The following is a 144,179-nucleotide window of genomic DNA, read 5'->3' on the forward strand; positions in this document are numbered from 1 at the left end:
ATATATTCTCAATTTTATACCAAGGGGCAAAATGAAAATTTAAATAAAAAAACAAGCCATACATATCAGTCTTTTTCCATACTAATTCAAAAAGTTATTAAGGGATTGTTTGGGATGTCCTAAATAAGTGCATTTTTTAGATTAAAAAATTGAGGAAAAAAATATGATTATTTGGTTTAACTTTTTAACTTTTTATAGAAAAATATGTATTAAAAAAATCACTTTTTAAGTCATTCTCAGTCATATTAATTTTTTCACCTTATTAAACAAAAAAAAAAAAAAAAAAAACTCAAAAAAACAAATTCCAAATTGTGGCTAGTCTACTTGAAACAAGTTGACGATTGATACACGATAAAGTAGTTGTACTGTTAAAAAATTGATGGCTTCTTGCAAAGGCCTGTTTTGAAGAATGAAAATCGTTTCAAAAGGTTTGAATATACAGATGAGTTTTCTCATGATAGTTTATTTCTATTGATAATTATCAAACTGCACATTTTAGTAAAAGAAAAAACAATGTAACAGAAAAATCCATTTTTTACACCAAATCCGATATTTTCTTTAAACAATAAAATTTATATAATTGATGTTAAAAGACGAAACTGGTAATGAAATGGGGCCATTCATTTCATATAGCTTGGTTTTGAAGAAAGAATAGTGGATATATGGAGTATAGTATGATAAAATAGGAGATCATATGGTTATAGATCTTCTCCAACAAGCGAAGTGTTTGGGTGTTTGTTGTTATAAAGAAAGAAAGAGTATATTAAAAAAGTACCAAGCTTTCATGAAATCTTTTTGGTCTCACAATAGTCAGTCATACGTCAAATAATTAAGCAATGTAACCTTCCATGCAATCTTTGTGGTCTCCCTACTAAGTATGACCCAATAATTAAGCAATGTAATGTAACCTCCTTTCATGAACAAGGCTTTCTGTTTTGTTTTAACGAAAATATCAAATTAGTGATATTTTTAAAAAATAATTATAAACCAATAATAAAATTTATAAATATTAATAATTAAAATTTTGAATTTTTTCATGACTACATAATTATTTTTTAAAAGTTCCATTGAGTTGTAATTGTCCCTTTATTTTAATGAACTTCTTCCTTTTCCATTATAAACCAATAATAAATTTTATCAATCTATTTGTTTTTTTTAGCATAATATTAAGTCAAAAATTATTTTTCATTTATTACATATTAACAAGTCAAAAAAATCAACTTGTACTTTAGAATAAGTCAAAAAAAAAAATGGCAATTTTAGCACAATTTTTTTTCTTCATTTGACTCCATTTTTAAAAAATATATTTTTTGTTTGTTTTATTTGTATTTGTCCTTTCATTTGTCAATTGGTGTGCTACAAACATAAAAGTCTTTGGCAACCAATAATTTGAGGCCAACTTTGGGAAGTGTAAAAAAAGTTAAAAAGTCAAAAAATTACTTAAAAAGTTAAAAAGTTATCACTATTCATCAAAAGTCAAAAATTACGGCTGCACAACTCCCAATCTTAATTTTCCTCTACACACTAATTTATACAATTTTTTAATATACATTTTTCCATAAAAAGTCGAAAAGTTAACCCAAACATCCATATTTTTTCCCTCAACTTTTTAGTCCAAAAAGACAAAAAGTATACTTATTTAGGACACCCCAAACAACCCCTGAATCTTCAAGTGTCTTCCACAATGTACTTGTAAGGTTAATTTAAAATAAATTATTCATCAAGTTGATTATTAATTACATAAATATTACTATTACATTATTTTTGTGACAAATTTTGTACAGTATAATTTCTTTTGTAAAAATATCTTTTTCCCTAATAAAATGCATTCTTTTTTTATTTAAAATTTAGAAAGAAAAAAAAAAAAAAGTCCTTGAATTTCCAATGAAGTATTGAAGCTATAAACCAGAGTTGTTGATTGAAGGTCAAATTTATTAGGTGAATATAACACCTACATCACATTATACATATATACTCCTCTCTCTCTCTCTCATTTGGGCCACACCTCATAGTGCTCCATTAATACTCTACCATCATGCCTCATTGCCTACATATTTCATCACTCATTGTAATGCCATACTTGGCCCTACCTACCAGTAATGCACCTAATTAATTATCATTTTTTTTTCTTTAATGTAGGGAAAAAAACTTCTAATAATTACTTAAAAATGATATTTGATCCAAAACATCAAATACTACATTTTTTCACAAGATATTAAAAAAAGAAGAAGAAAGAATTTGCTATTGAAAAGAATAATAGATAATCAACTAAATTAATTTAACTGTTTAAAGTCATTACATCTCATAGAGAGATTAAAAATTTGACATCAAACTCTCTCACAATATAATAATTATATATGTAATTTTCTTCATAAGAAAATCCCATAAAAAAAATAAAATAAAAATCATATAGGGAACCTACCTCATTAAGTAAAACTACCATTCCTCATTAAACCCTCTTTCAAGAGAGATCTTTTGGAAAGTTGTAAATGACAGTAATTTTAAATAGTTTCTTGGTAACTTTCCTTAAACCGTTGAGAGGTATAAATTCAGTGCAATGGGCCGAACATAAAATTAGGCAGTTCTTTCGTGTAAGTCTTAATAAGTAAATTTATTGTTTAATAGATCTTTTAAAAAAAATATCATAAAAAAATTATTAATTGTAAGTTTTAGAGACAATTTATAAAAATTATGACAAAAAAAGTTATTAATTGTCAATTTTTAGTGACATAAAAAAATTGTCATAAAAAATTATTTTTAACAATGATTTTATCAAGACTTTTTTTCAATAGGATTTGATGAGAATTAAGTCCAACTATTAAGACCTATTCATAGTTTATCCTAAAATTAAACACAGAATCATTAATCTAAAAATTATGTGGGTTAATCATTAATCTAAATCATAAATAGAGCTAATAATTACTACAATACATAACAAATTCGCATTGGAGGAATTAAATGGTCCAATCCATTCACAAGTCTGAACAGAATCTAAACTCAAAATTAAAAAAATAAAAATTGAAAAATAAAACTCACTAAAAGCTACAATTACTTTTTAAGTGCTTTTTTTTTTTTTTTTTTGGTGCTCTTTTACTTTTTTAAAGATAAAATTATTCCTAAAACTGTTAATACGTTTGGTAAATGTCAAAATAATTTTTTTCTTAGTGAAAAAATTATTTGAGGCCTTAATTTTTTGTTTTAACTGTTCACATTTTTGGTCTAAAACAAATATTTTTTTTAAAAAAAACTTAAATAGCCAAAAAAACACACACAGCTGTTTTAGTCAAAACCAAACACAACCTAAAAAAACATACAAACATTTGAAAACTGTAGAGAGTGAGATTTAGAGAGAGGAATAGTACATCTACATACAGCAGTAGTAGTTGTTTAAGCTGAGCTGTATTGGGCGGTATTATCGGACTACCCACCGGGTTCGGACCCAACCAAATCCACAGTTTCAGACCGCTTCAAAAGTGCTTTTCCATTTCCGGCAAAGTAATGGCAAAGATCAGAATCCCAAGACTTAGAATTTAAGCTCTTTTTATTCGTACATATAAATGTCACATTTTTAATATAGAGTCCGGCTTTTTTTTAAGTTTGTGCTCCGATTGAAAAGTATTGTTGAATTTATGAGAGCTCATCACGAGTTTTATTTTGATAATTTAAATTGTTTAATGTATATAACTTATCGTATACTATATATTTGTAAAAAATCAAGTTAATCAAATATCGATAGCTGCGTGATCAAATCAGTTTTATATAAAATAAAATTGATAATAAAAAATAAACAGTTGACAAAAATCTAATTTAATTACATAACTATCGATATCTGATCAATATAATTTTTCACAAAAATATAATACTTAATAAATTTTACATATTTAACACAATTTAAATTATTAAAATAAAACTCATAACAGATCTATACGAATCTAACAATATCTTCCCATCCTATTACGGTCTAGAGATAAGCTAAACCTTTTTACATACCCAACTCTGTTCTCCACAGAAGCCCCTTTTTTATTTATTTATTTTTGTCGCCGCCTTCCGTCGAAGCCAAAGCTGTAGCAGTTGTGTTTTAAGTCCTTTTGAAGAGAGCGATAGATAGCTATTTTCTTGACCAGCCCGCACACCACCGCTCTTTCTCTCTCTCTAGAAACTCCCTCTCTCTCTCTCTCTCTCTCTCTCTCTCTCTCTAAAACTATAATAAAATTTTCTGACCAATTTTTTAATCGAATCCTAATCTTCTCTTTCTTTCGTCAACTGAAGAAACTGAAATAAGTAGTAGAAGTAGAGAGAGAAAGAGAGAGTAGTTGTAGAGAGAGAGAGAGGAGAGAGATGGGGTTTGAATATGCCAGAAGTGAAAGAAGAAAAGATGATTGAAGAAGAATCCAATTAAGGTAAGAGCTTTATATAGCTCTACAGTAATGAAATGCATGTATGTATATATCAAGAAACCCCTATTTGTTTTTTAATTCAGAATCAGTGAGAATATGAAGGAGATTCAAAGATTAGTGAGACATTGTTGTTGTTGTTGTTAGTGGTAGTGTATAACCATGGTGGATCGGCGAAGTGTTCTTGTTGTTCTAGGTTTTCTTTTCGTTCTGTTTCACTCTACATTTCAACAACTGGTTGTTCCGTTGAGTTCGCGAACTGAGAGGTTCGCTTTGATTCAACTCAGATCGTCGCTAGGGTTGAGAAGCAAAGAATGGCCGAAAAAATCTGATCCTTGTTCGAACTGGGTTGGTGTTCAATGTCGGAATGGTAGAGTAATTGGGATCAATATTTCAGGGTTTAAGAGAACTAGAATTGGTTCTCAAAACCCCCAATTCGCTGTTGATTATTTGTCGAATTTCACTCTCTTGATGTCTTTTAATGCTTCTAGGTTCTTGCTTCCTTCTCCAATTCCTGACTGGTTTGGTCTCCGACTCGGTTCTCTCCAAGTTCTTGATCTTCGGTCTTGTTCTATTATTGGTGCTATTCCATCTAGTCTCGGAAATTTGACTAATCTTACTGCTTTGTATTTATCTAATAATGGTCTTACTGGGTTAATTCCACCTAGTTTGGGTCAGTTGTCAAGTCTTTCAGTTATTGATCTCTCGCAGAATTTGCTTTCTGGATCTATTCCTTCATCATTTGCCTCTCTTGGGAATCTTACTTTACTGGACATGTCTTCGAATTTCGTGTCCGGGACAATTCCTCCGGTCATTGGGACTCTCTCCAAGCTCCAATTCTTGAACTTGTCTAATAATGGTCTTTCTTCTTCGATACCCGCTGAACTCGGTGACCTTTCTAGTTTGGTTGACCTTGATCTCAGCTTCAATTCTTTTTCTGGGTCAGTTCCCGTGGATTTGAGAGGGTTAAGGAATTTGCAGAAGATGGTTATCAGGAACAATTTACTTGCTGGTTCATTGCCAGGTATCTTGTTTCCTGCCTTGACTCGGTTGCAGTTTATAATGCTGAATCACAATAATTTCACTGGAAATCTTCCTGACATATTGTGGTCACTGCCTGAATTGCGTATTCTTGATGCCTCGGACAATAACTTCACTGGTGCTCTACCCAATATAAGTGCTAATGCTAGTGTCACTCCTGCAGTATTGGACCTTTCTCAGAATATGTTTTATGGACTTCTCACATCGGTACTCAGGAGGTTCAATATTACCAATCTGTCTAGCAATTATTTTGAGGGTAGGGTTCCAGATTATGCTCGTGGTAATGCGTCCCTCGATGGGAATTGCCTCCAAAACTCGTCAAATCAGAGGAGTGCTGCAGAATGTACATCATTTTATGCTCAGAGGGGACTGACATTTGATAATTTTGGACTACCGAATGCCACTCAGCCCTCTCCAGCTAAGCCAGCACAGAAGAGCCACAAACACTGGATCATATTGGGAGGAGTCTTGGGCGGTCTAGGGTTTATTGCACTTTTGGTAATTGTGGTGGTACTGCTGATTGTATGTACCCGCAAGAGAGACGTTACAAATCAAAGGGCGATTGGTGTGGGGCCTGTTCCTGCAGCCGGAACTCCACCACCTCCGGGATTGTCTTTAAACTTTTCGAGTCTCGGGGAAATGTTTACATATCAGCAGATTCTCCAGGCAACAGATAACTTCAATGATGTTAACCTAATAAAAAATGGCCATTCAGGCGATCTCTTCCGTGGAATTCTCGAAGGTGGGATTCCTGTAGTCATCAAAAAAATTGATTTGCGCTCAGTCAAGAAGGAAGCATACATGTTGGAGTTAGACTTTTTCAGTAAGATTTCTCATACCCGATTGGTTCCCCTTCTGGGACATTGCCTAGAGAACGAGAATGAGAACCAGAAGTTTCTGGTTTACAAATATATGCCAAATGGGGACTTGTCAAATTCTTTGTACAGGAAAACGAATTCAGACGATGACTCTTTGCAGTCACTGGATTGGATAACGAGATTGAAAATTGCAATAGGAGCTGCTGAGGGACTGTCTTATCTACATCATGAATGTAATCCTCCCCTCGTGCACAGGTATTACAGGACTTGCTTACGTTACACGCCTTGTCATTACTGCCATTTTCTTAGTTTCTTGCCAGTTGTTCTGGTGTAATACTGGCCATTTGCATGTGATGATGCACATGTGTCATATTTTCTTTTTGCCAAGAGCTTTACTAAGTCACCTTACAAAACATACTATTTTGTAGAGTCCATTGGAACTTCTTACTTCAGTAACTTCGATTCTTGTAAAAGTTGTCTTTGCCATGTTTAATCTCTTGTCAGACCTGAAACTCCTTTTGCATACTTATTCACGTGCTAGACACACCCTCAGGATCCCTACAGTTAATATTGACATTGCACCCATCACCTACACAAGGCAAGCAACTAGTGGATACTACTTAATGGAGACTACTTTATGGCCACATTTATTCTGGGTTATCCCATGTTGGAGCGTTAAATAAGGTATTAATTGTCTGGTCAGGAATGTAGAGGGTGTTATTTAAATAAGGTACTAATTGTTGGATAAGGGAAGGGATGTTGTTATTTGCACCGAGACTATTATGGTTGTAGGATAATGGTGAAAATAAACATCTTACCCTTCTCTTTGCCATGAATATAAGAAAATAAGTTTCCACCTTTGGTTTCATCACAATGCAATACATAGACAGTTCATGAAGTGTAGAGCAATCATGTTGGGCATGACCAGACTTACATTTATTGCTACAATACGTCAAGTGTTTGACACACACACAAAAAATAAAAGCGTTTCTTTCTTAAAGCTTCTTAAATTTCCTTCCAAAAGTGTTTATCACGTGTTAGTTCAGAAAGGGTGCATGCATCCACGTCTAATGAGCATTTGCATGCACATATAAAACTTCTATATCTAAGATAGATCAAGAAAAAATGGTAATATTGATACTTTTTCCACGCCGCGATCCCTTAAGATTAGGGATTAGACAAATGTGACACATAGGAATTGGACCACGCTTGACATGCATACCGAATCCAAGTAACAAGGCAAGAGTGCTACCCCAAAAGCTTGATTTAGAAGATGGACAAAACTTGAATCAAGGGGAAAAAAATATGTTAGAAATGTTTCCAACATTTGTGGGAAGATTATAAATTAGTTTCCAAAAATGCCAAGGAACGTAAGAAAAACATGTTTCCCATAATGTTTCCCTTTGCTTTCTTTTCAACATTTTGTGCATGCGTGTGTGGGTGAGAATCTGTAGCATTGTTTTTTTTTTGGGTACAAAAAATGGATGTGCAAATAGGCTACTCTACACATCCGTCAGGGAACATTGTCCCTTAATTCCCACAGACATCTACCGAAACCAACACCACACCTACATTGAGTTGAAGCTAAGGTTCCAGCGTACTCTGGGCATTAAGAAGTAGATGTAACCCCAATAATCCGCTATGGGGGAGACTTGAACCCAGGCGTTGAGCGAGGTGGACAAGCTCCTTATCACTGAACCAACAGATCATTGGTTGTAGCACTGTTTTTCATCTGTGTCTAACCAAAATTTGTTTTGGTTAGCGCTGAAGTTTACATTTGCTTTCTCCTACGACTTTTCTAGCATTTCATACTACTTTTTCTCTATAAGTGTCCCCTTAAGCATAAATTAAAAACATTTTCCCAGAAGATTCCTTTTGATTCCAAAGTTAGTTACTGCATTACGTGTTTCCCTTCTTGTATCCTGCCTGCTTATCCTTTCCATTTTGGTAATAATGGATTGGCTAGAATTTAATGATAAACATGGTATGTTTTTTTAGAGGGAAATTATTAAAAGACAGCCAAGTATTGGTTAAGAAAAGCTGATTGAGAAGCTTTGAAACGTATGTTGTGTCATGTTTGGAGCAAATCATTTGTTTTTTATTACAATTTTTTAGAAATATAAATGTTCTCTGAGCAACATTAGGCTATTAATTTACTTCTTGTTTGACATTCAAGCAAAAACTGTAGATGACATAGTACAAGACAGGAAAGAAAAACTTAATCAAATTAAACCTTGTATCTTGAAGATTATAATGTACATTCCAAAACATATGTATAAAACATTTTTTCCTTTTTTTTTTCTTTTGAACGAAAATTTTTTCGTATTTATTTATTTTATGTTTTTCCTTATAAAAGAAGCATCAAATAAAATGAATCAAAATCTAGAAAGGTTGAGTTTTGGTCAGAGAAGATCCAGAAAAGGCCATTCAATTGCTCAACTTAAAAATAAATATGTTTTACTTGACTGATTTGGATATTAGAAACTGTAAAACTAGAATTGCATTTTAGAGTACGTGTAACTAAATGTCAAATTGTTAGAAAATCCCTTTTATGTTCAGAAATTCCTTGTTACATCTTAATAACATGATCTTTATTTATGTAAACAACCCCATTGTACCACATCTAGAGTATGTCTTGTACCATGGTCCCGTTCATGTCACGTTCCTATCCACGGTCCGAGTCACACTACAATATGTGCTACCATTTAAGCATATGCTCTCATGTATCAACCTTTAATTTAATTATGACGTCCTTGCTTTGGTTTGTTTTTGAGAGGGAGGGAGGGAGGGAGGGAGGTGTAACTATATTGTCAAACTGTTTGATTCAGCCATTGTATCTCCACTATTTGAGAGGGACGGAGGGAGGGAGGTGTAACTAATGTTTTTGTCTATGCATTTCGTGAATTCTTGACTACCTTGCTTTGAAGAATTTTTACCTTTTGGTGCAAGTAATGACATGTATCTTTTTGGTTATGGAAGAGATGTTCAAGCCAGCAGTATACTTCTTGATGATAAATTTGAAGTACGGCTAGGAAGCCTGAGTGAGGCCTGTGCTCAAGAAGGGGATACCCATCAAAGCATGATTACCAGGCTGCTGCGGTTGCCTACGTATGTATTCTATTCCTATAATTACTTGTGTGGATTTTTGAACCGTGACCATCTTTTCAATCTTCTGTATGTGACATCTATTTGGTTTATGTTTTCCCAAAACTAGTTATTATTGATTGTACTATGGTTTAGGCACACTTGTATGAGGCGTATTAGATACTACATAACATACACAATCTTACATGTTCTGTAATGATCGTTCATTTTCTTTCAGGTCTGAGTTTATGGAACTTTGTACTTATTGTGGGTGCACTCTCCTTGCGTTTCTAGATTCGAAGTCCATTTCATGGTGTTCCAACATTAACTCAAATGTTACTCTAACAAGTTGAATATGATTATAACTGAATTTTTATGAATGACCTAACTTTGTTCTAAGTATAAGTAAAGGAATTGAGTTGATATGCCATTAAATCGTGATAATTAGTTTTACTATAGGTTTACCTGGTTTTAAATGATTGACTATCTAAATGAGGGTACTCAGCCATTAAATCTTTTAGAGACTGGGAACTTGAAGAAGATAGAGCTGAGAAGAGAGATATGCTGCTTCAGAGAAACCTACATTTTTATAGAAGAAGATGATCTCCATATAGACCCCTAGCAAACTTTGCAGCAATAACTAGCAATACTATTCCTAACTGAAACATGGGGCGAAAGTCAAAATGAAGAAGTAAAAATGAACTTCCTAAAATATTATTCGTAAAAACTATATGACTAAGAGACTACAAAGCCAAACCCTCAAAAGTGGCAGATTACCATTGCATGGAAAGTGGAAGAAAAATTATTACCAATATGTTAAACTTAATAGTCAAATCAGTGTATATAATATGATGTATCATAAATAAATTTTACCTTACATATATAAATATATATATCCATTTAGACAACGTATCCCGGTATCCATCCCTTTTCACCGAGTTCGTGTATCCTAAAATTTGGAGTTTAATGCGTCTGACCCGTAGACATGCACCCGCATCGGACAAGCATACCCTAGTCCATGTAACATAGTTCATATTTCTTAATTATTTTATTTTCTTTTCTAGAGTAAAATGGCATTTATGACGTAATGTAGAACATTTTAATACGGGAGCTTTAGACACCAACATATTGTAAACTCAATAACTGGACATGCTTTAATAGCTGCATGATCAACTAGACATGTCATATACATATCCCATACCCTTGTCAAAGTGTCGAGTGTTTGACATGGGTATACTTCGCACATTTAGAAGAGTCCATGTAACTGAGTCGTCTGTTATTAACCCTATGGTAGATATGGTTTAATGGCTCATTTACCAATTAAAACAAGTTTTTTTGTTAGATTCACATGCATCATTTTATATTATACATATTAATGGCATCACTACCTTTTTTGTTTCCGTGGAATTGATAGTTTTGATGTTCTTCAAATTAACATTAACAACCAATACTCCAACTTGTATATGCCTGTTCCTGTTAATGAAGACTTTTGTTGTATTATTTACTAGTTCAGCATCTAGCTACCTTTTCAAATAAGAAAATGAATAGAAATACTTTTTCAAAAATCAAAGCCATGTTTGGTATTTATATTTGCTTATTTGAGGTTGTAACAAAATTCTTCTCTTGGTTTTGTGCAGAACATCTGAACAAGGCACTTCTGGTACGTACAATCTGATGTTTTTAAATTTCACCCATTGGTTTTTGTTTTGTGTTTTTCTATACGTTTTGCATATTTGAGTAGAAGTAGTGAAGTGCTGGCTTGTGAGGTCCACTTATTGACTATAAAATAGATGGCCTGTCTTTCTGCATATGGCACTTGGCAATTATTGTCACTCGAACATCAAACCTGAATAAGTGTGGGCTATTGTTCTGTATGGTTGAAAATCCTTCCTTGCCACAGGATTAGTTATTGATTGAGTTGCTTCTAGGACAATAATGCATTTGGTAATGAAAGTTGCTTGTATCTCTGTCAAGGGAAAACCAGCTCAAAAAATAAAAAAACTTCATCCAGAGAGAGAGATTACATCTTTGCATGGGGAATCAAGCAAGTTTGATCCTGTGAGACATTTAATTGTCAAGCTTTGCCTTCTGATGAGAAGTGCAAGAATCAATTTTGATTTTCTAGCGCCAGATGAGAAATATAATTCTCTCAAGTATATTTTGTTATGACAAGATCAACCTTAATCTCCTATGAACTTGTTACTCCTAATTTTAGTTTTAAGTTAGGTTACTAAAATGTTTTTGCCAAGATAGTTTGGGACATAAGTGAGTAGTTCTGTTTCCTGTACATAGTGGGATGGAGTTGAGGCTATTGGAAGGAGTAAGCCAGGTTGACTTTTTGACTAACCTATTCGTGAGTGGGTTATTATCTTCAGGTGGGCACAATTTTTTTGGGTAAATTGCTCTCTAAAGTATTCCCATGCACAAACGTAGTGGTTCTTGTTATCCCATCCCATTATTTGTTGAAATAAGTGGTTAAATATCTTCAAATTCCAAGTGTAAGCTTGAAAGTGAGCCGAGGTAGGCTGCTTGGTCAAGTTTATATCAACTCAGTGGTATGTAGCTTTTGGGCATTGACAAAGTCAGTCTCCATACTTGTAACCATTGAAGTTATGATATCATTAAAGATATATAGCATCAAGAGAACTACCATGAACCAACTTTTTCGTTGAGTTTGCAGAGTCTTGTATAAATCAATGCTTTGAGGAGTATGTGTTCTATGTGGTTCATATTGTGGCTTTTTAGGAAGTTTTCGAGTATTTTGTCTTGTGGTCTTCCATATTGAAGCTCTAAAATCATCTTGGCCCTTAAGGTTGTGTTTGGATTTAGGATTTGAGTAATGATTTGTGAAGAGAAAGGAAAAAGTGAGGGAAATGTGAATAAAATATATAAGCTATATTTCTCCATTTCCCTCTTCTTTTCTTTTCCTTTTCCAAATTCCTACCGAAATGCGCAAGTGTTGCACTCTGGCAAAGAACTGCAAAGTTTCCAATGTGGCTTTCTTGTTTCCTCACCTTTTCATTTTTCCTCCTAGTCTACTGAGTCATGTTACCCCACAGAATAACTAGATGCTTGGGACCATCATTTTTTTGAGAGTTGATATACACGGGAGTTTGCATTTGCATTTGGGTTGTATCATTTAGTTGATTTTCCATTCATGTTAGATTAGTTAAGGTAATTAACCATACATACGCATACCTGAACTATGTTTAAAGCTAGCACCATGGGCAGAGTTTACTCTTACCTTTGTTTCTCACTATTTTCCTTTGGAAATCACCAGGTTTACCAACAGCTACATGTGCCTATGATGTTTACTGCTTTGGAAAGGTGTTGCTGGAGCTGGTAACTGGTAAGCTCGGCCTCAGTGCCTCAAGTGACTCCAACATGAAGGAGTGGTTGGAAGCAACATTGCCTTGTATAAGTATATACGACAAGGAACTCGTGACAAATATCCTAGACCCATCTCTAATCATTGACGAAGATTTATTAGAAGAAGTATGGGCTATGGCTATAGTTGCGCGATCTTGCCTCAATCCCAAGCCTTCAAGGCGACCACTCATGAGATACATCCTAAAAGCTTTGGAAAACCCATTGAAGGTAGTGAGGGAAGAACACACTAGCTCTGCCCGGTTGAGAACGACTTCCTCTAGAGGGTCTTGGAATGCCGCTCTTTTCGGAAGCTGGCGTCACAGCTCATCAGATGTAGTGGCCATGTCAGCGCTTCCCGCTAGCAAACATGAAGGTGCAAGTAGTTTCAAACAGTCGGGAACTTCAGCGTCTCAGGGAAGTGGTCAGAATGGCGGGGGCGATCAATCATCATCGACTAGACGACAGTCAAAGGACATATTTCCGGAACCATCTGAAGAGCAAGATGTAGAGAAACCAAATGAGGACTAGGAGGGAGATTAATTGTTCTTGATTCTTTGTTAATAATACAGTGGGGCTCCCCATTTGCGTGCCTTGCTTTGTTGGTTCCCCGGTACACTCTCTCCTCCAAATTAGGGTATGTGGGGTTGCAAATCCATTTTTGTTCTTACCCTCGTGAATGTCCAAAAATTGCATAGCCTCCTGAAGAGAAACTGATATTTTAAGTTTGAGGTACTTATTTTGCTTCCCTGAACAGCCAAGTCAAATTGTTTGTGTTTTGAGACTTTTTTTTTTTTATTAATTTTTTGTTCTTTTGTTTTTTTGTGGAGAGAGAGGAAGAGTTAGAGGAGGAAAACGGTCAGAGGGGAGAGGGTACAATTGGTGGGTTTTGTTCTAAATTGGTTTTTGAGAGCTTGTTTGTGGGTTGAAACAAGCTACAATTTTTATCTGTAATTGATCTTTGTGACTTCGGTCTTCTTCTCATGGAATGTAAATTGTAATCATTCAGCCTTCTCATTTTTGAATTGGATTTTCATTTGGTCGAGTTTGTGTATTTGTCATCTAATTTTTGCCTAAAAAACACTCGGAAGAAGTTGCAAAAAAAGGTCCCACCGAGATTTGAACTCGGGTTACTGGATTCAGAGTCCAATGTCCTGACCACTAGACCATGGGACCTCTCATGCAAATTGGTCATTCATAATATGTTAATGATCTTTTTTCTTTCCAAAAGCTTTGAATGGAAGTTAATAGTTATTTTTATCTGAGCCCTTAAGCGATGGTTTTTGCTGACTTTCCTAAAAAAAGATTACTTTAAAAGAGATTTGTAGATATCTGTTTACATTTCTCTTCTCTTACAATATAAAAAAATTGAAGTTAACCATACACAATGGTGTCACTCTTCTTACAATAAAAAATTAAAAAATGTTTGATAACTTGAATTTGTATAATCCGAATAGTTCAAATGTATCAAAACGACGTCGTTTTAAGACATTCAGACTATAAAAATTCGAGCTACCAAGCATTGGTGTAAAAAATTTCGAGTTGACCACACAGTGATGTCATTCCTCAAACACGCTCTGCAAAAACATGGTGGAAAGAATAAGATATATTTGCACTTAGAATTAGATATTATTTTTGCTTGTATAATATCACATGGATGGCCAAAACAATTTTTTGATACACGTCTATTCAAAGAAAAAATGATTGAGACTAATAAAAAACTTTCTCATAATGATGTGACACGATAAGTGTCATTTGTCATACACTCAGTCATATAAGACTTGACTCCCTTATCATATAACTGTCAGTGAATTCATAGATCTAAAACAAAGTCTAGCATTTCTCCAAATCAAACTTCAGAGGATCCCCAACCAAGACCCAAAAAAAAAAAAAGTCCCCACAAGCATTTGGGAGTTCCGAAAGACGGACTGCTTTCCAACTTTTTGTTGAGTCCCGCCCAGTAGAAGGGCTTCAGCCTTGCAACAATTTGAAAGTCTGATAAACAATATGCTTAAAATAACCCACACAACAAAGACAGCCATATCACTCGAGTCACATTTATGACACTATTCAAGAATTTTTGAAATTTATCAGTACAAAGTTCAATATATCAATCACAATTAAGAGCACCGGCACATGGGGCTGGAGGAGAGCAAAGTCAGGTGATACCACAGAAAAAGGTCAACACAACTCTTTTCAATAGTTTCCGAAATTTGTAAGCAGTGTCTATTCTTCAAGATTTTAGGTACCCAAAAACCAAAGACCAAGTGAAGTTAAAGCTTTACACTGGATTTTCTATGGTTGAATCTAAGTTGTGTTGCTCCTTTTTGTTCTCCTTCAGCATGCTTGCTTTCTCTCCTTCTATCATCCTCCACCTGCCTATATCAGCATCAATTTCATAGACATCAATAAACAAACAAATTTTGAAACACTAATTATAGAATCCACAGTTGGTTGCTAACATTATCTGTAAATTACTCTATTATTTTCCTTCCAAGCATTGGAAGTTCCAATAGGCACATTCCTATTTACATACTAGTGTTCAGCAAAACTTTGACGGGCACATACACAAAAGAAGCATAAAGGCATACATAGTGAATGTAAGGCAGAGTGATTCAAGTAAAAGATCAAAGTTTTATTGAATCTTCATTGTCAATACCAACTGAAGCATGATGAAAGAATTATGATAAATTGCTATTTGCATAACATGGATTGGTGTCCTATGGAAATTAAATCGTTAAATAATAAGTCCATGTTGTTTATCCTCAGAACTGATGTGTCCAATCTGGATTATATACAAGATTATTCTGACTTTTAAAGAAGACGATATCTACATTTGAATTGCATGTTAATGGTAGCGACATCAATAATGACGAGTCCATTCTTTTCGAGAAGCTTCATTTCAGAAAGGCAGGCATTTATCATGCATTTTAGCACTGTATACGAAACGGAGTTATACATTCACATTTTTGTGCACATAATTCTCCCTAGATCATGTGTAGCCAGTGACATGAGAGATTTGATTATTTTCAAGTCTATAGTATTGTCAAATCAAAGGGTTAAAGGAGTGAAATCTTGCAAGTTAACCTATGTAAAATGTTATTCTGGTAAGAGCTTACTAGAGAAGTCATGTGCTATCGAGCATGCCAGCCAGGAATAGATTTTGGGACAACCAGAATTGTATTTGAGGCCTTTTCCAACCTGCAGAAAATCAGTAGCTAGTATCATGGACTTTATTTTGGCCTAGAGAGAGGGGGAGAGAGAGAGAGAGAGAGAGAGAGCACTTTGAGATTTCTTCAACAGCCTTCATAACTTCTGAAGAACTTGTCTCAAGAACTTGACCACCCAACACAATTTCATCTAAAATAGTATGTACCTGCCAAATCAGTTACTGGACCACTGAGTGCCGAATGTTGAACATGACATACACATGCTAGCACATGCATGCTTGTACTTAATATATAAAACAAGAGAGAAGGTCCTCAAATGTAGAAGAGCAGAAAAGGGAGCTTTATATATGTATATATATATATATATTTTAAAAAATTACAGAAGCTGAGTAAGCACTTGTCAAAATGACATAGGCTAGGACAGCACATTCAAGGTTAACAACTTGCCAGCTTCACATAAAGGTGACACAATATTGCTAGATTTCATCTCGAGAGTTTGGAAAAGATTATGCATAAAAGAGGGCAATGACACCAGCAACACCTAGTTCAGACTTAAAAATAGCTAGCATTGTTCATGAGCTCAAAAGACTATGAATAGTATGCACTGAAAGTGAACTTTTCCACATTGAAGAAGTCAACATTGATTTTTAACCATTGACTTCTGCTTATTCTTATTGTTAGGTTAATTAATAATACTAACTCATCAAGATGCTATTCCCACCAACAATTTCATAAGTTGTTTGTAAAACTGAAAATTTAGCAGACTAATCCATAGGTTGAATCCACATCCCAATTGTTAACATGAAATGATGATAGGACAGTGGACCTCTGGAAATCCCAAGAAAAGCCAAAATAGGTCTCTGTTACTGATGATCAGCTCATTGGATGTGCTACCTTTGTGAAAACAAATCACACAGAGCCCGACCAGTACATTATAAACTGAGAAAGCCAGTTCAATTGCTTTGCTAAAGACATGCTCCTTCACATGAACTTGGATAAAGAGAAAAGAGCGAGGCCAACCTTGTTAAAGTTGAAGACAATGTCGAGCTCACACACATTACTGAAACACTTGTCCAATGTCTCCACAAAAACTGCGAATGCCAGAAAGTTTAAGGAAACAAGATATCCAACTAGAAAACAATGTGGCAGTGAAAAGTAAATACGTATCATGCTATTGACCAGTTCTTAAGTTCTTTCAGGACATCCAAGAAAAAGCCTGTTTATGTTATTTAGTACTTTCAAGATATGTAAACAAATTATTGACTACTCTTGCTTCCCATTTGACTCAAAACCCACACAATTACAGATTGAGCAACAGCTGAATCACCTTGGAAGTCTAAGTGCGTCTTAAGAAGGTCAGGCAACAAGAAGAAAGCATACCAAAATAAGTTATACTATTAACCTAGAATCAAAATGCATGGAACATGGAAACAAAAAAAAGGAAGACGCAATTTATGACATGTACAATTGTACAAGCTCTGACCATCCAGCTAGGAAATGCCCACCCAAGAGTTAAGACCCCTCAACTGAAGGACATGACCTAAACCATGGGTGCATAATCACATCTCTTAGAAAAGGTCGGATCAGTATGCATTTTGTTAAAATGTGTGGTGATTATAGAATGTGAGAATAAATGACTGAGAGATGAACAAACCGGTGCCCGCGCCAGTTTGCTATTATTCTTAGAGTTGTTCAGCCTTAAAATACCTTGAACATCATTTATAACTACAAAAAGCACTCCTATGGTAACAATTAGCTATTTTGGTAAACTTGTACACCCTTCAAGACCTTATAACCTTCCCTGAAGTAATTTTAAGTATTTTAATATTTGAGGATAATCTTTCCATGTACCTTGCATAAGATCTAGCATTGCTAGCTCATTTTCGGCACTATCAAATATGAATACAAAGTATAGCGTGGCATAAGTCTTGTATACAAGCCGAGCATCCTGCAAGTAAGGGACCATAGAAACATAAATTTACTAGCTCTTTTAACTGGGAACTAGTTAAGAAAAAAAAAAAAAAATGACAAGCATGTCATGTAACTTGGATGCCAAGGGGGTTATTAAGCCATCAACACAAAAACAAGCCAACTCACAATTTAGAGTAATATTCTAAATTTAATTTTTGGGCAAACTTCACTTTATCCCTCTGTGGTTTGGGCCATGTGCAGTTTACCTCCTAACATTTGAAGATGACTACATAACCCCCACATGGTTTGTGGACTGAAATGCACCATTAACATTCCGTCCAATTTAACAATAAGTGTGAAACACATGGCAAATTTAAGGGGGTTAAATGCTCATTTTCAATTTTCAAATGGGATAAATCACACATGGTATAAAACACGGGGGGTTAAAATGTACTTTACCTTCCAAACAAATGACCAAAACACAACGGTATTTTAGTCTTTTTCATCAAATCATTAATGGGCCTAACGATGCATTTTAGTCCACAAACCACAACGAAGTTATGTGATCATTTTCAAACATTAAAGGGTAAACCGCACATGACCCAAACCACAAGGGGCAAAGTGAAGTTTGCCCTTAATTTTTTACAAGAAAAGTCGTTTTCACTCCAAGCAAGTTGGGAACAGAAAAAACTAGTTACACTGTTTTTTCTTTTGAAGGAACTAATTATAATTTGTCACTGCAAATCTGAGTTTTAGCAACTTATTCTCATGGTTGGATTATTACAGACCTCAAATATAGTTATATGCAGAAGTTGTGAGTATGGTTGCATTACTAGTTCTCAGTCCTGAGAAGCCAATGGAGGAACAATAGGCATGCTGAATAGGAAAACAAAAACAGCAGGACCATGGAGCCAACGGAACCTTCATATCATGATCAATAACAAAATATGGAGATGTTCTCATTCTAAAAGCTTAAAGAAGTCAAATTGATCAATGAATGGTATCCTACCTAATCCAACAACATTGTTCAGTAATCGTAACTCCATTTTTCAGCTTACTGAAAACCTACTCTGGTAAAAGCATGATAAACATATTTTGTTTACAGATCTGTCTACAACATAATTGTTGAACCAGTTCACATTTACTCGCTGTTGCCAACTATGATGCTCTCTAATCAATGATAAATGTATATATATATAATAGAAAAAGTAGAGTGATGAAAACAACATACTAGTCCAAAAATGGGATCAGCCTGAATAAAGTTGCTCACATTCTCAGCCCTACTGCACAGAACTGCATTGTGAAAAAAATAAATAAATAAATAATGAAACACACACTAATGAATAATAATTTATTCAAATTAAAAAAATAGTAACTATTTTTTTATAAAACAAGATTTACTCTATGTTTGGATCTTGGATGGATGGAAAAGACAGGAAAAGTAATGCTAAACGAAAGTCATTTTCTATGTCAATGGAAAACAAGCCTATTTGGGCAAAAAATATTTTCCACTTTTAAAAAGCAGAAAAGGTCTTCTGGCCTAAAATTTTACCAATGTTACTACAACACCACCACCACTACTCTCACCTCCACCACCACAGCCATTGCCACCACAACCCCCCCCCCCCCCCCAACCCCCAAAAAACCACCACCAAACATAGAAAAATATTTTCTCCATAAAACATTTTCTGAAAAAAATATAATATTTTCCGTCCAAACAAACGGAGCGTAAAATAAGTTTTTTTGTTGTTGTTGGATTAGGAAAATCAAAAGATAATAATAATAATAGATATTTGTCCACACAAACCAAAAAAAGAAGGGAAAAAAAGTGTTTATTTACACAAAAAATGAAAACAATAAAAGTAATTTCTCAATTTTTTTTTTATTATTACATTTTTTACGCCCAGACAGAGACACCACACACACACACTCTCTCTCTCTCAGCCCTTTTCTTTTCTTCAACAAGCTCTCCCTCTCTCTATCTCTTCTCTCTCTCTCTCTCTCCAAAAAACCCTACCCATCTACTGACAGCAACGGCAATCTTCTCCATCGTCCTGCCAACAACGGCGAACAACGATCTACATTGAAAGGCAATCGACAATCGGCAATCGAGGTGAGATATTCTTTTCTCTTCTTCTTTCCTCTTCTTCTCTTCTTCTTTTCTCTTTTTCCCTCTACTTTCCTCTTCTTCTCCTCAATCTGTTCTGTTTTGTTCCACTTCGAAGGCGATCTAATCTATTCTATTCTTTTTCTTTTTTTAAAAAAAAAAATTATTTTCCTTTTTGTTTTGTTCCAGTTCGAAGATGAAAATGAAAACCTATGTTTTCTCTTCTTCTCCTCAATCTGTAATCTGTTTTTTTTTCTTTTTTTTTTTGTGTGTTCCAGTTCGAAAACCTCTCTTTTAGAGTCTAATCTGTTATTTTTTTGTTTTGTTTTGTTCCAGTTCTAAAACTAGGGAGGTGGTGAGATTCACAGTGTGAGGGTTCTACACACACAAAGAGAGGAAACTTACAGAGAGAGCAAGCTTATAGAGAGAAAACCACAGAGGTTAGGTTTCATTTTCTTGTTATCTGCAATGGATTTCGTAAGGGACTTCATAGAAAAAATATTAGATTAATTTGCATCCAAGAGTGAAAAAAATATTAGATTAATCTGTTCTGTTATTACATTGTATATTGGACTTGTTGGACTTCTTATTCAATTTGCAATGGATGGCTATATCCAATGTAGACTCAACACTAGGGACAGGACATGTTGTGTCTGTTTAGATTAATCTGTTTGGGTTATCCTTTCTCTGATAAAGTGTGGTTGAAAAATCCTTCTAATGAGAGAGAGAGAGAGAGAGAGAGAGAGAAACCATAAGATTGTTGTTATACGATTGATCTGTTGTTCCCAAGGTTTTAAAAAGTGACCGCAACCGTTATGTAACGGTTTTGGTGGTTACCGCCACCCGTTACAGCCGCTTTTGCAGTATGATTGAGATTCACAGGTGTGTCGGCTGTAGCGACTACCGTAGCGGTCGTAACGGTGCCATGGCGGTCGTAACGGCCTGTTACACACCGTTACATAACGGTTCCAAACTGTTTCTTTCGAAAAAAACACACAAAAAAAAGGCTGAAAATGGTGGAAGAGGGATAGAGAGAAGAGAGAAGATAAAGAGAGAAGATGGAGGAGCAAGAGATAGAGAGAGAAGAGGGAAGATGAAGAATATGCTATTGATTTGTTGAAACTGTAAGACCTATGCTATTCTATTCAGCTACTATCACTCAACCATTTTGTTTGTGCGTGTCTATCTATATATTTTTTTATAATAATAATAATATTATCTATTTTTTGATAAATATATATATATATATATATATATATTTAGGCTCTTATTTATTCTCTTACTTTTGTCATTGTTTATTTTATATATAATAGTTAGTGATGAATTTTTTGTATAATATAGTCATTAATTATTAAAATACAATATAAAAAACTCAGTTTATAGTGATTTAAAAATATAAAATATATTTGATCATACTTAAAAATTTACAAAAATTGATCAATATTTATTTTAAATCCAATAAATATGATCATGAAAAAAAAATATGCATATCGGTAAGTTTTTTTTAAATTGTGCTAAAAATAAAAAAATTCACAGTTTCGGTTACCGCAACCGTTACGCTACGGCCTTTACACCCCGCAACCGCAACCGCAACCTCGCCACCGCCACCGTTACGGCGACCGCGACCGCTTTTCAGAACCTTGATTGTTCCTCTAATTTTCTGAGTTCTCCAATAATGTTTGTATTCTTGACTGAGACAAAATCATTATTTGTTTGGACTTGTGATGAGTGTAATGTAAATGAAAATGATGGTTTGAGAAATTTGGAATCCCTCACTTCAATTTCAGATTTATTTGTTTTGAGATCTCTACTAATACTATACACTTTCATTTTTTATGCTTCTGTTTTGTCTTTGATATTTTGTACTTGTTCTTTTTATCTTCACTGTGATTTATGTTTTAATAGATTCATGAATTGCAATCAAGTGGAGATTCACAAACAATCACAAAAAATTAAAGGAACAGCAGTGGTGGCATTTCAATGCGTAGTTCACTTGCTCTCAAGATGGTGGAGGTTCTTGTTTGTACACAAAATTGGCTCCGAAGTAACATTCTATTATGCCTTCGACAAGCAATGGATGATGTTAAAGAATTTGAATAACAATATGATTCGGGTAATATACAATGATTTATTTTGTTTTAAATTTCATTTATTTTGTATTATTTAAGATTCATTATCTTCACTTCACATGTTTTCGTTATGTTGTATTTTATGTGTAATTGTTTCGGAATCAAGTTCATGTTCAAGCCCAAGTCCGGAGAGTAGTTTTATTGAAGTTTAATATCATTGGTAAATGTTGTTCACATATGTTTACTTGTTTTGAGTTTAAGACTTTTTGGTGTTTTCAAGCCCAGGTTTAAATGGCTCATGGTTTGACTCACGGAAATGAATTGCTTTTTTACTTCTTTTTGGATGACTGTAATACTATTGTTTGGATGCACAATGTTTGTTAGATGCACAATGTTTTGGATGACTGTAATTTTTTTTTTTTTTTTTAACTCTTGTTTTGGATGACTTAAATTTGTTAGACTATGCCCACTGCCCAGGTAATTTTCATAACACATAGATGTGATTGTGAATATTTTCATAACTCTTGTTTTGGATGACTTTAATTTGTTGGATTATGTCCACTGCCCAGGTTATTTTCATAACACATAGATGTGATTGTCCATATTTTCATAACTCTTGTTTTGGATGACTTTAATTTGTTGGATTATGCCCCCTGCCCAAGTTATTTTCATAAGATGTTATTTTTATAACACATAGATGTGATTGCGAATATTTTCATAACTTTCATTTTGGATGACTTTAATTTGTTGGATTATGCCCACCAAGGTTCTGAAAAGCGGTTGTGGTCGCCATAACGGTGGCGGTGGCGGTGGCGCGGTTGCGGTATGCAAAGGCCGTAGCGTAACGGTTGTGGTAACCGAAATGGTGAATTTTTTTTATTTTTCATACAATTTGGAAAAAAAACTTACCGATACGCATATTTTTTTTTTCCATAATCACATTTATTTGGTTTTAAAATAAATATTAATCAATTTTTGTAATTTTTTAAGTATGATCCAATAAATTTCATATTTTTAAATCACTATAAAATGAGTTTTTTACATTTTATTTTAATCATTAATGACTTTATATGTCATAAATACATATTACGCTTGTAGCAAAAAAATATATATATTGGGCTTAGATGTATAAAATTATTTTTTTAATTATTATACTTGTGGAAGCATATGCAAATTTTAACTTGAATAGTTTTAAAAAATAAATTATACATGCTAATGTAATCATATAAAAATTAAATTATATGGATTTTTTTTTTTTTTTTTTTTTTTTGTGGGTGGGTGGGTGGGTGGGGGGAAGGGGGGTGGGTTGGATTACTTAATATTCATTATCTTTTTGGATAACTTGTAAATAAAAATAAAATAAACTAATCAAAAAAAATTGACATGTACAAAATATGTATTGATATATAACTATAGGTGTTATGCTTTTAGAGATTTTACAAAAAAATCAATCACTACCTATCATATATAAGATAAACAATGACAAAAATAAGAGAATAAATAAGAATCTAAATATATATATATATATATATTTTAATCAAGCTAAATAGATAATAACCACACTTATTATTATTATTATTATTTTCAAACAATATATAGATAGACCCACACAAAAAAAATGGTTGAGTGATAGCAACTGATTAGAATAGCATTTACAGTTTCAACAAATCAATAATATATTCTACATCTTCCCTCTTCTCTCTCTCTCTTACTCCTCCATCTTCCCTCTTCATTTTTCCTGTTCTCTCTCTATCTCTCTTCCCCCATTTTCAACTCTCTTTTTTTTCTTCGAAAGAAACAGTTCGGAATCGTTACGTAACGGTGCGTAACAGGCTGTTACGGCCGTTACGGCACCGTTACAACCGCTACGACAGCGGCTACGGCCGACACACCTGTGAATCTCAATCACACCGCAAAAGCAGCCATAACGGGTGACGATAACTACCACAACCGTTATGTAACAACGTCACGTAACGGTTGCGGCCGCTTTTTAAAACCTTGATGCCCACTACCCAAGTTGTTTGTTGGATGCACAATTGTTTTTAATTATGCCCACTGCCCATGTTATTTTCATAACACATAGATGTGATTGTGAATATTGCATTGCTCATGTAGTGTTTTTAAGGAAATGCACAATTAAATTATATTGAAAATTTTAAATTTGTAAAATTTTCAACCGCCAAATCGATTCGTATTGATCCGCCAATCCACATCCGCCAATCCGGCGGATGAATGCGGATTGATTTTTTTCAATCCGCCAATCTAGCGGACGGATGACGGATTGAAGGTTTCGTGACCGCAACCGATCCACACCCACCCCTACTAACATTATGAGCATACAGTACTTCTAGATCAGATTTGTGTGCATATGTTGAAATACATGTATACATGTATATATATGACACTATTGATTTAGTTAGTTCACTAACAATGTAGAACAAATAATTTTTAATAATCTAACAAAAATCAACAGTGAAATCAAATGAAGTATCACAGAACACAAAAAGAATTTTATTAAAAAGAAAATAATGCTGCAGAACCAGTCGAAAACTACTACCAAAATAGGTAACTTGGCTTAGAACCCAATATAAACCCCAACTCCATGGCAATTGTTCAGTGTAACCAAAGCAACACAACATTACTGTGAAATACGAGATGGATCATAATTATTGAACAGAAAAAATGACAAAACCTAAAGAAATATGTAAGGTAAAAGCCAGAGATGAGAGAGAAACCCTAAAAACCTCCATAAATACTCCGGATCAGCTCCTGTTGCTTCTCCACAGGCTAACCTTACAATTCAAACCACAATCGATCAACATAGGGAACTTTAGAACAGTTTAGTTGCAAAGAAATTAAAAATCAGATCTGAAATCCTTGATCAATAATTAGAAATCTAAGATTTTCTTTGTAGTTGATTTTCTAGGGAAACAAATAGGGAGGGAAGAAAGAGGAACCTGATAATCGTAGAATTTGACAAGGCGAGGCTTGCCTTGGTCGTTCATCACAATCACCGCTCGTATCATTCCGATGATCTGCGACTCACACGATCCCAGCGTCTTCACCGCTCGATCACACAGCTCGCTCTATCACAACAATCAAATTCCGAGGGCCTGTCTTCTGCTAAATTACGCCTTTCCCTTATCGATTTTGTCCTCAAATTAATTTGATTCATAAATTTTTTATTTTTCCACACTTTTGATTCAATTTTTTTTATTTTTTTTGTTTTTTTTTTTAAATTACACTTTGTCGCCTTTGTTTAGGTGTGTTTTGACAATTTTAAAAAAACAGACAATTTATTGACTTATTGATTTATTGATTTATTTAGGTTATAGTATATTTCTTTTTTTCTTTTTTTTTGCATATTTTTTAAAAAAATTAAACAAACAAACAAACAAAAAATTGCCTCATTTTTGGAATTAGGGAAAAAAATTTAGTTCTTTGAATTTTTTTTTTTTTGACTTTTTTTTATAAAAACGTGTAGAAAAATAAAAAAATAATAAATAACTTAAAAAAAGTCAAACAAATAAAAAAAAAAACTGCCTTTTAACCTAGTTGACAAAATAGGCCACTTCTTAATTTTGACTTTTAAATTTTCATTTTTTTCCAATATTTCATTATTTCAAAATTTTCTCAATTTATTATTAAAGTTAATTTATATTTAAAATTAGATAATAATAATAAAAATTAAGAAATTTAGTCAAAACCACCCATTGAACCATTGTTTGGGGAAAATGATAGCCCCATTTATTTTTCTTCATAAACTTTCTAAAAAGAAAGCACATAATTGAATAATGACAAAGTAAAATATCTTCTTCTTTTTTTTCTTGGATAATGTTATGTTATTATAAGACAAAGTAACATATTACTGTCAAATAGAATAATTGTCAAACAAAGTAACATATAACTGTCAAACAGAGTAACATATTACTATTGCTGTTTACATCAATTTCAATTGTAATAATTTTTTTTTATAATGAATTTCATAGTCAACACGGATCTTATTTGATAGATCTTGATGATAGAATTTTAAAAATATTAATTTTATTAAAACTGACATTTATATCAAAAGTTATATTATTTTAAAATTTAACATTTCAATAAGAGTGATATTTGTAGTACCTTTCAAAGAAAAACTTTTCGTATACTTGTCCTTAATTAAGATTTTATTATAAGGAGATTTTGACCAAATCTTTTAAAAAAATCCTACGATAATTGTCACATAATATAAAAAATATATTATTACAGCCACTCCTCTTAACTTTATCAATAATAAATAGACAGAACAATAAAATTAAAATTTGACATTTATTCCTATCGATGACACTATCCATGAGGTTTCCAACTCCACATGGTGACCAATGACACCTCTTAGTCGTATGTTAGATGTCCATACTTTGGTTACCCAAAGATGGAAAAAAGATTAAGGCTTTATTTGGTTGTAATTTCGAAATGTGATTCAACATGATAGTTTGAGTATGGTATTTGGAAGGAGCTGTGGAATTAATTTTTCACAGCTCTGCAGAACGCTCTGTCTGTTCTGTCAAAACAGAGTGCATGTTTCAATTTTTTTTTTCAAAACGGGACGTCCGGCCGGTTGAGAGAAATAGTGATTTTTTTTTTTTAACAATTTTTTTTTTTTGCAATTGATATATAATCGAAAAAAATATTTTTTGAAATTTTTAAAATTTTTTATGTGCTTTAAAATAATTTTGAGTTGTATGAGTTGTAAATTTTATATCAAATGTCACATCAACAATTCCCCACTCAAATCAAAACTCTTTTCAAAATTATTTTCAAAACTCTTTACCAAACAAATTTTCTACACTCAAATTATAATTCCAAACCCTACAAACTCAAAATACAACTCATACTCTCAAATCATAATTATAAAACACAACCAAACGCAACCCAAGAGTTCTAAAATTAGAGTTCTAGAGAGCTCTAATGGTGTATGGATCTCACAATGAAGTAGTATTTGTGTCTTATTTATTATTATTATTATTGCCAAGTCATTAGAGTTCTAAAACTATAGAAATGTATCATATCTAACCTAAAAATAGCTATTTTTAATCTATCACATTGAGAGGATAAGTTATAGCACAACATATCCCCTTATAATAATATTTTAAACTCTTTTTAAATTGATATAAGAAAATATTTCACATGTTTGAGGAATGTAATAAAATAATTCAATAATCCTAATAAATCCTAATAATAGGGATTTATAAAAAATGTCACCAATGGCTTGTAACACGGGCAGGCGTGCACACAAAGGCACAGAACACGCGTTAATTAGTTAGGGACAAACTCACCTTGCTGGGACGCCATGCCTACACGATAGTTGCGAGCTGAGGTCAAACTATCTAACCCGTGACATGATTTAAAGTTTAAGAAATTGAGTCTCGTCTGTTAACTTTTCATTTTAATAAAAAAAAATACTATAAATTATTATATTATCATTCAACTGGTTTGGTTTTGATTTTTAAAAAATAATTTTTAATTTTTTTTTTCATTTTTTGTATTTTAATATTTTTAATGATTTTTTTAATATTTTAAGTAATTTTTTAAAAAAAGTTGTAGATATACTTGATATAAATACACTTAAAAAGTATAATATTTGTAAATTAAAAAAATCACTAAATATCAAAAAATACAAAAAAAAAATGAAAATTCAATACATTTTTTTTTATATTTTTATATATTTATTAATTTTTTGAAATAATTTTTTCACAAATATTTTACTATTTAGATACATCTAAGTAAGGTGTATCTAAAAAAATAAAAAAAATTACTTAAAATTTTAAAAATATTCACTAAAAATAAAAAAAATGCAAAAAATTAAAAAATTAATTTTAAAAAAATTAAATTCAAAAAACTGAAACTAAATACACTAATTTCATTTTTATTTTTTTTATAACTTTTATAAAAAAATTACTAAAAAAATTACTAAAATAATCGATTTCAAAATTAAATCAACCATAGAGATATTTTAATAAATGTGTTATTTACCCCGCTTATTGTTATCCAGCGGAGCCAGTCTATCAGTTTCCCATTTCTAAGATGTTATCTTCTCCTCACTACCACCCCACCATCGAAATCCATGTCTCCACCCACAACCCCAATTCCACCACCACTCTCCTCCTCCCCTTTTCCACCACCACCACCACCACCAGACTCCCCCACCTCTTCCCCATCTCTTCATCTTCTCCCAATCATCATCACCACCGCGAAACCCATCAAAACCCAGACACCACCACCACCACCACCACCTCCAAAGAAATATTCCGAAAGCACAACGACAAATCAACAGCCTTCCTTCTCCACCACCTGTCAACCCAACAACAACAACAACCAAAACCCAAATCTCAACCCCTTGGGTCCGACCAAGTTCACTCCATACCCGAAGAAGACAGAGTGAAGCTTCTAGAAATGTCTCTCGTACGCAAAAGAACCCCTCAATTTCCAGGCGCTATCTACATACAGTCCCCAAGCGACGCCGATGTGAGCTCTTCTCTGCCGCCTCTTCGCAGCCTATTCGCCGGCGCTGAAGATGAAGAGATGATATTCAGGGCGGTTGAGATTCGGCGCACCGTGACGGTGGAGATTTTCAAGGAAGCGATGAGAAAGGGCAAGTTTGGGATTACTTATTCTACCAATTTGGTTTCTAGGTTACCTGAATTTATTGATTTCGTGATGATTAAAGCTGCTTCCATGAAGCAATTGGATGAATATTCACAATCTACATTCAATGTTCGTGCCAAAACATTCATTGATGAGTCTAATGTTGTCCCACTTATCAGGTACAATGACCAATCCACCTAAGAAAACTTGCTTTGATGATTCATAGTTATGGATTAATTTTCACTTTTATTCTTAAATTATTGTATTTTTTTTATATTTTGTTTCTGAATTGTTAATTTCATCTGTTTAGTCGTTCGAGTTTCTGATTTCAGTTTATATAATCCAATTGAAGACAACTTGTTGAAATCAATAACGGTGTAAAATTTTGCAATTTAGACAATGTAAATCATATAACCAAATACTTGTCTTCTTACTCACACTATATTAAACAACTAGTAGCCTACAATCAAACACTCATCTTATTTTCCACCAATCATTTCAAAATAGTGAGTAAGAAAATGAGTGGTTGATTGTGTGGGTTAATTTGTTTAAATTTTAAAATGATCTTTTTGCCAATCAAATTAGGCTTTAATGGTTATTGATTTGGACAGCAGTCTCCAATTAGACTGTATTAACTAAAATTAAAAATTGTAGAGACTAAATAGAAGAAATTGATAGTTTAAGGATGAAAAAATAACAATATTTTAGAGAATAAAAGTGAAATCAACCTATATTTATGCATATATATGTATATATCCATGTCTTCTTTGTGGTATAGCAAATTCACGATTAGTCCTAGTTTATCATGAATATTATTTGACAAAAACAAAACCCAACAAATTTATCAGAATAGTTTCATTTGCAGTATGATTTTTGATTCTTCAACTTGGCTCCATGCATAGTAGAAATGAAAAGGAAGGGAATAAATACTAAGACTTGCCTTTCTTCTTGTGGTTACTGAATTGTATAGGTGGTTGAAACACAATTCACTGTCATATCCTCAAATTGGGAAGCTCATATGCATGTCAAGAGGAAATCTTGATGCCATAAGGCATGTTGCTGATTGGTTGAAATCAATTAATGTGAAGGGGAGATTTATCGGGGTTGCATTGGTGAAAGCAGGAGAGAATATTTTGGAGCTCAGTGATGAAGAATTGGATGAGATTGTTGGTTATCTAGAAAGCAACGGTGTGAGGAGGGACTGGATGGGTTATGTCGTGAGCCGATGTCCTTGGTTGTTGTCTTACAGTATGGACGAACTGAAGTCTCGGGTGCAATTCTACTTGGATATGGGTATGAATGATAAAGATTTTGGAACAATGGTTTTCGATTATCCCCAGGTGCTTGGCTACTTCTCTATGGAAGAGATGAAGCAAAAGGTATTAATCTATGGTTCATCCAGCTTTATTTATACCCTTTTGCAACTTCAAATTTTGATGATGTGAGCTCTCATGTATGAAGTAATAGGAGTATCGGTAATTTGTCGATAGTTACTAATCTTAACAATTCTTATTATTTATGGTGACTAGTTGCTTACCACAATGTTTTTTTATTATATTGCCGTTATTGCTCTCTTATTAGCATTTCTTCCAAAGTAAGAGAAAGAAAAAGGGAAAATATCAAACAAGTACTATTGACTCATGTGTTAACAGGACTCAATGGAAACTTCATTAGAAAAATAGAACTTATTGGATCTTTTCCCGAAGAAAAATGTGAGTGCAGGTATTCCTATAAACAATTTCCCATTGTTCTGATCCAAAGCACCAAACACCATCTAACTACTACTAAGATTGGTTTCAGTGGAACGTTCTTTTACAATAACTACTGAGTAACCACTAGCCATTTTTTAGTTAAAATAGCGAGACATTTTGCGTTCTTCGTTCAGGTAGGTTATCTCATGGAATTTGGCCTTGGCAATGAAGATGTTGGTAGATTACTAGCTTTTAAGCCACAACTGATGGCTTGCAGCATTGAGGAAAGATGGAAGCCACTTGTCAAGTATCTATACTACCTTGGGATTTCCAAAGATGGTATGAGGAGAATACTTACTATCAAACCAATGGTTTTCTGTGTTGATTTGGAGAGCACCATCGTGCCAAAGGTATGCTTTCACTTCTTGTGCTTTGCATCACATGATTGAAATCTATTGTAAACGGAAAATATGTTGAAAGGCTACTTTTGCGGCTGACCCCAAGGATTCCTTTTCTCAGTTTTGTTCACATTTTTATTTATGTGCGTGTATTACAATTAACCCAAAATGATACATGCTGAAATTATGCAGCATTGTTGTCAAGCTTTTATTACACAGATTGTTTTTCCCGTCTTGTGAAGGTACAATTTTTACGCGACATAGATGTTAAAGAAGATGCCATAGGCAACATGCTTGTCAAGTTTCCTCCATTACTGACGTACAGCCTCTACAAGAAAATCCGCCCCGTGGTTTGTTCTTTTCTTTTATTTTTGTTCCTGTCATTTCAATTTTTAAAGGTAACTAGCTTTGATACTTCTAAAGAAAATCAAGTTAGCTTAGATATATTCTGTAGAGCATATTATGTCATGACTATTAATTGTTCCCGTCTGCTGATAGTGATGGATTTAAGTATGATTTTGCACCTAGAACTATCTTAGGCTATGTTTTCGAACCTTGAAAAATGCATAACAATTTAAGAGTGATTGATATTTGAATTTCATGTAGGTTGTATTCTTGTTGACAAAAGCTGGAGTCACCCAGAGGGATATTGGAAAGGTGATAGCTTTGGCGCCAGAGCTCTTGGGGTGCAGCATAGCACATAAGCTGGATGTTAATGTGAAATATTTTCTGTCACTTGGCATTCCTCTTCGATTATTGGGTGAGATGATAGCTGATTTTCCCATGCTACTCCGCTACAAGATAGACGTCCTTCGTCCCAAGTACCGATATTTGCGGAGGATTATGGTACGCCCTTTGAAGGATCTCATTGAGTTTCCAAGGTGAGCCTTGCTGATGATCAGTTTTTTTCTTTTTCTTTTTTGTTTTCATAATATAAATTATATTTCTTAAATTTAGTTCAATGATCAAGCTAAGTTATTGTTGATCAGACATTTCAATAGAATTAGAACATGGTCTTATGCATTTTGGAGGTGTCAATAATTTCTTTCTGGTTGAATAATCTTTATTCATAGTTTATCAGTTTGCCAATTTATTATCATCTGGTTTCTTGATTATGCAAAGGATAATACGTACAGGTTCTTCAGCTATTCCCTTGATGGTCGAATAATGACAAGGCACAAGATTCTGGTGGAGAATCGGATAAATTTTAAACTGCGCTACATGTTGCCGGGCACCAATGAAGAATTTGATCGGAGGGTTCGTGCTGCAGTGGAGAGGCGCCAGAGATTTGAATCCGGTGTCGCAGATAACTACCCATCTGATTGTCAAACTGATGGCTCCATAGAGAGGACTTTGGTTGATTTTTCTGTAAATGATTATTCTTCTTCTGATAATCAAACAGCTGAGTGCTCAGTGGGAAGTGAGCAGTTGAGTGCATCAGAAAACAAGATTTCTCAAAGATTGTTGATTTCAGATTAATAATAATAAAATAAATAATTTATATGATTCCTGAGTTTTCTTCTCTCTATAGCTTGTAAAGAACTCATAAATGCTCTACTCTTGTTTTTTTCGTTTTTGTAAATATATATAGCTCAACACAAAAGAAGTCCAACAATTTTTTCGTAATTGTTATTTTGATGGTATAAAGTAGCGATAATCTTATATAAATCTACCCTAAAATAGGCACATATTAGAAAGTACAGATAATCATATATACATCTATCCTAAAATAGGCACAAAATTAGACTAGTAGGTCTAGTAAATGAGGCGCTTTTTTTTTTTTTTATCAGCCGTGATATTCCAATTTGAGTTTTACCCATCCGCAAGGCAGCTTCTCATTTCTTTATTCTCACCGCACTCCTCGTTAAAAATAATAATTATTATTATTATAAAATAAAAAAACTACCAATGATTGATATAATAGTGAAGGGCAATTATAAAATATCTTGGCTTTCACGTTTGATATTCAAGATAATATACAAGCAAAAAACTGACTTAATTGATAAGAGATAGTAGTCTGTCTATGAAACCAATGTCTTTCATTGATGGAATTAAGTTGCTACTGTATATCCATTTCTGGATTTTACATAATTATTATAAAAATAAAAATAGAAATAAAAAAGTCAGCCCTTGTTATGTTACCTAATTACCCTTATTCTCCAAATCTCGGCCCGTGGCGATGACATGCCAAGGTAACCATTTTTTTAGTCCAATAGATGAGTACCACAATTTGCCTGCAAAAATTCAGATTCAGCATGAGTTGTACAAGCTCAGGCCACCAAAGTAGAGCATCAAATATTTAACATTAATGAACACAAAAATGTAGAAACTTAAGCAATGGTCTTCAGCTTAGGAGCCGCATCAGCACTTGAGTAGGCAGGGTGGAGCAGATGGCCTTCCTTGGGCTCAACATGCACCCACTTTCGTCCACTCAACTTATGCCGTTCAAACTTGACACAACCTTCCTTCATAGCATAGAGGGTGTGATCCTTCCCCATTCCGACATAGTTTCCTGGATGGAAGCGGGTTCCTCTTTGGCGAACAATGATATTCCCAGGAATCACTCTCTGCACAATGATGACAATATACTTAATGATGTGATGAAGGTTTATATGAATAGGAAAAATATGATGTCAGTATTTGACTCACCTCTCCACCAAACTTCTTCACCCCAAGATTCTTTGGTTTTGAGTCTCGCCCATTCTTTGTGGATCCTGCTGTCTTTTTAGTAGCCCAGCGCCTGAATGTCAAACTCAATCCTCCTCCAGTAACATCTAAATTAAATGTAATAGAAAGGTCAATAAAGCAACAAACCAACAATTTACAGAAATATCAAATTCTACAAAGTAACAGGAAAACATTACCACTAGCAGTGCTGTAGATAGGAACATTTGTAACTAGCTCATTGAGATTCAATCTTCTACAAAGTGATGACACGAAATTCATCTTGCTATATTCTCAAATACGAAGATTGAACCTGAAAGAAACACCAAATCAACATAAAGGTTAAAACTTTGATAAAAATATCAAAAATATTCCAGCATCCTGGAGAACCAAGGCAACCAAAGGCACTTAATCCTATTGTTCAGCCATGGCATTGGAGCTGAAGCTGTTTAAGCATAAAATTCATGAGGAAAAAAAAAAAAATTTCATAACCTAAATTATTCAGCAATGAAACTCTTCCTCAAAGTTCTCAGACTTCTAATATTGTGCATTTTATTTGTTCCACTTTTAAGGCCATGCAGTAGGTATCATATCAATCAACTCAATCAAGTGGCAAATTGGAAATGGACCCCATTTTTTAATCAAGCTGTTCTTTAACCCACTCTTGCTTCTGTCAACTAGGCAACTACGAGCAAGAAAATCCTAAGAAGTGATAGAGCATCCATGTTAGATTGATATAGGCAAAAATAACTAGCCAAAGTGAACCCGGCCTCAGTACAACCTGAGACTGTACAATATGTCATGAAATGTGAAATCGGTGAATGTAAAAAATCAAGAACTGGAACCTACATCCACACAATTCCCCCCCCCCCCCCCCCCCCCCCAAAAACTAAAATCCCCCGAATGAGGTGGTAAGATAGAATGCATGTAAGGAGAGTTTTGAGAAAATATTGGGGCATGGGTCAACTTTTCAAATTTTCCTTGTGTAGAATTGGGGGGGGGGGGGGGGAGGGGGGCATATCGATCTACCACCCTTGTGTAACCTTTGGATCATTTATTTGATACAATAATAAAGAGCCCAATGCGCAATGTAAATAACAAAGCCAACTAATCTTCATAGATAGATTTTGGTATAGCATATCTAAGAAACGCAATTATTGTATTGATTTTTCTATTTTCTTTAATTCCTTCAAAATATAAAATTAAAAACAAATCCAATTCATTTTCCAAAACCCCTCAATTTGCTGATACAAGCAAAATACTGTGATATTTTTTTCATGTCTCCTCCAGAATGCTAGACTCTGAAATAAGATCAGGGCTTGTTAAAAGTGGGTAGAAGCTAAGTCACATAATTATATGTGGGGCTTTATTGGCATTTGCTAAGATAAATATCAACAGTGTACCCAATAAAACAACAAAACACACACACAAAAAAAAAAAAAATTCCATAGATCTTATGTTTGGCTCTTGGAAATGAAAGAATTCGTGAAAAAAAAAAGGTTTCTATTTCAATCACTTTTCCTGGAAGGAATTTGTGTTGAAGAAGAGAGAATCATGAATGAAACCATAAGAGAAGAGGCGTACCATTGAACAATCTCGCCGCCGATCATGTTGCTGAGAGAGAGAGAGAGAGAGAGAGAGAGAGAGAAGATGAGCGAGAGTAGGGTTTTGCCAGGGAGAGGGTTGGGTGCTGTGAGGCGATTGACAGCTTTGGTGCTGTGCCCTTAGATGACGTAGTTTGACGGATATTTTCCAAGTCGTTTCTCCTTATTTAAACAAATATACTTTCATTTTCTGTCAATTATCAATGACAACTCCATTTCATGTTTTAATTTCGGAAAAGTCTACAATGTGCACCTTCTAAAAGGGCATATGACATGCACTTATTGTGTTGTCCATATTGTGCCACGACATAAAAAGTAACTTGCTAAACAGGTCATTTAACAAGTTACATGAAAGAATAATAACTTTTTTTAAACATCATAACAATTACTATAATGAATTATAACAATGTCATAATATGCATTACGGTGTCATAACAAAGACACTATCAATCATAACAATATGGCAACGACTCATAACAAATATAGGGTATGTTTGGTTTGTGTTTGAGATATGTGTTTTAGAGATAAAAAGTACGAAAACATGTTTGGTTTGGTTTTTTTTAAAAGATGTTTTGAAAAATTATTTTGAGATAGAGTTTTGGAAAAACTGATTGATTTGATGTGTGTGAGAGAGAGATTTGTTTGGAAAACTTGTTTGGTTTACCAGTTTTGGGAAATTTTTTTGGGAAAATTTGTTTGGTTTGGTTATTTTTGAAAACTTATTTGTAGAGAAAATTTCCCAAATTTTTTTCAGAAAATCAAACCAAACGAGCCCATAGTTATTTCTAACAAATTATCGTAACATTTTTTATTATAATTCACCATAACAAATCATAACTTTTGGTAGTACAAATCAAAACTTTTACTAATGAATCATAACACATTGATTTAACTTTTTTTCCCACAATGATAACGACATTAACAAAATATCATAACTTTTACCAATGAATCATAACATAGCACGTTGATTGTAATTTTGTTCCGAAAATCATAACATTAACAAAACATCATAACTTTTAAAATTTCAAACACAATTAATTGTGTAATCAATTGGTATAGCATATAAGAGTGAATGAAAAATCATAATTGATTGCAAAATCGATTGGATTCAAAGACTACAATTGATTATACAATCGATTAGTAAGCAGGGTTTTGAACAATCACAATTGATTATGCAATCCATGAGAATATAAGGGAGATTCAAATATCACAATTGATTTTGCAATTGATTGTAGGGATCCTTGATATAAAAAACATAATTGATTCAATAATCAATTAGTTTTCATAAGCCACACTAGACCAATTAATTCCCAAGTTATTTATAGTTCCCAATCAATTAACAAAAGACTAATCATTACTATTAATTTAGTCAAGATTTGAATAGTAATTGGTCGGTTGATCAGTCACCACTTTTATGTAGTTATGTTGTTGTGTTGTCATTACCTCAAACATTATCATTAACAAAAACGTAGGACACTCCAACTAGGTTAACAGATGCTAACATAATTTAATATGAAGATTTAATAATTTTAATGAAGGTAAAAGAAGAAATATTATTTTGCCTCTCATACTATTACTAAAAATTAATTTAACCTCCGTTATTTTAATAATATTAATTTTACACTTAGTTTATTTGATTTTGGATTAATTTTACCCCTACTGTTAGCTTCTGTTTATAATCCAACGACAGTTGCTAACATGGCAATGAAATTTGAAATTTCATTTTACCCTCTAAACTTCATTTTATTCAGAAAACTAATTGATATTTTAGGTGTCACATGAGCAACTTCTATTTGATTATAGACCGTGATTGATAGTAGAGTAAAATTGATGCAAAATCGAATAGTTTAGGTATAAACTAGATAAGGTATAAACTAGATATTATTAAGAGAACAGTGGTTGGATTGTTTTCTGAGTTATAGTTTGAGGGGAAAATGATATTTTCTCAAAGTGAAATTTCAATAATTTTTTTTTTTTTAAAAAAAATTATAGTTCGAGGAAAATAAAAAATAAAAAGATATTCATAAATTTGCATAATTATTTGACCTCATCAAATTTTAAAAGGTGGATTACGTCGAACCCCATAATTTGGATTTGAGAGCATTGTTTGGGCCCTACGAGGCCCATCACGGGTTCTATTTTGAATCCAAACCATTAATTTTGTTGGGTATTGTGTATTTCATTTACACAAAAAGATATAGCCATCTGATAATCGTAACTAATTCAATTTAGGGTTCCTCTTTGTATCGGATTTATATGCACTACTTTTTGTATCCTACACATTCCTATCCTATTAATACTGCAAACATTCAACACTGAACAATCCAGATATGGCCAACGTTTGAATCAATCGCACAAAGAATTAATCTCATCAACTCTTAGACACTCAAACATTGACGGTATAGTTTCGTTCCTCCAGTGAAGATCTGAGACTGGGAGATTCTCTCTCTCCCTCTCCCCCCATGGCATCTCACATGCTCCTATGCACACAGTACACTTATTTCACCATTGACCCTTTCTCTCTCCTCTCCCTTTAGTCCCCAATTCGCAGAATCAAGTATTTCTTACTATCCCTTCCGATACACACTGTTATATATATTTTGTTCCTCTTCTTTGCTAGAGTGAAAGTTTAATTATGTATATATTTAACCCTTTTTTTTTTTTGGATTGGTTTTTGTCCCCTGTTTTGAACATATAAATTAAAGAAAAGCTACAATCTCTCTTTTTTTTTTAATGATTTATTTCATAGTTTTGATATTTTTTCAGTCTATGAAGATGATTTTTGGGTTGCATAATGAGTGCATGCATATATATATATATATATATATATCCATTTTCAAATATGAGTCTTGGTTAATTTGTAAATAAAGATAATTTACTAATTTTGTGCTTTAACAATTCAATTTTTATGCTTTGTTTTGGATAATTTTCTCTCTCATTTCACTTATTTGATACAATGGTGGTTCAAGTGTTCAATATATATATTGTTCCCTGTTTTTTTGAGTTGCATAACGAGTGCATGCATATATATCAAATGACGAAAATGGTGTACAAGAATCTTGCTTTGGAGAAGTGAGATTAATTTGTCTATTTGACATATCTAAGAAAAATAACAATAATGCAAGAACTAAGTTAATGCACTAATTTATTAACAATCAATATAAAATTGAACCAACCATTGTATTAAATAAGTGAAACCGAGAGAGAAAATTACCCAAAACAAAGCAACTAGTCCACTCATGGATACAATTAATGCAAAGGCTCATGCAAAGTTCCAAAGAAATGAAGACTCTTTGGTGTATTTTCAAGTGAATCAAGTCAAGACATTAGTGGTTTAGTTTGTGGTTATTATGTTTTGTTTAAGGATGCATGGTGTAATGTTCTGTGTAATGCGTTTTATTTGAGGATGCATTGTGTTTTTGGTAATTATGTTTTGTTCAAGGATGCACTGTGTAATGCTTGCTATGCTGTGTAATGCACAAATTTTTTATTACTAGTCATATTTTTTTTTTCTTTTTCTTTTTCTTTTTTTTTTTTTGGTGAGAAAAAAAAAATGTGATTGAAAAATTTATTGAATTAGTGACAGAACATTGTACATCCCTTTCTATATATGAATTGGAATTTCATTTTTTGAGTTATAGATGTGAATTGGAATTTCGAGCTTGTTTGAGCTCGAGCTCATTTATCGAGCCAAGACAAGTCGAGCTCAAGCTTTTAAATTAGCCAACGAGCCGAGCTCGAATATAATTTCTGAAGCTCGACTTGAGCTTGAACCGAGCTCGAGCTTCCCTCATTTTGACCGAGCCGAGCCTGAACATCTGAAAGCTCGGCTCGGCTCGGCTAATTTGCAACCCTAACTATAACGGCAACAAATAGTGACAGTGTCCACACTTAGGGTACTACAAATACAAAATTAATATAACTTGAGATAGTAACGAAAGATGTGTTAACTTGTGATTTAACAGATATTAGGGCCCTTGACCGAGTAGAATGCCAAACAAGATTCATGTAGCAAGCCCAAATAGTTGGGAGGGACAAGGCTTTATTGAGTTGAGTTGAGTTGAGTTGAGTTGGGTAGAAAAAGGAAAGAAAGAAAGCATTTCTACTGTCCAAATATAATATATACTTGTTATGTAAATCATTTTCTATTCAAATTGTTACAACAAATGCAACTTCTTCTATAAAATTACAAAATCCTAGGTCCTAAGATACAATATAAGATAAAACCACACAATGCAACACAAACAAAGATCAACACTCAACTTAGTACTCCCTCCATCCCACAATGTTAGCACCTTCTAGGAGTTCAAATTTTTCAAAGGGACATACAATTAAAGAAATTCAAATTCAAATAAAAAGGCATTTGGTTTCTCAGATTCCCCTTTTATTCCCAGTCTTAAATATATTCAGCCACTTATGAGGGACCATTTTTGAAAATTGTAAAATTTTATGCTTTGACTTTCCAGAGAAGACTAACATTTTGGAACATCCCCAAATTGGGAAAAGGACTAACAGTGTGAGACAGAGGGAGTACCCAGATTGACACTAGAACCACATTTGTACGGGGTAAGAAGAGCTAGGATTGGCCCATTAGTTCCATATCATCCCTTATCCTATGTTTGGTGGCCCTTAAATAAGGTTGAGACTAATTGTCCTCCTGGACAAATAATACTATGTAGGCGTCATTATTTAACACAATGGGAAGGGGTATATTATTGATAACGGAACTATGCCAGTCTTTGGTTTGGATAAGGCTCAAAATGATCAGCATACAGTTTATCCTTTCAGTAATTCAACATAGAAGGGACATAATTGAGTGCAAAATTCAATTACACACACATCAGATTTCACACACTCAAGCCAAATTTCAAGTATATATATATATATATGGAATCAAAACAACTACCAAAGCAAACAAACATAAAAAAACCTAAACCTATTCAAATCATATTTTCCTAACTTTATAAACCAACCCAGTGAGTTCACAAAGGTGAAAGGGGCAGTTTCGAAGAAGGGGATTTCAGTCTAGGGTTTCATAGAATGGAGCTGGAGAAAGGAATAGAAACAAGTTGCAGAGAGAGAGAGAGAGAGAGAGAGAGACATACCTTGAGGTGAAGTCGAGGGCACGTTGTGTTCGCGGGATAGTCTTCGAGGGCGAAGAAGAGCTTTGGAGTCGTGTCTGAAGAGTGCGAAGAAGAGCTTCGGAGTCGTCAGAAAAATAAGGGCTTTAGGAAAACAAAGTGAAGAGGTTTTTTGAGAAAAATAAGGTTTTGTGGAATAAATAGCCCTAATAATTGGACCTAAATGAGTCCTATTGAAAATAAATTTTAATAAAATTGTCAATAAAAATAATTTTTTTGTAATAATTTTTTATATATATCGTTAAAAATTGATAATTAGTAACTTCTTTTGTCATTATTTTTATAAATTGTCATTAAAACTTACAATTAGTGACGTTTTTTATGATAAATTTTTCTCATAGAACTTATTAGACAATAAGTCCACTTATTAGGACTTACACGTAAGTACCCCTAAAGAAAATTGTAACCTGTTAAAGAGTATTCAATATTTCTAATTAAACTGTTTAATGGTTGAGATTAATTTGTAAATATCTAATAGTTTAAAATAAATGTGTACATGATATACACTATTTAATGAGAGTAATGTAAGAAACACCAAATATTCTACTAAAAATTTTATCAAATGTTTTACATGGGTGTGAAACTCACATAATGTGGGTCTCATATAGATCTCATACCCATATGAAATATTTGATAAAATTTTTAGAATCTCTTAACATTTTTGATTTAATGAGGTGCACATCTTAACAATACCCTTTAATTTTTTCAAATAAATGTAATTAGGTAATTATAGGTCAACTTTGACGAGTTCAACTTAAGGAGTGTGTGGGGTTTATTATAGATCATATTTTGGTAATTTAAATTTTCCATTTTTTTAAATTATGAAAAAAATTAAATCGGTTTAACAATTGCAACTATTTTATTTATTGTTTCTCTCTAAAAAAATGGACAACAAGCATGTACTAAAAATAAATCATTTATTTTTTTGGACACAAACACCATAAAATAAAAATGTTATGATTATTAGATAAATATAATTTTTTATAGATGAAATACATGAAATACCTTAAAAAATTAGTAGTTTAGATCATTGAAATAAGATTACTATTGATGCCCATGAGCCTCTCAACTCAATCCTAATGAAAGTAAAACGTAATCAAAATTTATCCTAAAAGTAACACGTAAGGTGTAGATTTAAAATTACAATATTGTGAGTTATATGTAAAATAAATTTTCTTTACATATTTAATTCTTAGATAATGTTTTTTGGCATGTGACACAACTATATTCGATTATGTATATATATATATATGATAAGAGTAATGATATAGAAATACAAAAATTGTATATAAAACTAATGGAGAATTATATAATACACACCACTTAAAAATGTATGTACCATATGTTCCAGTTGCGACGTTTATAATTTTTGGTGATAACATATTATGATATTTATTATGGCATTATTTTAGTGGTGATCCAAAAGATCTTTACGTATGACTCATGTCACGTTTCGTTATAATTTTTTTTTTTTTAAAGTTATGACGGAATAGGATTTTATTATTACATTTATGATAAACAACATTACAAATATCTTAACTTACATATATAGCATTACCCAAATCAAATACACAATTTTATAACACATCAATTTTGTAATTTTAAAATAAAAAATTCATCAAGGTTATTTATATTTTCAAAATTGCCACAATTACATCATTTTTGTCAAAAAATTTATATATACATTTTGTATTAATATTTTTTTTCATATAATAATCACAAAATTTATGGCATAAAATGGACTTGGCAATCATGATGGACAACAAATGGAAGTTAACATATGCCAAGAGCAGTGTAGTTGGCCTAAGAACGTATATCTGATGAGGAGTTCGAAAATATCCGTCAAATTACGTGGTTTAGGGGCACACCTCCGGTTTTGTGGACGTGCAAAACAATAAAAAATAAGAACCCAACTCTTCTCCAATAACTGGAGGGAGTTGTTCGGCATCCATGGGTTTTGATTTGAACTCATATCGATAATTTAAATTATTTAATGTGTAAAATACGTCAAATATGTTATTTTTATAAAAAATCACATTGATCAAATATCAATAACAATTTAATCATATCATATTTCTGTCACAATTTATTTTAAAAACTATTTTGAAAATATGATATAATCAAATGATTATTAATATCTGATCAATGTAATTTTTTACATAAAAAATATATTTGACGAATTCTACACATAAAACGTTTGAATTATCGACATGAGCTCAAATCAAGGCTCACAAGAGCCAAACAGCTCCCCGTAGTTACTGGAGAGGAGCTCCGTCCAAAAAATAAAAATATATATATTATACAACGGGTAGATCAGGTCCATGCGAATCATGGCGTATTTTCCACTCGATCTGCACCTGAAATTTTGAAAAAACAACAGCGCCCTCATGCGTCTTCCTATGTTGCTGGACTGTCCAAATGCGGGTCAGGTCGGTTTGATGGGTAGCCTGGATCCATCCCGTTGTCTTTCCATTGGCTTCTTCAAAACTCAATTTCATTCAGCTCTGAACAAGGTATTATTTATTCTATTCATTTGATACTTCTTTTTTTTGTTGTTGGTAAAAGTATGTGTTCATACAGAAACTAAATTGAAAAATGTTCATAAAAATTTGTAGTATGCTTCTGAATTTGAGTCTACATAGATAGAGCTGAATTTGTAGTATGCTTCTGAATTATTTTTGGTTGAACTGAATAATCTATATATAATACACATTTTTTAATTTAAAATCATAAAACTGAATAAGAGCTAGACTATTTCTTTGTAGTCTGATTTTAGTTCAATTCCAAAGGCTTCACTGTTCAGTTTATCTCTAAAATCTTATGAAAACAAATTTATTGGTTCACTTCAAAATTGAATCACATTAGTCATAAACACCTAGTAAAATGATACCTTCTAATATTAAAACTGAACTCCCTGATAACTTGACCAGTTGAGAAGTGATTTCAAAATGAAATTTCAGTCCAAAATATTAACTCCTTTTGGATTATCAATTTTGATCAAGTTATGGCCTAGCCCATCTAAAATGTAACTACAAATTCCACAAAATTTGCTAGTCTGCCTTGGGCTTTCTTATCTGGCTTCCCGATGAATAGAGACTTATATTGTTATATGACTCACCACTTACCACACAATAGTCGACTCACATATATATGAACATTTGAGAAATAGCCAAAGATTGAATGCACATGCAGGCAACACATTGAAATTCGTTCACAAAACTGGTGAGACTAACGCGCTGTGCCCAGAATTGAAGACTTATCAAATATTACAATCTAAGCTGGAACATTGCCTGGCATTTGCTACAAAATAAAACAAAAACTAAAATTGGGGTTTTCTTGTCGTTAACCACTTTCAAAAAGGGATCAATTTGCAATTAATTCCCAAAGAGGGGGGGCAACTATTAAAAAGGAAAACTTTGATATAAATATGAGGGAAAAACACCACCCCATTCTACTCTATTCCAATTCGACATAGAGGGTTTTTCTTGATGAGACTAAGATCCACCTGCAAGGACCAATAATAATGATCATTAAAATGCCACCCAATTTAAACAAAAGAGAGCTGCTTATTCGTACTAAGTGAATGTATATGTATATGTACCTTGTGACCAAAGAGATCCCGTATGTTATCAATCCCATACAATATCATGGTTGGTCTGATCCACAGAATAAAAGAAATTATCAATATTTTCAGAGAATATACTCCAGCAGTGCAGATTTACTTTGCAATTTTTGTCATTGCATTTATTCAAACAAATATTAAATTCGTCAACATGATTCAGAACAATTGGATTCATCATTTCTAAAAAGATTCATGAACAAGAACGAGAACAACCAACCCAACAAGTTATACTTTTCTCATTAAAATTTCATTAAATCCAATCAACATAGGAATCAGTCCTCTCCACATTAGTATAAATAGGACTCGATGGAAATTTCATGAAAAAACTGTCTGACTTATTTGATAATTTTCCCATAATAATTTCCTTACCTTTCTAGGGAAAGGCCCCATGCAATAACCCGAACATCTTCTGGGAGTCCCATCGGAAGCAGCATCTCAGGTCTAAACATGCCAGAATTTCCAATTTCCACCCATTTCTTTAGGCCTTCGTGATAACTGAGCAATTGGAGGAGAATTAATCTAGTTGCAGAGATACAATTAAATAAAAAAAATAGTATTATTGGCTACATCACATGCAACAGCCCCATCAGATCAATAACAATTGATTACCCAAAAATTTCCATGCTGGGTTCAGTGTATGGATTGTAAGCAGGCTTGAATTTCAGCTTGGACATACCTGAACACAAGTGTAGTAAGAAGGGAAGTCTGATTCGTCAGTATGCTTGTTTCATATCTTCTCCAAAATCATGATGTCGATTATTATTTAATTTTCTATGCAAAATAAATGTATATTGGTATTAAATAGTTTATGCACTACAAAATTGGTAAGCTTCATTTACTGGGACTTCCAAATATAGGAAGTTTAGTGTAATCCATTCATCACTAAAAGAGAACATGATCAAAAGTTCAAGCGAGAGTAAATATTACCAAGACGAGAAAAAAAGTCATTGAAAACTCCAATTAAGTCGCCAAGAGTAAGTCCTCGATCACATACGAGCCCTGAAATCAAAACAGAAATCCAGACAGGTAAAAGGTTTAGCAGAAACCATATAAAATCAACTACGGCGCCTTTGCCATTCAATGGAAGTTCAGTAATTCATCCATATCATGTAGCATTAAAAATAATTGGGAAAAAAATCATATAGCATTTTGAAATAGAAATCCACTACTTGTTGGGTGCCACTTAAGGAAAGTGAAGTAACCAGTGATGCTTATTCAGTTTTAGGTCATGAAATGTCACTACTGCCAAACTTCTCCATTTGTTTCATAGCATCATATTTTTACAAATGGCCCACAAAGACTATGGATTCATAGAAGTGAAATGGGACATGACAGTGCAATTCGGAAGGGTGATCTAGCCTTGTCCTTTTTGCTTGCCATCAGTTCAATTGATGCAACTGGGTCTCTCCACATTAAGAACTAGCAAAATATATTTATTGTTCACTCCTTTCATCAATTGGGTAAGGTAAGGTTTGGCACCTGAAGAAAATCAACCATCTTGAGAATCTAATAAAATTAAGTTTTGTTGACAATGTTACACAGCCCCACCAAATTTCGCTAAGAGGGGCTTACTCCAACATACCCACACAATTTTTATTTTTTAAAATGTAAGACATGACACGTGGGGTACACATGCAAAACATATAATTTTATATATTTATTATCTATCATATATAAAGATAAATCATTATTATACGCTTATATATAAATATTTAAGTCTAATATAGTAATTTTAAAGTTTAAAGGAGTAGAATACATGTAAATTTACCTTATTTTAGTTTTCTCATTGGATTCCAAGTTACTTTATTAAACTTGTAATGTGTTTCATATGTGTGCAAGTGTTGGAAGTGTACAACAAGTGTCATGTCATTTGTTGTGTCGATGTCCAATGTCACAACACATTACTTTCTTAAAAGTGTCTGTGCTTTTTAGAAATTTAGGACTCTAGGTTAGTGTGCACTGACGTGATGTCAATTTTAGGCTGAACACATGTAAGCCATGCTAATACCCCGGTTTGATGCCGAAAAGACAGCAATATGAATGGATTGCACCTCCAGTATTTCAACGGCACATACTTTTACGTTCATTCTTACACTTTTTTTGGGAAGCAACATTCATTGTCTCATACCTTCTATCTGGTGAAACTCTGCAAGGTGAGTTCGATCCACAGCTTCATTTCTGAATACACGATCTATAGAAAAGTACTTTTTGGGAGCAAAACCTTCCTGGGAATAACAGTCCCTCAATTAATATTAAGAAATGACAGTAATTTACAAAAACCTCAAAAAGAGAAGAAAAGTAAAAAGAAGAAGAGAAGCTCCCAAATTGATACTATGTTGGGTAAAACAAAACCCATAGCCATAAGAACTAGCAAACATGTGAAGGAAAAGGATTCATACACATTTAGACTTCCGTTATCTGCCAACATGCACATCATACTTCACAGAGCATAATTCATCAAAATTTTATTGTTCAAAACTTCCTTGAAAAAAGGCCATGGGCGAACAGAACAGATAACCATCCTTTTTGCGCATTTACTATTTATAAAGAGCTAAACCAATAAAAACATCGTATCATTTTCCACAAGAAGTGATTAAACCCCTCAAGAGTTCAGCTAACCTAAACTTGCCATTCATGTCATCTGCTACTCAACATGCCATAGATCCCCATCAAATACTTAATTATTGTAATATCACTGGAGAAGCTCTCTCTCTTGAATGGTAAAAATTGCAAGTTATTACCATCATCAACCCGCAAGAGTAGGTATTATGTAATAACAGAATGTGCAGCTCTACAACATAATGCAGATAAAGCATACGAATTGAAAATGAAAAGCATACATTTATAGTTATTAAACAACATAATGCAGATAAACCTGTGCAAGCCGGTAAAGCATCCTTGAGGAAACAGCAGTTGTATGAGTTCGCAGAAGGTTTTTGTTTGCCTCCTCCCTTTTCCAATCATATTCATAACTACAGGAAAATAGATTTCATCTCACACACTGAGATAAACTATTATATTTCATCTCACACACTCAGATAAAATATTAGGGAAGAAAAGAGCTTATACCCCCTGGACCCATAGCCACCAAACTCATGAACACGCTTCACCCGCTCAACATAATCTTCAGGAAGAAACTTCGTCGTGGGAGGAACTATAAATATAATCACCAAAAAAGCATCAGAAAGAATCTACCAATTGGAGACACTGACGTTGAACTGAAGTCAACCAAACCTTGCAGGAAGAATGTATCATGAGAATCACGGGCAGGATGTTGTTGTGGCTGGAACAGTGCATCAAAATTCCAGAAGCTGCAAAGCCAAACAACAATGAATGCAGAATTAACATTAAGACTGAATGCAGTTTCCTGCAACAATACCGTGAGTTGTAAGCATTCAAACCCCAATGACAAAAACATATATAATGAAATTGTAATCTATCTAAACAAAGGCTCTATTTAAAATAAAATAAATAATAATAATAATATATAAAAAAGAAGAGAGAAGATCATGGGATCTCCAGTGTATCCCATTCAGCAAACCATTTTCTGTTCTTAACATCAACAAATGGGGAGGTGTTTAGAGGCACCTCATTGTTTGGAAAATTACCAATACATAAGGCATAACTACAATGGAGTCAATATTATATAAGTTTTCACTGTATTGACGATGAGAAATTATTGACAACCACATCTTATTGTCATCAATCATCCAGGATTATTTGGGCAAAGCACCCAGCATTTGTTGTGAGTTGTAACCCCTTTCATGTAGAAGCAAAATATTCCATTGAAATGTGCTATGCCCTAGCCTTCAGATACACTAACTTCAAAACTATCTAGGTTAAAGCTAAAATAACTTCTTATCTGTTATCAGTAGCTCCAATGAACTATCATATAAAGGGCAAGATCAGTTACCTGGAAAAAAAGAAAAAAAAAAAACCAATTATACACATTAATGTGTGTTTGGGAGGGGAAAGATAAGTTACCTGCTTTCAACAAAATTGTTCGTGGGCATCTCCTCAAATCTGCATCCATTAAGTGACCAATTGAAAAGAACATTAACCCCCAAAACATAGTGATGCATAAATAGACATGCACAAACACATAGTGATGGTAGGATTTGTCGACCATAGCTTCCCATGCATACCTTTTAACCTCACCATCTTTATTCATAACTCTTGGTTTAAAGATACTTTAATTCTTGTTATGCTCTAAATTGTCAACTTTTGGTGAGATATAGACAACGAATACTAGACAGTACACAATCTGTGTGGAGTTATGCACTTCATTAAGCAACACACATATATACACCATAACCCCACACACTTTGTACCTACGAAGCACGGACACGGACACATGACACGGCAATTTTTAAAAAATGCATCACACGACATGTGGGGGGGACACACATAATATATAATTCTATAAATTTATTATGTGTCATATATATGAATATATCATTCTAAAACAATAAATAAATGCAATATAACACTAATTTCTATAAATTGACATTATTTTTCTTTATCATCATATTCTAAGTTATTTTATTTAAACTTATAATTAGTTTTGTGTTGTCTAATCTATAGACACGTTTGTTTAAGCAATGAACACATGTGTCCTCCAAGTGTCCAAAGAGTGTCCGAGTATAAATTCATTTTAAAAAAATAGGACACGTTTGGATGAGCATCGGACACATGTCTGGAAAGTGTCGGACACGGACACGGACACGGACACACCAGCTCTTTAGAAGTGTCCATGCTTCTTAGCTTTGTACCCTAGACTGCATTGGCAAATGGGGCACAGATTTTACAAATTGATGCAAATCTTTATGGGGGCAAGTCTTGACTGTGTTTGGCGCAAATATCTTTTTGGTCTTACAGGCTGAACTGATATTTCCCCAATAAAATAATAGGGTGTATGACATCACAAGTGTTAATATTGTGAAGACTCTAAATTAATAGATGAATTGGTATATGTTGTCAAGTGTCAGCTATAGAAATGTAAGGACTCGTGTACCAAAATTAAAGCAAATATATGAGAATGAAAAGGTATCTAAGGAGGCAATGGTGCAAACTTTCTACCTTCACAACTTCATAGACACATGCATTCAGACATGTTTATGACAGAACCATGATCAGGTCTTACCCCATCTGAAGAAAAATCATCTTGAATTGTTGTCGTACCTGAAATGAAGAGATTTTTACAAACGGTAATCTTATGAAGATATGCGACAACCATTCATTAATAAACAACCTAAGTTTCACAGTGATTACTGACCAACAAAAAGGTGACAGAGTTCCTGACCAAGACTTTCGTCACTATTGTCTTTGCTATTATTTTTTCTATTCATGAACTATTATCTTAACTGTTGTCATGCAAAAGATGCAACTCTTGTAATCTATCTAAGCCATTCAGCTATCTGTTGGTAAAATTCACCTATAGCTTATAGCCTTTAGACATACTGCCAATGAACAAACATTCACTGAGTGGCAGCCTTGACAACTCTTTGCAGTTCTCAAATAAACATTAGCTAATTAAGCGGCACCTGACAGTCTTAGTGCAGGTGACTTGAGTTGGGGGTAGAAAAAACGGTGCACCATTTCATGCTTTCGCATCATTGGCAATATTTATTAAATTTTCAAAACCTTCATTGAATATACTCATATGTGAATTATTATTATTTATTATTATTATTATTAGTAGTAGTAGTAGTAAATACTCGTGTGTTATAAAAGGTAATTGATACTTTTAAATGCATGTTGTAACATGCATAAATCTGCGGCTGAAAAGGCCTCGACCATTATATTACAAGATCAAAGGCAAACATTAAATGTCTGCACATAACAAAGTCTTAACAAACATCGCCAAATTAAACTCTCAAATGCAAATTCCAATTTTTTTTTTTTCCTCAGTCTTAATTGAGGATATGCCTTTGAATAGAATCAACTGGAGAAGGATCCATGAAGATAACTCCAAAAAATTCAGAATGGTTTTCGAATTGAGTAGCAAATATCTCAATTTGTTTTCAAAACTACAAAATTCCTTGTGTTCTTTAATTATGCAGTTCAACCGTAAAACAATTTCCTCTCTTGCCTTTTACGCATACATTTATTTTGAGTAGACTAAGTAAAAAAACAAACTGGGAAAGAAATTAGCTAGACGGAGGGGGGAATAAAGAAAAGGAAAATCATATCCTTGCCTTGAGCAATGCATGGAGATGGCCACCTTCAATAGGCTGACCTTTAGCACTGAAGTTATATTCCTTGAATTCCATATCCTTCCAATCACCCCTTTGAGAGAGAGAGAGAGGGAGAGAGAGAGAGAGAGAGAGAGAGAAACAAATGTCAGCTTGACAAACTGTAAATGACAATCATGGTAAATTAATATATAAGCAACAGACATCTCAGATGTAGCAGATAAGTAAACACCTAAGCTCTACTCTTCTTCAGTGGAATACACCAAGAGGATACACATCCAATGGTGTAGATAATCTTACGCACGAACACCCAAGCTAACACCAAAACTTCCAAGGGCACAGAGGGCATATAAGTAGCCATAACCATTAAAAGTATTCAAACATCAGCTAGGGGCATGCATGTTTAACAGACCAACATCAAGAATAGTTCATTCATTAACAACCGGAAGCACCTTAAAGAGCTGATAATTGAAATTAATTATTGTGCAGGAAGAGACCTCCTCAGTGAGAAAAAACCTTTGGATTCGCTTTCCTTAATGCTATAAAACATACATATAGAGAATGACTACCAGTTCAAGATTCTACAATTCAAACAGCTTTGGCTTACAGATGAACATAAAAAGGGTTGAACAAGTCAATACCCCAATAAGTGGCGTTGTGAGTGGTTGGAGGAAAGACAAACAGAATCATATCTTTAATTCATAATGACACATAAAATAAGCATTGTCTTAAATCACTCAAAAAGCATGTCATTAAACCCAAATGTTTAATCATTGCATGCATAATACATGTCTCCAAGAAATATCCATTGATATCTGGATTACCTTTGCAGATTATCTCGAGTCAAATCGGTGGCAAATTTTTTCCTTTTTGGAGCATAGTTAGGACCTTTCCTTGCCGAGTAGCCCTTCCACATCCTAGGAAGAAAAGTAGATAAAGAATTATCAACAATAAACAGAATATGAGACATGTCAGAAGCAGAATTAACAAAAGACAATTTTCTCTAGTTTCACAAGTAACGACCCCAGCAGAAAGAATGTCTAATTCTTTCTGGAAAAGTTTTCAACTGAAACAAAAATTACAAGCAAGCAGAAATAAATAAAAAAATTGAAAAACTGGAAAGTAATTACTGTGGAGCAATGAGCTTTCGCCGTTTAAGAGCATCAATTTCTTTTGGGTCAATGACCTGTGGAATCACAACAATTTATGATAAACATGAGGGAAACAAGTATACACAAAGTAGATAAAGCAGGAAGAAATACCTTATCAAAGTAGCTTAAGTTGTTTGGCGATGCTCATCATACGTAAAGTTTAGGTTTTTATTTTTTCTTTTTCTTTTTGAGTGAAATAAGTTCAGTAGTGAACAATTACAGGAATCTTGGGTATAAAGCACTAGATATAAAAATGCTATAAGATAGTTCTCAAATATACACCAGTAATTTATTATAACCCATTCTTGCATAATTATTCTACTATAGAAATATGGTTCTTGTTTTTAGAAACAAGATGAGTACCTAATATCAAACAATGAACACAACTTTATATTATCAGCAGTTTGTCATTGACTCTGGATGATTCTTGTGTATCAGGTAATAATAAAATTAGAAGATATTCATGTGAAATAAATAATATTAACGCAAGTAATAATATCAATTTAAGTTATTTCAAGGAAAGGAATGTTGGAACTTTCAGTCCTGAAACTCACAGTTGAAGAAAGTGGTAACTAATAATATGAAATGATGAAAAAATCAGTTTAAGATATATTTACCTCTCCATTTTGTACCCGTGTAAGCATATCTTTAACGTTATCTTGCACATTTTGAACCTACAACAATTGACCAGCATTAGAAAATTGATGAGTAATGTATTGGTACAATAAACATGACGTATAAGTGGAAAAACACATCAATGCCAACCATATGTACTTTTCTATATGCACCATCATGTAATTGACTGCGCAGATGAATTTAAGAGAACCAACTCTCACAAAAGAAAACTAGACACCTGAAATGGAGCTAACAAAACTATATGTTCACAACCTATAACAAAGCAGTTGGTGATCAAGTGAAACCTAACTCAGATTTTGAATCCAAGAACCAATCAAAATAATGGGCAAATTTTACAGTCAACTGAAAAAATTACATGAACAAAGAAAAACAATAGAGATGTATATACGCTTCATTCACATGACTTCTGCTAAACAAATTTTTCAGAGTCCATGATCTTTGACTGAATTTTAGGTGATCCAGTAGATAGGGTGTTAAATCCTCACTTAACATTTACATGCAGCATATTATTCCTAAGAAGAGCAGGTTTAAGAGTAAAATCATTTCAATCTTGATCGCTCTGCTGAACAATCAGACCAAGACACGACACCAACCACGTTCCCCAGCTCAGTGTTTTAAAAGGCTCTAGGCGCACCGAGGTGATAAGATCTCCTATAGCCTAAGCGCGAGGTGCGAGGCGAGGCGCGAGGTGTGAGGCGAGGCGCGAGTAGTAGAAGAAAAGCAAAATTATAAAATAGGCAAACTTTTCAACATAATAAATATATGTATATATATATAATTTAAAAAATCATAACCATTTCCGATAATCTTTAAACATAACATTCAATCTTCTAAAACCTAGAATATAATATCCAACAAAAGATAAAGCATAACATTCAATATTTATCACTTTCTGCTCTCTTTTGATCACGTTTGGTCATTTTATATTGAAAAGTTTTGAATCACTGTGGGTATGCCCACAAAAAAAAACACTTAATCAACAGTTGGAGTAGAAAAATAGGTAAAACCAATAAAGCCGACGCCTCGTGTATTGCGCCTTGCCTCTTCTAAAACCTAGAATATAATATCCAACAAAAGATAAAGCATAACATTCAATATTTATCACTTTCTGCTATCTTTTGATCACGTTTGGTCATTTTATATTGAAAAGTTTTGAATCACTGTGGGTATGCCCACAAAAAAAAAACACTTAATCAACAGTTGGAGTAGAAAAATAGGTAAAACCAATAAAGCCGACGCCTCGTGTATTGCGCCTTGCCTCGACCTGTTTGAAGCGCAAGGCTGCGCCTCACGCTTAGGCGCGCGCCTTTTAAAACATTGCCCCAGCTCTCAAGGCAAGGTAAACCTTAACTGTCGTGCAAACTCATCGGACTTCCAAGTCAGTTCAAGCTCACTTTTCACACCAAGAAAGTGAGTTTCAACACGCAAAAGACGAAAGACAAGATTCGTCGAATCGAGGATATCAACACCCTTTAAAATCTCAAAATTTAAGAAATCTTAATAGAACATAAGTAGCTCTTCCAGATCTATGTAATCTAAAATTTTTCTTGATGTTTACCTTTTTGGTGACTAATTGCTTTCCCATCTCCAACCATTGATTCTTTATCGCTTGTGAGCGACCTATTTTGAAAACCGCTGGGTCCATTTTCCTCTGCATGCACAAAGATCAACTTCAACAATACATCTTTGGATAAGCTAACTGTTGATCATAAATAAATCTTCTAGGAGCATAAATCAAATTTCAATTAGAAAACCAAATAAATATTTAACAAAAAAGCTCATATCTACACTAGTCTCTCGGTTGCGTTTGTTTGCAAGCAATTGGAAGCAGATGTTTTTCAAACAAGTCAAATGAATGTTACAGTCAATGCAAGAATTTTCAACTCCCAAGGACTGCATTCTATATCAAACCAATGCAGCACTCCCTACATCCAAAGTATGAAAATTGAAAATAAAATGGAATTACAGAATAGCTCATGGTTGTTCCTACATGAAAAATCCCATTATTACTTCTTGTATTAGACTACAATATCTAACTGCATGTAACCTAATATACAGATGCATAACCTGCAATTCTTCCGGTGAAATACCCTCTGGTGGTATGGCCAAGAAAACTTGTACTTCAGGTGATCCAGCAGCAGCATATGTTCTTCCTTCCTCAGTAAGTACCCATCTCTCCCTCTTAATGTCCTGCACAATTAGCATGAAGCATATGTAATCTACAGAAATAATATCTACAATTATATGACGTGCAAGGTTCTGAAAAGCGGTTGCGGTCGCCGTAACGGTGGCAGTGGCCCGGTTGCGGTGGCGCTGTGTAAAGGCCTTAGCGTAACAGTTGCGGTAACCGGAGCCATGAATTTTTTTATTTTTCGCACAATTTGAAAAAAACTTACCGGTACATATTGATCAATTTTTGTAAATTTTTAAGTATGATCCAATATATTTCATATTTTTAAATCACTATAAACTGAGTTTTTTATATTTTATTTTAATAATTAATAACTTTATATTATACAAAAAATCAATCAATAACTATTATATATAAGATAAACAATGATAAAAGTAAGAGAATAAATAAGAACCTAAATATATACATATATATATACATATTTTAACCAAGCCAAATAGATAATGACCACACTTATTATTATTATTTTCAGACAATATATAGATAGACACACACAAACAAAATGGTTGAGTGATAGCAGTTGAATAGAATAGCATAGGTCTTACAACTTTAACAAATCAATAACATGTTCTTCATCTTCCCTCTTCACTCTCTCTATTTCTTGCTCCTCCATTTTCTCTCTTTATCTTCCCTCTTCTCTCTATCCCTTTTCCTCCATTTTTTGCTTTTTTTTGTGTTTTTTTTCGAAAGAAACAGTTTGAAACTGTTACGTAACGGTGTGTAACAGGCCATCACGGTTGTTACAGCACCGTTACGACCGCTATGGCAGCCGCTACGGCCGACACACCTGTGAATCTCAATCACACTGCAAAAGCGGTCGTAACGGGTAGCGGTAAACACCAAAACCGTTACGTAACCGCATTACGTAATGGTTACGGCCGCTTTTTAAAACCTTGATGACGTGATATGACCCAATAAAGATGTCTCTTTGTCATTCTATTATACTAATGCAGTATTACCATGCAATCTGAAATCAGTATCCTGTCATGAATTATTATCATAAGAGATAGGATAATACGCAGAATAAACACGCTGAACTTGTTTTCTAATTAATCCCAATAAAAATGAACCTCAAAGAAATTCAGAGATAAACACGAGACATAAAAGACCTGTATATATACATATTTGCTCTTTATCTTTTAGGCATGGAAGCCTCGCAAAAACAATGCAGGCAACAATGTTGAATTTCTCCTTTCTACACTTTGATATTCACATAAATTAATTCAGAAGTATAAAGATAAAGCAAGTTACGGAGCATGAAAGGGTACTATGTCCCACTTTCCATGCGCAAAAAACAAATGTGTTTCCAACCCAATCATCCGGGACATCCTACATACAACCATTTAAGGAAAAACAGTTGAAACAAAAGCAAAAATTGGCAGAGAGAGTGTGTGCCTAATTCCTTCCAGTCTTCCAAAACAATCAGGCCTCATTTGGGAACAGGCTAATTTAGTAACTTTTTGACTATTTGGCTAAAATATGAGCTAAAAAAAACTAATATGTTTGGGATGATTTTTTGGCTTTTTACGAAAAGATGTGCAAAAAGTAGAGAGAAAAGAGAATCTTTGACTTTTTGATATGGGTTGTTGGCTTTTTAACTTTTTTAATAACTTTTTGATTTTTTGGCTAAACCGTCTAGTCCCCAAACGAATTCATCAATCATTTGCCTTCTCTTGATATATATATAAGAATGCAACCACGCAAACTATTCACCAACATATTTAACCGGCATCCAAACAAAAAATGAAATGATTTTTTGAGCTAAAATTTGGGCATTCAACTTTTAGAGCTTGGCCAATTAGAACATCTAAATTTAGCACAATAACAGCTCAAGTTTAAAATCTATCTATTCCATCAATAAAATGTAATCAATTATGCATATTTAAATCAACTAAAAAATTTGTTACAGTATCATTATTTTTCGCACAATTGTTAAAAAGGTTCATGCGCAATCAATTACATATGAGATTTTGATCAACTCAACACAATTGCAATAGATATGCATATATATACATATTAGATAGAAATGTGGACCTGAGCATCGACAAATCTGAAACCATGAAGGCTCTTGATGATGTTGGTGAGTTCTTGATGATCAATTCCACGTTCGGAAGCAAACTCACCTGAGTCTGAGATCTCATCATTCTTCTCGAGGAAGCCCAGTACAACTTCCTCCGCCATCTCTCTCTCTCTCTCTCTCTCTCTCTCTCCAAACCCTCTTATCCCCTTTCCACTAGGGTTTTGTAGTCTTAGATCAAAGCCCAAACACGCCGCTGATGGTTTGGGTCGAAACCTGCAAACAGGGTTTTGTAGTCTTAGATCAAAGCCCAAACACGTCGTTGATGATTTGGGTCGAAACCTGTAAACAGGGTTTGATGAGAACACTAAAACCGTAAGAATCAATACATTTGCCCCGTTTGGTAAAGCTGTGGGAAAGTGATTATAGATTATAGTTTAACAGATTATAACTTACAGCTGTGAATATAAGCTGGTAACCTGTTCGGTGCAGCTGTGAGATTATAGATTTAAGCAGCAAAGTAATATTTAATAAATAAGCTGTAAAATAGCTTTTTGCTGTGTAATTGTCACTTTTGCCCTTATGAACATAAAAATTGTAATTTTATCATTTTCTTCACTTTAAATTTTGAAAAAATTATTTCATTAATGGAAGTTGATATAGTACCTAATTTAGTACATTTTTCCGTTACCTCAATTTTTATTTTATTTTTTTATTTTAATAAGAAATAAAAAAATGTCATTGCAATAAAAATGTCATTTTTTTTTAATATTGAGTTCACAAGAGAAGCCTAGCCCTTACTCATAATTTCTTTAATTATACCTCATATTGCATTTAATTATGATATTTTTTTTTCTTTTTTTTCAATTATGACTTAAAAAATTATTATTATTATTATTATTTTTTAATTATAAGATATACATGGTTCATACATAGCGTTTACTCTTCCGATTTATACTTTATAACCTGAATGCTATTTGATCAAATTGGATAGGTCTGTGATGAGAGCAAAATTAGTAAATAAAATAAAATAGATAAACAAGTAGAGAACATTAAAATGGATAATTGCCAAAAAAATCATCAAAACTTTTTCCCTTCTATAGGTAACAATAAAAAAACAAAATTTTGAGGCACAGCCTCAACAATTCATATAGGAACACGAAAACAATACTTCTATCAAACAAGTTTTTATGATTTTAATTTTTTTTCTTTCAAAAAACAAAAAGCTATAACAAACATCTCCTAAATTTGGCAGTAGCTGAACAATACAACCAAATCTACATTCCATCTTTGAATAGTCTTGAGAAAATTGTTGATGCTATTTGCTAAGCAAACCAAACATATTTATCTCCATTAGCTTCTCTTCACTCCCAACAAATATGAAAGGCAGAGAAGCTGTGAGCTCTAAGTATGTTGAAGTAGGCCTTGCTAGCTCAAACTGAGACCTGAAATCCATGTCCAATCCCAGATCTAAGATAAAGTTTGAAAGATTTGTTGTGTAGGGATAAATTAGAGGATCAAATACTATTTTAAACCCAAGTTCCACATACATTTGATGCTTCCCAGGTAAAACTATCACCATTTCCAGATAAATCTATCAGATTACTCAACTTATCAACTTATCATTATGTTTGGTAGAAGTTCTAAATCTTTATCATTATGTTTAATTGGAGCATGCTTGCTAATAAATTTCTAAAAAGTAGTCATTTTTTCTTTTTTATTATTATTTTTCATGTAATACCTCAAAGATCTGCCAGATGTTGGCAGGTGTAGTTTCATTCTTCTCTAGATCCTACTTGTAGCTGTCAGGTCTACTTTCTTGATTTCATGTAGTTTTATAATTCCATGGGTTGTAGATGAATGCATTTATTCATCTTTTTGGTGGATGGACTCTTTATTTTAATGCTCTCATTTTCCCTTTCATTTATGTTTTTGGCATTCAATTCAACCTATCTTGCTAGTTTATGAGTTGCTATTTTTACCACACATGCAGCTTCAATACCCATCAGTTGTTCATTGATATACCAGCCATCTATGGTATGGCTCATCTAGTTAAGGTTTTAGGAAGCCATAATCTTCTTGTTGATTAAAATCTATTGGAAGGTTTGATTAAAATCAATTGAAGTCATAATCTGCTCATTGATATACCAGCCATCTATTTGATTAAAATCTATTAAAATCTTCCCTTTCATTTGTAGATGAATGCATTTATTCATCTGGCATGCTTTTTGATTGATTTAACTATGACTTTTAGTAATTAGGTAAGTTCCAATACGAATGAAGATTACAATCCTTTTACTTCTAAATTCTTCATAATATTTATCAGTTTCTTGTAGTTGTTCTTCTTGTTTGGATTGTTTATTTCTACGCATAATGTTATTTGAGGTATAATTTGCACAACAAAAAACTTAAAAATTATAGTGTGGTTAACTTAAAAGAAACCCTGTCATGATGAGTTTTTTCTGGTAACCTGTTTCTTTGATGAAAAAGGTTTTCAATAGTATATTTTCAATATTCCTTCTAACATGGAAATTCCGAAAATGATGACTAAGAAATAAAAATGATGACGGCCAAAAACTCGCTATCTCCCCCTCTCCAGATATTCACCAACAAGCAGCAAGGTTGCAACTCCAAAACATCTCCTCCATTAACATATACACCCCTTGGCAACCTCCCAACACCTAATACTAGTCTCTGTTAATTCAATGAACTAATTCACTTCCCTAAATGCTGGTCCCAATTCATCATGGTTTCTTGGAGGGGAGTGTAAAGCGGGCAAAAAAATAAAGGGACCATAGCTCACAAAATCAAGTAGTAAAGAGATGATCAATTGTCTTCCCTCTGATCTAACATACAAAACCAAATGGACAATAAATCTTGAATGTATTTCTGAATGCCAATGAACTATCCATGTTAAAACTAATAAATCTTCAATGTTTAAACTAATAGCAACTGACTTGGGGACACAACCACAATGAAGCATAAAATAATAAAAGAGGTAAAAAGCAAAAGAAAAACATTTTGTTTGGGTGCCTTTAATCAGGAAAGAGATACAAAACTTTGAGAATGTGAACAGTGCCCAGACAATTACAAAAAGATACCCATCAGTATGGCCAAATTGTGGGTTTATTCTTTACGAACTCCAGGAAACAGAATTCAAACAAATTGGCGAACATAATTTTGAAGCTACATGCTCTCATCATCGCAACATGAAAATTCCCTAATCAAGCAGTTTTAGTAATGAGTTGATCCTAATAGTCTTTTCAGCATTGTATCACAGATTAACAATCTATAAAAAAAATAGTAACAAACTTCATGAAGCAAACTCAATACTAACAATACTATTTTCAGATATGTTAATCTTTACCATAAAGCAAACTCAATAGTAAAAATAGTAATAAAAATAGTGAAGGTTGGACAAACTTCACAACAATAGTAACAAATTCATCAAACTTCACAACAATAGTTACATTTGAACTCATCAAACTCATCAATACTATTTTCATATATGTTAATCTTTACCTTAAATGATCATAAACATGGGCTGGGGAACATATCAATACTTTTATATTAATAATTATTAATTAACCCACTAGATCACACTATTGCTAATTAAATGAATTGACACAATATATGCAAACTATCAATCTTAAGTTCAATTATCACATCAACTTCATTAGCTGAACCTAATGTACACCAATTGATTCATCCCATTCCCAATCTCCAAAAACCCAAAGTTTTTGTCAACATTTAAACTGATTGGGCCAATCTTTAAATATATATATATATATATAATTAAAAAAAAAAAATCAAATAACTGAACCCAAAGTGATAGTGATTTTAAGCAAAAATTTAACAAGAACACTGAAAATTGAGCAGAAGATTATGCAAATCGGAGAAGAAGAAGAAAGCGAAGAGAGGAATGGAGTGTGATCTGGTCTCTGTCTGTAAACCCTAACACGATGTGTGTATACATGTATATATATATATCACAAACAAAAAGGCAAGAACTCTTACCTTTTTGGTGCAGATCAACGGAAACAAGCACGGAAGGAGTTCGATCAGCTGTGTTGGAGATGTGGAGGAGTTCGATCTGCTGCTGTGGGGGATCGTCTTCAGTGTCGCCAAGAGAGAAAATGAGAAGAGTGTGAGGAGGGTAGGGCAACAAGAGGGTTTATATAGTCGCAATTCTGTAATTGTTGAAATTTTGAAGGGGCATTTTAGTCATTTCATGAGCCATGAACAGCTGCGCGCTTAATAGGGGTGCAACTCGGTCGGGTTGGGGGTTTGCCCAGGCCCGGCCCGAATTGTATTTGGCATTGCCCAAGCCCGCCCAAGCCCGACCATGAACCCGAGCATTGCTGCCCAAACCCGGACCAAGCTTTGTATTTTGAACTCCGGTTAGCCCGAATTGCCCGAGTCTAGAAACCTGTAGGTAGATTTGTTTTGAAACCCCCAATCTGTGGATTTGAAATAACTGGGAGGTGCTATTTGAAAACCCACAAATGCAAATTCAGATTTCCAATTCACTCTAAATCGCATTTAAAGTCCTAGTTTGGCTAAAACAGCCAACTTTGCAACTGAACCAAAATAGCTGGGACAAGGTTTGTGGAGCTAATTCAAATCTAGCACCAGAGTACAGATTATAAACTTCCAAAGAACCATGTCAACTACAGATACATTCAGTCAAACGAAGCACACTACAAATTTCTTTACTCAAAAACAGCTACATCAATCAATGTGACATTTGCAGAATTAAGCCAATATAATATACATACTACTAGAATCTGATACACCAACTACCTCCATTGCTCGTGTTTATGAAAATATTTAGCTTTTAAAAGAAAACCCTAAGATACAGATATTCATACACTAACAAAACGGAGAGCATAAAGAGCAATTTCAAGTGGATACTCTGAGAAATCGAATACGAAATACCTGTGAACTTCTTCTTCTTCTGTATTGAGAAGGAAAAGAAAGAGAGGTTGCAACGCAAGATAGGGTTTCGCCTCCGCCGTTCTTCAAAGTTCTTCAAAGTTGAAGAAAAAATCAAATGAGTCTGTTGTGACAGAGAGATAAGGTAGATAGATAGGGTTTCTTTAGATTTAATATAAGGTAGAGATAAAAGATGCTAATGTACGGTGGAAGACTAATCAAATAAATAAATAAAAATAAAAATTAACACTAATGCTTGTACTTAATTTATATATATTATATAATTTATTAAATTATATATATTATATAATTTATATAATATATTAAATTTAATTCGGGTTCGGGTTGTTTGGGTTAGCCATTGGTTCTGTCCAAGCCCAGCCCGAATTACAATTCGAGCATCAAAAATCTGCCCAGGCCTGTCCAGATTATAAGATATAGTTGCCCAAGCCCTAAAAAAACTCGGGCTGGGCTCGGGTTGCTCGGGTTGAGCCCGCCCGAGTTGCACCCCTAGCGCTTAAGCTATAAGTCCATAAGCATACTCGGAGCAACTTCTGAAAATAGCTTTTTTAAAGTTATAATTTGATCAATTAGTTGTACCAAATAGGTTAAGCCTCTGTTTGGCAAGATGGTTTTCAGGCTTTTTTGGCTATTTTAGCCACAAAAAACAAAATAGGCTATTTTAGCCATAACAAACAAAACATCACATCCAACATATAATCATTACATTCTTCTCTCACAAAAAAAGTCAAAAAGCCAAAAAGCCCTTCCCAAACCAAGCTTTTTAGCCCAAACTAAAATAGCCAAAAAAGCCAAAAAGCCAACCTACTTCCCAAACCAAGCCTAAATTAAGTCAAAAATTAAAATAAACTATTTTTAAGTTTTACCAAACAGGTCAATATAATTACAAAACAATTTAGGTCTCTTTGACAATATTCAATTTTAATTTTTAGGTCTCTTTGACAATATTCAATTTTAATTTAAAAATTAAAAATGTCAAAATGTTAATAATTTATATAAAAAGGTTAAAGATTTTTTTTCTCTCTATTTTTTGTTGTTGTATATTTTTAAAGTCAAAAAATCATATAAAATATATTAATTTTTTTATCTTATATTTTAGTTAAAAAGTTGCTAAAATAGTCTATCTCCAAACGAGGCATTATAAATATACCTTTTGATATTTGCATAAAATAGATATATCTCTTGTAATTCTAAAAATTATATTCCATCCCTTTAAATTTTTAATTGTATAATAAATTATCATTATTATTAATCAATTATAAAGTTAATTAACTATTTTTAATGATATCATAAATATATTTTAATTAATAGTTTATATAATATTATTATTATATAGTAAAAAAATAAATAATTTTATTTTCCTATTAGTTCTATTAAATAAAAATTTTGACAAAGGAAAATTTGTAATTTTTTAAATTACAAGGATAACCTATATTTTAAATAATTTCAAAAAGTATATTTGTAATTTCCCCAACAATTTTATATAACTTGTTTGTACTTTTATCATTTCATAATTTTTTTTTGGATAAATTACAAGTACACCTCCCGTGATTTATTTAAAATACGAAATTATCACCTTTAAAAAAAATTATTTAATAAAATTAAATGAAAAAATAAATTTCTAATTAATCTTTTATACAATAATAAAATTACTTAGATTATTAATTAAAATATATTTCTGACATTATTAAAAATTATTAATTAACTTGATAATTTATTGATAAAATGAATCATTTGTTATGAATTAAAGACTTAAAAGGTATGTTGTAATTTCAAAACCACAGAGACGATTCATATTTTAAGCAAATATCAGAAAATGTAATCATAATTTACCCTTATTTTTTTATTTTTTTATTACGTTTCACTTTTTATATTCCCCCTCTTTTTCTCATTACTTGTTTCTTCTTATTCCTTTTTCTTTATTCTTTATTCTTTCCCAGTAGCTAGTATTTTTTTCGGCTAGTTTACAGCTTAATCGAGATATTTTGTGCTGGCTATGAACATAATAACAAATTCAAGTTATTTACAAAAATATCAGTAGCATTTAAATAAATAAATAAATATATATATATATATATATATATATAAGAGACAGAGAGAGAGATTGATTAATTAATAATATAGGGCAATTTAGGAAGCTAGTTTTTAACTTTTAACACATTTTGAGTCACATCACCTCTCACATTTTTTACACACAAAAAAATAAATAAATAAAACTAACAAATTAACTTTTAACTAACTTCCCAAATATATATTGAGAGGGTGATTTATGATCTGGAGTTGGGCCGAGGTATCGACCGAGCAGGTTGAGAGCCCAGCAGTGCATTGGGCCGAGATAATCGACCGTTCGCCCAGAGAAGGGCTGCCAGAACTTGGGTCGGGCAGAACTTGGTCCGAGTGCGTCCCGCCCCAGACCGTAAAGAAGCAGCTCGGTAAGGCAGAGCTCGGTCGGACCAGGATGCTCGGTCCGAGATTAGCCGAAGCCAGACAAGCCGAGCGACCGGCGCCCGGAATGGCACGGTCGGCCGAGGTTACCGTTTGACCGACGTGAAAGCTGACCACGGGGTGCTTCGGGCTAGGCTTTGCCGAGATGCCGCCTAGCCCGGTCTCCCCTTGGAGTTTGTCAGGGAAGCGCCTGGGTATGAAGCACGGCACGGCGCAGCAACGCATAGGGCAGCTCGGCTGCCGAGCTCCAGCTGTGATGACAGGCAGTTGAGATTAGGTGATGTTCAGCAAGATTTGTGCTGACAGATGGGATAGCAGAGCCACGTGTCAAGAGATGGCTAGGAGTGGATATGGGGCGCAGAAGGTATATATGCATGTCTGCGCCCCCCATACGCGACACACGAACATCTCTGTAAGGACTTCTTACACTCAAACACTCTCTCCCTTCTCTCTATCCATCCTAAGGTGTGTGCTAACTTGACCGTCGGAGGATTTTTCCGGCCACACACCGCCGGGTAGCTCACCATTACTTGCTCGCAGGTGATCGGACATCGACGGAGCTCGGAAGAAAGGAATACGGGCTTGCCGGAATATTTGCTCCCCGTACAATTGGCGCCGTCTGTGGGAAGCTTTTCAGACAAAACCTTGTCTTCCAGGTTCGTCTGATCGCCGTCCATGGCGAACAACGACGAGTTTCCGTTGTCCGCCATCGACGGAGCCACCCCGGAGTATACCCGAAGGAGAGAGGGACCTCCTGCCGTCCATCCAATGGCTGACTTGGGAACGCCCACTGGCGGACAGTCAGGAGACGCACGGGACAAGTGCGGACGAAGTCATGGACATTCACGGAGTCCAGACGGTCACCGGCGGAGGAGAGACTCGCACGCCAAGCGACTGGAAAGCAAGTTGAGGGATCAAGATACTGTCATCCGGCGAATGGCGGCGGAGATGGAAGATCTCAAGCGGCATGTCAAAGGGAAGGGTGTAGTTGGAGTGGGAGACCACAGTGAGCGCACCCCATCCCGCCGTTCAGGCGGTCAGAGTCAGCGACGTACTCAGTCAATATCCATTACCAGAAGTTACCAGGTTGGTGATTCCGACGTGGGTGCAGGGAAGTCTAGCGCGCAAGACAGCACCTACAAACCCTCACGTCCGGAGACGACGTCGAGGTACTCGTACTCTGCTCAGTCAGAGGATTTACGGGAAGTCTTAAAGGAGCGGGCCCGCCGGCGCGAAGCACAGAGAATACCGGCGCTCCAGCGGTTATCTTATGGGGTACACGCCAGTGAGGAGGTCGGAATGCCTCCACCCCGCCAAGCAGTGCCGCTCTTTGAAGATACGGACTTGGCCAGGCTGAGCGCCACCCCATTTTCCCTGGATATAGAAACAACACCGCTTCCGGCAGGCTTCCACCAGCCTAAGTTCACACTTTACGACGGGAAAACCGATCCTTACATGCATATGAGTCACTTCCGGCAAGTTATGGCCGGACATAGGCGGAATGACGGACTTATGTGCCTAATCTTCCCGTCAAGTTTGGGCGAGCTGGGCTTAAAGTGGTTCGAGCGGTTACCGGAAGGGAGCATACAGAGGTGGCATCAGTTGGCCGAGGCGTTTGTTACGCGCTTCAAAACCAACACAAAGACACCAAAGGAAGTCGATCACTTGCTAAGTATCAAGATGGAACCGTGCGATACACTGAAGGTATACAACTCAAGGTACTGGGAAACCTTCAACGAGATCTTGGACTGCCCGGTCAACCTTGCAATCACACAGTACAAGCGTGGTCTCCCGGTCGGACATAGACTGCGGGACTCGCTTACCATGCACCAGCCGACCTCCATGGGCCAGCTCATGCAGCGCATTAATGAGCTCATCCGAGTAGAGGATGACGCGTCAGCCTCTACCGTGAAGGCCACTCCGGTAGCAGCAGACAAGAAGACAGCAGGCAAAGTGCATGCAGTTGGGCAAGAATCTAGTCGCTCAGGTGACCGAGCAGAGGAATCGGACCGTGGTTCGAATCGTAAGAACCGGGGTAGAGGACGTCGTAATGACCGGGATGACTACCCCCGAGATGATGTAGCGGACACGAACAGAAGGATGAAGGCAAGGACTGGCATAACCACGGTCTTCAAGATTCCAATCTATCGCATACTTAGTGAAATCCGAGACGAGGAGTATGTCCGGTTTCCTGCTAAGTTGGGTGATGGACAAAAGGGCTATAATCCGCGGTATCGTTGCACGTTCCACCGAGAGAGAGGCCACCGAACTAAGGACTGCTTGCCTTTGAGGCAACACTTAGAAGAGCTGGTCGCGGCCGGGCACCTAGACCTTTACATTGATGGTGGAGTAAAGCCGAATCAAGCTCCGGTCGATCCCAGGGGACAGGATGACCGAGATGCACCTCCACAAGGAGTTATTAATGTCATCCACGGCATCGTGGAACCGGAGTGTGTTTGTGAACTCCGGGGCATGATCAAAAAGGCAGAGCATATGCGGGAAGTTTTGTCGGTACAGCCTGCCATCAAAAGGGGGAAGACAGAAGAAAAAGACGTGATTAGTTTCACCTCAAGGGATCTAGAGCGTATCCAGACGCCGCACAACGATGCCTTAGTCGTAACACTACGCGTCAAGGACTTTGATGTTAAGCGGATCCTGATCGATCAGGGAAGCTCGGTCGAGATCATGTACTATGATGCGTTCAAGCAGCTTAAACTCCGAGAGACAGACTTGGCTCCGGCAACTTCGCCACTGGTTGGATTCAACTCGCAGCCAGAGTGGCCTTTGGGAAAGATTATCCTGCCGGTCAAAGCGGGATCCGTGGTCAAGCAAGTTGAGTTTTGGGTGCTACAAGTGCCTTCAACGTACAACCTTATCCTTGGAAGGGGATGGCTTCACGCCATGCAAGCTGTAGCTTCGACCTACCACCAGGTGATGAGATTCCCCTCGGCTATGGGGGCAATCGAGGAGATTTGGGGCGATCAGGTCATGTCCAAGCAGTGCTTCGTGGCGGTCAACGGAAGCCGGGCAGCCAAAGGATTCGTTCAAATGATTGAGGGACCGGAGGACCAGGGTGTCTTGGATGATGTGGGCACCAAGGCCGAAGACAAGGCTGTTGAAAAATTGGTTGAAGTGCGGATTGATACCGAGCAGCCGGACAAGTTTTTCTTGCTCGGTTCAGGTCTCATGGCCATAGAGAGGACCGAGATGATTGAGTTTTTGATGGCGAATATTGAAGTCTTTGCATGGTCGCCTTACGACATGCCTGGCCTCGACCCAAGTTTTATCTGTCATCACCTCAATGTCTTCCCTGGAGCAAAGCCAGTCATCCAGCGAACAAGGAGATCGGCGCTGCATCACGCCGAGGTAGTTGCCGAGGAGGTCAAGAACCTGCTTGAGGCACGAGCAATCCAAGAAGTGCACTATCCCCGGTGGATCTCTAACACAGTAGTGGTGCCTAAGAAGAATGGGAAGTGGCGAGTTTGTGTCGACTACAAGACAGTCAACCGAGCTTGTCCCAAAGACAGCTTCCCTTTGCCGCGCATTGACCAGCTGGTGGACTTGACGGCTGGACACAATAGGCTCAGTTTCTTGGATGCGTACCGCGGCTATCACCAGATCGCCATGCATGGGCCTGACCGAGAGATCACCTCTTTCACGACTCCAAGGGGACTCTTCTGCTACCGAGTCATGCCTTTTGGTTTGAAGAACGCCGGGGCAACCTTTCAGAGGATGGTGACCAAAATGTTTGCTCCTTTGCTTGGCCGGACAATGGAGGCTTACATCGATGATATGGTGGTAAAGAGCCGACGTAAAGCAGACCATTTGTCCGACTTAGCCGAGATGTTTACCATTCTGAAGAAGCACAAGCTGCGCTTGAACGCCTCAAAGTGTGCCTTTGGCGTGGGATCCGGAAAATTTTTGGGATTCCTAGTCACGAACCGAGGCATCGAAGCAGACCCTACTCAGATCAGAGCCGTGCAAGAGTTGAAGCGGCCCAGCTCGGCTAAGGACGTGCAGCATCTGGCCGGTATGGCCGCCGCGCTTAATCGATTTATAAGCCGGTCAGCAGATCGCTGCCGCCCTTTCTTTCAAGTATTGAAGTCAAAGTTCTCATGGGACGACGAGTGTGACCGAGCTTTGGCCGAGCTCAAGGACTATTTGTCTTCTCTGCCGCTGTTGGTTACACCAGAGCCGGGTGAGGAACTCTACCTTTACCTTGCCGTCTCCCAGCACGCAGTCAGTGCGGTGCTAGTCCGGGCTGAAAGAATCAAGCACCTCCCAATTTTTTATGTCAGCAAAACTTTGTTACGGCAGAGTCGAGGTACTTGCCATTGGAGAAACTTGCTTTGGCCTTGATGATGGCTTCAAGGAAATTGGCGCACTATTTTCACGCCCATACCATCATCGTATTGACCGAGTTTCCCCTCAAGGCTTTGTTTGAACACGCGGACTTTTCAAGCCGAATTCTAAAGTGGGCGGTCGAGTTGGGACAGTTTGATGTGAAGTTCCAGCCGCGCACCGCCATCAAAGCCCAAACCTTGGCAGATTTTGTCGCCGAGTTCTCACTTGGCACTCATCCGGTATGCCCGGTCGACATTGCCGAGGCAGATGATGAGATGCATGCAAGGCCAACCGAGGTACAACCAGTTGGAGGAGGTAGCGCCGCGGAGTTTGCGCGCACCATCGGAGTTCCCTCAGTTTGCACGGTCATCCCATCCGATGCTGCGATGATGGAGTTATGTATCACCGACCCATCCACTCTGTCCGGTCCCGCATCACCAAGGGGGGAAGAAATTGAACCACACCGCTCACAACCTGATGATTCGCCTACGGACTTGAGCATTACGGATCAACTTGCTGAGTCCGGTGCCGAATCATCAAGGGGGGAGGGAATGGATCCACACAGCTCAGAACCTGCGGCCGGCTTCACACCGCAACCTGATGATTCGCCCACGGACTTGAGCATTATAGAACAACTTGCTGAGTCCGGTGTCGAATCACCAAGGGGCACTGACTTGGAACCGGTCAACACCGAACTTGACAACGCACAGCTGAGCAGTTGTGATCCTATTGCCCTTCGCAACTCTCAGGACCCATCCGACTGCTGGAAGCTGTTTGTGGGGGACATATGGAAGCTTTTTGTTGATGGAGCGTCCAACCGCCATGGTGCCGGCCTAGGTATCGTTCTCATCTCCCCGGATGGCCTAACCATTGAACATTCCATCACGCTTGGCTTCCCGGCATCTAACAACGAGGCTGAGTACGAGGCACTTCTCGCCGGGCTCAAGAGCGCAATTCAAATGAAGGCTGCCGAGCTCCTTGTGTACAGTGATTCCCAGCTTGTAGTTAACCAAGTTTCTGGGATTTATGAAGCAAAGGACGACAGGATGGCGAAGTACCAAGCTCTGGTCAGGGAACACATCAAGCAGTTTGAGGAAATCAGAGTCCAACAGATTGGCCGGGAAGAAAACAGCCGAGCTGATGAACTAGCCGGCCTCGCTTCCATGGTAGATAGTACGTCTCCAAACCCCCTGTTGATAGACTTTCTTCCGCGGCCGAGCATTGAAGACGCCGGGCAGACGGATGTACTCTGCGCCGGGCTAGGTCCTTCCTGGATGGACCCCTTGATCTTATTCCTTAGAGACCGAACTCTTCCAACGGACAAGAAAGAAGCACACAAAATCCGGGTGAAGTCAGAGCGGTTTTGGCTCTCTCCATCTGGCGCGTTGTATAAGAAGTCCTTCACTGGGCCTTATTTAAAGTGCGTGCACCCGAACAGTGTGGAGGCCTTCTTGTACGAAATTCACGAGGGCATTTGTGGCAGCCACATAGGGGGCAGGTCCTTGGCCTACCGAGCTATTTCGCAGGGATACTGGTGGCCGTGCATGCAGGTCGATGCACAAAAGTATGTCCGCAAGTGCGAAAAATGCCAGAAATTCGCCCATCAGATCCACCAGCCTGCCAGGGAACTTCTTCCCCTCACAAGTCCTTGGCCCTTCGCCATATGGGGGCTAGATATAGTGGGACCACTGCCAATAGCACCGGGCAACCGGAAATTCTTCATCGCGGCCACAGATTACTTCACAAAGTGGGTTGAAGCTGAGCCCTTGGCAACCATTAAAGAGAAAGACGTGAAGCGGTTTGTCTGGCAGAACGTGGTCACGCGGTTTGGCGTCCCCAAGATTTTGATCTCTGACAACGGCACCCAGTTTGACGGTCGCCTATTCAGAGGATTTTGTGAAGATTTAAAGATAGAATTCTACAACTCCACCCCGGCTTACCCACAGTCCAACGGTCAAGCCGAGGCATCAAACAAGACCATACTGGATGGGTTGAAGGAACGGCTGGAAAAGGCCAAGGGAAAATGGGCTAAGGAATTACCCAGCGTCCTTTGGGCATACCGAACAACCCCGCGACGTTCTACCGGGGAAACTCCATTTGCTTTGGCTTACGGCATGGAGGCGGTCATACCTTTGGAAGTTGGAATGCCCACCCTTAGAAGCGAGAGTTTTGAGCCCGGGCTGAACGCTGAGGCTATTGCCTTGGAGCTGGACCTAGTGGAAGAGCGTCGGGAGAAGGCCCTCATCCATGTGGCCGCCTACCAACAAGAGCTCTCAAAGAAGTATAACAAGACGGTGCACCCCAGACCGTTCAAAGTTGGTGATTGGGTTTTGAGGAAGGTTATGGGCAACACCCTGGTGCCAGGAGAAGGCAAACTAGGGGCAAATTGGGAAGGACCCTACAAGATCACCGGTCTGGCGGGCAAGGGGGCTTACCATTTGGAGGATCTAGAGGGAAGAGTAATACCCCGGCCATGGAATGCGGCCAACTTGAAACTGTATTATTTTTAAGCTTTTGCTTTCTTTTTTTTTGTGTAAAGAAATTTTTTGGCTTGCAAAGCAGAATGTAATCCTTTTTGTCAATTTATAGAAGTAATATTGCTTTAGCACTTGGACTTTCATTTAATGTTAAGAACCAAGATGAAGTACTACGGTTGGAAGAGTTGGTGTTTTGTCCAACTTCGGACTCCCAACCGAGATGATGTACTCCGGTGGAAAGAGTTGGTGTTTTGTCCAACTTCGGACTCCCAACCGAGATGATGTACTCCGGTTGGAAGAGTTGGTGTTTTGTCCAACTTCGGATTCCCAACCGAGATGATGCACTCCGGTTGGAAGAGTTGGTGTTTTGTCCAACTTCGTATTCCCAACCGAGATGGTGTACTCCGGTTGGAAGAGTTGATGATTTGTTCAAACTGTTACTACCTACCGCGATGGTTATTTCGGTTTATGCATTTGTTTTGTTCTGCTTAAGTACTTCAACCGAGGTAGTAATCCCGGTCGACGAGGTGTCTTGTTCAAACAATGACTTACACCGAGATGCCCTGCTGAACACGGAATTGATTGCAACCGCGCAAACACTTGGCAAAATTTGGCTTTTTCATTGATAAGAAGATGAATACAAAAGGTGGGGACATAGCCCGGTTACATCAAAAAGCGTTGAAGGCAAAAATACAAAAAAAGAAAACTAAACTAAGGGGGATAGGTTGGTGAATTCATCCTCGCCGGCATCCAGGTTGATGGCTGGACTTGCTTCTTGGGCGTCGGGCTCCTCATTGCCGGGCTGCTCCTGCACCTCGGCCTCCTCCGCCTCGGAATCTGTCTCGCCGCCTCTCTCTTCAAGTCCTTCATCGGCCTCAGCTTGCAAAGCGCTGAAGACGTCGTTTGCATAAGGCACGAGATAGACCGGTAGCGAAGCTGGAGGAGGGTTGGCAAACACGTCGGTGTCAGAGCCCTGGCCGAGGTGTTCGCAGGCTGACTTCCAACCGGCCTTGAAGTAGATGCCTTGTGTTGCAAAGACCTGCTTCTTGTAATTTTGCTCGGCCTTGTTAAAACCGGCGTTGTTGGCAGCCCGGCAAGCCCTCTTCTTCGACTTCTTCAAGGCGTCCACCTCGGTCTGGAGCTCATTTTGTTTTTTGTCGGCCGCCTCCAGCTGATCGAGCAGTCTGTTATTGTCGGCGTTGGCCATCTCAAGGGATGACTTAGCCCGGCCTAGCTCGGCCTAAAGGCTCTCCACCTGGCTGGCTGTGTCGTTGGCCTTCTATCGGAGTCTGTGGATGCGCTCCATGACCAGGTGCTGCTTTTGGATGGCCTGCAAAATTAGAATTTGATCAGAGAAGAAACCGTGCAAACACTTGCGAAAATTAAAACAGATTGAACTTCTTACCCTGGTCATGGACTTCACGGCGGATTTGACCAGCCGGGTGTCAGGGACATGGTCACTTCCAACCACATCGTTGGGAAGCAGCAAAGCCTTGGAGAGATCGAAGGCGAGTAAATGCTCCTTGTCTCCCTTGATCGAAGCATTTGCCGGGATCTCTTTTCCCCGGTGCTTCAGCTGTGGCCGCCATGCCGGGATGGAGCTTACCCTGTCGACCGGTTGCTCGGTTGCCAGCTCGGTGATGAGCTCGGCAGAAGGATTGGCCCTTGGTCTTTTGCCCACCCGGCGTGTTTCTTGGCCAGACTGCCCGGCAGCTGGAGAAGCTAGAGCAACCACGGCAGCACTCGATTAACCGGCAGCCGAGGAGCGAGCGATGACACTTGGTATCTCGGCTGAGGTCGCGGTTAGAAGGTTTTTGATCCGAGATCTTTTGGCCATTTCTTGCTCGTCTGTTAACCGGATTAACGGGACGTCAGGTAGGGTTGGATCTTGAGGTGGCGAAGGAGCTCTGAGGAAGTCAGTTACTCTACTCCGGCGCGGAGCAGAATATCTGTAAGTCGGGGTGTAGCCGAGTAAGTCGTTGCAATCTCGGTGGGGATACCGAAGCACGGTCCGAATTGCCTCAACATTTGGAAATTGGTAGTTGGCTTGTAAGGCTTGGATTGCTGCAAAAGAAACAGGAAAACCGGTTAGTTACAAAGTAAAGAGTTAGACTAACCGAACAAGTTTGAGCGGCTTACATGAAGAACCGAAGCCTTTGTTTATAAACCAGCCCGGCACCTCGGCTGTTTCATAATTGCCGGACACCCAGAAAAAATCGTCGTCGTGCATATCTTTATCCGGGGTGCCGGTTACAATTTTTTCCTTGCCCGGTCTTATTTTCAAGTAGTAAGCTAGGCCGTCACCGGTGTGGCCCATTGTGTATTGCCTCAATATCTCGGCTAGACCTAAGTTGATGCCTAGCCGATTGTTCAATTCGTGAACGCCGTTGATTATTCTATAAGTATTGGTGGACACCTGTGTGGGTGCTAGCCCGGTGCGGCGGAGGAACTCGGTTATAAGAGGGTTGAGCGGGAAACGGAGGCCCCCCTCGACAATGGACAGCACGGTGAAGGGGCACTCCTCCCTACCCCAAGGTGTGGTCTCCTCTTCTGCGAGATCCAGATGGACATCGGCTGGGACGCCGTACTCCTCCCTGAACGCAGCCAGCGCAGCCGGAGTATCCACTAGGAAGCGGAATTTCCCCAATTCTGGCCGGCTTGGTATAGCCCGGTTGAGGGGTTTGGCACTGTGGTAATTGGTTGCTGCTCGGTTCTGAGAGACTCAGGAACGACAGTGGTCCCCTGGGACTCTGCAGGAAAAGGATAGCAAGTTTAAGTGTGAGTGCGGCCGCGCAAAAGGAGCTGGATTTTAGCTCGGTCATTAAGAGTGCCAAACCACCCCAGTTGTCTACTCTATCTAAGGAGCCCGGTCGCCCAAGCAGACCAGATGTTAGCCCGGTTGAGCGACCAAGTCCTTTTGTTATCTCGGTTTTTGCTAGGGTTGAGACAAACTTGTTATTTGCTCGGTTTCGTTGTTTTTTTTAGATCAAAGGAAGACCAGGAGCCCGGTTCGCCCCAGTTCTTCAATGTTCTTCAGGAAGACGAAGAACACCAAGAACAGTGGGAGGTTTGGGACGGATTCTATGGCCTTTGCCCTAAATGCTACGTTTTTGTACCCTAATGTGTGTAAAATGAAAGAAAATAGCAACTTAAGAGGGATTGAGTATCTTACCTGTGAAGGGCTGAAGGTGTTCTTCCTAAACACGAAGAATGGCAGAATGGCAGAAGAGGACAAGTCAAGAATGTTGGAGCTCTGAGGTCGAATATCGAAGTGGCAGTAGGAGTTGGAGTTTGGGGGAGGTCTTGTATGTATAGGCAGGAGGGAGTCCGCCCAAATTCAAAAATCTGGCAAAAACGGCGGGTTGGCTGCCCGATGACCAATGGCAGCCCGCCACGTGTCCCCATTTATGGCGATGACAGGACTGAAGCGACGGGTTGCAAATACGAAGAGCCAACCGAGCTACTTTCGACAAAGAGGATGTCAGCCGAGGAATATAACCGGGCAAGTTCGCAGGCAATTATGTTAACTAGCCCGGTTGAGGTTCGGCGTTTTGAAGACCGGAGAAGTGTTATCTCGGTCGAAGTGAGTAATCCCAGTCACGCTTTTGCGGACGGAATTAAGGGGCAATTGAGAGGGTGATTTATGATCTGGAGTTGGGCCGAGGTATCGACCGAGCAGGTTGAGAGCCCAGCAATGCATTGGGCCGAGATGATCGACTGTTCGCCCAGAGAAGGGCTGCCAGAACTTGGGCCGGGCAGAACTTGGTCCGAGTGCGTCCCGCCCCAGACCGTAAAGAAGCAGCTCGGTAAGGCAGAGCTCGGTCGGACCAGGATGCTCAGTCCGAGATTAGCCGAAGCCAGACAAGCCGAGCGACCGGCGCCCGGAATGGCACGGTCGGCCGAGGTTACCGTTTGACCGACGTGAAAGCTGACCACGGGGTGCTTCGGGCTAGGCTTTGCCGAGATGCCGCCTAGCCCGGTCTCCCCTTGGAGTTTGTCAGGGAAGCGCCTGGGTATGAAGCACGGCACGGCGCAGCAACGCATAGGGCAGCTCGGCTGCCGAGCTCCAGCTGTGATGACAGGCAGTTGAGATTAGGTGATGTTCAGTAAGGTTTGTGCTGACAGATGGGATAGCAGAGCCACGTGTCAGGAGATGGCTGGGAGTGGATATGGGGCGCAGAAGGTATATAAGCATGTCTGCGCCCCCCATACGCGACACATGAACATCTCTGTAAGGACTTCTTACACTCAAACACTCTCTCCCTTCTCTCTATCCATCCTAAGGTGTGTGCTAACTTGACCGTCGGAGGGTTTTTCCGACCACACACCGCCGGGTAGCTCACCATTACTTGCTCGCAGGTGATCGGACATCGACGGAGCTCGGAAGAAAGGAATACAGGCTTGCCGAAATATTTGCTCCCCGTACATATATGAAAAACTTAAAAATTGGAGTGCTCATCCTGTAATTGTCATGAATGATTCGGAAAGAATGCAGAAAATTAATCATATCCTACAAATTTGCAAAAAGTCTCGGATCAATGACAAAAAGTCTTGGATAAAAAAGAATGCATAAAATTAATCATATCCTACAAATTTACAAATTTGAAAATGACAATCTGACAATCATTGAAATACACGACATAAATTTGGAATTCATTTGCACGATGAAAGTATCATGTTCAATTTCAGAGACATGTAAAAAAATTACAACTTTTCTAATATATATATACTTTTTTTTTAATCAGTCTTGGATCAATGACAATATTGATGTTCCAAAAAACATATTGCAAACTTTACTCAAAAACATAAAAAGTAAAAAATTATTGCACGTGTTATTTAATATCACAAACAAAAGCTTGGGTACTTCACTTGATAGTCAACATTAACCCATGACATCATGAAATGTTGGGTAGAGAAATTTAACAAAAAGAGTTTGACTGCCTCAAAAATCCAATAGCCAAACAAATGATTGAGGCATGGACAAATCTATTTATTTATCACATTTATCAGAATTCAGAAAAATTCAAGTACAAGCTAGGCAGGAATCAGAGAGTTCGATAGAGAGTTCAATCATCAGAGTAATCAACGGTAAAGGCTCTCCGATCTGAGATTCTCTGCAATTTCAGTTTCCCATCGGTCTCCATTCTTAAGCAACTTCTCTTTATCTTATAGAAGCTCCTACAACAAGAAGGTGTACATGAGTAGCTTAAAATTTCAAGACAAGGCCTGGTTGGTACAATTTTTCTCCCTAGTTGAAGAAAACAAAAGTTTAAAACACTTTTGTCTCATTCTCATAAGCTATAAGTATAGGCTGCATCAAATGTATGGACTCCAAACACAGCTCTAACAAGATGCACCCAAAAAATACATATATATATATATATATATATAGACGCTGGCAATCAAATAAGAAGTGTTCACAAACCTCGTGAGTCTCTGTTGCAAATTCAAAATTGGGTCCTTCAACAATGGCATCAACAGGGCATGCCTCTTGGCAGAATCCACACTAGATGCACTTTGTCATGTCGATATCATACCCCTATGAAAAACAACTTAATAAGAGAGAGAGAGAGAGAGAGGGTAGAACTACTGAGCAAGATCATTTACCTGGTCGTTCTACGGCTTCCATCTTCACGCTCCTCAGCCTCAATTGTGATAGCTTGAGCTGGGCAAATCTGTCGCAGAACCAACATTTCATAAGAAAATGCTAACTAGCAAAGCCATATTAAACAAGAAAAGATGTGGGAATAACATAGGTTTGCATGTGTGTAAAGGGCTCCGGCTGTTTTACCTTGAGCCAAAACAATTTAAAACCAACAAATATAATAATTTTTTTAATTTTTATTAAAAGCTGAACACCTAAAATAAATTTCAATTTAGCAAGCTCGAATTAGAAAGTGGGATAGTGTAGAATCCAAGCTTTTGGTTGTCATATTATTTCATGTAAAATGTGGATAATTAAATTGAACTCTTACAGCTTCGCAGAGTTTACAGGCAATGCACCGCTCCTCTCCAGTGGGCTAACGTCGGAGTGCATGTTCACCGAAAACGAGGGCTCAAAGGGCCTTTCTCAAATGGATAATTGATCTGTGCAACAAAAGAAAATTCTAGATTCTTAGCCCACAGCAACTTATACAGGTCATCAATAATTGAAAAAAGGATGTTGTGCTTATAGAATTAGAGCAATGCTACATGCGTTAAAATTCTTACTAACAATCTTACTAAAACACATGTATAACTATCATTGAATGTTCACTGATTGTTGTTAGGGGTGTGCGCGGTGTGGTTCGGACGGTTTAAGAATAAAATTACAAACCGAATGGCGGATTGACAAATTATGGTTTGAGCGGTTTTGAGGGAATTGGCGGATTGATAATATTTTAACCAATCATCAAACATTTGCATAATATATAACACTAATTTACATAATATTTTTCATATATACAACACAAACTAATTTTACATATATATTTCATATATGTAACTACTAATTTGTAATAAATTTCACATCTTAAATCTTTTTCACACATTTTTACTTTGATATTTCATTAGAAATAAAAAAAAAAATATGTGCATTAAATATAGAGGAACGGAGCGGTTTCGAAAGCAAATTATAAATTTTAAAATTTAATCCGTGGTTAGCGTATAAAGCAGTGCGGATTAATGCGGATCGGTGCGGTTTTAACGGATTGGGTGGTATTTTGCACAACCCTAATTGTCATCATTGCTTTTTTGACAACCAATCATATTTAGCCATTGTACTTTTAGTAAGAGTGATATTGTCTATAGAATTATTCATAGAATTTTTAAATAGAATTCATGACAAGAACGATGTGGCAGTGGCAGTGGCATTTGTGCACATGCAAGTCATCTTCATGGGTCTTTTTCTTTAAAGTGATATAATCCAAACTTGCCACATCATTCTATATTAATTTTCTATAAAGGCGGCTTCTTTTTTTTTGTATAGAATTACTATTAGAAAAAACTTACAGTAACTTTCGGGTCAAAGAAATACTTGAGCGTGAGCATCAGACCACGAACCATTTCAGTGAGAAACAAAGTATTTATGCTTCGTTCAAACACTGGAATTAGTAGGAGATCATTAGGAATTTTAAACCGCATATTGAAGTAAACGTACTAGATTCAAATTGCTAAGTGAAGTGGTCGAATCACTCCTAAAAGAGTATTACCAGAACCCCAATCCTTAGAAATCTCCTTAGCGAGTTTCTCCCTTTCTTCATCATCTGGAGTTTGTGGACAAAGGGAAAAGAAACAAAAAAAAAAAAAAAAACCATTTGATCATCCATAATATCATCAAACAAATAAAGGCATTCCAATCAGGACTCTGCAAGCATGCAACAATCCATTTAAGGAATTACATGCCTGAGAACTATGTGACAGAGCAATAAAGCCACATAAAAACCGAAGTACCTGAGAAGACCTAGATATGTAACCCCACCCCGATGAGGAAGTGGAACAGATATGGGTTTCCTTCCCCAAACCTGTCCTACAACATCCTCATCCTGATTATATTTGTTAAATCTCTTTCTTTGAATACAATATATATATATATATATATAATTTAATTTTCTTAATAAAGTAATACTAAAACATCAAAATATTACACACAAAACTAAATTTTACTTCTTTATCTCTCATCTTACATTTTTAAACTCTTATCAGTCATTATCCATAATTGATCATATCATCTCTTACTTTTGTTATTCCTAAGGTTACAAAATTAACCCATCCACGCCCTAACCCCCCACCTCCTCGAACCCCCAATATGATTGAAGGCGGGGGTGAGCCACTACAAATCCATCACCACACTGCCCCATTGGCATCCACCTAGGTGCAACTTCTGTTTTGGGAGTTAATCTCAGGATAACTTTAAAACATGGACATATTTTGAAGTCATTACAAAAATGGCATATGGATCAGAAGGAAACATTTGAAACAGGTTATCTTCGGTTAGATAGATAAGCACAATTTTTTATTTTTTTTAATTTATAAACTGGGTACAATAGCCAATACACTGACCTACCTACATGTCAAGACAGAAACACAGAATCAAAGAAAAAGCAACCTGCGTATTGAACATAAAACTGCATACCAAACATGTTTTTGTTTTTGTTTTTACCAATAATCAACTGTAAACGTTACCAAACAACACCCAATAGATGTTATAATGAAAGTGGAGTGAACATCAATGAACTGATTAGAAAAGCTGAAATACAGCAAGCCTTCATTTTCCAAACACCTAGCATAATATGATATAGAAAGGACCTAAGTAACCATCAGCACATGACTTGATACCATAGTATTTTTCTGATGCTCATCAAAGTTGTCAAAAAATGATATCACATCACAAATCAAACTCTATGCTGTTTGAACAAATACTAAAAGGAAATACAGAATAATAAGCAAAATTCCCTAAATAAATTGCAAATATGATACACCAGGAGTCATATTCATTTACAACTCACAAGACAAATTAACTTCCAAATATTCATTTGCTTAAATCTAACATAAAATTATATTGGCAAAATATTTTGGGGAAAAAATTTACAGGACTGTGATATGACATGCTATGATGTATGGTGCAAGATGTTGTGAAGTTAAGAAACACCATAAGCAGAAAATAAGAAAATTAGTATAGCTGAAAAGATAATGTTGAAATGGATGAGTGGGAACAAAAAAAGGAAATGAATCCTTTTAAGAGAACTTATAAGTAGCACCAATTGAAGTAAAAAAATGAGGAAAGTCATTTAAGATTGTATGACCATGTGCATCATAAACCAATTAACACACTTGTAACGAAAAGTGGTTTGATCCACGTAGAGGGTAAGAAAATAATTTTTTTTAAAATGTCAATGAGAACATGGATTGAGGTAAGCAAGGGCAAGCTTAATATAAACTTAACTAATAATACAACTTCAAATAGAACCAATTGAAGAGGATAAATCCATATAGCCAGGCCCAAGAATTTGGAACAAGGGAAGGTCAAAATGCTATTGTAACCACATTTGGGTACCATCTTACATGTTGACATGGTGGGGTACAGCCAAGGTTTTAAAAAGCGGCCGTAACCGTTACGTAACGTGATGATTACCATCACCTGTTACGGCCGTTATATCAGTGTGATAGAAATTTACATGTGCAACGGTCGCTTCGGTGTTGCGTAACGGCCGTAGCGGTCCCATAATAGTTGTAACGGTTCGTTACACACCATTACACCCTTTAACAATATTCTAAATAGTTTCCTTTTCCCAAAAAAAAAAAAAAAAAAAGTTCACAAAAAAGTAACAAATACTCAAGTAATCTAAACCCAAAGAAAAAAATCTTATATGAATTTTTTTGTTTATAATTTTTTTAAAAATTTTTATTTCATTACACCAGCATGTAAAATAAAAAATATATAAACAGTGGTTGCATTTATTTTTATAATCAATTTATGCAATATTTTTTATTTTGCTAATGTGTTGTCTAAAAAATGCCTTTAAAAAATAAATAAAACCAGTAGTTCAAAAATAATTTTTGTACATGGCAAATTTTTATTTTTATTTTTATAATCATTTCATTTAATACTTAATTGTAAATAATTTTATTTAGTTAGCTGTAAAGTGTTGTCTAAAAAAATGCATCAAATAATTTTTGTTTATGGCACAATTTTTATTTTTATAATCATTTAATAATTGTGAATATTTTTTATTCAGTTAGTTCAGGTATTGGTCAAAAATAATTTGTAAACATTTAAAATCAATTATTCTTAAAGTCATTAACTATTGAAATAAAATATAAAAAATTCCTTTTATAGTGATTTAAAAATATGTATATTGGATCATACTTAAAAATTAACAAAAATTGATTAAAATCTATTTTAAACCTCAATAAATGTGATTCTCAAAAGAAAGAAAATATGCGTATCAGTAAGTTTTCTTCAAATTGTGCAAAAAATTAAAAAAAAAATCACAATTTTGGTTATCGTAACCATTATACTATGGCCTTTACACCCAGCAACTGCAACCGCGCCACCGCAACCGCTTTTCAAAACCTTGGGTACGGCCGAGATCTTAAGAGAAGGTTCATAGCGGGAGGGACTCAATCAAAACATCTCTAGCAAACTATGAAGCAAACTGCTTGTATTGCGTCTATCATGTATTTTGAAGCCAAAACTTACATGGCGCTAACCCATCGTTTGACAGGGCCCACAAAATATTAGTGTTGATGCTTACTAGATAAAATGTGGAGTTCATCAAATGATACGAGAGTCATGCAAGGCACCACATCATATGGTACTTAAATGTAATCACCCTAATGTTATTGTTGATAATTAATATTCAATATATACATGTATTGATTGAGCTTCCAACTTATTAAGATTTCAAGTTTTGATTTACAAATTTTGAGTTTAAAATTGTTCCTATGATGACTAATTTCCATAAACCAAATGTTTTAGGCAAGTGCACATGTATGTATTTAGATAATAGGAGTTGTGTAATGCATAGATTCTAATGGAAAATGTGAGGAGAGGGGAAGAAAGCACAATTCCCCTTCAAATTCTAACAAGATAATGAGAGAAAAGAAAACACAACTCTTAATCTTAACACAATAGTAAAACGATAAAATATAACTTCTTTATAAGAATATGTTTATCAACATACTTCTAGAACAAAGTATATGATATATCATGTATAGTACGATACCAACAACTAGCTGCACATGTTTTACTTATTGACTACTAAATTTCTGAAATGATATTCAACAGATGCCTTCTACAATAACAAGCATCCTCATTACTTGGAACAACAACTATGAAACCAAAACATTTTATGATATGACCGCTCCATTAAACTTTGCATGAAATTTTGCACGGGCTTGGCAAGTTAAGAATACTGTTATCAAGCAATAGCCAAATCTTTTAACCAATGGTAAAACTACAAATATATTGTTCTCAATCCAAGTAAGTTGTCAAATAATTGCATAATGGATCTCACACTATCACAAGAGTATCATCTGATGTGGCAAGTCCCTCTATAATTCAAAAAAATCCTAACCCAAAAACTGCAAGTTGATTCATGCAATACAAGTAACATAATGAAGATCAGTCAGTGTATAAGGCATATGTGCTTTCACTATCTCTTTCCGGACTCAAATAAAGATTTTTCCATCCTTAAACACATCATGAAAGCACAATATGTGAACAAATTTTGGCTAATTCTCTCTAAAATATAATATGCTGATTAAGATAACCCTTGCAAGAATGTACTGCATGCATGTACATGTACAAGATGGGAGATTGAACAAATGTGGGAACAGAGTGCAAACCTTTATCAGTAGAAAATGACTGTTTTGTGGCAAATGAACATGTAGCCAATGCCATACCATAATGGTTCGGGTTATGCAATGTTTGTCTGGCCAAGGCCTACATACCAATTCACACAATACAATTTTAGCATCCGTTGCCCATTTGTAATGATGGTGATAATAATAATTAAGATGAATGTAACAGTATTAGAAGCAACAACCATCATGTTAAGGATTCCACTCAATATTGTCTTTAGCCAAAAAGTCACTATAAGGTGTGATATCACTCTCTACTTTTTTTACACATATTTTCATAAAATGCCGAAACGTCAACTAAAATAGCCAATTCCCGTTTGGGGGAACTACCCCAAACCTCTATGCATGTGTAATTTTTTCCTCTTCCCCTTCATTTCATAATTAGGGTTCATATTATCTAGACCATAGGTGGATTCTGCGAGATTTCAGTATCTTCGGTCCATTTCTAGAATCCCTCAAAAAATTAGTTAATGAACAATAATTCGTGTTTGTGGGAAATTAGCAGTCCAAATACCAAATCAAGTTAGAAATTAAACTTATGATTGAAATGACATAGCCAATTGTGAAACCTCAATCTTGATTAAAACATTCGAGCCCTAGAGAATCTAACTAGACTCTATATTAACCGATTTAACAGTACTTTCCCAAATCAAGACGAATCAAAATCCATTTCAGTGTATCACATGAAAATTACCCAGAACAATATATATACATATACACGGGTGCAAACACAAGAGAGAGAGAGAGAGAGGCTTACAAGGTGACGAGAGCGAAGAGCGAAGAGAGATTTGCGAGCTAAGATTGCCGCCATTGCTGATTGATGATGGGCCAATATGAATATGGGGAGGGAGTGAGGGAGGGAGGGGTGGAGGAGTCTTCGAGTCGCGAGAGATTGGGAAGAGCTGAACCCGCCTGAGGAACCACTCACTACCACTTGGGTGTTTTCACGGCCACCATCTCCTTGTTTGGTAAACCCTAAAATTTGGTCGGCCCGGAGTTTACCTTAAAAAAAAAAAAACCTAAAGTCTGGCATTTTAGGTTAAGATTTACAAAAACAAAACAAATAAATAAATAAAATAAGTTAAAATATTTAATAAGACAAAATGTCATATTAAGTTTATAATTTTTTATTTTTTGTGTTTTACAAACATTTCATTGAACTATAAGTATCTTTTTAAACGTAAAAATTTTAGCCTAATAAAATAGTCAAAAAATAAAATAACTTACTAAAATAATCAACTTCCCAAACAAGACCATGTGTTTGGCTTTGGAATTATGATAAATTACACTATTTTTAAAGGGGGAATAACAGCATGTGTATCAGTTAAAAAAAAGTAAAAAAATAACAAGTCAGTCATTAAGATTATAAATTTTAATAATTAAAATATTAACTTTTTAAATAATTTTGTAAATTTTTTTCTCTGCTGCCAATTTAATCGTTTTTTCAATTTTTATATCTTGAATAAATTAAACCTCTCTACAACAATTTAAATATCAACAATATTAAAGACACTAAATTTTTTATTAAATTTTTTTAATAAACACCCACATCTCACATTCATGTGAGTGATTTGATATTTTTTTTTTATATCTTTAGTATTTTTTTAACCATTGTCTCTATATCGCTAAGCGATAATTATATTTAAAATTTATCAAAAATATATAAATTGGGGTTTAAAAAAAAAAGGGATTTTTATTGATAAATCCATTCTAGAGTTGTTATAACCCATTAGGTCCACAAAAGAATATTATAATCTGATTAGTCCCATAAACTTTTCTTTTTATTCCATAAGGTCCATTTTCCTAATTTAATATATTTTCCTAGATTATTTTGCCCCCATATATATATATATATGTATGTATGTATGTGTGTGTACAGTGTTAATACCTATTTACATATTACGTGCCTGTTTACGTGGTTGTTTCCTCGTTGATACAGTTTGGCAGTTTCTATTTTACGTTTTTCTTCATCAATCCAATTCCAAGAGATACGTTTATGTTTTGCATACTCGTTCGAAGGATTGGTGGTGCTAGGGTTTCATTATTGGTGTTCTAGTCTGGTTCTGTGGTTTGCGAGTGAAGATGACAAAGAGGTAGGTGTTCGGCTGTCACATTTTCCGAGCTTTAAGTAGTTCGAATCAGTTGTGTTCGACTTTCTGGAGGATTGTAGGATTGCATGGTTAAGGTTAGTATCAATTTGATTATGAATACATGTTCAGTTCATTTGTATGATGGAGCAGATGCTCTGTTTTTGGATTGATATGAATTGGATGCGCTGGTTTTTCAATTATATGCTTCTTACGTGGTCCTGTGGAGGGGAGTACATTCATATTATGTGAAGAACAGTGTTAGTTCTCATTTTAGTTGGACGTATGCATAATGAGGATCTGTGTAGATGATTTGATTATCAGTATATATGGCAATGTGAATGTTGACATTTTGTTAATGTGGATTATGTGAAGAATGTGGATGTTCTCATTTTAAATTGATGTTTGCTTAATGAGGCTCTGTGTGTGTGATATAATTCAGAGTGTATGTGTCAATGTAAATGTTCAGATTTTGTTAATATTATGTGAAGTTTGTTGATGTTCTCATTTTTACTTTGATGTTTGCAATTTTGGCATCTTGTTAATATAAATGTGAATGTTCACATCTTTGTATTTGTGAATTATGGATTTAGCACTTGAACTGTACACGTAGTAATTTTTGATTTTTTGAACAATGTGATTTTTCATGTCGATTTTGATTAAATGTGTAGTTCTCATTTTACTTGGATGCATGCGTAATGAGGATCTCTGTAGATGATTTGATTATCAGTATATATGTCAATGTGGATGTTCACATTTTGTTAATGTGGATTATGTGAAGAATGTGGATGTTCTCATTTAAAATTGATGTTTGCTGAATGAGGCTCTGTATGTGTCATATAATTTACAGTGTCTGTGTCAATGTAAATGTTCACATCTTGCGAATATGATGTGAAGATTGTTGATTTTCTCATATTACTTTGATGTTTGCTTAATGTTGACATGTTGTTAACAACAATGTGAATGTTCACATCTTCGTATTCTGAAGTATGGATTTAGCACTTGAACTGTACGCGTACTCATCTATTTTTTGCACAAAGTGAATTTTCATATTGATTTTTATTAATGTTCGTTGTTGTGTTTTTGTGTTTTTATAGGAGATGGATACCTTTATGCTGTTGGTGTGTACATATGGTTGCAGTACAACTGTAATAAATGTTGCCCGCGCAATGTGTTATTCTCGTTTGGTGGAGTGTTTGTGTGAGAAATGGGATAAGTTGTCTGCTGGTTCTATTTCACTGTTCTGTAAATTACCTGGGATTAGGAAGTGTGATTTGGACAATGAAGAAGAATTTCAGAACATGTTACTGTTTGCTAAATCAATGGGGGTACAACATGTAGAAGTTGTGGTTGAGTTGAAAAGTGGTATTGTTCAGTCAACTGGTTTGGGATTGGTGCGTGTGGGGATTGAGGAAGAAATTGATGCATTACGAAGATTTTGCCACCATAACGAGAAGGTGTTGTTGTCAGCCCCTTGGGAAAATGGTATTACGCATGTGGGACAACGGTTTGTTGGAGGTGCACAAGAATTTCGTGACGTTTTATGTAAGTACGCCATCCAATATGGGTTTCAGTTTACATACGTGAAGAACGAGACAACAAGAGTTACTGCTGTGTGTGCGATGCAGGAGGAGAGGGGCTACTTGTGGGCTATACATTGTAGAGCACAACGAGCAAATGATTTTTTCTACATCAAGAGTTTTAGTGATGTGCATACGTGTGGTACGGATGTCCGAACATCGAAGAATCCGCGAGTTAGTTCGGATTTGGTGTCGAGTACCATATCTGAAATTGTGAGGGACAAGCCATTGACTCGGCCGTGTGATATTGTGACTATTTTGAAGAGGGATTATGGGCTAGATGTGAGTTACCATGTCGTATGGTTGGCTGTGGAGAAAGCAAAGGCTGGTATTCATGGAGATCACTCATTATCGTTTGACCAGCTACGGTGGTATTCGGATGCTGTGATGCGGTACAATCCGGGGAGTTATGTCAATATTGACTATAATGTGAGTAGTCAACAGTTTCGGCGTTTCTTTGTGTCATTCGCTGCGTGTATTTTTGGGTTCAATTCTTGTCGGCTTTTATTATTCTTGGATGGAACATTCCTCAAAGGAAAGTACAAAGGTCAGCTACTGGCGGCAACGGCAAAAGACAGAAACAATGGTTAGTATTTTTTTTACCTTTATATTCATGTCAATATTCACATTGACATACATAGTATGGACAAATGAGTGATGGAGAAATTATAAGTATTGTGAACATTGACATTAGTATGCACTGATGTGAATGTTCACATCTGTGTCTGCTGATGCTTGTAATATGAACATTCACATTATTCTACACTGATCCATTCACATTATTATACATCTGTGCCTGCTAATGATAGTTATGTGAACATTCACATTCACATCAGTGTATACTACTGTCAGTTGATCCGTTAATGAACAGTACTGTGAATGTTCACATTATTAATTGCTGAACAATCAAAAATGAATTATTGATGGTCGTTAATGTGAATGTTCACATCATTGTTGTTTATGAACTTGAATCCAGAAATAACAATAGTAATAGGGCAAGGTAGATATAAACATTCACATGACCTGTTTCGTTTATATTGTTTTCTATTCATTTTGGAATACTGTGAACAGTTGTGTATTGGTGTTGTGTTGTAGGTCTGTTTCCTGTTGCATTTGCGATTGTTGATTCGGAGACCACGGCGAATTGGTCGTGGTTCTTGCATGAACTTGGGAAGGTTGTTGATGGTAACCGCCAGATTACTTTTATTTCGGATCGTAATCTTGGCCTGTTAGAAGCTATGCCGAAGGTGTTCCCATCGGCTCATCACGGTTATTGCTTACAACACTTGAAGAGCAATTTAAGAGACCGGATGAAAGGAATTGATAATGGCTTCAGGGATCACCTAGTAAGTAGTTTGGGTGATTGTGCTTATGAGCCAACTGTGGTAGGGTTCCATGAAAAGCTTGCAAAATTAAAAGAGGAGGGTAAACAACGAGCACATGATTTTTTCAAGGACTTGGCACCTGAGCACTGGGCAAATTCATACTTCAGGTAATAATAGTTTCATAAAGTGTTCCATTTGTCAATTCAGAATGGTAGCGATGTGAATTATCAGTTAGGAATTGTAAAAATCTTCCAATTGTGTTTTATGTTCAATGTCAATGATGTGAATGTTCACATCTGAAAGTAATAACTGATTTGAATGATGTGAATGTTCACATCCGTTGTCATATTTTGCTGTTGTTAACATTCACATCATTCTGTCATTTAAGTTGATGTTAGTGTTCACATCTGTGCATCGTGTAAGTTGATGTTAATGTTCACTGCGAATGATGTTAATGTTCACATCAGTCAACGTGAATGTTCAAACCTGTTAACTTTCGTGTTGTAAAATGTTTGTGATATTGTGCAGGGGCATGCATTATGGGGAGATGACTTCCAATGCGGCGGAGTCATTTAATAACTGGATTAAAGAAGCGCGTAATCTTCCTATCACTCAAATGGTGGACACAATTCGTACTCAGTTGATGCGGCAAATGTCTGCACGGCGTGATCAAGCAAACAAATAGAATGAGCTTATTTGTCCTACATTTGAAACAAGGCTTATGGATTCGTTCAATCACAGCAGGTCTTGGCAAGTTAGCAAAGCCAATGAGAATGTGTTTGAAGTTCATTCGATACCATCTGTTACTGTTGATGTTGCGAGGCGTACATGTTCGTGCTTCAAATGGCAAATCAACGGATTCCCATGTGACCATGCTGTTGTTGCCATTCAGAAGAGCCGCTACAATCTTAATGATTGTGTGGAACATTACTTTCATGTACAGACATATCGTGGAGCATATTCGGGTGCCATATTCCCTATACCATTGGTGGAGAAGCCGTCTTTTGATCCCATGGACTTTACTATATACCCGCCAACTGTGAAAAGACCACCCGGAAGGCCGAAAAAGAATAGGATCCCATCAAGGGGTGAGAAACTTAAGCAAATAAGGTGCGGGAGATGTGATAAGCTGGGGAGCCATAATCGGAAGTCATGCAAGGAGCCGATATAGGATGTACATTTTTCATTTTAACGTTGTGTTTTACATTGGATTCTTATATTCATTTCTGAAATAAGATTGTGTTGTGTTGGCAAGCAAAATAATGGTTTGGCAAACTTAGTATTTCATTTGTGCTTTTTCATTTTCTTTTTCTGTATGAAACTGATTTTTTGTTAAAGTTGTAATGATAAATACATGATGTGGACATTCACACTTACGTAAACGAATCATATTATGTGAAAACTTGCACATGGGTTGGACGTTTTTACCTTATTGTTGTCAATGTTGACATGAATATAAGATGTGATGTAAACTTTTACATGCATGAAGATTGACATGGTGTGAACATGTACAACTGTTATGAATGTAAAGAAATGTGAATATTCACACCTGTTCATGTTACCCATAATGATGTCATGCAAACAATGTGTACATTCCTGCACAAGGTATGTGTATTACATTAAAAACTGGTTCCACAAATCGCATCAAATATGCTCATCACAACACGGCATTATGAATATCATAAGTGAGTATGAACATTCACATCAGTGTTGCAACTGTGAACAGTCACAGCTGTAAACATTAGTGCATATGAATATCATAAGTGAATGTTCACATTTGGCAGAGAAGAATGTCATTTACAATTGCTATGAGCAAGAACAAATGTGAATATTCACACATGTGTATGTGATCCGTAATTATGTCACGCAGACCAAGTGTATACTCCTGCACAAAGTATGTGTATTAAACAACAGTCAGGTTCAAACATTCGCAGAAATTACTCTCACAACAATACAGCAGTATGCATATCGTACGTGACTGTGAACATTCACATTAGTGGTACAACTGTGGACATTCACATATGTAAAACATAACAACACCAAAAGTAGTTCAAAATTCGCAGCTGCCTTTTTCCTATTAACAGATGTTGTATCACTGTTTTACAATCAGTTGTTGTGTCAAAATATCAACGCATTCCATATTAACATTCAAATCGACTGTTGGTTAGTTCGTAGGTGGACACCCCCCACCTATAGGTTTTAAGGAAGCTCTGATTTCTTATGATTCAAAAAATTATGCACTAACAAATCTCGTAGTCCACACCATTCTGCACTACTGAGGCTACCCATAATTTCTTCGTGATATATGTGTGCCCGCATGATGTAACATACTGCAGGTCCGCAGTCCACTCTGTAAATGCGAAATGGTTTTGATTAGCAGTTGACATGAATATTTGCATAATGGTTATGGAGGATTTGGAAAAAATGTAGTGAGGCTTACGAGTCGTCGCCTTGCTGAGGACAGACATCAACACTTTTGGTTGGTTGTGCTGGATTTTGGCCTGCTAACTTAGTGTATAGCGGTGATGACTCGCCAATAACGCTCACAACATGCTCAATGTACTTCCTCTGTGTATGGAATTTCAAATTAGGCACCAACAAACATATGTGTGTGTACAGTCATTTAATGCACGAGAACAAGTCATGTTTGTGTTGAAAAATAGCCACTTACAATTTCCTGTGCTTGGTCGATATGCGGGTCATGTATGCTTGTTCTTGGGCGCAACGAGTTGTAATGCTTCCACAAATTGTCTTTAGCATCATACACAACTATCGTCCAGTGGTACTCATGATGTAATGGGAATAGTAGGTATCTCTCTCCTTGGTAGTTTTTGACATGTGCGTCAATGTGTTTACTCCTTTTGCGAGGATGGTACTCTCGTATCACTTTCTGTACACATTTGACAAATAATTAATGGACTGTGAAGTTTCACAGTCACATTACAAGTAATGGAATGATAGATTTTACCAAACACATGCTCGTGAAGATCAATGAGGCTTCATCCGAAGTTGGGTTGACTACCTTTTGTTGTTCATGCAACAGTTCAGCATATGCATCTATGAGCTGCACAAACATGGGGTCATATTATATAGATTTTGTGGATGTGAGTATATGTGTGTCTGTGTGTGCATATGCATGAAGAGTGAATTATGTTTGTAATGGCATACATTGCTGTGTATTGATTCCTCCTTGATAAGGTTGCCAATGTCATCAAAATACACAAGTGTAGCCTTCGAATCTCCTTTCCACACCAGCAGCCTGTGCATTATTAACAAACCAATGTAAATATTCACATTGCATATATCTGAACAAACCAAAAAAATTGAACACAGTGAGGAATATAGACTATTACGGAATGTGAATGTTAACATTGGATGTTTGCACAGTCACTTACTCATCGCCTCCATTTTTTTGTAAAGCTTGGACCTTTTGTTTGTCATGTTTGGACATCTTGGCCCAGACTTTGAACTTGTTGGTAAAGGATAATTTTTTTGGCTGCTTCACTGGTGGGTGTTTCTCCACATCTTCAACCATTTCGACTGGATGGGGCTGTTTTTGGCCAAGTAAGTCTGGGTATTGGAAGTCAGGCAGGCGATGTTCTTTGCGATCTTTTTCCTTTATACGCTTGACCCTAGAAGGTGGGCTGATATTGTGTTGCATTGGGCTAGGGAGTTGCCTTTCTGACATAGCCTGTGTGACAATGTAGACTGACTGGTCATCGTAAAGATCCTGAAGAATTGTTTTATCGCATTCTAAGTCGATGACCAACTGCGTTAAGCGTTTGATTTCTTTATCCTTCTGCTCCATGCACTTCTTCATTTCGATATTCACGTTGGGCGAGCTGGACTGGTTAAACAATCCATGTTCAAGATCAGCTATGACTCTTGCCCTCAACTCCCATGAAAATTGAAGGTGTTTGTACTTTGCTTCCCATTGCCTTATGATGCCCCAAGCCTTCCGATTTTCTTGGATAAGCACATCAATGATATCAGGTTGGTTTGTGTCTGGTATTACAATAGCTCTGTCATAATGTTGGTTGCTAAATGGAATGTGAATGTCCTCATTACTGTCCTTCAGGTCGACCCCATCCCCAGAAAATTGGGAGTTGCTGCCACTGTGTTGTTCTCCCTTGATGTCAGAAAGGTTGGGAGATGTTCTGCCTGGTTCATAAATTTCAGGCTCCACCTTCAATGTTTTACGCTTGAACTTTTGTAATTCTGTTGGGATTGCAAAGAGTTCACCGGCATTAACCTGAAAATGAAAAAATTATGTTACTTAACGCATATATTTGGGTGGTGTTATAATGTGAATGTTTTGATCAGTAGTTGAAGGCCCTACCTCATTAAAACCCAAATCAGCTAAAGAGATGGTTTTCATCTTCTTCTGCAAAGCAGTCAGATCCCACTTCACACAACGAGGAAAAACATTGGGTCTGTGAGGTTGTAGGACGGTTGTGTGCTCACACAACCAGTACTTCAATAAAATAAGAAACGCATATTGTTATTTAGCATTTGTAGAGTAATGGCAACCTATGTGAACATTAATCACAATGGCATTGTTGTGAACATCCCAGTAGTACATTATCATTGAATGTGAACATTCACATCTGCGAATCGTGAGTGATGTGGCACTGTTGTGAACATTCGTAGTAGTATGTTATGAGTGAATGTGATCAGTCACATTCACTGCTTCAGATGTGAACATTCACAGTAGTGAAAACATAATTGCCTACGGAGCAGTGTGGTAAACATTCATAGTAGTACATTATCATTGAATGTGAACATTCACACTGTTCACATTTGAATCACTGATGTGAATGATGACAGAAACATAAGTGCTGTGGCACTGTTGTGAACATGCACAGTAGTATGTTATGAGTGAATGTGATCAGTCACATCAGTGGTTCAGATGTGAACATTCACAGTAGTGAAAACATAATTGCCTACGGAGTAGTGTCGTAAACATTCACAGTAGTATATTATGAGTGAATATGGACATTCGCATCAGTGATTCAGATGTGAACATTCACATCTGTGAAATATAATTGCCTACGGAGATTCACATCAATGGTGCAGATGTCAATGTTCACTGTTGGCTTAGATGAACAACACTGGAGGACATGTGAATGTTATTATTTGAAAACATAGGTACTTACCATCAATAACATGACACAGCCGGTGACTTTTGTTGGATTTTTGTCATTTTGGAAAATAGACGATGTCAACATTGTCCTAATTTGCTTGGCCCAATCATATTCTTGCATGCTTTCCAGTGGGACCATATGTGCGTAGTAGCCCCATCCTATTGTCTCTCCGCTTGTTGAGAAAAAAAGCTTCTGGCAAGCATACATGCACACTAGTCGGGCAACTTCTTCGTTGTCATCTTTCTTTTTTCCTTTCAATGCCTCGGTCAAAAGGGTGCGTATCCATTTTGAAGTCAATCGGCTGACGTTTTTGCATCTTCTGTTTACAATGTCAGTCTTTGGTTTCGCACCGTATGATATGTCCATCGGCTTGCTGCCACAGTCCACACCGAAAATCAGCTTGATGTCGCTGTTGTGTATTTTCATCTTCTTCTGCCCAATGTAGAAGGCATCTTCTGAAGCTTGGTACATTTGTAGTACATGCACAACAACATCATCATACTTCATGCATTTATCAAGGTCGATTTGATTGTTTCTCAATGCATCAAACAAATTCCAAAAAGGTGTTTGTCGAAGGCACCGAAGCTGTGCTTCTGTGAACTTGGTGGTTTTCATTAATTTGACCAGTCCGGTCATATTAGATCTGTAGTTCACATGGCGCATGTCGACATTGGTGCAAGTATTTGTTTTTGGGGTTTCTTCCTTCACATGGGACTCATCTCTTTTTCTCTTTCCAGTTTTCTTTTGTGCGACATCTGCAAAATGGAGCATTTAAAAAAAATTAAGTGAAGGCTCATGTGATTAGCATAGTGGAACAGATGTGAACATTCACAGCATTTCCACTTATGTGCATGTTCACAGTTGTGTGCGTGGGTGTGAATCACCAGAGTTTGTGTGTAGTTGTGAACATTCACATAGGTACATGAATGTGTATTTCGACTGTGTCACGACAAACACAATGAACATATCGTGTCAGTGTGTGGTAAACAATGCATTTTTATACAACCATGAACATCATTGAAGAACATGTATAAAATGGTGAATCAACTTATTGGATCACCATTAACAATCAACAATACCAACAAGGCAAACATTCGCAATAGGGGGAAAAGAATCTAATTATCCCTATTCATTGGCCCAATATTTTTCAATCCATGTGAATGTTCACAGCATATAACAGCAGCACCAATAATATGTGATTGTCCTAAAATTTTCAGTCAGTGTGAATGTTCACAGCATATAAGAGCAGCACCAATAATATCTGATTGTCCTAAAATTTTCAGGCAATGTGAATGTTCACATCATAGAACAATAGCACCAATAAAATTTGACTCTCTGAAAATTTTCAAGCAATTTGAATGTTCACAGCCTAGAACTACAGCACCAACAATATCTGACTATCCCAAAATTTCCAGGCACTGTGAATGTTGACAGCATAGAACAACAGCACCAATAATATCTGACTCATCTAAAATTTTTCAGACAATGTGAATGTTCACAGCCTAGAGCAAAAGCACCAGTAATATTTGATTGAACTAAAACTTTCAGGCAATGTAAATGTTCACATCGTAGAACATTAACACCACCAACATCTGACTCTCCTAAAATTTCCAGGAAATGTGAATGTTGACAGCATAGAACAACAACACCAATAATATCTGAATGTCCTAAGTTTTTCAGGCAAATTTTTCAGACAATGTGAATGTTCACAGCCTAGAGCAAAAGCACCAATAATATTTGATTGAACTAAAAATTTCAGGCAATGTGAATGTTCACATCGTAGAACATTAACACCACCAACATCTGACTCTCCTAAAATTTTCAGGAAATGTGAATGTTGACAGCATAGAATAACACCAACAATATCTGAATGTCCTAAATTTTTCAGGTAAATTTTCCAGACAATGTGAATGTTCACAGCCTAGAGCAAAAGCACCAATAATATCTGATTGAACTAAAACTTTCAGGCAATGTGAATGTTCACATCGTAGAACATTAACACCACCAACATCTGACTCTCCTAAAATTTTCAGGAAATGTGAATGTTGCCAGTATAGAACAACAACACCAACAATATCTGAATGTCCTAAAATTTTCAGGCAAATTTTCCAGACAATGTGAACGTTCACAGCCTAGAGCAAAAGCACCAATAATATCTGATTGAACTAAAACTTTCCTGCAATGTGAATGTTCACATCGTAGAACATTAAAACCACTGACATCTGACTCTCCTAAAATTTCCAGCAAATGTGAATGTTGACAGCATAGAATAACAACACCAATAATATCTGAATGTCCTAAAATTTTCAGGCAATGCCAATGTTCACAGCCTAGAACAAAATAAACCAATAATATCTGATTGTCCTACAATTTTCAGGCAATGTGAATGTTCACATCTTCCAACAACAAGAACAACAATAGAATTGGCCAAAGAGTGTCAATGCTTGTGAATTTTCACAGCATACAACAACAACACCATTAATACCTGATTACTCAAACATTTTAACTCAATGTGAATGTTCATATCTGTTACCAACAGTAACAAAAAAAGAACTGGCCAAAACATTTTTGAAACCATGTGAATGGTCACAGCATTGAACAACAACGGAATAACATCTGGAATAATTTGATTATCCAACCATTTCCAATCAATGTGAATGTTCACAGATTTCAATAACAACAACTACAACCAGAACATTTACGAATGTTGACAGTTGTGAACACAATGTAATGGAAACTGTAATGTTTTTGAGTGCAAAAATCAAAAAAATTAGGGATTACGATTGAGGGGTTCAAAATGAATGAATGCTTACGTTTTTTGCCCATTTCGACGACAAAGATGTTGAGACGAAGGGGCGATTCGACGAAGGAATGTATACAGTTTTCTGGGCGTACGAACGACGAAGAAGATGATGAGACGATGTGACGATCGAACGAAGACAGTCTTCTCGGCGTAGGGATGGGGGAGAAGATGATGAGACGATGCGACGATGCAACGATGGAAGGAATACAGTCTTCTGGGCGTTGAGGCGATGTGGAATATGGTTTTGGATTTCTGGACTATAGAGGTACTGTGCGTGATTTCCTGTGCAAGAATAGAGAGGGGAAGAGAAACAGTTATTAGATTCAAAGAGAGAGAGAGAGAGGGGCGCGTGTTTTTTTAGGACTTTTTTGGTCTTTTTGTATGAAATGGACCTAATGAAATATTATAAAACAGTATGGGTTTCATGGAACAACACTTTTAGATAATGGATTTACTAAAAAAGCTCTCAAAAAAAAACTTACTATATACATATTTTAATTATATTATACTATCAATAAGAAGGTAAAACTATATTATAATAAGAGGGGCGGTTTGGGTGTAGTGAAGTGCATGTTAGGAGTACAAAATTAAGATTAAAATTATAAAAGAATTATTACATTTTGTCAACTCAGATAACACTAGGGAGATACTTGTTATTCCAAAAATCTTATGTAAGGTCTTTGCAATTTCGTTAAGCTTCTTACAGTAATATATATTATTTTTTAGTGTTGTTTAATCTTTATTTTAACACTTTGTATTTTATATATTCTTAGAAATGCCCTGGAAAAATGAAATTGGTGTAAAAATAATTATAAAAACATTTAAAATATATTTTTAAATTAAATTATGAAAGATATTTTATTTTATTTATTTTTTCACAAAATAGCGATTAGTATACTAATAATTATATTACAACACATGTTAACATCTCTTTAGTATTTTTTTAACCATTGTCTCTATATCGCTAAGCGATAATTATATTTAAAATTTATCAAAAATATATAAATTGGTGTTTAAAAAAAAAACTTACTATATATATTTTAATTATATTATACTATCGATAAGAAGGTAAAACTATATCATTATAAGAGGGGCGGTTTGGGTGTAGTGAAGTGCATGTTAGGAGTACAAAATTAAGATTAAAATTAAAAAAAAAAATTATTACGTTTTGTCAACTCAGATAACACTAGGGAGATACTTGTTATTCCAAAAATCTTATGTAAGGTCTTTGCAATTTCGTTAAGCTTCTTACTGTAATATATATTGCTTTTTAGTGTTATTAATCTTTATTTTAACACTTTGTATTTTATATATTCTTAGAAATGCCCTGGAAAAATGAAATTGGTGTAAAAATAATTATAAAACATTTAAAATATATTTTAAAATTAAATTATGAAAGATATTTTATTTTATTTATTTATTCACAAAATAGCGATTAGTATATTAATAATTATATTACAACACATGTTAACATCTCTTCGTGAATTCGAACTTAAAACTTTACTCAACTTAGTATTTAACGCCCTTTCTACGATTGCTTAGGCAATTGCCCAGGATTAAATGAAAAGCTCAAAAACAAAATTATGATTTTTCCCTCTCCTCATTTTTGCCTATTTTTTTCTTCTCACCCCCCTTATTTCACATTGTTTTGCCATCCTTCACCTTAGCCATCCATCACAATCCTCACAATCCCCTCGCCATTAAAATTATATGACCCACTAAGAAAAATCTAAGGAGCATTTAGTAAAGTTTTAAAATTATGATTTGATAATAGAGTTATATTTTAAGTTTACGAGTTTTGAAATTATGATTTAAAAAGATAAAATTTGTTTGATTATAAGTTTTGAATTGAGTTTTAAATTTTTAATGTGACATATGAAATGAGAAAAGTTGTTTGGTTATGAGTTTTGAAAACTTAATTCAAAAACTTATAACTTATAACTAAACATACAACTCAAAACTCTATTGAAAATTTTATTCAAAATTCATAATCAAACTCTTTTTAAAATTTAATTCAAAAAATAATTTGTTATTTTGATCTAAAAAAATAATTTCTATATTTAAAAAATATAAAAAATAAATATAATTTTTTTTCGAAATAACAGGTGGCGATTGACAATTGCCAAAAAAAAAAAAAGTACTATTTCGGTCAGCCGACCGGACATTTGGAGGAATGTTCGGGGGATGACCCAAAGCGCAAATTCAAAAATCAAAAACTCACACTGGCAAACATGCATTGGAATGTGTTTTCAAATGTGGCGTTAGAATGAATTTTTGAAAACTTAGACCAAATATAAAATTAAAATGTAGGGATAAAATTATAATTTAAAAATTATACCAAACACAGCACTAATCAATTCATCTAATCTTGTTGTCATCACTAACCATAGGATGTATTTGATTGGACAGACTAGATAAGGGAGGATTAGAATCTATGGAACTTGAGTCCTGAGACTGTGAATCCCCCGAACTATTTGGTTGGATTGGATATGTATCCCGTGTTTGTTTTTTCATGGAATTAGATGTCTAAAAATGACTATTTTTAGTGAATCCAACGTTTGCTTGGACGGAATGGATATGATAAATGAACAAAAGGCTATTTTACCATTTTTCAATTATTTACTAAGTAATAGCAATATTAAACATATCTTAATATTTTAATTATTTTTAGCTAGATTAAATAAAAATTTGTTTTATTTTATTTTTTACACAATTAAATAAATTTATTTTTTAAAATTAAATAAAAAATATCAATAAAAAAATATGTTATTTTTTAATTAAAATTTTAAATAATTTTTTTTTAAAAATAATAATAATTAAACAATGGAATTAAATAAAACATCTATTAACATTCAAATAATGAAATTAAATAAAATATAAACAAAATTTTAAAATAAAACATCAATAAAATATCTATAAAAAATTAAATAAATAAAACATCAATAAAAAGTTAAATAAAATTATTTTATTTTTAAATTGAGACATTTAAATTTTATTGAATTTTACTAAATATAATACATAATTAAATAGTAGAGGGTCAAAATGGTCATTTTACTACCTAATCCCAACAGTAAATAATCCCTCCAAAACTCCTCCCCCCGCGCGGGATAGTATAATCCTCCATATGGGGGATAAGGAGTCCGGCGAACTAAAAAAAAAACAAACGATGGACTACTCACTCCTTCGGATAAACAATCTAAATAGTGAATAGTCCTCCCCTTAATCCCCCAATCAAACACAACTTATGTTCACTAATAATGGCCTTACTGTGAATACATTAGTTCTATCAAATCTTATTAGCTCATCGCGGTTGCAAATCCTATCTTTGGCAATGTTGGTGTCGGCAACAAAGAGATTTTTTTGTCAACTCTGGTCATTTTACTCTTAAGTTTGTTTGAGTTTAAGTTAAGAAGCATAGATACGGATACGACACGATACAGATATAGATACAGATACAGAGATACGGCAAAACCTAAAAAAATAAGATATCGGTATGGCTAGGATACGTTTGTGAAAAATATATTTTTTAAAATTATTAATAGTGAGTTACATATAAGTTAAAGAATGTTGAGAAACCACAATGTAATTTTATAATACAAAATACTAACTTTTAAGAATTTTGTATTAATTTAAGCTAGTAGCTTATTTACTTTTTAAATTTTTAATAAGTCTTGCAAATATTTCATTTCAATATCAAGTTTAATATATTTATATTACAATAATAGAATAGTTCACAACTTGTCCTTATGCTTTTTTCTTTGACACTGGTGAAAAATATTGTATTCAAGTTTACTTGCTTATTTATTTATTGATATTTAATTTTACCATTGTTATATTCTCTTGTTAATTCTTATTTTCTATGTAGTTATAGAGGACATGCATGAAATAATTAGGATATATCAATTTGATAAATTCTATTATTTAACTCACTACACTCTTCTTATCGAAGAATTTGATAAAGTATTAGAAAAATATTCTTATATTTATACTTGCAATTATATTATATTACTATGCTAGAGATGTTACAATTCTAATTTTATAAAACAGGTAAACATGACTTGGAGTATCCGATACTTCAAAACTAAGTATCTGATACTCCAAAATTAATAAAAAAATAATTAAAGTATTTGATACTTTTAATAAGTATCCGATACGTATTCGTGAGTATTCAAAGAATATCGATATCCGATATAGATACGATAGAGATACATCATCCTATTCGAAGTATCTGTGCTTCATAGAGTCTAAGAAAACGGATTGGAATGGATGGTCAGGGTAAAAAGGTAATGGTAATGAAGGGGCCAAGAAAACGGATTGGAATGGATGGTCAGGGTAAAAAGGTAATGGTAATGAAGGGGCTAAGAAGGAATATGAAGAGTTTGGCAATGATAGAAAAATGTACGAGGGAAATGATCGACAATATGGATAAAATACAAAAATGAAACTATTACACTTTTTATCCATAGTGCAACTAAACAAATATGGTCCATTATATTTTTTTTAATTTTTTGACATCAAACTCCATTTCTTAAATTTTTTAATATGTATTTTAAAATTAATTATTAAATATTGTAAAATATATAAAGCATAAGAAAGAAAGAACAAGGTTAGAGATTTAAAAAAAAAATAAAATTTTTTATACAATATTCACATCCATGCGCACTCATTTAATTATTTTGTAAATTTTTTTAGTATATATATACTAGTGTATGCCTGTGTCTGAAGGCACAGTGTAAATAATGTTACGATTAGAAAATAATTATAATTCCAACACTATTTAAATTTATTTTTTAATTTGATAAAATCATAAATTTATTATAAACTTTTAGAGTTCTTTCAAAACTCCTCACAAAAACTCGCTTTTGCTTATATAATATATAGCTAGATAGATAAATAGATGTGTCTGGCATACATATAATTTCCACGGGCATACATATAATATTACTTTTTCTTATATAATTATATGAAAATTGTATGTATGCCCATAATGTCCTAGTGTATTACGGGCATACATACATTGTATGAAAATATGTGTGAAATATATTGAAGAAAAAGAAGAAAATAAATAAATAAACAAACAGAGAGAAAAATAAAATAATAAAAAGAAAAGAGAGAAGAAGGTGGGATCATGAGATCATTGAATGATGGGTGAGAAAAAAAAAAGAGAGAGAGAAACAGGAAAGTATAAAATATATATGTAGGATATTTTTTAGAAAAATATATCTCAGCCATTGTTTTATAATTTGAGCAGATCTGAGCCATCTAAATGTCCTAATAAGACAAAAACATGTTGAAGATTCAAAAATCGTCATGCTTTATTTAAACATGTAGAAAATTCACATAAGGTCTAAATTTATGAAATTTATCAAGTATTTGATATATTTAAAAATAATAATTAATTGTTCAAATTCATTTAATTTGTGGACTATAAAATTTATTAATTTAATCTCCACTATACACAGTAAAATCTGACTCTTTATTCTGGGATCATTGATTTTTCTATATAATATGAATAAAAATAAGTGAACAAAAAGGAGAAAAAAAAAACAAATAGAGAGAAAAATAAAAATGGAAGAAAATAAAAAAAATAAAAAGAAAAGAGAGAGGAAGGTGAGATCATAGGATCATGGAAGGATGGGTGAGAAAAAAAAAAGTAAGAGAGAGAAACGGAAAAATATAAAATGTACATGCAAAATATTTTTTGAAAAATATATCTTAGCCATTGTTTTATAATTTGAATAGATCTAAACCGTCCAAATATCCTAGTAGGACAAATGTGTATATGACAAATTCAAAAATCATCTTATTTTATTATAACCATCTTGCTTTATTATATAGATATATTTTGGTCTCTAGTTTTTTTTTTTTTTTTTATATATATATAAATAATTTGTCCCCTTAATCTTTAGTTTAAAAAAATAAAAATTAAAAAAGATTAATGTTAGACACTCTAAAAATTATACTAAAAGTTTTATATAGGTGTAGAACCCACACAATATAAGTCTTATTGTGGAACATTTAATAAATTTTTTAGAATTTTTAACATTTTTTATTAAAAAAACTAAAGATGAGAGGGAGAAAGAGAGAGGGAGGAGAGTGTGAAACTTTTACATAGTCATTGGATGGAATTGGAAGACCAAATGGGGATGTAGCAAAATATATATATATTTTTTTTAAACAAAAGAGAAACAAAACGCGATCCCAAAATTGGAAGTGAGTTTACAAAATTACACAAATTGACAAAGGTTTTTGGTTTAACCTATTGAGGAAGCGTTCGAACGCAGCTAACATTTTTTTTCTCGTCCCTCCATACTCTGAACCCAGAGAGAGAGAGAGAGAGAGAGAGAGGGAGAGATGGCTTCGATGTGCAGATCAACAGTAATGGCAGGTGCGAGGTCCCTCACAGCTCGCTCATCCAAAACCCTACTTCCCAAATCCCTATTTTCCCCAAAATCCACACCCCCATCTCCATTCTCTTCTTCCTCAAGACCCATCCCCTTCTTTGCTTCAAGGTAAAACCCCTCTGCTTCTTCTTTCATACATGTGTATATATATATATATATATATATATCTATTTATGTAAGTAGTTGTATTGGATTTCAGGGTTGTTTCAATGCTGGCAAGTGTGGAGTCAATGATGCCACTTCACAGCGCCATTGCTTCTACTCGTCTCAGGTCCAACATTGCCGTTGATTCCTCCTGCTGGAGCTTGCTTTCTAAAGGTACTTTCCCTATTATCTTTCTTTTGGAAATGAATTCATTCGTAATTTTCGAGCTAAGTAGATTGTTTATTCGTATATCAACAAATACGATATGAATCTTGTAAGTTATGCTTCATGTTGATGTTAATTGGGTTTTTTGTTCTTTTAGTCTACATTTGAATTATTCTTTTTTTTAAAAAAAAAATAAAAAGAGAGAGAGAATTTTTTTTGTAATATTAGTTATCAGTACTTGGTTTTTTAAATGCATCAATGGGTTTAGCATTCAAATATATTCAAACATTTGGTATAGTTCACTTTGCTAGCTTGTAATGGTTAATGAATTGAGTTTTGTTTTTTAGTCTACATTTGATATAGCGGTTATCAGTATTTGGTGTTTAAATGCATTACCGGGGTTAGAATTCAAACATTTGATAATGGTGAATAATGACTCTTGTTTTCTGCACGATGACTATTCTGACTAGTTGATCTACCTGTTGATATAGGATTTGCAATACCGTTGTGACAAGGTTTGCCGGATTGATACAAGGCAATAAGTGCATAGGATTTGTTTCCATATCTTTTTGAGAAGGAAAAGGTCCTTAAAGTTTAGAAATTGTTGATGTTAAGTTTTGCAGCTTGTGTAAACTTTTTTGTTCAAGTTGAGTGATGCCATTTACTTGAATTGTTAGTTGATATCCCAATGTAAGTTCCTTTGGTGGTTTTATGATTCTGCCATTGTGAAATTGCTTTTGTAGGCGAATTGCATGATGTGTAATTGCTACGAGCAACATCTATTAGGTCTTTATCCCTTTCAGGTTTCCTTGGATTATAAAAAATTATGTATCACAACATCAGTTTGTGCATATTTCAAGATATCACTGTTTATAAATGGGTTTGTTTTTTTTTTTTTGGGGGGGGGGGAGGGGGCCGCCTTGGTTGACATATCGTTTCTATTCAGCATTAATAGCCTTATGTCAATGTCTTCTCTTGGGCTGTTTCTTTGACCAAATTATTGAGGCTTCACATAGAAATCTAGACCTTATTTACATGTTATTTGCTTTACTAAGTTTGCGCATCTCAGTTATTGGCAATAATACATTATTGGAAGTGTTGTTGATGGAGAATAAGGATGAAATTAGAACTTTTAGTTGCTAGAATGTTGAAAATTTAGCACCCAAGTAAATTTATCTCATAGTTTAGGAAGTTACACATGCAATGAAGCTATAGATGAGTAGCCTTGGGCAATGAATTAGCAAGGGGACTGTCTATTACTCAATATTAGATTGTCCGTTTATATATATAAGCATATGTACTAGATGGTTAACCTGTGGGATCCTAAGAGTTTGTTCAGTGGCTATTCCCCTCTATCTTGGACATAATAAGGTTTTTGATAAAAAGTATACACTAATTCACACTCGATCTTCACCTGCACAAGGCCAATTGCATATTTTTATGATGTAGCTTCATGGGGATCTTGTAATGTGGTGTGATATTGTCTTCGGATTAAATCCCATCCTCATATTAATGGGGAAGCAAGCAACTACTAATGTTCTTACCACTCAACAACTTTACCATTCTCTTTTTAGTGAAGGGGTTCTTCCACTAATTATTTTTGTATTTTTCTTTTTGGCTTTCCCTAGACTTTACATTACCTCGGTGACACAGACTCCAGGTTCAGTCACTTCAAACCTAATCAGAGCTTGCATATGAGCGGCCTCTTTTACTGAAAAATTTGCCAGGGGAAACAGTTGATAGGCTATCTGTAGGCCTTCTAGTGTGTGAACTTTCACACAAACGAGAAAATATACATGCTTATTGAAGATTTTTGATGTGCTATAGGTGATCTTTACTTTTTTAGAATCCCAGAAAATGCCACTAAATGTTTTTTGTGACTTGATACTGTCTGTGTTATATGAGGTGTAAGATTACCTTGTTCTTTTCTTGATTTTGTTACGGTGCGTTAATTTTTAGTTTTTCCACCCAATGATCAAAAAACAGGTCCTTCTCTCTCTACCTTAATTGTAGGTTGTGGGATCAAATTAAGACCATGCTACATGAATTGGTTTTCACCAGTCAGAGAGAGAGGGAGAGAGTTTTCTGTTTACCACCTGAAATAGTGTGCTGCAGCACATCACAGCCATTAGCTGTTGTTTGAAAGCAGGTTGGTTGTGCTGCTGTTAGTAGGTCAGTTATTGTTGATGTCTCAAATTGGCCTCGGCAAAATGGAAGTGGATTCTCTGCTTCACTTTCTTTATCCAGCCTGTGCTTTTGAACTGACTGTTGGATAAAAAAAGTGCTAGAGAGAATCTAGATCCCAGCAAAATACTGTTCAATTTGACTACCACAGGGATATATCCAACAATATTACATAATTGGATGTTGTTTGTTTAGGGAAGATAAAAATACCTGGAGTTCAATATTATCAGCCTAGTAAAGCAGTCAAATTGGTATGTTCACTATTCAAAATAAAAGTAGGCCAGTTTTAGCTTGGTATGGTATGCCAATCAAACAACTATTGATCACAAAATTGTAAGACTTAGAGAAAGAAATAAGCATCTTTTCTTTATTTAGCGATTCTGGCTTCGAGTTGTAACTTGCAATTCAAGCTGAGGATGAATTTTTGGAGTTAGCTCACCCTTGCGGGATGCGACCCATTTTTTCGCACTTGAGTACGTAACTATAATCTTTTCATTCCTTTTCTTGTCTATAATGAAGAGGGAGAGACATTTATGTTTGGTTGAGTTTTTTTTTTTTTGAACTTTTTGAAAAACTAAATTGGTTAAAAAAAAAACTCAATAATCTCTTATGGTTTTTTTATTTTTTGGAGTGGAATTTTTTTTTAATATATATTTTTTATGTTTATTTCATCAAATTAGTTTCTAATTATTTAAAAATAAAAGTTCTGACTAAGAATTCAAATTAGTTTTTAATTATTTAAAAATATCCAGATATTCGGTAAAAAAAATATTCAGGTTATGTATGAGCGTATAGTGGGTTGAATAGGTGTTTGAATTATTAAAATACTATTAACTATTCATTAACTGAATAAATTAAAAATAAAAATTATTATTTAATATTGACTAACTGGATAAATTAAAAATAAAAATCACTCACCTTGTTTGGTTTTGGACAGGGCTGTGCAACAGATCGCCCGACCCGCCGCCAAACCCGACCCGACCCGATGCCTGATGAATGGATGCGTGACCCCTGGCGGGCAGGTGCGGGCCTGGTTTTTCAGTTTTCTCGGGTTCGGGTCGGGTGGCGGGTGATCCGCTATTTTACCCAGTAGACCCGACTCGCCTGTGACTTTTTTTTTTTGGGTTCAATTTTTCCTTACGCCTCACTGCCTCAGGCCCCCTTTCTTTAGATTTTGCCCTAATTTCTTGATAGACCCAACAAACAAATCCAACAACACACACGCAGGGACTCTCTCTCTCTCTCTCTCTCTCTCTGTCTCTCTACCCTACCATCCGACGATCTACACAGTGAACCCAACACATCCGACGATCTACACAGTGATGAGCGACGATCTACACATTGAACCTCTGACCGACGATCTACACTGAACGACCGAGACCGACGATCTACACTTCTGAACGGCGATCGATTTGCATTGAACGACGATCGATCTACAGTGAGGTCTATTTCTCTCTCTTTCTCTAGACGAGCGATCGATTAAATAGAAGTTAATCGAACGACGATCGATTGATTTGCATTAAACAAAAGTTAATATATAATATATATATATATATATGCTCTAATAATTTATATATAAGTGCCAGCAACACCAGCAACCTTTCCTGTATAAATTAGGATAGATTTCTCCTTTCCCTTCTCATTTTTGCTATGTTTTGGAACTTTAGATGCGTTTGGATTTTGGCTTTGTGAAAAGAAAAGGAATTAATGGGTCTGTGAACAAAACCAAACAAGGTGAATGATTTTTATTTTTAATTTATCCAGTTAGTCAATATTAAATAATAATTTTTATTTTAAATTTATTCAGTTAGTGAATAGTAAATAGTATTTTAATAATTCAAACACCTATTCAACCCACTATACGCTCATACATAACCTGAATATTTTTATACCGAATATCTGGACATTTTTAAATAATTATAAACTAATTTGAATTCTTGGTCAGAACTTTTATTTTTAAATAATTAGAAACTAATTTGATGAAATAAACATAAAAAATATATATTAAAAAAAAAACTCCACTCCAAAAAATAAAAAAACCATAAGAGATTATTGAGTTTTTTTTTTTAACCAATTTAGGTTTTCAAAAAATTCAAAAAAAAAAAAAAAAAACTCAACCAAACATAAATGTCTCTCCCTCTTCATTATAGACAAGAAAAGGAATGAAAAGATTATAGTTACGTACTCGAGTGCGAAAAAATGGGTCGCATCCCGCAAGGGTGAGCTAACTCCAAAAATTCATCCTCAGCTTGAATTGCAAGTTGCAACTCGAAGCCAGAATCGCTAAATAGAGAAAAGATGCTTATTTCTTTCTCTGAGTCTTATAATTTTGTGATCAATAGTTGTTTGATTGGCATACCATACCAAGCAAAAACTGGCCTACTTTTATTTTGAATAGTGAACATACCAATTTGACTGCTTTACTAGGCTGATAATATTGAACTCCAGGTATTTTTATCTTCCCTAAACAAACAACATGCAGTTATGTAATATTGTTGGATATATCCCTGTGGCAGTCAAATTGAATAGTATTTTGCTGGGATCTAGATTCTCTCTAGCACTTTCTTCATCCAACAGTCAGTTCAAAAGCATAGGCTGGATAAAGAAAGTGAAGCAGAGAATCCACGTCCATTTTGCCGAGGCCAATTTGAGACATCAACAATAACTGACCTACTAACAGCAGCATAACCAACCTGCTTTCAAACAACAGCTAATGGCTGTGATGTGCTGCAGCACACTATTTCAGGTGGTAAATAGAAAACTCTCTCTCCCTCTCTCTCTGACTGGTGAAAACCAATTCATGTAGCATGGTCTTAATTTGATCCCACAACCTACAATTAAGGTAAAGAGAGAAGGACCTGTTTTTCGATCATTGGATGGAAAAAGTAAAAACTAACGCACCGTAACAAATTAAGAAGAGAACAAGGTAATCTTACACCTCATATAACACAGATAGTATCAAGTCACAAAAAACATTCAGTGGCATCTTCTGGAATTCTAAAAAAGCAAAGATAACCTATAGCACATCAAAAATCTTCAATAAGCATGTATATTTTCTCGCTTGTGTGAAAGTTCACACACTAGAAGGCCCACAGATAGCCTATCAACTGTTTCTCCTGGCAAATTTTTTAGTAAAAGAGGCCGCTCATATGCAAGCTCTGATTAGGTTTGAAGTGACTGAACTTGGAGTCTGTGTCACCGAGGTAATGCAAAGTCTAGGGAAAGCCAAAAAGAAAAATACAAAAATAATTAGTGGAAGAACCCCTTCACTAAAAAGAGAATGGTAAAGTTGTTGAGTGGTAAGAACATTAGTAGTTGCTTGCTTCCCCATTAATATGAGGATGGGATTTAATCCGAAGACAATATCACACCACATTACAAGATCCCCATGAAGCTACATCATAAAAATGTGCAATTGGCCTTGTGCAGGTGAAGATCGAGTGTGAATTAGTGTATACTTTTTATCAAAAACCTTATTATGTCCAAGATAGAGGGGAATAGCCACTGAACAAACTCTTAGGATCCCACAAGTTAACCATCTAGTACATATGCTTATATATATAAAGGGGCAAACTAATATTGAGTAATAGCCAGTCTCCTCGCTAATTCATTGCCCAAGGCTACTCATCTATAGCTTCATTGCATGTGTAACTTCCTAAACTATGAGATACATTTACTTGGGTGCTAAATTTTCAACATTCTAGCAACTAAAAGTTCTAATTTCATCCTTATTCTCCATCAACAACACTTCCAATAATGTATTATTGCCAATAACTGAGATGCGCAAACTTAGTAAAGCAAATAACATGTAAATAAGGTCTAGCTTTCTATGTGAAGCCTCAATAATTTGCTCAAAGAAACAACCCAAGAGAAGACATTGACATAAGGCTATTAATGCTGAATAGAAACGATATGTCAACCAAGGCGCCCCCCCCCCCCCCAAAAAAAACAAACCCATTTATAAACAGTGATATCTTGAAATATGCACAAACTCATGTTGTGATACACAATTTTTTATAATCCAAGGAAACCTGAAAGGGATAAAGACCTAATAGATGTTGCTCGTAGCAATTACACATCATGCAATTCGCCTACAAAAGCAATTTCACAATGGCAGAATCATAAAACCACCAAAGGAACTTACATTGGGATATCAACTAACAATTCAAGTAAATGGCATCACTCAACTTGAACAAAAAAGTTTACATAAGCTGCAAAACTTAACATCAACAATTTCTAAACTTTAAGGACCTTTTCCTTCTCAAAAAGATATGGAAACAAATCCTATGCACTTATTGCCTTGTATCAATCCGGCAAACCTTGTCACAACGGTATTGCAAATCCTATATCAACAGGTAGATCAACTAGTCAGAATAGTCATCGTGCAGAAAACAAGAGTCATTATTCACCATTATCAAATGTTTGAATTCTAACGCCGGTAATGCATTTAAACACCAAATACTGATAACCGCTATATCAAATGTAGACTAAAAAACAAAACTCAATTCATTAACCATTACAAGCTAGCAAAGTGAACTATACCAAATGTTTGAATATATTTGAATGCTAAACCCATCGATGCATTTAAAAAACCAAGTACTGATAACTAATATTACAAAAAAAATTCTCTCTCTCTCTCTCTCTTTTTTTTTTTTTTTAAAAAAAGAATAATTCAAATGTAGACTAAAAGAACAAAAAACCCAATTAACATCAACATGAAGCATAACTTACAAGATTCATATCGTATTTGTTGATATACAAATAAACAATCTACTTAGCTCGAAAATTACGAATGAATTCATTTCAAAAAGAAAGATAATAGGGAAAGTACCTTCAGAAAGCAAGCTCTAGTAGGAGGAATCAATGGCAATGTTGGACCTAAGACAAGCAGAAGCAATGGCGCTGTGAAGTGGCATCATTGACTCCACACTTGCCAGCATTGAAACAACCCTGAAATCCAATACAACTACTTACATAAATAGATATATATATATACACATGTATGAAAGAAGAAGCAGAGGGGTTTTACCTTGAAGCAGAGAAGGGGATGGGTTTTTGTAGACACCCCATTTTTGACCGTCCTCAAGACTTGGACATCACCATTGGAACACTTGGTGATTACCCTTGTTTGTGTTCGTCTTGAGTTCCCGGAGGTCTCGGTTGCGCGCCTTGACTCAGGACCTCTCGACTCGACCGTGTTGTGCCTGGTTTTGCACCAAACACTTGTGTTTTGCCTTGGAGGGGCAGAGAATGCCTTGTGAGGCATCCCCACACATCACCGGCCATGGCTTGAGGCCACCGGCCAGCGATTTTATTCCATCGGCAATGTATATTGCCGGTCGGCACTCTTTGTTGCCGGTCGGCCATTTATTTTGCCAAAAAGGCAATTTTGAATGGCCGATCACTGTTCATCTACTTTTGATAGATATTTTGTGCCAGCTGTGATAGCTGGCACCCACTCTGCTCCCCTCCATACAGGTGTATGGAGGGATTTCTCTCTTGACAAGCTTATTTGACAAGCTTTACAAGAGAGAGCTTTATAAGACAGAGTCTCCTCTCTTGGCATTAGGGTTAGACAACATTTTAGAGAGTTTTGATATTAGGGTTAGGAATTTGTATCTATTCCATCTCTATATTTCCCTCTCTTGTTAGTTTAGTGTGTTTTTTGTCATACTTTTGCACACAAACACCCACTATTACACCTTCTCTTGGTTATTAAGGGCCAAAGGAGTGTTCTTGGAGTTTTGAAGCTGGTTTCAACCTAAAGAAGCTGCTGGAGCTCCATTGTTGAAGAAGGTCTTCAAGGGTAAGAAACTTGCTCCTTTTTACCCCTTTCTTGCATTGTATTTTTGCCTACCTTGCAATTGTTTTTGTGTTTAGTATATAACATAAAAAAGTTCTGTTTTTAGGCCCTCTAAATAGTTTGTTTAGAGTGTTTTGTGGTTTGAGTTTGTTTGACCCCTCTTAAGCCTTGTAAGGCTCCATTTTGTGCCATTTTGTGTAAGCTCCGAGACCTTGGTGTTTGGGCCTCCTCACCACTGAAATCTTGAGGGATTTCAGAGGTGAGAATGGTGCCTTGTGGTCCCAAGAAGGAGAGGGTCACCCCCTCTCCTTGTTGTCCTTGAAAAGGACCATTTTTGCCTCTTGAGGGAGCACCTAGCTTAGGCTCTTGTTGACCATGCCTTAGCTGATTTTTGTGCTTATTATGTCATAATATGCCTCTGTTTTTAGTTGGTTTTGGTACACCATGCTTGCTTAGCATACATGCCTTGTAATGCCATTTTGTTGCCTTAACATGCCTTAGGTTGTAAACCATTATTCTAGCATGTTTTAGGCCTAGCTTTGTGAAGCTTTTATGCTTGTTTCAGTATGCTAAGAGACTATTTTTGGTCATTTGAGTCATCCATGCTTTGCTTTGTATAGCTACCATGCAAACTCTCTTGTGTACCTTGAGCATTGACCCCTCTAGTATGCTCCCCTTGCATAATTTCAGTGGTTTGGCGCCATTAGTCATGTCATTTTAGTCCATATAGCATGCTTGTATACTTGTATTTATGGCTCCTTTGATGTTTCAAAAGGTTTGTGTTCTATGCTCCATGTTTGGGTCATTGCGCATGCCCTTAGACTTAGGCCATTTAGATGCCATCTAGGTGTGTCTTTGACCTTGTCTTGGTCTTCTTAGGGACTGTTTTGAGTCCCCTAGACCCTTTGAGACTCACCTTGCATAGCCACAGTTTGATCCCTTGGGTTAGCCTTGAGCCTTGGACTTTACTTGCATGTTTTGATTGCTTTGTTTAGTTGGTTTGGCACCATCCTTAACATGATTTTCAGAGCTTCGTGTGCATGCCATATGTCCATGTTTGCATCCTCCTAAGTGTGCTTGAGAATTGTCTCTTTATGCCTAAGTGTTGGTCCTTGTATACATGCATGTTTGCATGCCATTAGTCCTTCATTTTTGGGCACCTTGGCCACTGTTTTAGGCCTAATAAGGGCTGCCTAAACCATGCTTAAGTCCATCATTTGCTTGTTTGCATGCTTGCCTTGCATATTTGCTTGCATACTTGCATGAACACATTGCATTACCCATGTTGCATGCCTAGTTAATATGCTTAGGTTGCATTGCATGCATGCTTTGCCTCTTGATTATCCATGATTGAGGTTGAGCTCCTCACTTGTTTGTTGGTTTGCATTGCATTTGAAATCAACATGCATAAATTGGTCTCTTGGGCCATCACGCATCGAAATGCGCGATTGATGGTCCGAGAACCAAGGACCATGTCCCTTTGAGTTATAAACATGATAAGGGATATGGTTGGTGCATACATTGCTTGAATTGCATTGCCATGCAAAGCTCTGTCCTCTGCTGCTGTCAACCAGATTCTGTAGGAACTTTTTGCCGATCGACTGCACAGAGTGCCGACCGGCAATCCATCTGTGGCCGATGGATTCATTTTTGGCCGATCAACACCAAATCACAGCCGGTGATGATTCCCTCCAGCCGGTGGCATTCCCCAACATCCAGTGAGCACATCCTGAGACTTTGGCAGTCTTCAGAGAAGCAGAGCAGGGAAAACAGAGGCAGCTTGCGCATGGCAGTGGACTTCCGAGCAAGACCCGAGCACGCGTGCATTGAGCCCTCTTCCCGAGGCCCTTTTTCTTGCTTTCTTAAGTTAATTAATTTAGTTGGTCTGTAATAATTAATTAGCTAGGATAGTTAATTCGTTATTCGAATTGTATTATTCTTTTGGTCCCACCGAGCGGGGGCGAATTTGTAATAAGCGTGGGTGAGTGTGTGCATGTCTTCCAACCCCCACTTCTTTCTCCCTTTTACTTACCTGCTTTGATGGTTAGTAATAGGACATGTTTAATTTAGCATACCTTATGCTATGCATGCGTGCATCATTCATCAGTATTGCATGCACCGGGCTCGGCGCATCATGCTAACTGCATTAGCATTTCAAATCTAACTTGAATACATGCTACTTGTGCATTTTCACATGTCATTCATAGAATAGCCGAGCCTACTCTAGTGACATTCCGTATGCGTTGCATTAGACATTTAAACATGGACTTGGATCATGCATTGATTGCTAACGAGTTCTTTGTTTTGGCACGGAGTACGATGTAAGTATTTATACTTTAGCATCCTTGCATGCGTGTGAGTGTTGCCATGATAGCATGATTACCATGAGGCTAGCTGCTTATGTGATATAACTGCTTGAATGCCTGTGGGTGAAGGTTGGATTGTCTGAGTTGGAATAGCTCATTGAAATCCGTGTTTTAGCCTACTTGCGAGTAGCAAATTCCAAAACATTTTTCCAAAACAAATGGATATGCAATGCTTATTCCCAAATTAGGCAATTTAGTCTATACTTTTGTGTTGTGCGCATAACATAGTAATTCTAGGCTAATAATCGGGATAAGAACACATAACGTTTTCAAAAACGGATATCACGGTTAGTAGAGGCCGATCTTCGGATCGGGCGAGAGGGGGTGCTCATAGCTGACCTTCCCCAATCGTACCCTAGCTCCCGAGCCGAGGCAACTTTGGTGATGACGGACACGTGGCCTTTGGCACCGAGTCAGGGTTTCCTAAATTCCCCCTTAAAAAATATTTAGGTGGCGACTCTGTATCTGGCAAAGCAGTCCATGTTTGGCACTTCTTTTCAAAAATCTGTTTCTCAAAACGATTTGCCGGATTTGGACTCTTTGGTTCAGATTAAGAACCGTGACACGAATCGAGTCCGAGCTGTAGCGAGGCCCACGGGCGCGTGCTATAGTTTCTGGCGACTCTGCTGGGGATTTTAGAGAGCTTGACTCGAACTCGTGATGTCCTGTTTTGATTACACTTATGTGTTTCTTTGCATTGCATGTGCATTGGTGCGCCTAGGACACCGTGTTTGCCATCTGTCATTCCTGAACGGTTTGCCGGAGGCTTGTCTTGTCAAGGCATGACCATAAGGCTGACCGGTTATGGGTTCTGACAGTATGGGAACACAAACCCCGGTTTTACCGAGGCACCCTTTTTGACCATTCGACCTAGTGCATATTCGGAATCCATAGTGACCATTCCAAACTAGGACAGGTTGCTTACCCGATTTAGGTTGTTTGAAAACTGCTGCGTGTATAGTGAAACCCTAGCTCTTGACAAAATAGGACAGGGAAACCCTACCCCAACATAGGGGTGTTTTGGCTCTCACTTATCTGCTATGTGCTTTTAGAGTGTATCTCTACAGGAACATACATATCAGTTTACAAGTTTGAGTATCAGACCTGAGGGTATCAGTGTCAGTTTATGAGAATTAGTTATCTGCGGGTATCAAGTTCAGTTTTGGGGACAGTGATTCTGGGGAACAGTGATCAGTAGTAGAGTGCAGTTGTTCGGCTACACTTGTGATTGATCTGTTTGGGCTGAAATGCTGTTTGCTTTTCCTTTCAGTTCAGAGTGTCCAGAGAATTGGTACAGAATAGCTAGTGTTCCCCTTTGTTAAGGCAGGACTTATGACGACACAGAATTCAGAAGAGATTGTGGTTATGACAGTTACGCTAGATCAAGGGATCACCCTGCGAGATGAAACCAATGTTGATGTATCGCATCCGCCTAGGTCGCCTGTCGCACACCCGGTCTAGACCCCCCAGTTGTATCAGGCTCGTGAGCCCACCACATTTGAATTAATGGGAATGATAGGTGACCTCCAGAGATCCGTGGCCGATCTGGCCTATGGAAAGTCGGCTTCGCCGCCAGAGGCACCGTATGCCGGGAATTTCATACCATAGGAGCCCCCGCTACTGGAGCGGATTGTGATAGAGCTCAGCCAACCAAAGGTTGCCTCCAGCTACAGCAACGACGTGTCAGCAACAACCGGGCTTCGCTCTGATGCAGTAACCCAAACCCCCGATCAGGCTAAGGCCAGAGGCAAGAACAAAATGAAGGCAAATGCCGATCCCATTGAACAACTGCTGCGGGCAGTCGAGGCTTTAAAAGCCGGGGGGATGAACAAGCAACAGATATCCGTAGTTGTGGCAAAAACTGTGGAGGATGCTTTCCCCACTCCACCTGAGGGTAGTTCAAGTCAGTCAGAAAATCGGGATAGGCCCCGTCATGCCAGAACAGTTCCTCCTATTCCCAACCCTGCACCTGGGAAAGATCAGAAAGCCAAGGCAGTGCCTGCCGACCTTTTTGCTTGTGCGTCTAGTAAGAATACTCAGACTTCAAAGTACCTGCCCCGAGGGCGCAGGATCTTTTATGCTCTCTACATGCCTCTGTCTAAGGCACTTCAGATTCTTACCGAAAGGGGGCACCTCAAACCTCTTGAACCTCGGCCTCTCCCGAAGAATCTCCCTCTCACACATGATGCTGCCTTGTACTGCGCGTACCACCAATAGACCGGTCACGCCACCGATAACTGTTTCCGCCTTCGCCATGAAGTGCAGGATCTGATCGATAATGAGGTCATTCTTCCACCTACCTCAGCGAAGTCTGTTACCACCGAGCTGTTGGACTTTGAGGATACTGCGAGTATGTGATCAGGGGTTGGATCACCTGCGGGCGGCGCTCGATGTATTTCAGATGTGGCGTCTGGCACGCACTTTTTGAGCATTTGTAAATGCAATTTTGTAGCTTCTGGCTTGGGTTTTGAGTCAGTTCTCTGTTTTGTTTTTGAGTCTGCCTCTTTGCTTTAAGTCAGTCTTTTTGTTTTTGGGTCTGTCTTGTGGTACCGAGTCAGTCCCGTTGTATAGGATGTCGAGTGATTCTGGGGTTGTTGCCTCGAACACCGTTTTTGTATTTAACCTTTTTGCTTCCCTTTTGAGTCTGTCTCTGCTGTGGAGCCAGTTACATCCGAGAAACCTGAATGAAACAGCTGCGGCTATCATGTTTCCGTACTTATTGTTTGTTTTGGGCTAGTTGTGCCAGAGGATTTGAATCAAACGGCCGTGCATTCCACATGTTCTCTTGTGCCCTGAAAATCATTGCAATGACCTATGTTTTTCAAAACCTCTTTAACGCTGCGGTAAAAACGAAGAGGAAGGAATTCCTCCGGTTTTGCAAAATTTTGATCAATTGAGAAAAAGAGAGGCATACTAAGCCCTTAATGAATGAAACCATGCTTGTTAGCGTGAGTACTGAGAAGGACCCTGGCTTGACCCAGGCCGGTTCCATACCATCTTCAGCGCGAGCGATTTGTCGCTTTCTTAAAAACTTTCAAAAACATATGTTTTGCGCGGCCCTGTGAAGACCTGTGTGGAATCGCTCTTGAGATTGTGCAGCCTAGGATCGCTCTAAGCCTCAAGATTCGACCTGTTTGTTTTGAACCTCGAACTCATTCGGAACACTCAACGGTCAACTGTCAGAGGAGGCCCGTGTGGCCAGTTTTGAAGCAGCCCTCGAACAAGAGGCACCAAAGTCAGATCAAAAAGATTAGATCTCATCAGAAGAAGCTTGTGGAGTAGCCATAATGGATTCTTCTGCAAATCATTGCAACAGCCGCTCTCCTGGATACGGATGGCTTCAAAACCCTAAAACCATTTGGCATAGACTTGTTACACTTTTACCCTTTGAGAGGCTCGCTGGGCCGAAAACTTGGAAGGGCGACCCAGGCAAAAGTTGGAGAAAGAGAAAAATACAAAAAAAAACAAAAAAGTGCAAAAGAAGAAAAAAAAAGAAAGAAAAAAGAAATGCAAAAAAAAAGAAGAGAAAAAGAAATGAAAAAAATTAAAAAGAAAATGAAAAAAAGCTCGCAAGGTCGAAAACCCACATCGGGCACCTTGGCAAAAGTTAGAGCCTGAAAAGTGAAAGTTAAAATACCCGAGTGTACCTTAACCGGAACTACGTAAGGCTTGATTCCCATGTTTAGGATACGTAGGCAACTTCGTCCTGAAGTCCAGCCCCCAACGCTTTCATAGCGTCTCGGTCCATACAATGGTTTCGATATCATCCCAAAGTCCAGTCGCCACCACCTTCAAAGTGATTGTGTCCATATATTGGTTTTGACCATCTTCGTCTTCTTTGTATCCGAGAAAGTTCGGTCATGATCATCACTGGTACGGACAGTTTACAATGTGCTGCGGCATCATCCAAACAAGGGGCAACTTTCCGTTGCCATGAGTCGCCGTTCAAACCAGGGGCAACTTTCTGTTGCCGTGCAGCGTCCTTCAAACAAGGGGCAATTTCCCATTGCCTCCGATCCGAGGTTGCGCATCTCAAAGAGTAAGTTCCATGCTCGTTGAGCATTGACTGTTTGCAATATAGTTTTTGAGAATTTTTACTGAGGTTGACCATTTTCTCGAAAATTATTTCATTTTCTAAAACTGGACCATTTTCTTGGACCCAAAAAGGAAAATTTCCAATGCTTACAGCCTGACTTGCATGGTTTTCAAATCAAAAATTGAACAAGTACGTTAATCCGACTCTCATCTTGATCAAAACCGTTTTAGTAGAAAACCAAAACAAAAAATGGTCAAAATGACGAACTAGGGGCACAGTTGAGTCAGGCGTTCTGTCTTTCCCCCGTCGTCAACATACTTGCCAGGAGGGCACTTTACCCACCAGAAGAAATAGCTGTGAGCTAACGGCATCAGGCATGAACCCGCAACTTCCTATTCATTCATTAATCACCTTGGGGAGGGACGAAAAATGAGAGAATAAAGAATAGAGAGGTGTAAGTTGAGAGAAAAAACGAGCCAAAGGGTTTTGAGAGAAAAACCGAGCTTGAGTGCCAGAGTGATGTGAGAATCACAAATGAGAAAAGGGTGGGAAACAATACCCAGAGAAACTGGCTCCTCATGATCTGAGGTCCCCCATCTTCGTTAACGCGTCTGTATGTCGTGTCTTTTGTTTTGTTTACCTCAACCTTTGTTTTAGGTCTTTTCCGAGCGTGTCTCGTTGTGTTGAGGTCGTGTACCCTTTTGTTTGAGTCCTCCCCACTGTGTTCAGTTGTAGGCTCCATACCCCGGTTTGAAAAACCCTTCTTTAATTTCAAAAATTAATCGTTTATGCTCAGAGTGCTGTGCCATTCTCTACATCTGTGCGAAGCTGAAGAAGAAGAAAAATTCGGGGCATCTGAGCGTGCTTCAACTTCAACTGGTTCCATCTTTGTGTTCCGTCTTGTCAGATTGGGCCGTTTGTTCAGGATTTGCTGTGTGCAGAATGAACCGAGTGTGGTATTAGGGGCTGTATGCAGACTAATCCCCAACAGAGTATGGGCTGTGCGTTCAGTTTGAGCAGTGTGTTGCCTGGGCTGTTTTGCTATGAGGCCGTTCGGTTATCTGATCATTACAGTACAAATGCTCAATTTTTCAGACAACAGGTCAATTCCATTTACATTGAGGTGTAACATGATGCGATGCGATGCAATACATGAGATATGTAAATGTAACACTTTTTAAGCAAAAAGTTTGTTCATTTCATTATCTTTTTCAAGTACATAGCTTTGAAAACAAAAATCTGCCAGCGGCAGTACAAGGTAATCTAACTACCAGCAAAGAAAAAGAAAAAAAGTACAAAAGGAAGAAAAACAGCAATCTGGATCATCATCAGTAGTCTCGGGCCCGGGGATCTGTCCTCACCCTCTTCCTGGACGAAGGTTTAGGGGCATCATCATCAGCATCGTCATCTGAGCCTGAGTCTGAGTCGTCTCCAGCCTCCTCAGATGATCCGCCCTCTGCCTCGGACTCGTCATCATCATCATTGTCATCATCAGGGGTCAACGCCCGAGAGCTACTCCCGACATGAACACGCCCCCCTGGTACGGGGACGTACAGCATCTCCACGCCCTCCTCAGCAGGAATAGAGGGCCCAGCCGGAGCACCACCCACCAGAGGAATCTGGAAGGGAGGCTGAAAAGCACAAAAAGCAAATACATCAGAATACTGTGAGTAGTGTATCAGTGCAGAATGCGGTGTACAGTGTGAGAATACCGTGAGCAATTTATCAGTGCAGAATGTAGTATACAGTGTGTGAATGCCGTGGGCAGTTTATCAGTGTAGAGTACAGTGTATAAATGTAGTGTATGCAGTGTATCAGACGCTGTGAGATCAGCGTATCAGGTGTTGTGTCGTGCATCAGACTACGTGAATCAGCTTATGAATGGTTTGAGACCGTCGTCAGAAGGATATACAGGAATACTATAGAGGGCCAGGAGGTCGAAGGTCCGCTGTAGCATCCCCATCATGGAGGCATTCAACTCCACGGACTGCCGGGTGTACTCGGAGGACGCCTACAAGAGTACAAGATATATCAGTATTCCGCGGAATATCAAATAAACTGAAATGAAATGCCAATGCAAGATGCAAAATGAAGTAATACATACCGGAGGCAAGTCGGGGATACCAGCTAACTCATGATCAGCCGGGGGAGGAGCAAAGGGGATCTGGTAGGTCACCACATCCTGCCCTCTGTATGTCAGTAAAGTGGGCAGAGCAGGCCAGCTGGTCCCCCGCCCTCTCTGAACTCCACCCCTACCGCGGACTCGAGCTCTCCTCGACGCTCCTGCTCTAGCCCCCGCTCCCGCTCCAGCTGCCGGCGCCGCTGGCTTCTCCCTCTCAGCTCGACGACCACCGCTCAAGGGTCGCATAAGGTAGGTCCGGACGTACTCTGCGTAGTCGCCCTCGCCTCTGTGGTGCTCTGCACCCTAGCCGACGGTGTAATCCCTCATCTCCTGGGCGGCGAACCTCTTAGTATCTCTCATATGGGCAGGAGGTGGACCCGACACTATCTGCTCCGGTAAACCCAGGGTCTGACGCAAGAAACGCTCGCCCAGGTACCAAGCCCGACAGACCGGGCCCTCCAACAAAATCCGACAACGGGCAGTCTCCCCTGCGCCCTCATAGTGATCCCTCACCACGGCCGACAATGGAGCCCAGGGCTGCCAGGTGATCTGAAAATAATATGCAGTTTGTTCTCTATCTGTTATTGAAAACATACAGTGCTAAGCGAAGCCTAAGCAAATTCTAAAGATGAACATACCTCCGCGGCGGTGATGGTGTCGAAGTAGCGGCGGAAGAAAATAAAAGACTCCCGTAGCCTCCGCACGCATCGCACATCAAAGCGATGAGAAAAGGGGACGCCGAGTGGGGTCTCCACATCAGGTACTGGGGCAAGCCTGGGAAAGTAGGCATATACCCACAACTGCAGAACAGATATAAGTATGACTATCAGATAAAGCAAAATACAGAATAAAGTAGAAATGGCAGAGCCGTGTGTTGTGCAGTGTATTGTACAGAATATACAGTGTGTGTAGTATACAGTCAAAGTAAAGAAGAGTATATGTGTGCCGCGTGTGCAGTATATAGTCAGTGAAAGGCAGACTGTGGTGTGTGCAGTGTGCAGAATACAGAAAACGGGAAGCAGAGATGTAAAAGGGGAAGAAGATGTACCTCCCAAGCTCGCCAGTAGCCGCCGAGAAGCTGTCCGCTGAGGCGGGAAGAAGAGCTCATGTAACCATACAAAGTGGCCAAGCCGGCGCCACCCCAGTCATAGTGGCGGATCCGCCTGACATCCACCAGTGCGCTCAACAGACATAGAGGCATGGTGTTCGCCCGGTCGGCGAAAAGAGTCGTCCCGAAGAGGAACATGATGAAGCCTCGCGCATACTGATCCACCTCCTCCGGGGTCATCTGCGCCTCCTCCGCCAAGGCTGGCTGGATCCGGAAATGGCTCTCAAACCAAGAGTACCTGACAAACCCTGCCCGAGCGAGGGGAGGCTGAGTGCCGAGCAGGTACAGCTGGGCGGCGTCCCACTCACCCATATCGGTGTCGAAGGGGATCGGATCACCCCCTACTCCGATGCCGGTGAGCATCGAGAAATCGTAAGGGGTCATCGTCATGTCCCTCGCAACGGAGATGTGGAAGGAGTTGGTGGTATCCCACCACCTCTCCACTAAAGCGGCAAGCAAGGGCCTATAGGTCGTGAGCCGGGAGAGCCCCCTGCAGAAAATGCCGAAACCAGCCTCGTCAACGATATGACGAACCGCGTCTGGAAGCTCTAGGTACCAATCCCGAGCGACGATATTCCCATACCCGCGGATGGTATGGGAATCCCCCTGTAATAAAAAAAAACAATTGCGAGGCAATATTCAAAACGCAGTTTTAAGAAGCATACAGGTATACAGCATGTGTGCATGTTTTCAAATTCAAACAGACATCGGGTGCCGGTGTACTTAGAGTGAACTACAACGTGTAATGTGTCAGCGTGTTTGAGTGGTTCAGGGCAAATACAGCATGTGTGCATGTTTTCAGACTCAAGCAGATATCGGGTACCAGTGTGTATGCAGTGAAATACAGTGTGCGCCGTGTGTTTGGGTGATTCAGGGTCAGTGCAGTGTGTGTGCACGTGTAAGTTTCAAACAGATATTGGTTGTAAGTTTGTTTGCAATCAACTACAGTGTACAGTGTATCGGTGCATCCGGGCTAAGCAGTTAGAGAACAGGATCAACTAATGGCAGTTATGTTCTACATTGCAGAAATTAAAGCAGAGGAAAGAATGTTACCTCGGAAGCGTCGAAGGACAGATGAAAGGTAGGCTCACGCAGGAGAAGCTCAGGTGCCACGCTCCTCTCAAAGCTCCGGAACTGGCGTAGTCCATCGGGGAGCATCACATGAACCGCAGGCCTGTAGGTCTCCGGATCGAACGGCCGGATATGAAGTGGCAAGGGGTCGGCCTCGGGATCCATCTCGAGCTCAGGAGGGGCCCCGCCCTGTGGAAGATCGTCCGCCATCTCAAAGAGAATGTAAAAATGCCCGGAAGACGAAAAACCGGGCGAGAATGTGAAAAGTCAACAGAAAGTCAACCCCGAGAGGGTCGGAAAAGGCCGGAAAAGCCGAAATGCGGAAAAGGCACGGATATCGAGAAAAACTCGAGGGAAACAAGCCCCGAGTGGCGGAAATCAAAAAAAACAACACCGAAATGAAATTTCAATTGGTTCAAAACGTTCGAAACGCGAAGGTATTCGCGAATCGGACGACGAAATGGAGGCTAGAACGCAAGAAAATGAGGAAATCAAAGGAGGAAAATGATCTAGAGAGAGAGGGGGAGAAATTTCGAGCAAGGGGAAGTGAAGAAAATAGCGCTAGAAGCCCTATTTTAAAAGACCCGTAGCGAAATGACAGAACTGCCCCGATACAAGGACTTTTTGCTGGTCGGCCACACTCTTTGCCGGTCGGCAAAATAGTGTGCCGATGGAAATTGTATGATGGCCGATGGATGGCCGGTGATGCATTCTAATGGCCGGTGGACATCCGGCGGTCTCCCAAAGTGGTTTTGAAGCCTCCTAAACCTTTGTTTGAGTTATGTGTGGGGTCCGGGGCCTTTAGTGTTCAAAACAGTGCAAAACAGCGCATTTCCGACGCTCAACCGGCCTCTGTTTTGACCTCGGATCGTGTCTTCTGTGCGTGGCACTCGAATTCGTGCAAGGTGTATCCTTTCCGTATCCTTTTGGCTTTTACAAAACTCAAAAGTTGCCCCATGTGCATCATATGTCAATTGCACTGTCTTGTGCATTTCAAATCAATCGCACTGTCTTGTGCACTCGTGTTGTCTAACGCATCGCGCGGTTTAACGCATCTCATTGCGTTTTGCATGCATTCAATCATGTTTTACTTGCGTAGACAGCGTGTTTTACTTGCGTAGACCGCATGTTTTGCTTGCGTAGACCGCATGTTCTGCTTGCGTAGACCGCATTCTTATGTTCAAATTCATTACTTGCGTAGACCGCATGTTTTGCTTGCGTAGACCGCATGTTTATAATCAATTCCATTACTTGCGTAGACCGCATGTTTTGCTTGCGTAGACCGCATGTTTGTAATCAATTTCATTACTTGCGTAGACCGCATGTTTTGCTTGCGTAGACCGCATGTTTATAATCAATTCCATTACTTGCGTAGACCGCATGTTTTGCTTGCGTAGACCGCATGTTTTGCTTGCGTAGACCGCATGTTTGTAATCAATTTCATTACTTGCGTAGACCGCATGTTTTGCTTGCGTAGACCGTATGTTTATAATCAATTCCATTACTTGCGTAGACCGCATGTTTTGCTTGCGTAGACCGCATGTTTGTAATCAATTTCATTACTTGCGTAGACCGCATGTTTTGCTTGCGTAGACCGCATGTTTATAATTAATTACACTACTTGCGTAGACCGCATGTTTGTAATCAATTTCATTACTTGCGTAGACCGCATGTTTTGCTTGCGTAGACCGCATGTTTATAATTAATTACGCTACTTGCGTAGACCGCATGTTTGTAATCAATGTCATTACTTGCGTAGATCGCATGTTTTGCTTGCATAGACCGCATGCTTTCCTTACGTAGACCGCATGTTTTGCTTGCGTAGACTGCATGTTTGTAATCAATTCCATTACTTGCATAGACCGCATGTTCTACTTGCGTAGACCGCATGCTTATGTTCAATTTCATTGCTTGCGTAGACCGCATGCTTATGATCAATTTCGTTGCCTGCGTAGACCGTGTGCTCCACTTACATCATTGTGCCTTCACAGCATTGTTATGCTTCCCACTTGCTTTGCGTTGTCACGCATTTTCAAGTACATTATTGTGCACGTTGTTAATCACATTGTACCTGTTAAGTTTGTTTTCTTTGCAGGCACGATATTGTATGTACGGTTCATTTAAGGCTGGTGCAACCAGACGAACCAGACAGGTATGATATACTCCGAGTGAGACATATCGAGGATTTCCACGGTCTAGGAGACCTTAAATCCTTGGAAGGTGCAAGACCTTTGGCGCATTGATGTGCACAGTTCGTTTGCATTGTCATGCATATCTTAAGCCGCACGTTGTTGCGCATTTCAAGTTCACTTGCATTGTTATGCATTTCTTGTGCAAAATACACGGTCTAGGAGACCCTAAATCCTCTGAAGGTGCAAGTCCTTTGGTGTTTGTCGTGCCCGAACGACTTTTGATAAGTTACATTATACATATATTTCATGTGACTCGCGTCGTCGCATATTCAAGTTCACGTGCATCTTAAAAGCCGCGCGTTGTCGCGCACTTCGAAATCATGCAACATCATGCATTTGCATTTCAAAAACAAAAAAAAAAACATTGCATTGTCATACATCATCGTAAATAGTTACATTGTCATGCACCATCGTAAATAGTTGCATTGTTATGCATCATTGTAATATAGTGTATATTGCATTGTAGCTTGCATGCATTCACTGCATCACTTCCATCTATGGCTCGCGCCTTTCCATGATTGAGCTTGGTCTGGTATGTGCCCATACTTTTCACGTCGAAACATAGTTCAGTGGACCGTTCTATGTTAGACGCGGCTTGTACGTGTACATGCTTTGCCTAGGCAAGATTTGGTTTGGTCCGCAGGCCATATCCATTGTATCCATTTCCATTGCATATAGTGTATATTGCATTGTCATTTGCATGCATTCATTGCATCACCTTCCATTTATGGCTCGCGCCTTTCCATGATTGAGCTTGGTCTGGTATGTGCCCATACTTTTCACGTCGAAACATAGTTCAGTGGACCGTTCTATGTTAGACACGGCTTGTATGTGTACATGCCTTTCCTAGGCAAGATTTGGTTTGGCCCGCAGGCCATATCCATTTCCATCTCATTGCATATTTGTAGATATTGCATTGTAATTTGCATGCATTCACTGCATCACCTTCCATTTATGGCTTGCGCCTTTCCATGTTGAGCTTGGTCCGGTATATGCCCATACTTCTCGTGTCGAAGCATAGTTCAATGGACCGTTCTATGTTAGACGTAGCTTGTATGCGTACATGCTTTTCCTAGGCAAGATTTGGTTTGGCCCGCGTGCCTTATCCATTGCCATTTTCCCCAGCATTTTCATTGTATATATTACATTGTAGTGTAATTTTTGCATCCAGCATTAGGATCGTTGTCCTTTCCCCAGCGGGTCGTTTCCCCACTTATGTCATCCCCCCCAATACTTGTTCTTGTGTCCGTCTACATTACTCATAGTTCTGTTGACCGTTCTATGGTAGACGGACTTGTTACCTCCATCAATCTATTTGACATAGGTGTGGTTTTGAACCGCTCATGATTGGATCATGATTCAATTGCTTTGCATATAGTTTGCATTGTTTCAATTGCATTGCATTTTCATTTGCATTGTTTATACATAGTTTGGTATATATTGCACATCATTTTGCATTCATTTTTGCATTGTTATGCATGTTGCTAATAACATCGTACCTGTTAAGTTGTTTTCTTTACAGGCACGATATTGTATGTACGGTTCATTTGAGGCTGGTGCAACCAGACGAACCGCACAGGTATTGTATCCCCTAAGTGAGACGTATCGAGAATTGCATAATTCTCTTACATCCTTTCTGCATTGAAGTGTAGTTTGGTATGTGCTAGCTTAAAATTGTCGCATGTGTGCTTCATTACAGCTTTCTTTGCATGATCATAAGTTATGTCCGGCTCTGTGCATTGTCTTGCATCTTGCCCCCGCCTTCGGGCGCATATCTTATTTGTCTTGCATGTTTGTCTGAGTCTTCAGCCTTGTCAAAAATGGGTCGTCTCTGGGCTTTGATATTCACTCCTGTCATTGTTATGACTTTCGAGTTCTGTCAAAGAGGGGCAACTGTAGACACCCCATTTTTTACCGTCCTCAAGACTTGGACGTTACCATTGGAACACTTGGTGATTACCCTTGTTTGTGTTCGTCTTGAGTTCCCGGAGGTCTCGGTTGCGCGCCTTGCCTCAGGATATCTCGACTCGACCGTGTTGTGTCTGGTTTTGCACCAAACACTTGTGTTTTGCCTTGGAGGGGCAGGGAATGCCTTGTGAGGCATCCCCACACATCACCGGCCATGGCTTGAGGCCACCGGCCAGTGATTTTATTCCATCGGCAATGTATATTGCCGGTCGGCACTCTTTGTTGCCGGTCGGCCATTTATTTTTCCAAAAAGGCAATTTTGAATGAACGATCACTGTTCATCTACTTTTGGTAGATATTTTGTGCCAGCTGTGATAGCTGGCACCCACTCTGCTCCCCTCCATACACGTGTATGGAGGGATTTCTCTCTTGACAAGCTTATTTGACAAGCTTTACAAGAGAGAGCTCTATAAGAGAGAGTCTCCTCTCTTGGCATTAGGGTTAGACAACATTTTCGAGAGTTTTGATATTAGGGTTAGGAATTTGTATCTATTCCATCTCTATATTTCCCTCTCTTGTTAGTTTAGTGTGTTTTTGGTCATACTTTTGCACACAAACACCCACCATTACACCTTCTCTTGGTTATTGAGGGCCAAAGGCGTGTTCTTGGAGTTTTGAAGCTGGTTTCAACCTAAAGAAGCTGCTGGAGCTCTATTGTTGAAGAAGGTCTTCAAGGGTAAGAAACTTGCTCCTTTTTACCCCTTTCTTGCATTGTATTTTTGCCTACCTTGCAATTGTTTTTGTGTTTAGTATATAACATAAAAAAGTTCTGTTTTTAGGCCCTCTAAATAGTTTGTTTAGAGTGTTTTGTGGTTTGAGGTTGTTTAACCCCTCTTAAGCCTTGTAAGGCTCCATTTTGTGCTATTTTGTGTAAGCTCCGAGACCTTGGTGTTTGGGCCTCCTCACCACTGAAATCTTGACGGATTTCAAAGGTGAGAATGGTGCCTTGAGGTCCCAAGAAGGAGAGGGTCACCCCCTCTCCTTGTTGTCCTTGAAAAGGACCATTTTTGCCTCTTGAGGGAGCACCTAGCTTAGGCTCTTGTTGACCATGCCTCAGCTGATTTTTGTGCTTATTATGTCATAATATGCCTCTGTTTTTAATTGGTTTTGGTACACCATGCTTGCTTAGCATACATGCCTTGTAATGCCATTTTGTTGCCTTAACATGCCTTAGGTTGTAAACCATTATTCTAGCATGTTTTAGGCCTAGCTTTGTGAAGCTTTTATGCTTGTTTTAGTATGCTAAGGGACTATTTTTGGTCATTTGAGTCATCCATGCTTTGCTTTGTATAGCTACCATGCAAGCTCTCTTGTGTACCTTGAGCATTGACCCCTCTAGCATGCTCCCCTTGCATAATTTCAGTGGTTTGGCGCCATTAGTCATGTCATTTCAGTCCATATAGCATGCTTGTATACTTGCATTTATGGCTCCTTTGATGTTTCAAAAGGTTTGTGTTCTATGCTCCATGTTTGGGTCATTGCGCATGCCCTTAGACTTAGGCCATTTAGATGCCATCTAGGTGTGTCTTTGACCTTGTCTTGGTCTTCTTAGGGACTGTTTTGAGTCCCCTCGACCCTTTGAGACTCACCTTGGATAGCCACGATTTGATCCCTTGGGTTAGCCTTGAGCCTTGGACTTTACTTGCATGTTTTGATTGCTTTGTTTAGTTGGTTTGGCACCATCCTTAACATGATTTTCAGAGCTTCGTGTGCATGCCATATGTCCATGTTTGCATCCTCCTAAGTGTGCTTGAGAATTGTCTCTTTATGCCTAAGTGTTGGTCCTTGTATACATGCATGTTTGTATGCCATTAGTCCTTCATTTTTGGGCACCTTGGCCACTGTTTTAGGCCTAATGAGGGCTGCCTAAACCATGCTTAAGTCCATCCTTTGCTTGTTTGCATGCTTGCCTTGCATATTTGCTTGCATACTTGCATGAACACATTGCATTGCCCATGTTGCATGCCTAGTTAATATGCTTAGGTTGCATTGCATGCATGCTTTGCCTCTTGATTATCCATGATTGAGGTTGAGCTCCTCACTTGTTTGTTGGTTTGCATTGCATTTGAAATCAACATGCATAAATTGGTCTCTTGGGCCATCACGCATCGAAATGCGCGATTGATGGTCCGAGAACCAAGGACCATGTCCCTTTGAGTCATAAACATGATAAGGGATATGGTTGGTGCATACATTGCTTGAATTGCATTGCCATGCAAAGCTCTGTCCTCTGCTGCTGTCAAACAGATTCTGCAGGAACTTTTTGCCGATCGACTGCACAAAGTGCCGACCGGCAATCCATCTGTGGCCGATGGATTCATTTTTGGCCGATCAACACCAAATCACAGCCGGTGATGATTCCCTCCAGCCGGTGGCATTCCTCAACATCCAGTGAGCACATCCTGAGACTTTGGCAGTCTTCAGAGAAGCAGAGCAGGGAAAACAGAGGCAGCTTGCGCATGGCAGTGGACTTCCGAGCAAGACCCGAGCACGCGTGCATTGAGCCCTCTTCCCGAGGCCCTTTTTCTTGCTTTCTTAAGTTAATTAATTTAGTTGGTCTGTAATAATTAATTAGCTAGGATAGTTAATTCGTTATTCGAATTGTATTATTCTTTTGGTCCCTCCGAGCGGGGGCGAATTTGTAATAAGTGTGGGTGAGTGTGTGCATGTCTTCTAACCCCCACTTCTTTCTCCCTTTTACTTACCTGCTTTGATGGTTAGTAATAGGACATGTTTAATTTAGCATACCTTATGCTATGCATGCGTGCATCATTCATCAGTATTGCATGCACCGGGCTCGGCGCATCATGCTAACTGCATTAGCATTTCAAATCTAACTTGAATACATGCTACTTGTGCATTTTCACATGTCATTCATAGAATAGCCGAGCCTACTCTAGTGACATTCTGTATGCGTTGCATTAGACATTTAAACATGGACTTGGATCATGCATTGATTGCTAACGAGTTCTTTGTTTTGGCACGGAGTACGATGTAAGTATTTATACTTTAGTATCCTTGCATGCGTGTGAGTGTTGCCATGATAGCATGATTACCATGAGGCTAGCTGCTTATGTGATATAACTGCTTGAATGCCTGTGGGTGAAGGTTGGATTGTCTGAGTTGGAATAACTCATTGAAATCCGTGTTTTAGCCTATTTGCGAGTAGCAAATTCCAAAATATTTTTCCAAAACAAACGGATATGCAATGCTTATTCCCAAATTAGGCAATTTAGTCTATACTTTTGTGTTGTGCGCATAACATAGTAATTCTAGGCTAATAATCGGGATAAGAACACATAACGTTTTCAAAAACGGATATCACGGTTAGTAGAGGCCGATCTTCGGATCGGGCGAGAGGGGGTGCTCATAGCTAACCTTCCCCAATCGTACCCTAGCTCTCGAGCCGAGGCAACTTTGGTGATGACGGACACGTGGCCTTTGGCACCGAGTCAGGGTTTCCTAAATTCCCCCTTAAAAAATATTTAGGTGGCGACTCTGTATCTGGCAAAGCAGTCCATGTTTGGCACTTCTTTTCAAAAATCTGTTTCTCAAAACGATTTGCCGGATTTGGACTCTTTGGTTCAGATTAAGAACCGTGACACGAATCGAGTCCGAGCTGTAGCGAGGCCCACGGGCGCGTGCTATAGTCTTGAGGAAGAAGAGGATGGAGATGGGGGTGTGGATTTTAGGGAAAATAGGGATTTGGGAAGTAGGGTTTTGGAAGAGCGAGCTGTGAGGGACCTCGCACCTGCCATTACTGCTGATCTGCACATCGAAGCCAACTCTCCCTCTCTCTCTCTCTCTCTCTCTGGGTTCAGAGTATGGAGGGACGAGAAAAAAATGTTAGCTGCGTTCGAACGCTTCCTCAATAGGTTAAACCCAAAACCTTTGTCAATTTGTGTAATTTTGTAAACTCACTTCCAATTTTGGGATCGCGTTTTGTTTCTCTTTTGTTTAAAATATATATATATATATATATATATATTGCTACATCCCCATTTGGTCTTCCAATTCCATCTAATGACTATGTGAAAGTTTCACACTCTCCTCCCTCTCTCTTTCTCCCTCTCATCTTTAGTTTTTTTAATAAAAAATGTTGAAAATTCTAAAAAATTTATTAAATGTTCCACAGTAAGACTTATATTGTGTGGGTTCTACACCTATATAAAACTTTTAGTATAATTTTTAGAGTGTCTAACATTACTCTTTTTTAATTTTTATTTTTTTAAACTAAAGATTAAGGGGACAAATTATTTATATTAAAAAAAAAAAAAACTCGAGACCAAAATATATCTATATAATAAAGCAAGATGGTTATAATAAAACAAGATGGTTTTTGAATTTGTCCTACACACATTTGTCCTACTAGGATATTTGAACGGTTTAGATCTATTCAAATTGTAAAACAATGGCTAAGATATATTTTTAAAAAAATATCTTGCATGTACATTTTATATTTTTTCGCTCTTACTTTTTCCTTTTCTCACCCATCCTTCCATGATCCTATGATCTCACCTTCCTCTCTCTTTTCTTTTTATTTTTTTTTATTTTCTCCCATTTTTATTTTTCTCTCTATTTGTTTTTTTTTCCTCCTTTTTGTTCACTTATTTTTATTCATATTATATGGAAAAATCAATGATCCCAGAATTAAGAGTCAGATTTTACTGTGTATATTGGAGATTAAATTAATAAATTTTATAGTCCACAAATTAAATGAATTTGAACAATTAATTATTATTTTTAAATATATCAAATACTTGATAAATTTCATAAATTTAGACCTTATGTGAATTTTCAACATGTTTTAATAAAGCATGACGATTTTTGAATCTTCAACATGTTTTTGTCTTATTAGGACATTTAGATGGCTCAAATCTGCTCATATTATAAAACAATGGCTGAGATATATTTTTCTAAAAAATATCCTACATATATATTTTATACTTTCCTGCTTCTCTCTCTCTTACTTTTTTTTCCTCACCCATCATTCAATGATCTCATGATCCCACATTCTTCTCTCTTTTCTTTTTATTATTTTATTTTCTTATGTTTTTATTTTTCTCTCTATTTGTTTATTTATTTATTTTCTTCTTTTTCTTCAATATATTTCACGCATATTTTCATACAATGTATGCATGCCCGTAATACACTAGGACATTATGGGCATACATACAATTTTCATATAATTATATAAGAAAAAGTAATATTATAGGTATGCCCGTGGAAATTATATTTATGCGAGACACATCTATCTATCTATCTAGCTATATATTATATAAGTAAAAGCGAGTTTTCGTGAGGAGTTTTGTAAGTACTCTAAAATTTTATAATAAATTTATGATTTTATCAAATTAAAAAATAAATTTAAATAGTGTTAGGATTATTATTATTTTCTAATCGTAACATTATTTACACCGTGCCTTCAAACACGGGCATACACTAGTATATATATACTAAAAAAATTTACAAAATAATTAAATGATTGCGCATGGATGTGAATATTGTATAAAATTTTTTATTTATTTTTTAAATCTCTAACCTTGTTCTTTCTTTCTTATTTGTTCTATATTTTACAATATTTAATAATTAATTTTAAAATACATATTAAAAAATTTAAGATATGGAGTTTGATGTCAAAATTACAAAATATAATGGACCATATTTGTTTAGTTACACTATGGATAAAAAGTGTAATAGTTCATTTTTGTATTTTAATAATTAATTTTAAAATACATATTAAAAAATTTAAGAAATGGAGTTTGATGCCAAAAAATTACAAAATATAATGGACCATATTTGTTTAGTTACACTATGGATAAAAAGTGTAATAGTTTCATTTTTGTATTTTATCCATATCGTCAATCATTTCCCTCGTACATTTTTCTATCATTGCCAAACTCTTCATATTCCTTCTTAGCCCCTTCATTACCATTAGGGGTGGGCGCGGATCGGTTGCGGCCACGAAATCTCTAATCCGCCATCCGTCTGCCAGATTGGCGGATTGGAGAAAATCAATCCGCATCCGTCCGCCAATCCGGCGGATTTGGCGGATTGGCAGATGGATACGAATCGGTATGGCGGTTTGAAATTTTACAAATTTTCAACATATATAAAAATAAAAATAAAAACAATGCAATATTTATTCATTCTTCACATCTATGAAACAACCTGGACAGTAATGATGGCATTATATTGAAATTTTTTTCCAAATGGAATATTGGCAGTGTGTGTTTCAACCCTGTTGTTGTCCAACATAATGCCAATATAATTCCAATACTCTATGCACAATATAGGATGGCCTTGTGACATCTAGAAAAAGTGCCAATATGCTGGACCTTACATACTTAAGTCCCCATATAATATAAGGTGCAAAAAAGTTGGTTAACAGAATTGGATATGTCCTCTGGTCTAACAACAGAGATGCTTTTCAAATCCATGGTTCAAATCCATGCTTTTCAATAAAGTGCAAAAAAGTTGGTTAACAGAATTGGTTAACAAAAAGTTCAAAATATGCTTTTCAAATCCATGGTCTAACAACAGAGATGCTTAACAGAATTTCAATGTATTTTTATCAACTCAATCAAAGGGGAAAAAAAACTAGTTTAATTTCTTTGGATATGTCCTCTCAGTAATCAAACAAATCAATAAGGGAAAACGGTCCAGCTGACTGAAACAAAACAAGTTTATAATTGAGAATTCTAATTACAAAGTCAGTGAAACAGAGTAGTCAAGCCATTAACTAAACAGACCCATTAATTAAACAAAACAAAACAAATCAATTTTCTGGTTAATTAAACAGACCCATTTTTTATGGTTAACTAAACAAAAAAATAATTCACAGACCCATTAACTAAACAAAACAAATCAATTTTCTGGTTAACTAAACAAAAAATAATTCACAGACCCCTTATCAGTATTTATGCAAGGCCTTATCATATTCATTTTTTATGGTTAACTAAACAAAAATAACAACAGAGATTCTTTTTTTTTTTTTTGTTGTTCACAGACCCATTAATTTTCTGCTTATATTTCTAACCCAACCAAACAAAACAAATCAATTAATTTTCTGCTTATATTTCTAACCCAACCAAAAAAATATTTTTTTTTTATTGTTCACAGACCCATTAATTCCTTTTCTTTTCACAAAGCCAAAATCCAAATGCATCTAAAGTTCCAAAACATAGCAAAAATGAGAAGGGAAAGGAGAAATCTATCCTAATTTATACAGTAAAGGTTGCTGGTGTTGCTGGCACTTATATATAAATTATTAGAGCATATATATATATAATATTAACTTCTGTTTAATGCAAATCGATCGATCGTCGTTCGATTAACTTCTATTTAATCGATCGCTCGTCTAAAGAGAGATAGAGAAAGAGACCTCACTGTAGATCGATCGTCGTTCAATGCAAATCGATCGCCGTTCAGAAGTGTAGATCGTCGGTCTCGGTCGTTCAGTGTAGATCGTCGGTCAGAGGTTCAATGTGTAGATCGTCGCTCATCACTGTGTAGATCGTCGGATGTGTTGGGTTCACTGTGTAGATCGTCGGATGGTAGGGTAGAGAGACAGAGAGAGAGAGAGAGAGTCCCTGCGTGTGTGTTGTTGGATTTGTTTGTTGGGTCTGTCAAGAAATTAGGGCAAAATCTAAAGAAAGGGGGCCTGAGGCAGTGAGGCGTAAGGAAAAATTGAACCCAAAAAAAAAAAGTCACAGGCGAGTCGGGTCTACTGGGTAAAATGGCGGATCACCCGCCACCAGACCCGAACCCGAGAAAACTGAAAAACCAGGTCGGGCGATTCGTTGCACAGCCCTATGAACAACAAAAAACATTTATTTTTTTGGTTGAGTTAGAAATATAAGCAGAAAATTAATTGATTTGTTTTGTTTGGTTGGGTTAGAAATATAAGCAGAAAATTAATGGGTCCGTGAACAAAAAAAGAAAAAATGAATCTCTGTTGTTATTTTTGTTTAGTTAACCATAAAAAATGAATGTGATAAGGCCTTGCACAAATACTGATAAGGGGTCTGTGAATTATTTTTTTGTTTAGTTAACCATAAAATTTATTTGTTTTGTTTAGTTAATGGGTCTGTGAATTATTTTTTTGTTTAGTTAACCATAAAAAATCGGTCTGTTTAATTAACCAGAAAATTGATTTGTTTTGTTTTGTTTAATTAATGGGTCGGTTTAGTTAATGACTTGACTACTCTGTTTCAATCACTTTGTAATTAGAATTCCCAATTATAAACTTGTTTTGTTTCAATCAGTTGGACTGTTTTCCCTTAATGATTTGTTTGATTACTAAGAGGACATATCCAAAGAAATTAAACTAGTTTTTTTCCCCCTTTGATTGAGTTGATAAAAAGACATTGAAATTCTGTTAAGCATCTCTGTTGTTAGACCATGGATTTGAAAAGCATATTTTGAACTTTTTGGTAACCAATTCTGTTAACCAACTTTTTTGCACTTTATTGAAAAGCATGGATTTGAACCATGGATTTGAAAAGCATCTCTGTTGTTAGACCAGAGGACATATCCAATTTTGTTAACCAACTTTTTTGCACTTTATATTATATGGGGACTTAAGTATGTAAGGTCCAGCATTATTGGCACTTTTTCTAGATGTCACAAGGCCATCCTATATTGTGCATAGAGTATTGGAATTATATTGGCATTATGTTGGACAACAACAGGGTTGAAACACACACTGCCAATATTCTATTTGGAAAAAAATTCCAATATAATGTCATCATTACTGTCCAGGTTATAAATTGAAATTATACATATGCTCAAAGTTTATTAAGTAGTTTCTGTACTACTTTTAAAACATTTGAAGAATCCCACATCTTTTTGGAATGTTTGAAGAATCCCATATTTCAAGTCATTTTTTACTTCCTTTGAAATGTTTAAAAAATCTTACATTTCAAGTCATTCCAAATAAAAAGATTTTCATATAAAAATTCATCCCAAATTTTGATTCTCATAAGTTGTGTATCTTACATTTCTAGCACAAAAGAAAAAAGAAAAAAGAAAAAAAAAAGAAGAAGAAAGAAACATAATAGAAATAAAGGTATAATCGTAAATCTAATTTTCAAATAATATATTAAGAGTGCTGCTATTAGCACTTACCTAATTTCTTTAGACCTCCAAATTCTCACCTTTTTTTTTATTACAATTATACCCTGAAATAAAATTACAATAAATGACAACTTTTAGTGGAACATAAACCCATCAAATGAAAATAATTAGAATGACACTCTACAATATTATACATCCACCTCCATCCTCATCTATACATATTCCTTACCAACCTAAATCCTAACTGTATTCTTTTTCATCACCATCCTAAACTCACGTATTCATCTTCAATGAAAAACATTTGAAACAACCTAATCAATTTAACGTTTTGTTTGGTGGTTTTAAATGTGTTCGGTGTTCCAAATCAATTAACATTGCAAACAATCCTATTATAGACTCCGAGTTGCTACATTTGTGATCGTTTTCACCATTCATTGATACTTATAGAGTAATGGAGGATGATGACAACAACTTTGATGATATTGGCATTGCATTGATGAGTTTATCTATCTTGCATTTACAATTCTGGTTCATTTTTGGTTTGGTACTAGTTTGCCGACTGTTAAGGTTCTGTTCAGTAATATAGTACTGAACAGAAACATTTAATTCAGTAATACAGTGCTGAACATAAACATTTTGTTTGGCACTGAATGTCGAATGGTTCCATTTTTGTAGGATTTTCCCTTATTTCTGTTTTTTTTATTATAGAGTTTTTTCTATTTAAAACCCCCTGTATTGTTGGTTTTACCCTAAAATAATAAAATAATAATAATATGTGATAGGAAGTTGGAGGCTACTTGAGAGAAGAAGAAAGAGACTGTCGAAGAGATTTTTGTCTAAGATACCATCGTTCATGGTGACAAGGAGAAAGAGACCATCATTTATGAGAAAAGAAGAAGAAAGGAACAGTCGATTTGTCTCTTAATCGTTTGTTACTCTCAGTCGTCTCTTAATCGTTTATTGTTTATTGAGAGAAGAAGAAGAGACGGTGTGCAAAATTAGGTGGGTGTGCACTTTGGTGTGATGATATTATGAATATGGGTAAAATTGATATTAAATGGAGTGTTCAAAGAAATCTTATTAAAATTTAGAATTTAGGATGGGGGTTCAAAGAAATGGGGGGCTCAAAGAAATTAGGTAAATGCTAATAGCAGCCCTCTATATTAAATATTCCTTCAAAAATCAATGGTACTAATTGGTCTATAAGAAAAACTCTTGAAACTAATCAGATCACTAATCCTTAAGATGAGATTTATAAGTACATTTTTCATATTTTTTTTAACATGATACTGAATTGAATTTTTGGATAACCCTTGCATAAACAGGATTTTTCAAAATTTTGAAAAGGCAAAATTAAAATTGGAGGGCATTACATAAAGTTAGAAAACAATTCGGATTTAACCCAAATATAAAAGTGAACTTAAATCCCATATATAAAAGTGAACTTCTCTAGATTTTATATTTAATGTTTTACAATTTATGCTTACTGTGGAGAAGTGGTTTGGAAATACTCCAGGACCTAGTCAGACGTCCATGATCCTCTGATTGCTACCTGAAAAAGGGATGAACACTCCGGTCGAGGGTGCTGGAATTAGCACTCCAGCGGACAAGTTAGTATGCTCTCGAGTTTACTTTTATCTATTCTCACATACCTCTCTTTTGTTGATGTTTCTATTTTTATACTACCCTTTGGGCCCAAAAGTTGGGCCCACTCTTAATCTCACACTTGATTGCTTACTCAGCCTTCTGATTGCGTGCTGGTTCCCATTCGGCTCTTCATATGGCCGACTGTACATTCGGCTTCAAGAGCTCTTAGATTATAGCTGAATTGACTTTGGCCAGATGTCTTCAAATATCTTGGCCTTCTTCAACATATCTTTATTCGGCCCCCACAATTGCTCCCTAAACATCCAACTAACGCCAATTAGTCAGCATGTTTGGTTTTAATATATGGAAAGTCAAAAATACGGTGCTTGCACTCCTTCTAATACCGAAGTGTCAGAATGTTTGATTTCGACGTGTTTGGGATTTGTTCTTCCTCCTCTCATGATTCCAGCATGGTTGGAATATGTCACCCTTTGCATTTTATCGCACTATTTTGCGTATCGCACTGTTTTATGCACCTCACTTGCATTGTGCATGCATTTTATCGCGCTATTTTGCGTATCACACTTGTTAGTACATTGCATTACATTCGTGCTATCTTGCGCACCTCGTCTGCACTTGTTAGTGCATTGCGTTACATTCGCGCTATCTGGCGCATCTCACCTGCACTTGTTAGTGCATTGCATTGTTATGCACATTTTTCGTTGCATTGTTATACACACCACTCGTTGCATTGTCATGCACACTGTTCACATTACTCGTTGCATTGTTATGCACACTACTCGTTGCATTGTCATGCACTCTCCACCTGCGTTGTCGCACACTTTTCTCGCATTGTCATGCACACTACTTGTCGCATTGTTATGCACATTACTTGCATTGTTATGCACCCACACTTTGCTTGCGTTGTCACGCACTTTTCACTTGCATTGCTACGCACATTTTCATCGGCATTGTGTATGCATGCGTTTATCTCGTATTGGAATTGTGTTTTGATGTAACGTTGAACATATGTTTCTAACTATATCGTACCTGTTGAGTTTCTTTCTTTTGCAGGCACGATATTGTATGTACGGTTCATTTGAAGCTGGCGCGACCAGACGATATTGTATGTCTTCTCCGTGTGAGACGCAGTGAGAATTGCATAATTTTCTCACATCCTTTCTACATGTAATGTAGTTTGGTTCGTATTCGCTTAAACTGTTGCATTTATTGTGAATAATTGCTTCATTACAGCTTTCTTTGCATGATCATGAGTTATGTTCGGCATTGTGCATGTCCTGTGCATGTCCTTTGCATTTTGCCCTTGCCTGCGGGCGCATCTCTTTGTTATCTTGCCTGTTTGTCTAAGTCTTCGTCCTTGTCAAAAATGGGTCATCTCTGGGCTTTGACATTCACTCCCGTCACTTCTTGACTTCCGAGTTCTGTCAAAGAGGGGCAACTGTAGACATCCCATTTTTGACTGACCTTAAGACTCAGACGTCATTGATTGAGCACTCGGTGATAGTGCATGTTTGAGCTCGTTTCGAGTTTCCGGAGTTTTTGGCTCAGAGCCTTGCCTCCGAGCCTTTGAACTCTTTGTGCTTTGGCTCAGTTTGTGGACTGAATCTTGTTTTCTCTTCCCTGGAGGGAGGGAGAGGTTTTGCAGACCATCTCTTTGCGGTCGTAGACCACTTTTCTCGCTTGGAGACTAGTTTTCGATTTTCGGAACCTTCGGTCGTGCGTCTTGTCTCGGGACCGCTTAACGTTCTCCGTTTGGCGTGGTTTTTAAACCACACCTTGTTGCCTCTGCCTAGAGGGACACTGTGGTCTAGGAGACCACTTTTGTGGTTGTAGACTACTTTTGGTGCTCGTAGACTAGTTTTCGGGTCTCTTGGCTGCGCGCCTTGCCTCCTGGACTCTCGTTTTGCATCTTTTTTGGTTTGTTTTTGGTACAAACCTTGTTTTCCTTATTTGGGAGGTGGTACAAGGATGGGAGACCAGTTCTTTCCCTTGGAGACCACTTTCCTTCCTGTCAGCCAGTTTTCTGGTCAGGAAACTGGTTTTCTTGGTCTTTGGGCCACCTTTTCTGGTCGGCCACCACACCACTAGCTTGTTTTCAGTGTGTAGACCATCTCCCACCATGGCTGGCCACTTTTTGCCCTGGCCGACCAGTAGAAGTAGTTGGCCGACCACTTCAAGTGGTTGGCAGCTTTCCATTACCTTTTTGGAGATATTTTCTATCCAGCTATCACAGCTGGAAGGCACAAAAACCATCCTTCATACACGTGTATGGAGGAATGGCCTTAGACCCTAAGCTTGTCCAACAAGCTTACACTTTTGTTCTCTATAAGAGAGAACCTCCCCCCTCCTCCTCCGGGTTAAGAATTTTGTGGCTTGAGCTATAGATATACACTTGTCTCTATATTTCCTTGTTTGCTCTTGTTTTGTGCCTTAAAGTGCAGTTTTATCATACTATTGCACACGAACACACACTCAAACACCATACTCTTGTTGATGAGGCCATTTGAGGTTGGTTTTGGAGTTCTTGGACTGGTTTGAGCTCACAAAGGTTGCTGGAGTTACAGCTTTAAAGGTGTTCTTCAAGGGTGAGTTTTTAACCCTTAAAACCCTTATTTTTGCTTAAGCTTTTGAACCTATTTGCATGGTGTTTTAGACTTAACTTCCTACTACAAAAAGTTCTAATTTTTAGTCCTTAGCATGTTTGTTTAAGGTCACTTTTGTGTTGGGGGTAGTCTACTCCCTCTTAGGCCTTGTTTGGCCCTGTTCTTGTGCCATCTCTTTAAGCTATTGGGATCACCTTGTTTTGGCCTTCTCACCACTGAAATTCAGAGGAATTTCAGTAGTGGAAATAGTGTTTTAAGGTCCCAAATAAGAGAGGGTCATCCTCTCTCCTTGTATTCTTGAATACTTGCTTTGAATGCCTCATGTTTGAGCATGTTTATTAAGCTTGTGTTGGCCATATCTCAGCCTATTTTAGGCCTTATTTTGACATGGCATACCACTATTTTTACTTGGTTTTGTCATCCCTTCCATGGTTCATGCACTTGTAGTATAAATTTCATAAACTAGTCTTGTATGCTTCATGAAGTAGCATGTCATTCTAGCTTGTTTTGAGTCCATCTCAGCATGTTCTTGGTGTTGTTTTTCCATGTCATACCTCTGATTAGGTTTGGTTTGATGGCTCCATGCAGGCTCCATGCACTTGTAGTGCATTTCCATGAACTAGCCTAATGTGTTCCATGCTTTAGACCATCACTCTAGCATGATTTTGGCTTAACTTCAAGAAGCTTTTGTCCATGTTTTAGCATGATCTAGCTCTGATTTGTGTTGTTTTGTCCATGCATGCCATGCTTTGTATAGCTATATTGTATTCTAGCTTGTTAGCTTTGTGTATCAAGTCCACTAGCATGCATTGCTTAGGCTATTTTATGATTTGGCATCATTTGTTATGTGATTTTAGTTCATGTTTCATGTTCATTTACTCACATCTTTCACTTATTCCATACTTTGAAGGGTTGATCCTTTATGCCTTAAACATGAGCCATTGTGCATGCCTTCATGCCTAAGCTTCCGAGCTATCATTTCAGTGTATTTTTGGGGTTATTTTGCCACAATATAACTCTGATTTTTGTTGGTTAAGTCATCTCATGCTTGGTCTTGGTAGGTGTAGTGTAATCCTCCCTTTTGGCCTTGCCTATTTCATGCTTCATGCTCACCATGCTAGCTTATTTTGGCTTCCTTCCATACATGTTTTAGCATCATTTTGACATGTTCTAGGACTGTTTTGGGTTGTATTTTCCATATGCTTCATGTTTTGCATAGTTGTAGTACAAATGCCTATGCTAGCTTCAAGCTTTGGGTACCATAGCATGCTTCATTTGTGTTGTGTACATGATTTGGCATCATTTACCATGACATTTTAGAGCATGTAGCATTGCCATGTTCCCACTTCATTCACTCTTTACGTGCCTTTGAGTGTTATGCATTGTTACCTTGTTTGTGGCCAAGTGTGTATGCCTTCTTGCCTAGGTCCTTGAGCTCCCATCTTAGCATGTTTTGGTCTTTGTTTAGACCTATTTGAGCTCTGTCCATGGTTGGTTCATGCCTTTGTGCCATGTATTGCATGCCCCTTTTGTAGTCCTCTTTGCTAGCTTTAATGTTTAAGGACCCTAGCATGCCATGCTTATGTTGATTGGACGATTTGACATTATTTCATACCTTATTTCAGTGCATTTAGTGTTGTTACACTTTTGCATTTATCACTCTTTGAGCACTCTTGAGAGTTGTGCTCTTATGCCTAGTTGATGGGCCATTGCATTGAGCATGCTTGTCTTGATCTTCATGCCTTAGTTTCATCATTAGGGCCTCTGTTTTGGGCATGACTGAGGTCTATCCATATTCGGTTTAAGTCCATTGAGCATTATGTATGCCATGTTACATTGCATTGTGTATGCCATGTTGTTTGCATTGTGTATGCCATATTGTTGTTTGCATGCTCATGTTATTTGCATGCTTGTGTTGCATTGCATTATGACTAGCATATTTGTCCCTTGCGTGTTGTTTGCATGCTTGTCCCTTGCATGTTGCTTGCATGCTTGTTTTATTGTATTGCATGTTTGCGTGTTTGAGTTGCATTGCATGTTTGCATGCTTGATGTTGCATTGCATTGTGTATGCCATGTTATTTGTTACATTTTGTTTGGAATAGGTGTTAGTCCAAACACAAGAAACGGGGGACGTTTCATACTTAAAGTGATGAAACGTGCCTTAATTCTTGGTCACCGATGCTCTTGATCATACATGATAGAGTTCTAGGCTTTATGTGTTTATGTGTGCATTTATTTCATATTGAATTGTGCAATTTGGTTTCTCGGCCATCATGCATCAAGATGTGTGATTGGTGGCCCAAGGGTCGAGAACTACACTCCCTTGAGCTTATGAAATGATAGGGAGGGTGGTAGTGCACACATATCTTGCAAATATATTGCCATGCCCTTTCTTGCTCTCTGTTGCAGCAAACTGGAGTTTGGCAGTAACGACTGATCGGCCAACCAGAAAAAGTGGCTGGCCAACCACTTTTTCTGGTCTGCAGCAAAGAAAAGTGGTTGGCAGGTGGTCTCTCCCATCAACAACTGGTTGGCCACCCTCCCACAAGTTCCCATGGTGGAGTTGAAGCTTTGTGGAGCTTGGTACAAGGTTCTGAGAACAAATGAGAACAGAGGCAAGTTGGGGCATCGCGACGGATTTTCGAACGAGGAGACCGAGCATGCATACACTCCTCATCCCGAGGGCCTCTCTTTACTGCTTTCCTTAGCTAGTTTATGCTTTGGTTCTGTATTTAAGTAGTTAATGCGTTTAGCTGCTTATTTGTATTGTGATAACTAGTTAGTTAACTTGTTAGTTAATTAGCTTATTTTGTAATAGTTAGTTAACTAGGATTAGTTAAATAGCTCTGTTTTGTAATAATAAGTTTAATTAGCTTAGATTAGCTAGTTAGCTTTTTATTCGGACCCTCCGTCGAGAGGGCCAACTGTTGTAATAAGCGTGCGTGTGTGTGATGCATGTCTTCTAACCCCCATTTCTTTCTCCTTTTTACTTAACCGCTTACGATGGTTAGTTTTAGGACATATTTCGATTAGCATACCTTATGCTTCGCATGCGTGCATCCATTCATCTGTATTGCATGCACCGGGCTCAGCGCGTCATACTAACTACATTGTATTTCAATACATTTACTTGAATACGTATTCAACAGCATGTTATCAAGTTGCATCTTACATGACATCTTAGAATAGCTGAGCCTACCTTAGTTGCATTTTTGCATGTGTTGCATTAGCCATCTTAACATGAACTAGGATCATGCATGATTTCTAACTAGTTCTCTGTTTTGGCTCAGAGTACACTGTGAGTGTTTATGCTTTAGCATACTACATAAGATGTGTATGTTGCCATGTTAGCATGCTTGCCATGAGGCTAACTGCTTAAGTGTTTAACTGCCTGAATGCCTGTGGGTGAAGGTTGGATTGCTTGAATTGGAACAATCATCAAAATCCTCGTCTTAGCCTACTTGCGAGTAGCAAACTTCAAATCATTTTCACAAACGAATATGCAATGTTTTGTTCCAACTTAGGCGATCTAGTCTATACTTGTATGCTGTGCGTATCACATAGTAATTCTAGGTTAATAACTGGAATCAGAACACATGTGTTTTCAAAAACAACATATCATGTTAGTAAAGGCCGATCTTTGATCGGGCGAGTGGGGGTGCTCATTGCATGACCTTCCCCTCTCGTACCCAAGTTCCCGAGCCGAGACAACTTTGGTGATGACGGACACGTGGCCTTAGGCACGAGTCAGGGTTTCCTAAATTTCTTCCAAAACAAAATATTTAGGTGGCGACTCTGTATCTGGCAAAGCAGTCCATCTTTGGCACTTCTTTATAAAAATCAGTTTTTCAAAACGATTTGTCGGATTTGGACTCTTTGGTGATTTATCGGTCTCACATTGCACTTTGTGAGATTAGATTCAGAACCGTGACATTGAGTCCGAACTGTAGTAGCTAATGAACAAACGAATTCGCGCCCTCACGCAAGGAGCCAGGAGTTCTCGGGGCGGTCTACAAGGAGGTTGACGCGGCTCTTAATTTGGCCTTTGAGGAAGCCGGTTTCAACTTTCCGTCCTGTCACGACCCAAACCCGGCCCTATGGGTTTAGCACCGTAACCGGCCAGTAATCCGAGATTACCGAAGGCCTACATAACAGTAGTACAGTAAAATAGAGTACAGGGCTTGGCGGAAGCCAAAACAGTAGATAAACAATGTCCAATGAGCTGTGACAGTCTGTACGCAAAAAGACTTTTCATACATATATACATAAACAGTACAGAACAGTATGTACAATATTTACATTCATTCAGAATAGGGACTCAACCCCTTGATTACAGTACAGTACAGTGCTATCAGTTTATACAGTTAACACCAAACAGATACAGAGACAGGAGGGGGAAATAAAAGACCCCTAAGCCATAGCATGGCAGACTCGGAACCTCGCATTGAGGCACATAGGTTGGCTTGACAAAACTGGAGTTAACCCCGACACTTCTAGCTGCGGTCTGGTGCCTGTACACCTACATATATATATGAGTAGTGAGCTAAAGCCCAGTGAATAACACAATGCGTAAAGAGGTTAAGAATGAATGTCCTTACAGTAATGAAAACAGTTCAATGATTTAGTAATTCAGTTAATCAATCAGTCAGTGATATGTGGTACATCCATTAGCGTAACAGTACAGTAAGCAGTAGGTCTTAAAAGACCGAACAGTAAATGATGGCCATCAGTCAGTAAACAGTAGTGGTTCCAACGAGGGAACCGACAGAGATCTCTGTAACAGTAACAGTAAGCAGTAGGTGCTAAGGATGCCACAATACAGTTCAGAATATAGGATATACATTCAATCAGTTAACAGTAATCAGTTTAGAAAGCAGTACAGTTCAATTGTTCAGAAGATAATCATTTTGCACATATCTTTACACAGATGTTACTCACAGAGTTCTGGGCTACAGTAAGGCTAGAGCGCGTCCCCAGTCGCCAACCCTACACAGTTAACAGATTGAACACACACTAAGCTACACAGTTGGGAAAGATAATAACTTAATCCCTAATTGCCTCGGTGTGTTCTACATCTATACCCTCAACAAGATGTCTTAAACTAGGCCTAAGAATGCCTAGGATGGGGTGAGGATGCAAAGATGTGATCAGAAAACAGTTCCAGAATTTTCAGAAAAACAGAGTCCCGCTCGAGCTCAGGTTTCCCCGCTCGAGCGGACATGCAACAAAGGTACACGCTCGAGCGTCAAAACCCCCGCTCGAGCGTACTGCAAAAGTACTGGATGGGTGAAATCTCTGCTCGACGGATGCTCGACGCCCGCTCGAGCTTGAGACACAAGACTCCGCTCGAGCGCCCAATCCTTCGCTCGAGCGGACTGTAAAACAGTGCAGAGATACTGGATGCTCGGATTCCACGCTCGAGCGTCACTTTCCCCGCTCAAGCGGGAGTGTAAAATCTGGAAATTGCAGATTGTACCTCCAAGCTCAAACTCAAGTTTAAAATGTATCAAAACCGATCCTCTTGGGCCCATTTTCTGGAAAATTCTTATAAACTCATAGTTAAACATGTTTCAAAACTCAATTTGAGAAATCAAAGCCCAAGGGTGTTTAATTCAAACCCAATTTCAAACCAATTTCATGAACATGGAGAACATGCAAACATGCATGAGTTTAAACCAATTCAAAGCTTCAATTTGATGCTCTAAGGAGCCAATTGTTTCCAAAACATGATGAAATCATGGACTTAAACATATTTGTGAACATGCATGCAACATTTTGCCATGAAAACAACTCAACATCTACAATACAAACATGCATGCAAGGAATGAGCTTCAATTCAACATGTAAGAGCCATAACTTGGCTCAAGGCTACAATTTGCTATAAATCATGCAAGAATCACTTAAACTCAAGAACAAAAGGGTAGTTACTCTACCTTAGGTCTCCAATGCAAGACTAGAAGCTCAAATTAGCAACCTATACTTCAATTCTTCAAGCAATTCTCCCAATGAACTCAAGATGGAAACCAATTTCTCTCCCTCTCTTCTCTCTTGGTCGGCTAAGGCTCAAGAAAAAGGGCTGAGGGAATTGTGTTATGATCAAGTGTAAAGCTCTCAAAGGTGTTAAGCTAGTGGCCCACTAATGGTGGCAAAAAGGTGAATAAACCAACTCATACAATCTATCAATATTTAATCTAGTTTAATCATACCAAATCGATTTTCAGATAAATATGCTATAAAATCACATAAATTACGATGATCATAAAACACTAATCGATTTCCGGTTCGGCCGTCGATAAGGCCTTCAATTAGCAGTTTAAACACAAAGGCATAAACAGATAATCAAACAGGCAACAGATAGAAATGCAATTCAAACAGGCATATTCAATCAATCAGTTTCAGATTTTAGTTAGTCAGTTCAGTAGTTTATTCGGTTCACTTATCAGTCATAATCAGTTTCAGTTTAACGGTAATCAGTGGTTATTCGGTAAACAGTGGTAAGGGTTGTTACAGTCTCCCCTCCTTAAAAAGAGTTTAGTCCTCTAAACTCGAGTTACCTTCATTCTAGAAGAAAACAGGATTCAGTGGAAACAGTTCAGGATATCTTTTGGCCATGTCATCTTCCTTTTCCCAAGTGGCATACACGCCACCATGGTTTTGCCAGTCGACTTTCACCAACGGAATCTCTTTGTTTCTCAATTTTTTGATCCGTCTGTTCACAATCTGTATAGGCCGTTCCTCATAAGTGTAGTCACCACTTAGCACTACACGAGTAGGCTCTATTACATGGAAAGGATCCCGGAGGTAGTCCCTCAACATAGAGATGTGGAAGACGTTATGCATATGCTCCATTTTAGGAGGAAGCGCAACTTGATATGCCACCGGATTGATTTTCTCAATAATCTCATACGGTCCGACATATCTCGGCGCC

General features: G+C 36.9%; 7 protein-coding genes, 1 long non-coding RNA gene and 2 other non-coding genes across 32 annotated transcripts; 3 read left to right on the plus strand and 7 right to left on the minus strand.

Moving 5' to 3' along the window:
• Positions 1 to 3,969: 3,969 nt before the first annotated feature.
• LOC114285740 (putative LRR receptor-like serine/threonine-protein kinase At2g16250) lies at positions 3,970 to 13,748 on the plus strand. Its single transcript, XM_028228820.2, has 4 exons — positions 3,970 to 6,508; positions 9,233 to 9,361; positions 10,975 to 10,997; positions 12,618 to 13,748. The coding sequence occupies exons 1-4, from the start codon at positions 4,557 to 4,559 to the stop codon at positions 13,232 to 13,234; spliced, it is 2,721 nt and encodes a 906-aa protein (XP_028084621.2). The 5' UTR covers positions 3,970 to 4,556; the 3' UTR covers positions 13,235 to 13,748.
• Positions 13,749 to 13,807: 59 nt separating this feature from the next.
• TRNAQ-CUG (transfer RNA glutamine (anticodon CUG)) lies at positions 13,808 to 13,879 on the minus strand. Its single transcript has one exon. It is a non-coding gene; the product is annotated as a tRNA-Gln (tRNA).
• An 881-nt stretch (positions 13,880 to 14,760) lies between these two features.
• LOC114285744 (AP-3 complex subunit sigma) lies at positions 14,761 to 25,263 on the minus strand. 15 transcript variants are annotated; one of them, XM_082904405.1, is made up of 9 exons: positions 24,918 to 25,263; positions 24,705 to 24,752; positions 24,518 to 24,601; positions 19,016 to 19,077; positions 17,725 to 17,821; positions 16,894 to 16,964; positions 15,988 to 16,079; positions 15,823 to 15,904; positions 14,761 to 15,082 (listed from the first exon to the last, which is right to left on the minus strand). In XM_082904405.1, the coding sequence occupies exons 3-8, from the start codon at positions 24,597 to 24,599 to the stop codon at positions 15,838 to 15,840; spliced, it is 471 nt and encodes a 156-aa protein (XP_082760531.1). In that variant the 5' UTR covers positions 24,600 to 24,601; positions 24,705 to 24,752; positions 24,918 to 25,263; the 3' UTR covers positions 14,761 to 15,082; positions 15,823 to 15,837. The 15 variants fall into 15 exon arrangements, with proteins under 15 accessions (XP_082760531.1, XP_082760538.1, XP_082760487.1 ...); XM_082904412.1 differs by having other exon boundaries at positions 14,761 to 15,078; positions 24,696 to 24,752; positions 24,918 to 25,248; XM_082904361.1 differs by having other exon boundaries at positions 14,761 to 15,078; positions 24,705 to 24,747; positions 24,918 to 25,241.
• A 2,721-nt stretch (positions 25,264 to 27,984) lies between these two features.
• EMB2219 (Mitochondrial transcription termination factor family protein) lies at positions 27,985 to 32,179 on the plus strand. Of its 2 annotated transcripts, none has more exons than XM_082904449.1 (6): positions 27,985 to 28,763; positions 29,555 to 29,963; positions 30,470 to 30,685; positions 30,916 to 31,023; positions 31,280 to 31,554; positions 31,796 to 32,179. In XM_082904449.1, the coding sequence occupies exons 1-6, from the start codon at positions 28,024 to 28,026 to the stop codon at positions 31,839 to 31,841; spliced, it is 1,794 nt and encodes a 597-aa protein (XP_082760575.1). In that variant the 5' UTR covers positions 27,985 to 28,023; the 3' UTR covers positions 31,842 to 32,179. The 2 variants fall into 2 exon arrangements, with proteins under 2 accessions (XP_082760575.1, XP_082760569.1); XM_082904443.1 differs by having other exon boundaries at positions 31,810 to 32,179.
• Positions 32,180 to 32,691: 512 nt separating this feature from the next.
• On the minus strand, positions 32,692 to 40,241 carry LOC114285747 (uncharacterized). Of its 3 annotated transcripts, none has more exons than XM_082904464.1 (5): positions 40,047 to 40,204; positions 33,830 to 34,039; positions 33,538 to 33,650; positions 33,323 to 33,447; positions 32,692 to 33,240 (listed from the first exon to the last, which is right to left on the minus strand). In XM_082904464.1, exons 3-5 carry the CDS (start codon positions 33,617 to 33,619, stop codon positions 33,004 to 33,006), a joined length of 444 nt encoding a protein of 147 aa, XP_082760590.1. In that variant the 5' UTR covers positions 33,620 to 33,650; positions 33,830 to 34,039; positions 40,047 to 40,204; the 3' UTR covers positions 32,692 to 33,003. The 3 variants fall into 3 exon arrangements, with proteins under 3 accessions (XP_082760590.1, XP_082760583.1, XP_028084636.1); XM_082904457.1 differs by lacking the exon at positions 33,830 to 34,039 and adding an exon at positions 34,922 to 35,131 and having other exon boundaries at positions 40,047 to 40,194; XM_028228835.2 differs by lacking the exon at positions 33,830 to 34,039 and having other exon boundaries at positions 40,047 to 40,241.
• Positions 40,242 to 43,239: 2,998 nt separating this feature from the next.
• LOC114285742 (phenylalanine--tRNA ligase alpha subunit, cytoplasmic) lies at positions 43,240 to 61,066 on the minus strand. Of its 6 annotated transcripts, none has more exons than XM_082904508.1 (20): positions 60,832 to 60,962; positions 59,911 to 60,006; positions 55,911 to 56,169; positions 53,753 to 53,875; positions 53,244 to 53,336; positions 51,667 to 51,723; positions 51,029 to 51,084; positions 50,723 to 50,815; positions 49,902 to 49,992; positions 48,848 to 48,885; positions 47,689 to 47,727; positions 46,939 to 47,015; positions 46,774 to 46,858; positions 46,580 to 46,676; positions 45,833 to 45,929; positions 44,632 to 44,703; positions 44,314 to 44,380; positions 44,074 to 44,199; positions 43,684 to 43,738; positions 43,240 to 43,587 (listed from the first exon to the last, which is right to left on the minus strand). In XM_082904508.1, the coding sequence occupies exons 3-20, from the start codon at positions 56,055 to 56,057 to the stop codon at positions 43,534 to 43,536; spliced, it is 1,467 nt and encodes a 488-aa protein (XP_082760634.1). In that variant the 5' UTR covers positions 56,058 to 56,169; positions 59,911 to 60,006; positions 60,832 to 60,962; the 3' UTR covers positions 43,240 to 43,533. The 6 variants fall into 6 exon arrangements, with proteins under 6 accessions (XP_082760634.1, XP_082760621.1, XP_082760616.1 ...); XM_082904495.1 differs by having other exon boundaries at positions 55,911 to 56,235; positions 60,832 to 60,956; XM_082904490.1 differs by lacking the exon at positions 59,911 to 60,006 and having other exon boundaries at positions 55,911 to 56,235; positions 60,832 to 61,066.
• A 13,855-nt stretch (positions 61,067 to 74,921) lies between these two features.
• On the minus strand, positions 74,922 to 82,493 carry LOC114266184 (NADH dehydrogenase [ubiquinone] iron-sulfur protein 8, mitochondrial). The gene is given in 9 exon segments (XM_082904546.1): positions 74,922 to 75,293; positions 75,541 to 75,654; positions 75,723 to 75,790; positions 76,091 to 76,160; positions 76,162 to 76,202; positions 77,106 to 77,197; positions 77,306 to 77,359; positions 81,444 to 81,540; positions 82,216 to 82,493. Coding segments are annotated over 8 exon segments (495 nt in total). The 5' UTR covers positions 82,270 to 82,493; the 3' UTR covers positions 74,922 to 75,293; positions 75,541 to 75,635.
• A 6,004-nt stretch (positions 82,494 to 88,497) lies between these two features.
• Positions 88,498 to 89,514, minus strand: LOC114266192 (uncharacterized). The gene is made up of 2 exons (XR_014350256.1): positions 89,419 to 89,514; positions 88,498 to 89,340 (listed from the first exon to the last, which is right to left on the minus strand). It is a non-coding gene; the product is annotated as an uncharacterized LOC114266192 (long non-coding RNA).
• Positions 89,515 to 100,539: 11,025 nt separating this feature from the next.
• On the plus strand, positions 100,540 to 101,987 carry LOC114289515 (uncharacterized). The gene is made up of 3 exons (XM_028233265.2): positions 100,540 to 100,909; positions 101,001 to 101,119; positions 101,602 to 101,987. The coding sequence occupies exons 1-3, from the start codon at positions 100,752 to 100,754 to the stop codon at positions 101,619 to 101,621; spliced, it is 297 nt and encodes a 98-aa protein (XP_028089066.2). The 5' UTR covers positions 100,540 to 100,751; the 3' UTR covers positions 101,622 to 101,987.
• Positions 101,988 to 107,251: 5,264 nt separating this feature from the next.
• LOC114289514 (uncharacterized) lies at positions 107,252 to 108,350 on the minus strand. The gene is made up of 3 exons (XR_014350255.1): positions 108,324 to 108,350; positions 108,126 to 108,244; positions 107,252 to 107,637 (listed from the first exon to the last, which is right to left on the minus strand). It is a non-coding gene; the product is annotated as an uncharacterized LOC114289514 (transcript).
• Between the last annotated feature and the right edge of the window lie 35,829 nt (positions 108,351 to 144,179).

This window comes from Camellia sinensis, chromosome 2, assembly GCF_055761805.1.
Source record: "Camellia sinensis isolate YWXY chromosome 2, ASM5576180v1, whole genome shotgun sequence".
In the NCBI taxonomy this organism is placed as follows: domain Eukaryota; kingdom Viridiplantae; phylum Streptophyta; class Magnoliopsida; order Ericales; family Theaceae; genus Camellia; species Camellia sinensis.

Bases quoted from the DNA above. Each gene is read 5' to 3' on its own strand.
- LOC114289515 (XM_028233265.2), top strand. From the start codon at position 100,752: ATGGCTTCGATGTGCAGATCAACAGTAATGGCAGGTGCGAGGTCCCTC. The intron at 100,910-101,000 runs GTAAAACCCCTC...ATTGGATTTCAG, and splicing joins ATCCCCTTCTTTGCTTCAAG to GGTTGTTTCAATGCTGGCAA. The intron at 101,120-101,601 runs GTACTTTCCCTA...CTGTTGATATAG, and splicing joins CTGGAGCTTGCTTTCTAAAG to GATTTGCAATACCGTTGTGA.
- LOC114285742 (XM_082904490.1), bottom strand. From the start codon at position 56,057: ATGGCGGAGGAAGTTGTACTGGGCTTCCTCGAGAAGAATGATGAGATC. The intron at 50,816-51,028 runs GTAATTACTTTC...TTTTCTTCCTAG, and splicing joins CGAAAGCTCATTGCTCCACA to GATGTGGAAGGGCTACTCGG. The intron at 44,200-44,313 runs GTAATCAATTGT...CCAATTGCTCAG, and splicing joins CCCAGCATGGAAATTTTTGG to TTATCACGAAGGCCTAAAGA.
- LOC114285747 (XM_028228835.2), bottom strand. From the start codon at position 33,619: ATGAATTTCGTGTCATCACTTTGTAGAAGATTGAATCTCAATGAGCTA. The intron at 33,448-33,537 runs GTAATGTTTTCC...CATTTAATTTAG, and splicing joins TATCTACAGCACTGCTAGTG to ATGTTACTGGAGGAGGATTG. The intron at 33,241-33,322 runs GTGAGTCAAATA...ATCATTGTGCAG, and splicing joins TGAAGAAGTTTGGTGGAGAG to AGAGTGATTCCTGGGAATAT.
- LOC114285740 (XM_028228820.2), top strand. From the start codon at position 4,557: ATGGTGGATCGGCGAAGTGTTCTTGTTGTTCTAGGTTTTCTTTTCGTT. The intron at 9,362-10,974 runs GTATGTATTCTA...GGTTTTGTGCAG, and splicing joins AGGCTGCTGCGGTTGCCTAC to AACATCTGAACAAGGCACTT. The intron at 10,998-12,617 runs GTACGTACAATC...GGAAATCACCAG, and splicing joins ATCTGAACAAGGCACTTCTG to GTTTACCAACAGCTACATGT.
- EMB2219 (XM_082904443.1), top strand. From the start codon at position 28,024: ATGTTATCTTCTCCTCACTACCACCCCACCATCGAAATCCATGTCTCC. The intron at 30,686-30,915 runs GTATGCTTTCAC...CGTCTTGTGAAG, and splicing joins AGAGCACCATCGTGCCAAAG to GTACAATTTTTACGCGACAT. The intron at 31,555-31,809 runs GTGAGCCTTGCT...TAATACGTACAG, and splicing joins GATCTCATTGAGTTTCCAAG to GTTCTTCAGCTATTCCCTTG.
- LOC114285744 (XM_082904348.1), bottom strand. From the start codon at position 24,986: ATGATACGAGCGGTGATTGTGATGAACGACCAAGGCAAGCCTCGCCTT. The intron at 15,905-16,893 runs GTTGGCCTCGCT...GATTTTCTGCAG, and splicing joins TTGTCTTCAACTTTAACAAG to GTTGGAAAAGGCCTCAAATA. The intron at 15,083-15,822 runs GTAAGCTCTTAC...ATGCTGATATAG, and splicing joins GATAGCACATGACTTCTCTA to GCAGGTGGAGGATGATAGAA.